Consider the following 127,946-nt stretch of genomic DNA (forward strand, 5'->3'; position numbering starts at 1 on the left):
TAACTAGATGTCCAAAACCCTCTCCAAAGAGACAATGTTATCTTTTCTTCATCTCCCATATATGCAATGGTCCTTGGACTTAACCTCCACTCTAGAGAGCCTACACATTTGATCCTTGAGGGTTATGTCTTCAAATCTCCCTATCTCTACCCTCAATTGGTGTAATTAATTATGGTGCATTAAGACTTAATAATTAATCACATTACTATAGTATTTTTGGTCCCCTATAACATGTTTGATTGTACATACTATATGTGACTAGGCATGTTCCTTTGGTCTTTTATTGTTGTGTCAATTTTTTCTGGGAGCTTCCATTAGATTTCAAGCAAAGATCATGAGCTTGAAATTTCCATCAGACGACTGAACCTATCTATCAAATAAATCAACCTATTAGAGAAGAATTCATTGGAATCTTCAAGTATGGATTATTTGTCATCCAAATCCTTATAGAGAATTCCATCTCCATTTGCATCAACATCTTAAATTTATCTTCAGATCCTAACTTGGATCTTCTCTAGACCTAGTCCCCCATTCCATGTGGCTTTTATCACCATGACCCATGGGATGGCCTGCCATTTCTCCTTTGCACCAAAACTCTAGTCTTTCACGCTACTTGTTTGTGAATGACATCACTATTGATACAAACATTGTTACATGCATGAGGATCTTATCCAATACAATGAGGTGGCCCACAAATGATGGAGCAATTTGGAGTATTTTGCCATCTTTTGCTCTATTTTTTCCACTAGCCAATCCACCTTTTGCTACATTGTGATCCCTAGACCCACAAGTGCTCCAAGATACCTAAAGGCATGACCCACCTTTACTACCTTGAAGCCCAAATTTAGGATCTGGTCTGGGGCCTCCTCAACTCCTATATAGAGGAGCTCTGCCTTGGGTTTGCTAATCATTGCTCTTGACACTTGAGTGTGTAGGTCATATACCTACATCAATGCTTCCAAATTTCTCTTTTTTGCATTTACTATGTTGGAATTATCACCCGCTAATATCTATGCACATGTGGGACCCATCAGGTAGCGGCATGCTTTTTAGGACACCCCTATATATTTTGTAATTGACCACTTTGAGTAGGGTTTGTAGCGAATATTACGAATAATAGAGGGCAAGGGGACATCCTTGCTTGACAAACCACTACAAAAAATTGAAGGCATAAGATGTATAGTTGTTGACTCTCATTGTAGCCCATGGCATTCATGAAGAGGGTACCCACCATCTAATTGCTAGTAGAAAGTCCCATCTCAGCCTATTATAGGCTTTGCTAAATCCATATTGATTAGTACATAGTCCCCTCATGTTCTGTTGCCACTACCAGATTTAGAATGGAAGCTTGTATTTTCCTGACTTATACAAATTCGTATAGGGATTTGTGGAGGATCTTGGGTAGAAGATACTTAACCCTTAAGAGCAATTGCTTTAGACATGATTTTCTAGGTTATATTTAGCGTGTTCCTTATCACATCCATTGGCAACAATTTTACCCTGTGTTTACCCTCCCTTGATGATGTAGGTTGGGATCCTGTGTTAGCATGCTAGCCACAATGCTTCAAACACCTCCACAGTTCCCATTTGGTCATGGGCACCTCCCCTTTCTCATCCTCTTGAACACGAACCTCATCTCCTCTTTAGAGAATGGTCTTGCTAATGTGACAACAGTCTCATTGTCCACCACTTTATCCATTGGATCTAGTAGGAGCTATAGCTTCATCTCGTAATCTGCTTCTTGCCTCAAAGCATCTCCCACTATGCTGGAGAAAAAAAACGATTCAGTTTGGATGAGGAAGAGAGGGCATGGTTAGAGGAAGCTATGAGTAGGAAGAAGGATTGTTGTCCACCCAAAGATGGGATTGGCCCTATTGAAGTTTGGAGGAGTCTAGTTAACCATAAAGAGAAACCCTCAACAAAGATGAAGAAGTGAAGGGACTTCGAAAAAGACAAATGGGATCTCCATGCTAAGGTCCAAACTAAGTGGAGGGATTGCTACCCAAACATAATAGCGAGGACATGGAAGCGCTGTCTCACTTGAGTTTGGAAGGCCACTCCAAGCAAAGAGTTAAACTTTCTACTATGGAAGGTGGTTGCTAGGAAACTCCCCACCAAGGAATAGGTTGGGAAAGTGAGCAAGGATAGGGACCAACTATGTGTTCTATCCAACACAAAAAGAGACAATTAAGCATATGTTCTGGACTTGTAAGAAAGCATTGATTTTCTGGAAAAAACTAAAAGAATGGTTCAAGGTAGCACCTACTCAATGAGCTTGTCCAAATGAGGACAGCCTTGTTTGGCAACCGAGGTAAACTTGATGAAGAATTGCTAAAATTGTGGACCGTAGTTCGAGCACTTGCGATAAAGCATATATGGGGTAACAAGAATAAAATTTTCATGAAAGAGGAGAAGAAAATCCTAGCTGCTGAGATTGCTGAGATCTTCAACTTCATTAGGAGAGACTCCTGAGTCCTCAGCTATTTTTAGAGGTATGAGAACGCATACTCACGTATTTAAAGTTCCATGGAAAAGACTGGCCATACAAGGCTAATAGATGCAGCATAAGTGTTTCGTCTTTTGTCTTTTGTCATTTGACCAACCTAGCGATCGTTGGCCCAAGGGCGGCGTCCAAATGATGATGTAAATATTTCTTTTAATGTAATATATATTCTCATTGCATTACGAAAACCTTGTAGAGAATAAAATTTTCACGCCCACGACTGCGCTCTGATCAGAGGAGGATTCATTGGAACCTTAAGGATTACTTGTCATTCGAATCTTCTGCAGAGGATTACGAGGCTTAGGACTCGTCTTATCAGGAGAGAACTCGATCGAATTTCGGCTTCGGCATTCGGTTTTCCATCGCTAGACTTCAACTAAAATTCGAGGAGAAGAACGCACCGCAAAAGAGATAAGTAATACCAAGCAGTTTATGCCTGGTATCCCGCAACAGGCGAGCTTCCATTGCACAGAACAAGAATCAAGCTCAAGCTTCCATAATTGCAGGTGATTCACTTTTGTGCATACCCGCTGTCCTAATCTGTTCTGTGATCGAGTGATGCCCGATTGGGATCCTCACCGCTATCCTCACATATCCGGCGGGGGCCCCTATGATGCTCCCCCACAGCGGCCATCTGCGAATTGGGCAGACACAAGCTATAATTTCTTCTCTCCCAATGATACTCCCCCACAGCGGCCGCCTGTGAATTGGGCAGGCACAAGCTACCATTCCTTCTCCCATTACCCTGTCCCCTCACACACCACTCCTCCATACCCCTATCCTCCTCCCCCTACCTCCCATAGTCAGCCCTTGTATTACCCGTCGGCTCCGCAATATAATGCTCCTTCGTATCCCAGTGGCCTGGCGCCAGCACATGTGGACCCTTCACCCACAGCATCCACTGCGAGTAGCCAGCCTTACGGTTTCCCTGTCACTTACCCTTCACTGACCGATGAATGGGCTCCTAGCACAAGCTATGGCAACACTCCGCAGTCTTTGCCTGCTCCTTATGGCCAACAGACCCCTCAGCCACCACATCCATGGTTTGATATCAGGCCATCTTCCCAGAACTTACCTACAGTCAATTACCCGCCTGGATCACATTCATTTACTCACAGTGATTCTTGGTCTCACCACAGCTTTGATTCTTCAAGTTCACAAGGCAGTTATCAATTACCTTATCAATCGACCTCAAATGCCCTGATGCTCTCATCAACAGAACTTGATTTGGCTCCCAATAGGTCTTTGAAATACGTTTGGCTATATGGGACTCTGCATGTTGAGTTCCATTCAGCAAGCAATCTTCCAAACATGGACCTTTTCTCTGAGAGTCTGAGGCAAGCCCTGACTGTTCTTGATAACCCTCAAAGTCCTCTAACTTATGTACAGAATCAAATCTCTACGCTCACTAGCAAGCGGATCACCAGTGATCCATATGTCAGTCTCATCCTAAGGGGTGCAACTGTAGCAAGGACACGGGTGATCAGCAACAATCAGGACCCTGTATGGGATGAGAGTTTCAAAGTTCCTGTGGCTCATAAAGTGGCGGAGGTGAGACTGGTTGTGAAAGATAATGATATGCTAGGGGCTCAGTTCATTGGAGAAGTGAAACTTCCAGCAGAGATATTACTCTCCAAGGAAATAAAGGGACAGTTTTTTGACTTGCTCAATAGGGATGGGAAGCCTTGTAAACCTGGTGCTCAGTTAAAAGTATCACTGAGGTATACTTTCGTTGATAAAGATCCACTATACAAAGACGGTGTTGGTGCAGGGCCATATTATCACGGGGTTCCACATACCTATTTCCCTTTGCGAAAAGGTGGACGGGTGACACTCTACCAGGATGCCCATGTACCAGGCCATTGCTTACCAGAGATTAAGCTGGAAGGAGGGGTAAAGTATGAACACAGGAGCTGCTGGGAGGATATTTGTGATGCCATTCTGGACGCAAAATATCTAATTTACATAGCTGGGTGGTCCATTTACACCAAAGTGAGGCTTATTCGGGGCAAGCAAAATGGCAGGCCAAGGGGGGATTTAGCTTATAAAGAGTTAGGAGAGATTCTGAAGGCAAAGGCAAATGAAGTTCAAGTGTCACTGTTAGTGTGGGATGATAAAACCTCACACTCAACTTTTCGTGAGGTATGACATTCCTCCCAATGTTCTGCTTGCATATATGAGTAAACTTTTGGTTTGAGATTTGCAAATTAAGCTCTCACAAAAACAACCCCAAAATGATTCATTTCAATAAAAAGGCATTTTGTTTTGGCTGTACAACAAATGCCCTAAAATCCTCTATTTAAGGGCATTGTGGGCATCCGTCTTCATCCCTCACTCTTAGATTGTGCAAGCACTCCATTACCTCCATCATCATCATCATCATCATCATCATCATGTGCCTCTGCTCTTGGCTGCCGCTGCCCTTGTCATAATCTTGTTGAAGGGGTTGCCCAAACTGCCATAGGTGCTGACTAGCTGCCAGAGGACTCTCCGCTGCTGTTGTCAGCCCCAGGTTATGTCGCCTAGCCCTTGGTGGTCTCCTACAGCCTGCATTTTTTGCATCTGCACTCTCATACAACATCTAGCTGCTCACCCTACCCTGGAGGCTGCGTTTTTGGTTCCAGGCTGCTGTCCAGGCATTGATATCCTCATCTGCAGCAATGAGTGCCCAAGGCCCTCCTATGTGTCCGAGGGTACTACCAAGGTTGTACATACCTCTGGCTCCCTAAACCAACCTCCACTGCTGCTGGATTTTCATCAGCCTCAGCTCTAATCATCTGTATCGACATCATTATTGGAGGTTTTGCTGCTCTTGGGATCCATTCTTCAAGGATGACACCCTCCGATACTCTCAGTCAGTTTGCTCCCATGAGAGGCAGTGACTTGGACAGTCTTTGCTTCTTGATCCCTTTATATGTCACATTCATTCATTCGTTCATTACTTTCTTCTTTTGCTAGTGCATTCACATTTAGAGCCTTCCTTTCCACCCACCATGGCATATTCAGTTTTAACACTAATATTTATGATCCACACATAGGCTTTTGGGCATCTTTAGCTTCCATGGTGTGTACCATCCTATGTGAAGATATGCTAGGGTTTGCACTAAGGAAACACAACATCTACGACCAAGACTAAAACACAAGGACTCAAATAGAGACAAGCGAAACTCAAACCCTAAACGCAAAACGCAAAACACAAAAACTCAAAACTCAAACACAGGGACAAATACAGAGAGAAGAAACTTTGAAGTGAATGAATGCTGTAAATGAAGGTAAGAGTGTACAGAATGCCCAAGGGCAGAGCAATGCAGTCTTGGAGAGTGACATCCACCAGAGATGGATCCCAAGTGCAATAACCACCAGCCAGAGTGTCAAAGCGCGGAAACACCAAACATTGATTACCAAAGTGTCTGGGAATTGAGGTGACAATAGGAGAGGTGTTTGCTGACATAGACAGCCTATTGGACAACAAAAACGTAGGTATTGCAGTAGTTGCTTGGTGGAGAGATGGTAGTAGTTTGTCGCCTGGCACTAGATGTTGAAAACATAGGTTGATAAGGTGCTATGATGACACAACAGATGGAGATCTCCAAACAGCAAGGTGATGGTTGGGTCGCCTAGGGTTGGATAGTGATGGGCTGTAGTCGGTGATGGTTGGAGAGTAGATGGTAGGTGGTTGATAGCTGAAATTTGCATGGTTGAGTGAGAAACTTGCACAAAAGGATGAGGTTGAATGGTGGGTAGCTTGTCTATTTATAGATATTGAAGGGTGCCCAAAAAAATTAGGGTTTTGGGGGACCACTGAAACTGTCTCGAACGGTGCACCAAATTTGCGTTTTTCATTAAGTATATGACCAGCCATGCTGAACGGTTTGAAGAGATGCAAGATTTACAAAGTTCAAGTTATGTAGAGGCATGTAATTATTCATACCACCCAAATTGAAAAAGTTTTTTGTCATGGCATGATGGTTAAATATTTATAAGATGTATTACATGTATCATCAATCACAAATAATTTGGTATCTATTGATCAAATGATAGAGTAAGGACTCTAAATTAGATTTAATGTGAAGAGTTGCTTTGTTGAAGACTTTAATAATAAGTGTAGTTTGATTGCAAAAGGAAGGAGAGTTAGCAACATGTGTACTTTGAATTTTGGAACTCTTGCCAAAATTTTGCTATGCATGCTAAGGACATGGCATTGGACAAAGGGTGCTTGTTGGTTGCCCTGTGGCTTACCAAGCCCTACAAAGGTGGATGAAACCACATTGAATGAGTTTTTTTTTGTGTGATGGAAAGTGAATTTTAGGGATGGCGGTTGATTAAGTAATAGTGACACAGAAGATGGGAGTAGGGATGATACACCTAACACATTACAAAACAGTACAAGCTTACCTAACCACTTGAGGATGTCGATGACGAGGAAAATGTGCATGTCACAAATTGCATGGTGGGGGGACTTGCTTGAGCTACTGCACCAAACACACACCATATACATGAAAGGAAGCTCACTCAAGAACATAAGAAGAGAGATAGAGGTAAAAACATTTTCTTGCTAATTTCTTCTTCTTCTTCTTTTTCACTCAATATAATGTACACAAAGTATAGATAAGATATAACATAAATGAAAGTGGCCTACTAAGTCAAACACTAAGTCAAACAATGCATAACTAACTATACTAATCGATTGTCACTATAACTATGCCAGCTGTAGATAGGTGTAACAACCAAATGTAATAAGTGATAAGTCAATGGCCATGTGAGAATCATAATGACCACTGATGTACTAAGTGTAGATGTGCAAATCCATCTAACTAGGCAATCCTTCATTAATGTACGTACATGTTGAGCTTGCCATCTCAACAATGCTCATGCAGCAGATGGCACTTGGCTAGTGTTCCTCGTGGGAAAATTGTTCACTTGCCCAAGTGCCCTAGTACAAAGATGATGAAGTTATGCAATGTATAGGGGAAGGTACAATAGGGGGGGGAAAGGCCGATGTCGAAGGTAAGTGTCGAAACCTATAGAATACCAAGAAGAGTAGAAACCCCCTCTCAACCTGGATGTCAATACTGAGGGAGGAAGAGAAGCCTGAGGATGTCGGTCTTCATGTGGTGCCGAGAACGCTGGCTGCAAGAGAGAGAGAATAGCAAATGCAAGCTGCAGGGAAGAGAGAGACTAATAACGTAAGAAAAACCAGTAGCAACAATCAGCATGCTGAAATTAGCTCTGAACAATGTATGGTAGGATGGAAACAGGCGCCAGACTGTTGTTGGCAACAATGGCCAACTTGAACCGTGATATCCTCCGCGTTCGGGGTGTGGGCAGCAAGTTGAAAAACCTGAAATCTGCAAAAACGAGATTAGGGTTGAATGGATGGAAGTATACCTATTTATAGGAAGTTTGGGCTCTCCCAAGTGGGTTTGTGCTTATGGGATATAGACACTCTCTAGGAATACATTTCTTTTTAACTAAATAAGGTTTCTTCCTTAATTAAGCATGTTTTGGGGCTGTTTAAGTGTAGCTAATGCATTTTTAGCTCAACACCCCCTCTCAAGCCGAACAACAGTTCCACGAGAAGTAGGCCAGCCAAGCCTTAAAAAAAAAAAAACTTTTATCCCAAGGCATCCCATCCCAAAGCGGCTAGAGCATCGGACAAAGGGTGCACGTCGATTGCCTAATGGCCTACTAAGACTACAAAGGCGATGGTTATCTTACCAAGGGAGCCTCAGTAATCACCCCAGAGAGGCCAGGGCATTGGGCAAAGAGAGCATGACGGCTGCCCAGTGGCCTACCAAGTCCTGCAAAGGTGGATAGAATCAACTATGGATTTTTTTTTGGTTTTTCATTTTTTTTAAATGGCTTTGTAGTTTTGATAGATTTAACATTAAGTGAGGGTTTCAAATAAGTTTTTTTTTCTATTGAGTGTCCGTGTCCCAAATGGGAGAGTGATGAGGGATGGTCAAATCCAAGACCTTCACAAAACAAGCATACTATCCCTACCATTACTAGGTGTCGATGAAAAAGGAAAATGGCTAAAGTGTGGGCGACACAAATATAGCAAAGATGTGAAGGAAGCAAGACAAGCAAACCGAGCCAACTCTGTGGCCCGGATGGCCAAGAGCTGTTTCTCAGAGAGGATGATGCGCAAGGTGTTTGACTGGGGGGCACTTGTAGAATGCGCCGGCGTCTGACCAGAGGTTTCCATTGTGCGTCCCAAATGAGGACCTACCACTCATGCTGCTGCGCTATCGGAGGGGGGGGGTATGTTGCTACACAGGAAGGGAGCAACTAGAGGGGAGGAGAACCGATGGTGGGGGGGGGGGGGGGGGGGGGAAAGCTTGTTTACACGGTGGGGGAGGTGTTGGACACTGCTGTAATCCAGCTCATAGCGAGGCGGGGGGGGGGGGGGGGGGCGTGTTGGGGGGAGGAGTCGCGCTGGGGGAAGACGGAGGGGGGTCGCGCTGCCCGCTGGGGGGAAGACGGGGGGTTGCGCTGGGGGGAGACGGGGGACAGGCGGCACAGAAGGCCGGGGGGGGAGGATGGCAGGGAGCAGGCGGCGCACGCCACGTGTCAACGGGGGGCGCACTGGAGATGTCGGGGGGAGATGGAGCAGTGGCGCGATGGTAGGACCCGTTATGAGCTTTTGTCGATGTATCTTCTATAATTGATAGTGTTAGAGATTTATTCATCTCTTGGGCAGGCATTGTCAGCCTACTGTTGTGCAGTTAGTTCTCTCAGGCATAGTTACACATTTCTTTTTTATTAGGTTGGTCATTTCTATGCAGTCTATAGGTGTTTTTCAGCTTTACCAGGTAGTCGAGCAGGAAAATGATGTTGCATAGAGTGCCACGTGGCAGCTGCTGTACCATGGAGCATTATTATCAATATTTTATTCAGCAATTGCAGTTTTGGTTCAATCTGCCAGTTTAAAACTAGTTGGCCTGATTATTTTATTACCCTTTTGAAGCCTATTTTGGCAGCCTGCTCTTTGTCATTCTATTTGTTTGTTTTAGGTGGACAGAGAGATCAGCTCGAGGAGATACTTTAACTGCCCGTTTGTACATCTTCCTTCATATCAGCATTCATTTACTGCAGATTTTTGCATTCTACTCTTTTTTGTCTCCCTCTTCTCTCGTGTTCATTGCCTTTTAGTCTTGTCCATATGCTTCGGCATTCGCTGCACTTTGACAATTGGTGATTTGCATCCTGCCGCTGCCCAGCCATCTAGTGCCCTCTCTATTGTTGCATTCACAATTTCAGTGAGATCGGTGAATCTCTTGTCAAGAACTCATCAAAATCCTTTTGGTTTGCAAGGTTAGGACATTGAACAACAACTAGAGACAAGGAATCGGCGTGTTTTCATCAAGGGCCCTTTGAATGAGGACAAGGCCATCTTCAGTACTCAACAATGCGCATAATAGTGCAAATGTATGAAATGGGCTATGTTCGATGCCAAGCTCTTAGTAGTATAGAGAGCAGGGTTGTCTCCATACGTAGTACGAACTGATCTGTACGGTACGATCCGTACGGTATGTATCGGTATGATTTAGTAGGAAAAAATAGGCACTTTTTGGCCACTCTCCTTCAAGCCTAGAACTTTCTTTTTTTCTTTCTCCTTTCTTTTTTTTTTTCTTCTTTCTTTCTTATTTCTCTCCCAAGCCTCTCTCTCTCTCTCAGGCTTCTCACACCCTCTCTCTCTCTCAAGCCTCTCATTTGTGTGTGTGTGTGTGTGTAGCCTCTTCCTCTCTCAACTATAGTTGCACTAGTATCATGTATGAAAGGTTTCATGCTATACTATACTTTAGGTATTGTACCGTACGTATTAGTACCATAGGGTACCAACTTAAGGGATACATCTTTTTCCATTTGAAGTGCACTTTGGGATGAGCTAAATGCTCCTTATATTAACATGATTCTCCCATGAGATTAGGTTATTTGAGATTCAAACTATCTCTCTCAGCCTTCTCTCTCTCAAGCCCACACTTCTCTTATTTGTATGATCATTAATGTATGATGTATCCACTCCCATCTATGTAGTTGTAAGTTGTAGGTAGTAGTAGTGCATGTTGCGTATGCAACATTAAGTTTTGGCATGTTACCCTTAAGTATTCATCTTATATACTCTAATAGCATTGCTATTTAGACTTGAAATATCTATTCTATTATCTTTAGTACAAAATAATCAATTTTTTTTTTCATACTAATATCGCATCATACCTTATAAAATCTTAAGGTACCATTTAGTACCGTATTTTATCGCACCGTGCCACACCGTACCTTTCGTACCTAACAACTATGATAGAGAGGTTGGTAGACCACTACCAATCACTCAAAGAATTGGTAGCAAAATGTGAATTGGGTGCCTATATTAGAGTTACTGCCCAGAACAATCATTTTCCAGTATATGAGATAGCCATTTGCTACTATAATCCCTAGAAGATAGGATTCAGGTTCAAGGACTTTTTTATAAAAGGGGAACAATGGGAGAGCAATGAAGCCATGATTGAACTCAACTTGTAAGAAGAAAAACATGTTTGTTGGTAAGAAGAGAGAGATTCTTGTGCATTTCTTTTCCCATGATCTTGGTGTTCTCTTAGGAGCTTCATGTTTTGATGTGCAACCAAGGAAAATTGGCATCAACAAGCACCTAAATAGGCTAAAAATGGAAGAAAACAGCACTATTGGAAATAGAAGAAACCAATAGGATTGTAGAACTCCTATTACCCCAAAAATTTTAAGGAAATTCATTGCCAAGGCCACTTTTCACAAGAAATTCATCCGTCAATGGAGAAAACAAAATGTTATCCCAATGCAATCTTTATATGACAAACTGATTTTACTATCTTTTGAAGCCATGGAAAGGTGTATCATTATCCCCAATTGTTTGGAGAAAAACTAAAAGAGGAGAAGCAAGGACAATGGTTAGCAATGGGGAACTTGGCCTTCATTGAGGATTTTCTAGACAACGTCAAGTGGGAGATTGTGTAGAAGCTTTAAGAGTCTTAGTCAATGGAATGGATTTTAGGCTTAGTGGGAGATTGTGTAGAAGCTTTAAGAGTCTTAGTCAATGGAACCGATTTTAGGCTTAGTGGCTTCAAAAGGACAATCAAAGAAGTGCATGTGTAGCATGTTTTCATGTATAAGGAACTTCACCTTAAGTCCATTGCCTCTAATCTCCCTATCCATAGATCCAATTGTTAGTGCAAACTAGTTGTGTTTACTTTCTAGTATGAATGAAGATTCATGTTTCTTATTCATTTTATAGTTGATAAGACCATGTGATGTTAATAGAGTTGTATCCATTAAGCCTCCAGGAGTGGAAACCAATGGAAGTAGATGTTCTAGATGTCATCCACACCTTCATCGGTGAAGAGGTTTATGATCCCATTGAGCCATCTCTACGTCAAAGAAAACCTCTATACCAACATAATCTCGTTAGTGACCTTTGGAGTCATGAAAGACAGAATTCTAAATGCAAAATGATTAGCAATGAGAATTGCTTGGGTCCTTGTTTTTATCATGGGGATATGAAAATTGTGGAATGCTTTAATCTTGCTAGTAACATTTAATTAATTTAATAATCAAATGTGCAAGGGTGTAAGGCACATGTGATGCACATGGCAGTTATTTCATGGTAACAAGCCAAGGTGAAACCAGTCTTTCTTCTCGGATAGGGTGGTAAATAAGCTGATTAAGCACTATTTACAGCAATTAACAAATTCACAAAACTAAAAAGTACACTTTACCATATAATCTTGGACATTGGACACCCTGTTGGCCCCAAAACTGGTGTCCCTTTTGGTATTTATTTAACTTAATTGAAGAAGAAGTTGATATACAATGGGATTCTCCCAATCCCTTTCGGTATTCCAACTCCCCTTGCTGTTCAAAATGACTAGCAAGTTTTTAATCTGATTTGCCTCTTGATTCGAGCAATCAATTGGCTTTTATGTGCTTTGATGGAGATGGAAAATGCCCCAATTCAATTATTTGCTGGTCCCTTCACTTGAATAGGCTAAAAAACATCTTCAGCCTTATTGAATCCAAGTCTTGGAGCTTCCAATTTTTAGTACGTTTCCCGAGGCTGTTGCTAAATCCTAATTTCTGCTGCAAATTAGGATTTATAGCAGAGAAATCTGAAATTCCTTAGCATCTGGTGATCTCAATGCTTCAATCTTTGGAGCAAGGCTGGGAGATGAGAGAGAATGCTGAGGAGAGAGAAAATTCAGACTTTCGTCGCGAAGAATTGAAGAAAAGCTGTCATTTACTGCTGTTGCTCTGTCTCAACAGCTTGTAGATGCAAAGAATTGAAGAAAATCAGTCATTTATTGCTGTTGCCCTGTCTCAACAACATGTAGATGCTGTCACTTGCTGTTGATTGGTCTTCTCCTCTTCTGGCTGCCTTAGAAGGTTTTCCAATGGATGCAAATTAGACCAGTAGCATCTCCTCCCTCTCTCTTGCAGGCTGAATACACTAAAAATGCCTCTCTCTAGTTTCTAAAGACATTTTTCAGTTTTGCATGGGCATTTCTGACAAGTAGTAGCCTTTCCAAATGGTTTTTTCAGCATTATTAAATTGACTAGGCAACTTCCATTCCCGAGTGTTTCTACGCCATCTTTGACCATCAGATTGGCGTTAGGTATCATTAAACGCCTCTTCTCTAGTATCACCAACTGACTCTTATGGTCAAATGAATGACCAAGGCCAACAATTGGCACCTGATACCATCAAGTACCTATGCGGCATAACTTATAACAGCTTTTGCCTTTGACATCCCGTGATTTCCTCGGGTCTCGTGCTCATAAATTTACTCTAATCCCAATTACACCTCACATGTGTAACATTTACTTCACCATGTGATTAAAAATTAATCCACATGTCAAGTGAGGCTTCAAAAATACATGTCCTCATGACAGTCCTCCCTCTTAAAATCCTTGCAATCGTCCACGATTGGACTGCCATATGCATCAAAAGCAAAATAGTGGATTGGAATTTCCACAAGGCATCATAGTTAACACAACATTGTGCACTATTGCTTAACCATTCCATATACCCAACACATGCTGAAAATTACTAGCCAATCATAACATATCATAAGACTCACAAAGAACTTATAAAAAAAAAGGGCCATTGCCAGAGTATCATGTGACATGTCTATTTTTCATGAGCTCAACTCATCTGGAAAAACCAAACCATAGCATAGCATAACCAAGCATAAACCATGGCTAAAACATCAATGGCATCATAACATATACTGTTGTCCATGGAACTAGATGTAAACCATTGAAAACTGAGCATAATCTGATCATAAACTAATCACTTGTTGATTTGAGAACTGATCACAAATTGTTGCAAATGTGACCCCAAACTGATCACAAACTCATTGCAAAAGTGACCAGCAATCAATGCAAAAACTGATCCAAAAAGTGACCATAAACGGTTCTCAAGCTGATAAAAAACTAAGCTGAAATTGATAAGAAATTTTGAGGCAAAATTCATGTCAAATTGATCATAAGCTAATGCAAAAGTATAGTTCCAGTGCATGGGTGAAACTCATACTCATCTGCATACATCTCACAGTGACTAGTACACTAAGTAGTGACCTCATGGCAAACATACTGTTAGCGCAGTACCTTGGATGCATGCTGAATACATCCGAGATCCACTACATATGAGAGTTGTCCATAACTGGAAGAGTGGAAGTGCTACCTCCCCCTTGAGCATCAGACAATACTCCGGACCCTTGCTCTATTGAATCTGACGTAGTCCGAACTAAAGTCGGCTCTAACTGAAAGGCATCTAGGTAAAGTTGCAACAACTGAGGATGGTTTGCCAAGTCATCCTCTTCCATCCATTTGGCATCCATTGATGAATAATTATGAAATTTCACCAAGTATGCCTTGGAAACTTTACCTTTGACCTTTCTTTCCTTATTTGCCAAAATCTCATTCAGCTCCTCAACCTCAGGCTGAATTTCAGCCGACATATCCTTTGGCACATTACCATGAAAAGGCCTCAACAAACTGACATGAAAGGCATTGTGTCTCCACCAATGTGGAGGTAATTTCAGCTGATATGCCACATTGCTGGTCTTCTCCAATACCTGGAAGGACCCATAGTATCTCATACTCAACTTCGGATACAATCTTTCTCTTTCTTTCATATTTTTTAGCCTTGCCTTTTCAAAACGTAGCAATACATAATCACCCTCTGCAAACTGCAAAGTATGTCTCTGGCGATCAACTGCCCTCTTTTGCTTTTCTTGCGATCTTTGAAGTGCATATTTTATCTTTGCATAGGCTGCATCCAAGTTTTCTACATAACAATCAGCCTCAAAGATCTTATTCTTAGTTTGCAGAATAGGTAGTACCTTCTTGCCACCCTCAACCACCTCAAATGGAGCTTTGCTCGTAGAACTATGCATTGTGTTGTTGTAAGCAAACTCAACCAAGGGCAAATATTGCTTCCACTGTGTCTTGTGGTCTGAAATATAGCACCTCAAAAGATCTAACACTATGGAATTTGCTTCCTTAGACTGACCATTTGTCTGCGGATGGAAGGATGATGAGAATTTCAGTGTGGTACCCATATTCTCAAACAACCCCTTCCAAAATAAACTGGTCATTCGGGGTTCTCGATCACTAATGATCAACTCTAGCATACCATGATACTTAAAGATGTGCTGCAAAAACAATCGTGCCATATGATCAGCCTTTATTTTTATCATCACCAGATTGAAATGGGCTTGTTTGCTAAACTTGCAAATGATAGTCCATATCCCATTATTCCTTGTAGGTGTCTTAGGAAGCTCAAAAATAAAGTCCATTGCAATGCTCTGCCAAGGCCTATTTGGAATAGGCAAGGGCTGCAACAAACCCGACATCTTTTGCCTATCATGCTTTACCTTCTGGTACATGATGCATGTCTTAACAAATTGTTCTACATCATGCCTCAAAGCTGGCCAATAAAAGAAATGCTCCATTGCCTTGACCGTGGCATCAATACCTCTGTGTCTTGCATACGGAGGAGCACTTTCAGTGAAAACTCTAGGCCTTAACTGCTTTGTGACACACAGTCGTCCATGCATCATCAGAAATCTATCTTTTAGCACAAAGTGTCCATGCCTTTGGCCATTGCGAAGCTGATCATAAACATTAGCAAAGCTCTTTCATGGCATCCAACTCAGTGTGATAAACCATGCTGACAGCTGAAATTTGTGGCTTACGTGACAGTGCATCAGCCACAACATTCTTTTTACCATCAATATGTACAATCTGAAAATTAAACATAGAGAGAAAATTTGCCCATCTCATATGCTTCTCTGACAACTTTGTCTGCATCAGAAAGTACCTCAAAGTTTGATGGTCTGTCTATACTGTAAAATCAGCCCCCAACAAATAATGTATCCACGTAGACAATGCATGAATTACAGCCAAGAGCCCTTTCTCATGGACCTGCAAATTCTTTTTTGCACCCTGGAGAATTCGGCTCTCATAAGCCACAACTTGGCCATCTTGCATAAGAACAGCCCCAATGTTGTTACCACATGCATCACATTGAACTATGAATGACTTCCTTAGATCGGGCAACACAAGCACAGGATCTGAAGTCATCTTTTCCTTCAACTTTTCAAATGCTGAAATTTCCACTGCTGTCCATCTAAATGGCACTTTCTTCTTTTGCAAGGCATGCAATGGAGATGCAATTTCAACAAACCTGCGTACATACTTCCTGTAGTAAGAATATAAACCCAAGAAGTTGCGGATCTCATGCACATTTCTCAAAGGTGGCCATGATCGTATTGCCTCAACCTTTGCAAGGTCCATACGAATATTAGCCAATACAATATGCCCCAAAAAGTGGATTTCATGCAAGAAGAATTCACTTTTCTTTTGCTGCCTCTTTGGGTGTTAAATTATCATACACTGGCTGCTGCAAAAAGGGTGCATTTGCTGAATTTACATCACAACCAACGCCAAATGGAGCATTTGCATGACCAACATTTATTCCTTGAGCCCCATAAGCATTCAGGGGTGCAGATGCAGTACCAAACATGCTACTTTGTGTCCTAGGCATCAAGCCAATGCTGCCATACATAGGGTTTTGCATATTTTCAGCCATACTTGAATACATTGGGCCTTGCACATCATGCATTGGTTGCTACATACCATAGGGATTTGTGCCATACATTCCCGTATGCGGTCCTTGTCCAACCATAGCATGAAAAATCATGCTTCCACCAAAATATCCTGGCTTCCCCATCATAGCATGTATGCTCGACTGTCCAAAATCCATTGGATTGGCACTTCCGTGATGGCCTTGCATTTGCATTCCTTGCCCTGTAGATACTAACTGTTTTATTTCATTAGCATATTCGGGAGCTTCAAATGAAGGGTTTGGCATTATCATCGGTGCATCTAACTGTCCCGAAGCTGTAGAAGATGTCTTCTTCTTCTTGCCTTTGCTGTCCTTCTTTGGAGCATTCAAAAATTAGGTAAATTGAGGATCCCTTGTCAATTCAGTAAAGAGATTTGCTGCTGTCCTCATTTGATTCTTAAATTGGTCATCAAATTCCTCTTCACTTTGCTGGTCATCAACCTCCTTATCCCCTAAAGGCTGTGCATCTTCCCCAACATCAACATTTTCAGCTTGCGGTCCATAGTCTTGAGCCTTCTCCAAGGCATTTCCTTCATTCCCATGTGAATGTTCATACTAAGAGGCATCATCACTGCTTGAGTCCATCTCACTGTATGAAGACATATTGCTGTAATTTCTCAGCTAAGAGTAAAAATCAGCACTAGCACAAAGTTTTGGCTTGCAATCAGGTGCCTTGGGCCCACCAAATCAAGGGATTGAGTGGTATCCCGGCAATGGAACCATGAAACTAGCCTTTCTCCTCGGATAGGGTAGTAAATAACTTTATTAAGCACTATTTACAACAATTAACAAATTCACAAAACTGAAAAGTAGACTTTACCATATAATCTTGGACATTGGACACCCTATTGGCCCTAAAACTGGCGCCCCTTTCGGTATTTATTTAACTTAATTGAAGAAAAAGTTGATGTAAAATGGGATTGTCCCAATTCCTTTCGGTATTCCAACTCCCCTTGCTGTTCAAAATGACCAGCAAGTCTTTAATTTGATTTGCCCCTTGATTCAGGCAATCAATTGGCCTTCACTCGCTTTAATGGAGATGGAAATTGCCCCAAATTCAACTATTTGCTGGTCCCTCCACTTGAATAGGCTAAAAAACAGCTTTAGCGCTGTGGAATCCAAGTCTTGGAGCTTCCAATTTCTGGCACGCTTCCCGAGGCTGCTGCTAAATCCTAATTTCTGCTGCAAATTAGGGTTTATAGCAGAGAAATCTGAAATTCCTCAGCCTCTGGTGATCTCAATGCTGCAATCTTTGGAGCAAGGCTGGGAGATGAGAGAGAATGCCGAGGAGAGAGAAAATTCAGACTTTCTTCGCGAAGAATTGAAGAAAATTTGTCATTTATTGCTGTTGCTCTGTCTCAACAGCTTGTGTGAAGGAAACTGCTAGGGTTTGCATTGAGGACACACAGAGTGTACGACCACGACAGAAAAGCAAAGAGACAGACACAGACATAGAGGGCAAAACTCAAATCCTAAATGCAAAACTCAAAAACTCAAACCCTAAACGCAAAACTAAAACTAAAATACAGAAACTCAAACAGAAACAAAAGAAGGGAGAGAGAGAATACAACTCTGAAGTGAATGAATGCTGTAAATGAATGTAAGAGTGTATAGTGTACTCAAGGGAAGTGCTGAATAGTGAATGATAGCAAATTGGTCACCAAAATGCAGCAGTCTGAAGGCTAGAAACTGGTAAACGCAGCACTGTACCACCGATCGGAGGCTGAAAACTGTGCTCAGTCTATTGTAAACAGCAGACTGAAATAATGTCTGAGAGTGTCAGGGCCTGCAATGCTGAAAACGCAGGTTGGTTGACCCTGGAGATGATGGACAGCAGGTTGAACAGCAGTCTGGGACAATCTGGAGCAGTTGCCAGCAGCTAAGAGTCGTCGCCTATAGGAATGGACAGGCTGAAGATAATGTGGCTGCAGTCGATGATGGCTGGACATCAGATGGAGGCGGGTTGCAGGCTGGAAACTAGACGCTAACAGCAGCAGAGGGTGTGTGGGCTGGTGTAACCTGCAAACAAGGATGATGGCTGAATGGGGGCAGTATGTCTATTTATAGATGTGGAAGGGCATCCCAAAAATTAGGGTTTCTACTAAACTCTCTTGAACGGCTCCCCGTTTTAGGGTTTCCACTGAACTCTCTCGAACCGCTCCCCGTTTTAGGGTTTTACTCTTAAAGAGCATTTTTAGTGTGTTTTGGGGCTGTTTAAGAGACTAATCAGCAAGTAATGCATATTTTAGCTCAACACCCCCTCTCAGGCCCAAAACTGAGCTGAAAGGTTAGGCCAGCCATTGTGATGTTTATGTATCCTGTGGGAGCTTTCGCTCAACCACCAAGATCCACTAACCGCTTATTGCTTCAAGCGTTCCAAGCCGAGCACTAATGGCTACCTCTCACATAGCCGACACGCTACCTATCCATGAGTGTAGTGAGCTTACCTCCATGCCGATCGAGTTACCTCCTCTTCTGCGCACTCCAGTAGCTCCACGATCCAAGTGCAAGCTTCAAGCAAGCTCCATCCTCAAGCTTCATGCTTCAAGCTCCATTGCTGCAAGCAAAACAAGAGAAGAGAATAGAAGAGAAGAAAAGAGGAGAAGATGGAGAGCTTCTCCTCCCCGGTCCCTTACCCTTACTCACTCTCTCACACTTTCACACTCCCTCTCTCAAGCACAAGCTTAAGCAAGCAAGAACAAGAAGAAGAAGAAGAAGAGGAGAGCCACTTTTGGCCATACACAAAAATGAGCTTCTCATTCACTTTTCAACTTTATATACAAAACCCTAAATCCCTTTTGGGCGGTCATCCCCTTATCCCTTTTTTTACATGGCCGGTCGTGGCCTAGGCCCTTTTTCCCATTGCCCTCCTATCTTTCTAGCTTCCTTCCTACCGCCCATCTATCTTTATAAATTGCACGGGTGAGAGCCCGGTGCTCTTTAAATTAAATCATGATGCGCTTGTGCTCTTTTACAAAAGTATCGACTTGCGCTTTTTCTTGTGTGCATTTTTCCATTATTTAGGACTTTTCTGCACTTCTTGTGTTTCCATATTTTTCATGTCGCACCTTCGTCTTCCGTTTCACTTTACCTTGGTCTTTGTCTTCTGCTTTAGCTTTTCTAGATTTTCCACCTTGTTCATCTGACGGTTAATATTACCCCCCTCCTAGGCGAGTGCCAGTCCCATGGCACTCACCGTCGTAGGTAGCAGGCTTTGGCCTACACTGAAGACGTGGGTGAAAGGGACATCGGTGGTTGCCGTGGAGGAGTCTTGGTGGTGGTGTGGAGGAAGGTCATTGGGGGCACGTTGGTGGCCTAGGTTGCTGGTGGTAGGGTGGTTGGAGTTGGTGGTAGGGTTATTCTTTGTTAAAACAGAACATAAAGAAAATCTAACTCAAAATAAATGCAATGAATGTGTATGTGTGTGAGTAAATCCAGCGGAATACAAAAAAATGAAAAAACTAAGGATAATGAATCCTATGGGCCTGACTCTAAGAGTGTGAAAAATGAATGCTAGATTGACCTAGGGTATTCGAAAGGACATAGAGACATACTAGGCTAAGAAGGTAGCCACCATCGCGTACGTCCAGTAGCAGGGATTTGCCAAGGAAACGATTGACAAGGTGGGGAGGAAGGTGAGATAGATGCATGAAGTGCAACGGGATCGGAACCTGCAGACCAATCAGCCAATCCCTTAGGCGTAGTGAAAGAGATGGGTCACTGAGGTTGTACTCGAGCCACATGTCCAACATCAACAACAACGGGCGCTGAAGGAGCAGATGAAGCAGGAGTGGAGGGCGTAACCCCACTCTACTGTGCAGTCGCAACGGTCTGCTGAGGCTTTTTAGGTGAAAGACCTTGGGCCTTGGAGCAACACTCCTCGTCCACATGGCCTGCTCTCTGGCAATGTGTGCAAAATCGGTTTTTCTTAGGGAGTTGCTGCCAGATAGGTCTAGATTCTTTGATTCCATCTGAGGAAGAGGAGTCACTCTTTGATTGGCTTACCTTCGCATCTAGCGAGTTCTTGCCACTAGTGGTTGTCCCTCCTGAAGAAGAGGCAACCAACCCCCTCTGCTCTGAATAAGGTTGTGATGAGGATTTTTTGTGGACTTGATCATATAGCCTCGTGTAACGCAAGAACTGACACTCAAACTCGTAGAAGGTTGGCAATCTAGATTGGGAGATGATGTGTTCAATGAAATTGAAGTACTTGTCGGGCAACTTATTCAAGAAGAATGTAACTTGATCGTCATTTGACTTTGGAGAGCTAGTAGTGGCGAACTCCGCAAGTAACCGCCTATATTCAGCCATCTTGACTTTCAGATCATCCCCTTGCTTAATAGAGAACTCTTGAAGCTTAAAGTCGAGATTGATGCGCTGAGTACGATCACGAGCCGCATAGCGGTTGAGAAGGTGACTCCAACGCTTTGATGCGAGTGGGAAGTGCTGCAACTGAGAGTGAAACTCAGGAAGCAATCCTTGCATCAGCTCAACATTGGCTGTGGCATTGTGGACTCTCTATTGACGGATGTAATCAAGGTGAGCTAGTCGAGGATCCGGCATAGGCTCTAGACCAATGACGAGGTCCCAAAGACCCTGAGACTCAAGCACTTGTTGCATGAAATTAGACCAAGTGGTGAAATTTGACCCGTTAAAACATGTCTTATCCGTGAAGGCATTCTTGGCCGTTGCAACAGGAGTGGTAGTGCTCGGAGATGGATAGTGTGAAAAAATGTAGTATAGGTAGGATGGGGGAGTGGAGTACACTTGGGAATGGATCCCAGAGTGCCCACTAGGCATGCGTGTAGTGTGCAAGGTGGATCCATAGGTAGGGATGGGTTGACTAGGCATGGGCATGGTAGCCACATGAGGAACCCAAGGAGGTGGGACGGGAACACAGTGAGCAAAAGATGGGAATCCCTGCGTAGGTGTAACCCAAGGAGAGTGTGAAGAAGCGTCATAAGCTGAGGATGGAAACCCTTGCGTATGAGTGGTTATGGGAGATGTGAAGCTGGGGATAGAGAGGGGGATGCCCATCACAGTCGTCCCAGGAGTTATGGGTGTGCTCATGTGCTGAAAGGTGAGAGGCGCTGTGTTAAAGGGTGGCATTTCCCCTAACGAAGTATCATAGTTTAAAGTGGTAGAGAATTGGGTGGAGAAGAAAAAGGTGCTAGGAGCGGAGATGGAAGATCCAAGACCTAGGGTGTGTGATGCAGATGTGGAGTGTAATCCAAGGTTTTGGAAAGATGATGAGAGGTGTGATATAGAAGAGGGTGGGATGGGAGGGAAGTGAGAAGTGTATGTGATATGCTCAAATGAAACAGAAGCTGTAGATGTACCTGAATTTCGTCTGCTTTGTGAGCCCCCTCTAGTAAAGTTCACATACGCAAAGCCATCCAGTTCCTGTACCTCAAAAGAAGAAACACGCAAGGGTTTTGATTTATGCAACACAAAAGAATTGTACAAACCTGACATTGGACCTAGCTGAGATGATGAAGATGGATCGCCAGACGTTCTGAATGCTGTATGTCCTCCATGATTGGAGAGGTGGCCAGCCTCACCAACCGGTCTGGATGTGGTAGCAAAACTGGTAGTAGGAGGGGTGTAAACATCACCATACTTGTTGCGATAGTACTCCTCAAAGTCCTTTGTCATGTTAGTGAAATGTAGTGAAGGTGGAGTGTCGTCCTCCTCACCGGGTCCATAATGCCGACTCAGGGCCTCCAATGATGGAGAAGCCTGATAAGACATCATAGGAACTGGAGAAGAAGATGTCTGGGACATTGTGATTCGGTTACGAGTCGTATTGTGTGCCTCGCACAAAGACTAGCTCTCCACAATATCCGCAGGATACTCTTTACAAGAGTACTGGCTCTGATACTATGTGAAGGAAACTGCTAAGGTTTGCACTGAGGATACATAGAGTGTACGACCACGACAGAAACACAAAGAGATAGACACAGACACAGAGGGAAAAACTCAAACCCTAAACGCAAAACTCAAAAACTCAAACCCTAAACGCAAAACTCAAAACTCAAACACAAACAGAAGAAGGGAGAGAGAGAACACAACTCTGAAGTGAATGAATGCTGTAAATGAATATAAGAGTGTATAGTGTGCTCAAGGGCAGAGCAATGTCGGAGTGTGACGTCCATCGAAGACGGGTCCCAAGTCTGTGACCATCAGTCGGAGTGTAGGAGTGCTGAATAGTGAATGGCAGCAGGCTGGTCACCAAAACGCAGCAGTCTGGAGGCTGGAAATTGGTAAACGCAACAGTGTATCACCGATCGGAGGCTGGAAACTGTGCACAGTCTGCTGTAAACAGCAGGTTGAAACATTGTCTGAGAGTGTTAGGGTTTGCAATGCTGAAAACGCAAGCTGGCTGACCTTGGAGATGATGGACAGCAGGTTGAACAGCAGTTTGGAACAGTCTAGAGCAGTTGCCGGCAGCTGAGAGTTGTCGTCTACAGCAATGGACAGGTTGAAGATAATGTGGTTGCAGTCGATGATGGCTGGACAGTAGATGGAGGCGGGCTGCAGGCTGGAAATTGGGCGCCAACAACAGCAGAGGGTGTGTGGATTGGTGTAATCAGCAAACAAGGATGATGGCTGAATGGGGGCAGCGTGTCTATTTATAGATGTGGAAGGGCGCCCCAAAAATTAGGGTTTCCACTAAACTCTCTCGAACCGCTTCCCGTTTTAGGGTTTCCACTGAACTCTCTCGAACCAGTCCCCGTTTTAGGGTTTTACTCTAAAAGTGCATTTTGTGTGTTTTGGGACTGTTTAAGAGGCTAATCAGCAAGTAATGCATATTTTAGCTCAACAGCTTGTAGATGCAAAGAATTGAAGAAAATTAGTTATTTATTGCTGCTGCCCTGTCTCAACTGCCTATAGATGCTGTCTCCTGTTGTTGATAGCTCTTCTCCTCCCCCTGACTGCCTCAGAAGGTCCTCCAATGGCTGCAAATTAGACCAACAACATTTTCTCTCTCTCTCTCCCTTGCAAGCTGAATACTCTAAAAATGCCTCTATCCAGCCTTTAAAGACGTTTTTCAGTCTTGCATGGGCATTTTTGACAAGTGGCAACCTTCCCAAATGGTTTTTTCAGCATTATCCATAATTAAATATTATTGTTCAGTCTTTCAATATTGAAAATTAATCTAATAATTATTTCGATGCTCTGAAAAATAATCTGACAGACCAATAATTAAATTGGCTAGGCACTTTCATTCTCGAGTGTCTCTGCGCCATCTTTGACCATATGATTGGCGTTAGGTACCATTAAACACCACTTCTCTAGTATCACCAATTGACACTTATGGCCAACTAAATGACCTAGGCCAACAACTGGCACCAGATACCACCAAGTATCCGTGCGGCATAACTTATAGCAACTTTTGCCTTTGACATCCCACGATTTCCTTGGGTCCCAGGCTCGTAAATTTACTCTAACCCTAATTACATCTCACATGTGCAACATTTACTTAACCATGTGATTAAAAATTAATCCATATGTTAAGTGAGGTTTCAAAAATATATGTCCTCATGACAGCAAGGACCCTGAGGAGTTAGTAGATGTCAAAGATAAAAATTGTGATAAGTTATGCTAGTTGGGCTTTGGTTGTCAGTTGGTGTCAGTTTTGACCCTAACAGTTAATTGGAGGTTGGGGACCATTGTAGGATGCAAATGGCATAGCCAATTTAATTATGGATGGGCATATTTAATTTTGAAAGGGGTTAGAAGGGCTGAAATTAATTTTCAGATTTAATTAATATTAAAAATTAATTTAATGGATGAAAAATGAAATTAGAAGGTTGCCACTTGGCAAAAGTACCCATGCAAGTGAGAAAAACGTTATTGGGGCTGGTGGAGAGCCATTCATTGCATTCAACTCGGAGAGAGAGAGAGAGAGAGAGAGAGAGAGTATATTAACGTCTCTAAAAGGCCAATGTGGCCTATGAGACCAAAGCAATACATACAATGATGGTGTGTTTCTCATCTGGAACGAGAAAAAGATGAAAAACATGCCTATAAGACTGAAAAGAAAATGAAATAGTGTCCTATAAAAGGGAAACATGTCAGTGATCTGAAAGTTAGAGTAGAGAAAGGAAAACTCTCCATCAATGATATGTCTGTTCTCTAAGGAGGTGTATCTCTGCATGGCTGAGGCGTCTCGGCATCTGTCTCCTGTGGCGCTCAATGATGGCTTTAATTTGTGTGTGGTGTGGATATCTAGGCCTTCGTCCGGGTGGACGTGGGCGCCTAGACCGGCTAAGTGCCACTGCTCTATCCAAAGGGACACCTACGGAAGATGAGGTCCAATGATGATGTACTCCTGTAGGCTGTGTGGCAGTAGTAGTGGTATCTGCCATACTCTGTCGTGTATCAGTGAAAAAGTCAGTGACTACTCTCTGTCTATGTGAGCCGAGCTCTGGGGGCCTCCTACTCCGTAGAATTGTTGCTCTGCGCCTCTGGAGCTCCAAGAGGAAAAATCCCAAGCATCTCTAATCCTCAAACTGCATGATCTGTCTCAGGGGTCCAAAACCCTCTCGAAACAGACAGTGGTATCTACTTCGTATGTCATAATATACAATGCATCGGCAGATGTAGTGTTCCTCTGTCTCTGGCTCTCTGTTGCATAGTGGGCATATGCGTTCTTCTGTCTGTATACCCTCCCATCTGCCTGTCTCAATCCTCAGGTGGTGGGATGAGGTGCGGATCTGACCAATAACTGTGCGTAGTCCATGAGGCAGCTGTGTGTCCATGAGAGAGAGAGAGAGAGAGGGAGAGGGGGGAGGGGGACTGTTGATAAGTTTTCAGCCCTGATTTCAGCGATTGGAGGTAGAATACAATGGCTTGGAGGCCAGAGGAAGCAAGAGACAACATTTATGAGACCATCAGATGCTGATGGTAGCATTTTTGGCCTCTCTAGGCAGCAGGCGACAGCCTCTTGGCTGATCTAGGTAGGACAACAACCATTTTGAGGACTTCTCCGCGAAGAAATTCTGGAATTTCTCTCTCTACAGCTCTCACACACCTTCTCTCAACAAATCTCATCCATTCTCAGCAGATATCAACCAAATTTTGTGGACAACAAGAAGAAACTTTACTGTGAACCCTAAATTTTTGTAAAAATGAGGGTTTAGCAGCCACCTTGGGACGTGTGCCATTAGCTAAGGGCATCATACAATGAAATCAGCACTTGAAATCCAAGGAATTGTCAGGGATTTGAGATGCCAGCTCATCGATTATGAATTGGGGCAGCATTTGGTTAGTTGATGGTTCCATTTGTGCAAGACATGGGTGAAAATCAAGGGGCCATTGGCACGAGTTGCTTACTACTTAGTTGTATAGCAAGGGGCTTTTGGATCAACAAAGAAGACAGTGAAATCTCAACGTTTATTCAATCCATTAGCAATTCAAGTTAAAGAAATACCACAAGGGGTGCTAGTTTTGGGGCCAATACGTTGTCCAATGTTCAAGATTGTTAAGGTAAAGTGTGCATTTTAATTTATACTCAATTTTTAATTGTTGAAATTAAGTGCTTGATGAGGTATTACCACCGTTTCCGAGAAGAAAGACTGGTTTCATGGTTCCATCGTCAGGATATTATCAATGCTTTGATTTAGTGGGCCCGAGGCACCTGATTGCAAGCCAAAGCTTTGTGCTAGTACTGATCTTTGCGCTCACCTGAGAGATTACAACAATATTTCTTCATATAGTGAGATGGAATCTAGCAGTGATGATGCCTCTCAGTATGGACATTCACATGGGGAAGAAGGAAATGCAATGCTTAATCTTGGACGAGGCTCACATGATGGACATGAAACTAAAAACGTTGCTGTTGGACAAGATGTAGGGCCTTCAAGGCAAAATGAGGCTAATGATCAGCAAGAGAAAGAGGAATTTGATGACCAATTCAAGAATCGGATGAGGATAGTAGCAAATCTCTTTGCTGAATTGGCAAAGGATTCTTAGTTTGTTTGATTTTTGAATGCTCTTAAGAAGGATAACAAGGGCAAGAAGAAGAAGCTATCTTCTACACTTTCGGGAAAGCAAGTTTCACTGAAGGTAGTGCCAAATCCCTGAGTGAAGCTTCCAAAGAAGCCAATGAAGAGAAATAGTTGATGGAACCTTTTTAAGGGTAAACTTTATTGAATCCTCTAAGGTCTGGAAGGCAGCCACTCTCTTGAAGGGGAATGTATTGTAGTGGTTGTCCACACTCTTGATGCAAGGTAGAGCACTGTTAACATGGTTACAATTCAAACAAATATTTGTATCGAATTGGTTGACAAATACCTTTGAGGTGGACATCATGACAGCTTGGAATAAACTTGATGCAAATGAATGCAAGAACTTAGAGCAATGCAATAAGAAGTTTGGGATGTGTTGTTGCCCGTCACTTCTTTTTGTCCGGTACCCCTCCATGAGCAAGTGGAAAAATATGTATGTCAGCTGCTTAAAGGAATTTGGGATTTTTGCGTAAAATCCATTGTGTCTAGCATGTCTCAAGTCATAGAGATTGTTGCTACAGTCGATGCTTTGTTGTGTGGGAAGGATTTGGGCTTCCAAGAGAGTGCGGAGAAACTGAATAAAGTGTTGTCCAAGGCTGAGAAAAGGGGCAGATCTGAAAATCAGCTTGAAAAGAGGCCAAAATAGCAAATAATGGGTTGGGAATCATTGGCATAGCATAGGAATTGATGGTTACAAATAAATGCTTCATTTGTGAACAAGCAGGCCATATTGCAAAGGACTAATCCAATAGACAACAAACTAGAAAATTAGAAAATCAAGGAGATCCTAAGGGTAAGAAGCTCAAAGCAATAGTGGGATTGGTGCCCATGTTGTCAGTGATCAGCCCAATGATGATGCTATAGAGTTATGCAGAGCATGGGGCAAAATTAGAGATCATTATGCATTGATATTTTTTGATAATGGTGCAGGAGTCAACTTCATCTCTACTGACATGGTATCCCATCTAGGCATTAGAGAGGATGAGATAGGACCTATGGGGGAAGTTGAAATGACATGTAAGTGACATGCAGAGCCTGTCACACTACTCATTGGAAAGCTTCGGTTACACATTTAGGGATATGTGAAAAATGAAGAGTTATTCATTGCTTCACTATTGAGAGTTGTGATGTGTTGCTTGGTATACCATGGTGTCATCTTATGTATGTAGTGATTGATTCACATGCAAAAGAGATCACTATTCAATATAAGGGGAAGCCTCTCATACTTGACGTAAAGTTGAGAGGGGAATTTGACATTGTTGTATCGACTGCCACCATTTCTTAAGTAATGAGAAATCACCTTTCAGGGTACTTGGCTTTTATTAAGGATAATGTTGATAATAATAATGTTAGAAATATATCAAAGTTAGGGAGGGATCACTTTTTTTCTCTGAAAATGTATGTTGATTGCTTCTCTCAGTCACTTCTAGAGCAGCTACTGCTTGAAAGGCTTGAAGATCATGGCCTAGATCTTATCCTTTGAAGTAGCCCACCTAAGAAATCGCCTTACAGAGTAAGTGCAACCTAGCAGTTGGAAGAAAAGGAATGGTACATGGCATATGTGCATTGACTATCATGCTTTGGCCAAAATCACTATAAAGAAGCGGTTTCCAATCCCTTAGATTGATAATGTTATGGATACATTGCAGGGGGCAATTATATTCAGCAGTATAGGTTTGAAAAGTGGGTATCATCATATACACATTAGATGAGAAGATGTGCCCAAGATAGCTTTTAGGACATTTTTTTGGTTGTATCAGTTTCTTGTTATGCCTTTTGGACTTACCAATGCTCCTGCCATTTTTAATCAGATGATAGATTGCATCTTCAGGCCACATAGAGGATTTGTGGGCACTATCTTTGATGACATGATTCTATACTCAAAGAATAAGACAAAGCATAGAAAGTATTTGGACATTGTGTTCAATGAGCTATGTAAGCATAGACTGGTCATTAATGACAAGAAAAACGAATTCTTTTTACATGAAATCCATTTTTTGGGGCATATTGTATTGGCTGATGGTATTCATATGGACCTTGCAAAGGTTGAGACAATACGATCATTGCGACCTTTAAAGAATGTACATGAGATCCGTAACTTTCTAGGCTTATGTGTTTACTACAGGAAGTATGTATGCAAGTTTGCTGAAATTGCATCTCCATTGCATGCCTTGCAGAAGAAAAATGTGCCATTTAGATGGACGGCAGTATGAAATTTCAGCATTTGAAAAGTTAAAGGAAAAGATGACTTCAGATCCTTTGCTTGTGTTGCCGATCTAAGGAAGTCATTTGTGGTTCAATATGACGCATGTGGAAACAACATTGGGGCTATTCTAATAATAGCTATAGGGGATGCAAGGGATGCGGGGACACGACTTGAAATGTGGGACCCGTTGTTAACACATCTTGGAATGTGGGCGTTCCCACATGGCTCACCATCACAACGGGACGTGTCTTGGGACGGGGGTAGGGATGGGGCAGCCTTCTGGGACGTGACGGGGACCCCATGTGGCAGGGTTTGTAACTTGTACCTGTCGCTTTCATCCCATATTGTGTTGCCTGTACCTTGCTCTTGCGACCTGCTTGTCAAGACCCGTGCCACCTGTCAGAAGCGCCACCGCAGTTGTGACCTGTCACTTCTGCCGCCTTTGCCACCTCTGCAGTCGACTGACTTTTCTGCAGCAGTCACATGTGTGATGTGAGTGTGGACAGAGTCTCAGGAGTCCCTCTGACTCCCATGAACAGTCTCCAGCCTCTAGGTAACCTGCGCCAGGTCCTAAGTCCCAGCATGATGCATCAGATTATCAGATAACTCTCTTGAATCTTCAGCACTCAGGACTGTTAATAATCAAGATTAAACAATAAATAAAAAAATATGAGATGCCCTGCTGCCTGGGCCCTGCACAGTAACCAGTTGTACAGTAACAAGTTATAAAATTAAAACAATGACATAATACATTATAACTTTGCTGTTTGAACTGTGCAGAGTTCTAACTTCCAAGTCTCCCAGGAGTCAGTCCAGACTGCAGCCATGCAATGTGACAGGTCAGTGGTCACAGGTCTGAGGTCACAGTTCTCAGCTTCAGCCTTCAGGGATTGGACTTCAGTGTTGAGTGAACTTTGCACTCAGAACTTTCAACTGTGAGTCTGTGACAGTGTGCAGGCAGCATTACAGAGTGTGTACTTACTACTCAAGTCTTAGCGTCCTCTCAGTGCAGTGCAGAGTGTCTACTTGGTGCAGACTGCAGTGTAAAGTTTGAACTTCAAAGTTCAGGCAGCAGGACACAAGTGCTCAGTTGTTGACAGTGAGTCACTGCAGTGACCAGCAACATGCAAGCCATGGCATCATCTTTCCGAGTCCCCTTTGGCAATATCTTCTCGAGCTCCTGCCCCTCGTACTGGTGGCGGGGGTAGGAGATCTGATGATTGGTCATGGTGGTGTGAGGTTGAGGCGATAAGGCCAACATCAGGGGGTGGCTCACAACATTGGAAATGTCCTTTTTGTGGCTATGAAAGAATGGGTGGGGCAAATAAAGTAAGGGCCCATTTCTTGAGAGAGTTAGGCCATTAGGTGGTCTTTTACAACAGGGATTGCCTAGGAACAGGCTGCCATCAATCAATATGCTGATATAGATGGGTGACAGCAAGGGCAACACCTTTGGATGGTGTGGATGAGGGTAGATGATGATGGTGACAATTTTGCAAAGGGATAAATAGGAATACAAGAAAAATGGTGTCACATGGAGTCCCTTCTACAAAATATGTTGGGACCAAAAGAAGTCTCATGTCGTATGACTATGTAGTGTGTTGTACAATATGGCTAAATGCTTTTTTGGGGCTGTTTTATGAGGCGAAAGATGCTAGAAAACTATAATAATTAAAGACAAGTTTTTGGTAGCTCAACAAATGTGAGGCCACTCTTAGTGTGCATAAAGATCATGATGTTGAGCATGTTGCCATCTTCAGATACCTCCACATGGAGCTAGAGAAGATTTGCCAAAGTCTTGTGTATCCATATGGGGTAATGATTTAGGGTATTGCAATTGGGGGCAACATACAAGTGGTAGTAGGGACTTATACAAGGTGTGCCTTTAGAAGCTGATCTATTGCAACAAAGCCATGCTCATAAGGATGCTCCTATCAAACTAGAGTATGATGATGCTAGTAATGCCTTAGTGATGGTGATTTTAGTGAGGCCTCATGAGATTCCTTTAGTGATGATCATGAGTCTTATGATAGTGATGAGTTTGAGGAATCATGTGATATGATTTCTTAGGGCATATGTCCTCTAGAGTCTAGAATCTATCTTTTTTGTTCTACTTAGACTTGTTGTTTTCTATGTACTTGCAACTCAGTGGTTGGGAAGTTGGCATTGTTACTTGCCTAGTATCTTTTTGTGTGAGAATTGAGAATGAATGACATGATATTGAAACTTGGATCCATATTTATCATTACTTTACTTCATTCTTGTGATGTTGAAACTTGGATCCATATTTATCATTACATACCATGTTACCCTTTAAATCTATGTCATGAGGTATCATGTTAAAAGTAACAAGGTTAGATTTTATCTCTAATAGTTTAACCATTAATTCTTACGTATTTTGCAATGACCATATGAAAATCATATTTTATTTGCAAAATTTTTATCTACATTTCTTGGGTAAGTACGCATGCTAGACACATCATATGAATCGTATTGACAACCATGTTGGAGACACAACGCATTTGAGAAGTAATGTATGTATAATTTTTGTCCCTTACTCTTAGTAGCATATATGTAAGCATGGTCTCTTTATCCTTCACTACTTACATAGGAGACCTCAAGTTGGTCTCAATTGCTATGACTTGGGCCAAGTATATCTATGAAGTTGCATGCTTCATTTGCTCTTCTCCTCTAGTGAATTAAGGGAGGCAACAAAAGTAGAGCCTAATGCATCTTTGTTTCTAATGCATGTTTTGAAAAATTTTATTTTCAAAGATGTACAAGCTTCAATATTTCAATCTTTAAGTGTATTTTGAGCTAACTTTTTTAATAATAAACTTTCAGGATGGTATAATGGGAACTCATGATGAAGAAACCAAAAAATATTTCAAGCATACAAAAGTTCATTGCCTGCTTGCTCCTCGCTATGCTGATAGCAAGCTAAGTTGGATGAAACAGCAGGTACTAAAAGCTTTTTGAACAATCAGGCACCAATAATTTGGCATAATTTGTCAGTGGACTAGGGATACTTCAAAGTGCAAATCTAAAACTATGTCCTCAATAATTCTTCTTTTCTCAGTGGTTCTTCTATTGAAACTTTCATAAAGTAAGCACGACAAATACTCAATGGTCCATAAAAAGAAAAACTTTTTAGGCTTGTGATGATTGTATACATAGATCAGTGCGCACACACACACACACACACACACACACACACACACACATTCTCTCTCTCTCTCTCTCTCTCTCTCTCTCTCTCTCTCTCTCTCTCTCTCTCTCCCCCCCCCGGTGGTACAGGCTAGCTTCAGGAGATGCTTCTCTACATTGGATCACATCTAGCTTTAGGAGAGGCAATCACATCCTCACACTTAAGAGTGATCATTGAGGAAAGCAAAGTTCATGGCCGATGGATCTACTACTTACTGCTTTGTGCATTTTTGCAAAGTCTTTGACATAGTGCCGAGAGATAGGATTGATAGATAGACTTCATGTTATGGGAGTGCCTAATGAGCTGAGTTGGGGGATTTTGGCATTGCATGAGAGGGTTGCTGGCAAAGTGACACATTGGAGAGTCTCTTAGCACCCGCTCACTCCATATTGGGGTGAAGCAGAGATGCCCTCTTTCTCCGATGCTATTAGGCCTATATATTGATGGGATTGTTAATTACATATCTCAGGGAGGAAATAGAGGAGCTCCACTGGTTGGCACTTGGATGCCTCTCCTATTATATGCAAATGATATTGTATTTATAGCTGACTCTCCACAGGGACTATAGAGACATTTGGATGCATTGCAGCCTTATGCATTAGATAGTGGGCTCTCAACGAACCTTGGTAAAACCAAGGTGATGGTGTTTAACACTATACCATAGTAGGTAAGGAGATTAATACCTAAACTCACATATGGGCAGGGCTTGGAGTATGTGGATTCCTATACACATTTGGGAGTGTTATTTACAGGCTCCACTTTCTCTATGAGCGAGGCAACAAATACTAGATTGACTCGAGGGTACATAGTACTACGTGGCTTGGTGATAATGTGCTCACAGGTGCAGTTTTAGGAACCTTACACTAAGATGTGGCATTGGTCACATCCACATTACTCTATGGAGTACAGGTATGGGGGCCCAGTCTTGATCACCACAACTGGTCAGGTGGCATATATGATGGATGGAGGTCAATGAGAGGCCACTTGTATCCATGATTTTCAGGATGATCAGGTGTGAGGCCTCAATGCCACAATAGATCATTAGAGTTGAGCTAGCGGCCACGCCAATTGTAGTAGAGGCCCTCACCTGATCACTCACATTGTGTAGAGCCTATGGGATCTACCGAAGCATAGCTATGCACTGTTGGCCCTTGAGTCCTCTCAACACCTTGCCAAGGAGAATGACACTTCGTATTGGTATGCACTGGTGTTAGCTTGGTTTGAGTTACATGGCTTATGGACAAGCTAGCCCCCTTCCAATACTTCGCTTGATGCACCACCTCTTACCTTCAACTACTTAAAGATTGGCAGATTTATCAGGATGGATCTCACCTAGTCAGACACTAGGAGGACATAGCTGGTACTAGTATGGGTGCCAGGGACGAAGATGGCTTTCTACATAGAGCATCTTCTCCATACTATAGATTATGGGTTTATTGTCTACCCGAGATACATGGACATCCACCTGTCACATTAGAGCAGATGTGCTATTGGTCAGTTGTGTACCTCTTCACACCATTTAAAGATTGAGACTGGTAGATACAGATCCATACCACTAGAGGAGCGCATATGCCAGTTATGTTAGCTAGAGCCAGAGATAGAGGAGCACTATATTTGCTGATGCTCAACACACTACAAGATTTGGGGCTGTTTCCACTGTCCATTTAGAGACATGTTTGGTCTAGAGTTGTGGATTTCATTGACCAACGGTGTCTTGATCTCTTCCTTCTAGAGATATGATGGCTTTGTGATGCTCCTTAGGAGTATAGTAGCTCCAGGATATCAAGGCCCTATCAAGAGGCAGCTTATAGATTTCTTTGTTAGGGAAACTTAGGAGGTTTCAGCACAGTCACAGCCTCCGCCATCCACATGTAGATGTGGAGTATTGATTGATTGAGCCATTCAACTTGGTTGATCTAGACATCCTAGACCTCGACAAAGGTGTTGGCGGCACTTCTATAGCCGGATACAGGAGATTATTGCCCGGGGACTAGAGCTAGGCCCCCTCCATATCCATGAGATTGTATTAGCTAGAGCTTTTTATTTGTTTGCTAGAGTTCTCCTTACAACTTTTAGCTTTCTTGCATGGTTTACTACAGTTTTATTTATTGTTCTTTCTAGATAGTTTTATTGTTATATGGATAATTGTAACTTATGGGCTCATAGGTCATTATGGCCTTTTGCAAGCATTAATTATTAGGATTGGATGCAGCAAAGGAAGCATGAAAGAATGGTGAAATAAATTGCTGAACACAAGACAAAAGAGAGAGAAAAGAGAAAACACAAGAAATTTGCAAAAATGGAATCCATCTACCAAACACAAGACAGTCGCGTACAACAATGAGTCATTGGTTGTGTGGGCACTGAGCATGACATATAGCACAAATGAATGCCATAAATGGCATCAAGTTGGTCAATATATAATATTGGTTGGCCAGCTTAAAATGCCAAAATAAGCACCATAATGACCAATAAAAAATGATATATGACACATTAAAAATGCCAAACGCCCAGGCCACATGCCTAGTCCACCAAACACACTCATGAGCTAATAAAATTGCTAACACTCTCTCTTAGATCATGGTTGATTTGATACAATACAATGATACAATGATAATGACTCATCATAGTCTATACAACAAGGACCACTAGAATAGGACCATGGATACCCAAGTTGATCAAGCCACCAAGGTGCATAGGAGAGAACCTAATCATCGATGCCAACTGTACCAACCCTTGAAAATAGAGAAGAATCATAGCATTGCTCTGTGTTTGTCAACAATACCTTGTAGTAGTATACTTGATCATCTTGTCAAAAATGCCTTCGAGGATATGTGAATATGGATTCCTTGTCTTTGGCCAAGACGGCCAAAATGTCCCCCGTGTGAGCGTGAAATAGGAGCCAATCCCGTTCTCTATCAAGTAATAGCCCATCATGAAACTGGAAGTCACAATCCCAGCTTTAGGATTTCAAAACTTGCTAAACTTCGGTCAATGCATTAGGGAAGTCCCTGTTTGGAGCCTAGGCACATGTATACCTATATAGGTGAGGCTTACCTGCCTCGCCTCACCACCCTCTCACACTCCCTCTGTGGCATTGGAGAGTCGTGAGGGATGACTGCATCACCTGCACTAGGAAGCATAAGAAGGGGTTGCTAAGCCCTTCTCTTGGTCTGAAGAAGATGACCCTTTTCATGCCTTGGGCCTTGGCCTTGGCCAGAGGATCCAAGTCGAAGGAGGCAGATGACTCGTTAGAGGAGTCCGTATCTTGCTACTTCTTCTTCTCCTTCTTCCTCAAAGCCGCTAACTGTTTGCAATCCTTGTGCAAATTTCTCTTCTTACCAGAGTGATAGCACTAGGCCTTCTTCTTCTTTTTGTCACCCGTCTTTGAAGTTGTAAAGGCCTCTTTTGAGCCACCATACTGGGGTGGAAGCCTCCCTTGTAATTGCAAAGACGCCTCATGCTTAAACAACATTGAGGACATATGTGTAAAACTCACTGGCATTGATGATGTTTGGGCTTAGAAAGCATTGGCCACTACATTGAACTTTGGAGGGAGCTTGTAGAGCATAGTCCCCACAAGATGAGCCTCTAGAAGGGCAAATTGCATGTGGAAGTTGATCGTGTACTTGTGTGACATAAAGCAAGAATGATTGAATAGTATCCTTCGGTTTGAACTTCATCTGTTGGAGCTATCCATAAAGGGTAATCACATGCATAGTCAAGGGAGCCACGTACAACACTAGAAGCTTTGCCCATATTGGTGATGCTATCCTATTGGAGGTGACCGTTAGAAGAACTTTAGAGATACTACAAAGAAGAGCAGAAAATGCATGGGCATCATCGCTATCCCATGTGAGCACTACTTCATAATAATGTCCTCGTCGAAGTCACCTGGAAGAGGAGTGGGACAGATAGGATGCTCAAAAGCTCTAGAAACAATGTACCATAATTGCTTCTGCAAAACCATTTTTTCACAACACTCCATGTTAGGTAATCAGGGTCATGAAGTTTGTCATCAATAGAACAGCAAGGGGGAGCCATCTAGGGAGGAGAGGAAGAGAAAATAAAGGAAAGAAGAGGAGGGAGAGAGAGGACAGCCAAAGCACAACAAAGATTGGATTGACTGGAGCTCACACACAGTGTAGAGATAGCTGACCACAAAATAACGACTGCAAAACAACAAAATTTGATCAAACACAGCTAGAAGGTGAAGTTTATAGCTAATTGGACATGAAAATATACTTGCCTAGTCTGTAGGAGTCAAATTGCAGAAAAAACAGGCATTAAATGCAGCAGTACCACAATAAAATAATGCAAAAAATGAAAATGCAGATAGTTGGAGACAAAATGCAAGCAGTAGGAGCAATTAATGCAGTAAATGCAGATTGCAAATTCTGGGAACAGAATAGGCCTAGGGTATTTAATTAGCCAAATTCAGCCAAATTCAGTCCCAGGAGAGTGCAATTGAAAAAATTCTGTGCTAAACCCTAATTTACAGCAGAAATTAAGGTTTTACAACCACCTTGGGAAGAGTGCTGAGAATTCAAGACCTAGTACTTGAAATTCAGTAGTTAAAATTTGGGAATGTTAGGGAATTTCAAGAGGCGAGCCAATTAACATTAAGTTTGGGACAACTAACATTAAGTTTCACGGAATTTCAAGAGGCAAGGCAGCCAACATCAAGTTTGGGACAGAATTTATCATTCAAGGAGCAGAATTGAAGATCAATCTCCCAGCAAGCCAAGGGAAAATTGGTTTGAAGACTTTTTGGTTGCTATGGACAGCCATTTGTATTGAAGATTGAAGGAGATCAGCCTAAATCTCAATGTACTTCAACCTTATAGTAATACAAGGTAAAGAACTATTAGAAGGGGCGCCAATTTTTGGGGCCAATCGGGTATTGGTTGTCCAAGATTAAGTGGTGACATTCGCGTTTTGGTTTATTGGGATTTTCTTGGTGGTCGTAATTAGTATATAATCAGGTCATTACTACCCTTGCCGAGAAGGAAGGTTGGTTATATGGTTCCATGGTTGAGATACCATTGACTTCTTTGACTGGGTGGGTCCAAGGTAGTTATGTACAAGGCAATGTGATTGTGTTTTGCTGAATTTGTGATTAGTTGAATGCAACATCTTGTATGTCTTCGGATAGTGAGATGGGATCAAGCAAAGTATGATGTCTCTAAATTTGAAAAACTCATAGCATTGGGGGAAATGCAATGCTTGATCTTGGATAAGGCACGCAGCATGGGAAGCAAGTTGAGGAGGGAAATGTAACCAATGTACCGTTTTTGGCATCAATGTGAAAATTCCATGGATATATGTGATCCAAAGGGAAAAATGCCTTGAACATAATGTGGGCTTTGAAAAAGTGAAGTTCGAGGTAAAGTATCTTTGTGCTACTTGGTGAAATTTTGGGATCGTTTCACTTATGGAAAGATGCAAATGGATTATGGTACATCATCCTCAATGATGCACTTTACCTTCATGTGTTTCAATGAGAGCCAATTTTGGATTAGACTCATTCATGCTTAGGATAGTATAGAAGGTCTAGAGTATTGCCTGATGCTCAAGGAGAAGGTTGCACCTCTACTCCCTTAGTGATGGAAAACTTAGTAATGTAGTGGATCTTGGATGTACTTGGTTTGGATCTAAGGTACTTATACTAACAATATTTTTGCTATTGGGATCACTATTGGGTGTACTAGTCATTATGAGTTGGTATGCAGATGTGTATGGTTTGCACCTAGGCTTTGAAACTATACATTTGCAAGGACATTGGAATACATGGAATATATGTACATTTGGATATCATATACGTTTGCAAGGCATGTGTGGGACATATGGATGGCATGCAATGTATATTTGCGAGTGATGCAAGAGAAGTATATTCACCTAAGATTATGTGGTTTGCAATCGACGTGTGCTTTGCATGAGCATCATGTGGTGCATCATTGCTATCAGGTATTGCTTGTTCTCAATTTATCCATTACAATGCCTTGGTGGTCAAAATAGTTTTGGGTTTTGGCATGTGGATGTATACTTATTTGACTGTGGTTATGAACTAGTCTAAGTTGTTGGAATTTCAGACATGTAGAGGGCATTAGCATGGTTAAGCAACAACATGTACTTCCAGTAGTGGCAATGGATGCTTTTGACATTTTATAGTGCAATCAAGGGCAATTGCAAGGATTTCAAGGAGAAGGTCTATCAAGAGGACGTGAAATTTTGGTGCTTTGCTTAGCATTTGATTAAGTATTAAGTTAATGTGCAAATGTGAGGTGCACATATGATGTGTAAGTTAGTTATTTCACAGTGATGGGCCAATGACCCTGAGAAATTAGTGGTGGGTGTCAAAGACAAAATTTTTAATGAGTTATTCTTGATAGGTGCTAGGTGATACTTGGTGACAAATTTTGGCCTAGAATATTTTATTAGCAATCCGTAGTAACATTAGGAACTAGGCATTAATTAATTAATTAATGCTAGTTCAGGGGCTAATAAATGCTCAAGAATAGTTGGATGACAATTTGGCCTAGCCAATTCAATTGTTGCTTGGTAGATTTTTTTTTTGAGCAAGGATTAATAATTTCGTAAATGTTCAAAAATAATGTTCTAAAAATTAATTTAGAAAAATGCATTTAGAAGGCTGCCACTTGTTGGTAAAACTTGCCCCTGTCAAAAGACGATGTACCAGCGAGACAGTAGGGTTTGCGGAGAGGAAGACGGAGTGAACTCGGCAAACATGGAGAAGAGAAGAGAAGAGAGAAGAAACTCTGATGAATGGAATGATGAAGTTCTGAATCATGGAGTGAATGTGATACAAGGGAACTAGGGTGCCGTAGCACAAGGAAGATGAAGACAACCACAAACCACGAACCGCAATGTCCTCTTGAAGGGGTGTGAGGGTAGTGGAGAGGCTGGAGAGAAGAAGTGACAGACTGAATAAATCAGCTGTAAGGAATGAATGAGAGAGTGGCCTATAAATAGGCACAGTCAGTCTAGGATGGTGTCTCTTTTTGGGGCTGCAAACCCTAAACGCAAACCTAAAACGCAAAAAAAAACGCAAAAATGCAAAAATGCAAACTGCGGGTGAAGGGTTTCTCAACACCCCCTCTCAGGCCCAAAAAGGGGAACAAGAGAAGAGCGAGGTGGAGATGCAATGCTACATACTGAAGAATGTTTATGCAGCAGGTGCCACTTGGACAGTGTCCCTCGTGGGGAATTTGTTTACTTGTCCAAGTGCCCTAGTACAAAGATGATGAAAACATGCAATGCATAGGAGAAATGTCGGACTTTGTGTGGTGCCGAGAACCATAAGGATATGCCCGTACTCGATCTCGGGAGGTGGCTCCATGCTAACCAAGTGACCAAGGCAAGAAGAGAAGAGGAGGAAGAAGATGTAGAGGATCCCTAAGATTCAAGATGTCCACCGGAAAGGGAACCTGCAGTAAAGAACAGTAGACAGAGTGAATTGGAGAACCCGAAACTCAACCTCGGGAGAGAAGCCACTAGCTCCGTACATCCATGGTGGAAGGAATACGAAGGCCCCGTCACCAAGTTGCGGCTGAACCTTTGAGGTCCCGATCTAGGTGGTACCTGAAGATCCTAGGTATCAGTACAAAAGATGACTAGTCGAAGACAGCCACCGCAAGAAAGTAGAGGATGGGTGAAGAACTTCATGTGGAGTAGGTTCCCCCTCTGAGGGGGGAGCTGGAGGGGCCCCCGTTGAAGTCGAAGAAGAAGTAGATGCCCCCTCTGAGGGCAAAGAAATAACATCCCTCTCTGAATCCCCCTCTAAAGTAGATAGGGAATCGAAAAACTCATGGATCACGGACTTTGAAATGTCTGATGATGAAAGAAGTGCCGCTAGTCGGGCCGAAGAAGGTATCTGGGGTGCCGAAGAGCTTCCAGAGGTAGCCTCTCGAAACTAAGTAGTCGAGGGTGGGGAAGGGTGGGGCTCAGAATGAGCAATGAGTAGGCAACAGTGGTTGCCTCTTAGTGGAGCAGACTGGGTAGCCGAAGAAGAGGAAGGAGTCGAGCAGCCACTGTCTCTCGAAGGAGCAGACTGCTGAGGAGACGGTATTAAACAATCACTGTCTCTCGATGGAGCGGACTGCAGATCCGTAGATTGTGGAAGCCACTATACCTGAAAATAAGTGGGAGAAGACTGACGCTGGCATTGCGACGGTCTCCAGGAGGTCATAGCACCAATCGATTCTCCATGTGCTCGAAAGGACTTAGTGCGCATCGGATGCGTCTTATTGCCTTGAGTATGGTACTTTGATAGCTGATGTAGAATGATCTCTGTGGCCCAGAAAGGAGAGTTGGCACAAGGAGTACTTGGTGGAAGACGCATGTACTCCGGAGGGGTGGGGAGTAAAGGTCAAAGTCGCAAGCATCGGTGGTGTGTCCGATGATGGCACAGTAGGAGCATCCAGTAGTCTGGTCATCTGTTGGTAAAGAAGCCATGGATACCAGTGTGCCTTGCTAAAGAAGAAAGAGGTCAGCCACCATCAACCACGAACTGCAATGTCCGCCTCAAGGGGTGTGAGGGCAGCGTGAAGCACGAACCGCAATGTCTGCCTCAAGGGGTGGGAGGGTAGTGGAAGGGCTGGAAGTGAGCTGCCAGTGGGAGGAGGATGTGACCAGCAGTAAGAGGTTTCAACTAGTAGAAAAACACAGGTGAGGAGAGAGAAAGACTAAAAACGCAAGTAGCAGGTGAGAGAAAGACTAAAAACGTAGGTAGCAAGAGAGGGAAAGACTAAAAACGCAGACAGGACAGCCCGAAGGAGAGAGAAAGACTAAAAACGCAGGCAGGACAGCCTGAAGGAGAGAGAGACTAAAAACGTAGGCAATAGGACTGATGACATGGCAGGCTATACGGCAGCAGGTTTGCATAGGAATAGGAGTCGCCTGACTGGAATCAGCTCCAAACTGCGTGAAGAGGGCTGGAAATCAGGTGTCAACTGATGGAGACAGCAATGGACAGTTTGGCTAAGATGTGCTCCGCGAACGGGGTGTGGGTAGCAAGCTGAAACACCTGAAATCTCAAAAACGAAATGTTGATGCAGCGGAAGAAGAAGAGAAGTGGATGCCGAACCCGCCACCGGTCTTTGCCTTCACCGGAGTGGAGGATCTTTGCCGCTGTTTGAGCAGATCTAGGTGTGATACCATGTCAAAAGATGACGTACCAACGAGACAATAGGGTTTGCGGGGAGGAACATGGAGTGAACTCGACAAACATGGGGAAGAGAAGAGAAGAGAGAAAAAAACTCTGATGAATGGAATGATGAAGTTTTGAATCATGGAGTGAATGTGATACAAGGGAACAAGGGTGTCGTAGCACAAGGAAGATGATGAAGACAGCCACGAACCACGAACCGCAATGTCCTCTTGAAGGGGTGTGAGGGTAGTGGAGAGGCTGGAGAGAAGAGGTGACGGATTGAATGAATCAGTCGTGAGGAATGAATGAGAGAGTGGCCTATAAATAGGCATAGTCAGTCTAGGATGGTGCCCCTTTTTGGGGCTGCAAATCCTAACCGCAAAACGCAGAAACGCAAAAACGCAAACTGCGGGTGAAGGGTTTCTCAACAGCCCACCCAAGTGAGGAAAATGCTATCAGAGGTTGGTGCATTCCAACATTGTAGAGATTAGGAGAGTGAGGAGAGAGAGTTGCTACTGCAATTTTCTAGCCATTAGGGCTTAGTACTAGTGGAACAGTCTCCTGTCTTCTTTTCAGCCATTTACACACTTAAGAGTGCTTGGTTTGCTCCATCATTGTTGGTGGCTGACTCTTGCTTCTTCTCTTCTTTAGCTTTACTTTTATTTTTACAATCCCGTACGTAATGGCCAATTTGATGACATACGAGTCCATTAGAGGGATTTGGGATAAAAAAAACCTTTCCCAATTCCTTAGACAAGTCCTACAATAGTTAACAAACAAGTTAAGGTTACCTTATGCAACAAATAGACAAGTGGAAATTGAATATACAAATTAAACCCAATAATACAACAAAGAGGAACAAAAATCCTATGTCAAATCAAGAGTTACCATGATCTACTTAAATAACATCAATCTCAAGGATCAAAACTTAGTCATGGTGATAAGTTTTGGGGCCACAAGGGCATAGGTGACTGCTTGGGCTCCTACTGATGGTGGGCTGCAGTAAATCAGTCATTCGTAGCAAGGGAACATTACATTTTGGCCAATTTTGAGGATGAAATTCTGAAATTTGTTTCTCTCCAACTTTCTCTCTATTCTCTTAGCCAATTTACAGCTTCCCTCAAGAGATCTCAGCCAAATTCAGTTCGAGGAGGGTGCAATTGAAGAATTTCTGCTACTAAACCCTAATTTATAGCAAAAATTAGGGTTGGACAATCATTGTGGGAAGAGTGCTCAAAATTTAGGGCCTAGTACTCGAATTTCAGCAGCTGCAATTTAGGGATTTGAGAGAATTTCAAGAGGCGGGCCAATCAACCTTAAGTTTGGGGCAAAATCTTTTATCCTTAGAGCAAAATTGAAGCTTAATCCCCAAGCAAACCAAGGGGAAAATTGATTTGAACCATTTGTATTGAAGATTGAAGGAGATCAACCTATATCTTAGTGTACTTCAACCTCACAACAATACAAGATATAGAAATATTGCAAGGGGCATCAGTTGTTGGGGCCAATCGGGGGTCAGTCGTCCAAGATTAAGTGGTGACATTTGCATTTCCGTTTATTTGGATTTTGTTGCTTACTGTAACAAGTGTATTAGGGTTTGTATTGAGGAAACACAAAGTATACAACCATGATAGAAACACAAAGACAGAGACAATGATGTGCAAAACTCAAATCCTAAATGCAAAACGCAAAACGCAAAAGCATAGACACAACTAGAGAGAGAAGGAGAACTCTGAAGTGAATGAATCAATGCAGTCAATGAATGTAAGATTGTACAAAATGCTCAAGGGCAGAGTGGTGAGTGTTGGAGTGTGACGTCCACCGAAGACGGATCCCAAGTGCTGTAACCACCATTCAGAGTGTGTCGGAGGGTGTAGAAGACCAAAACACAGATCATCGGAAGTAGTAGGATGTGTGGCAATAGCAGTGGAGATGCACAAGGATGCCAAAGATGGTTGAAACCGCCAAATGTAGTGGAAGAGGTGTTGATTGGGGTTGGCGATGGCTATCTGGGGCCAAACGTAGTAGCAGAAGAAGCGCTAGACAGTAGACGGCAGCCGGAAGGGCAATTGCTAGGGGTTGGAGCAGTAGACGTAGTGGTGGCGACAATCACAAAGGTTGGACAACCATGTGGAGGAAGATTGATGGCGAAGATCTTCATGTGAATGCGAGAAACTTGCATAGAAGGGATGAAGACTAAATGGGGGCAGCTTGTTCATTTATAAATGTGGATGGGCCCTCCCAAACGAGGGTTTTACAGAAACCCTCTCGAAATGCGGACTTATTTTGCATTTTTTCATTAAATAGGCACGTTTTGGTTGTTTAAGAGGCTAATCAGCATGGAATGCATTTCTTAGCTCAGCACACTCTCTCAGGCCCTTGTAGGTCTAAGACAGGGCAAGAAAGGAAGGCCAATTGAGGCATCCCACCCTAAAGTAGCTAGGGCAAATGGCCTACCAAGACCATAGAAGTGATGGATATCTTACCAAGGGGGTCCAAGTAGTCGCCCCAGAGAGGACAGGGCATCAGACAAAGGGTGGTTGTCGGCTACCCACTAGCCTACCAAGTCTTGCAAAGGCGGATGGAACCACAATGAACTATATGGTTTTTTTTTTTTTTTTTTTTTGGTTGTATAGATAAATATAAAGGTGTTTGGAGAGATGGTTGGCGGTCGATTAAGTAACTACACGATACATGAGAATGAGAAGGGATGGTTAGATCCAAACCATCACAAAACAGACAAGCTACCTATCCATTGGAGAGTGTCCATGACAAGGGAAGGGGTGATGAAGGAGTGGTGGTGTGGTGTAAGAACCTTCGGTGGAAACAACTCAGGATTTGCCCAAGGGTGCTTCGCAATGAGATGCAAAGGATGCTACATGTTGAGAATGCTCATGTAGTAGGTGCCACTTCGATAGTGTCCCTTGTGAAAAATTGGTCACTTGCCCAAGCCCCCTTTACAAAGATGATGAAATCATGCAATGCAAAGGAGAAGGTACCATAGGGGGAAAAGGCGGATGCCGAAGATAAGTGCCAAAACCTAGAGAATACCAAGAAGGATAGCAACTCCCTCTCAACAATCGTGGATGTTGATGTTGAAGGAGGAAGAGGAGCCGGATATCGGTCTTCTTGTGGTGCCGAGAACCACGATGTGAGGAAGCATCCCAACTAGAAGAACAAGATAGAAGGCACCACCATGATAGCATCAAGAGAGATGTTGCATGATTTACCTCAGGAGGGGAAGCCTCCATGCTAGTAGAAGAGCAAAGCTCCTAGGATGATGACACCATGAATGGAACAGTACACATCCCAAGTCTCCAACCTAGATAGGACCGGTGTAAACCTACATGTTAGCCTTGCACTCAAAACAAAACCTAGCAAAAGAGACGAAGATTTACGAGTACAGAGGTTAATAGTGAGATGCTTCAAAAAACAAAGAAAAACTGAAATGAAAAGCTAACAGAATGAGCAATGCATTTGTGTTTGTCTATGTGGAGACCTCCACATCTAGTGTCCAACTTGGCGTCAGTATCTTCTTGCCTGGTGTCATCCCACATCCAGTGTTAGTTTCTGCAACCCCAGGTACCTGCGTTTTTGGGTTGATAGGCCTTCACAAGCTCCGTTTACCCTCTTGGTGGCTGTCCCTTCATCTGGTCTCATCATCCATCCCTTGGTGTTAGCATCTAGGCTGATTTCCTTGCGTTTGACAGCTCAGACACACTTTAGCATTTGTGTTTTGCTCCCCAGGCTCACTTCCCAGCATCTAAGAACTGCGGTTCGCTCCCTTGACAGTTGGTGATCATCTTCCTTATCTCTGACGACACTAGAGGACTACGGTTCGCTCCCTTAACAACTGTCCTTCACCTTCCAATCATTACTTCTATAGTCCACTATCGGGAGGATTGCGTTTTGCTCCCCTCACTGTGTAGATTCCCATAGGTGCTGCTGCTTGAATCTGAGAGGACAGTGCATTTATCTTTAGAGCTTCGACTCCATTGTATCAACTTTTTTTTTTCTCATAGCATGATTCAGTGTAGTATCACCGTGTTCTTCTTGTGTTTCCGAGTTTCTTTTCTCTCTTAGTGTTTGCTATACACACTTTGTGTTTATCCTCACAAACCCTATTATCTCTTTGGTCTCTTTGTTATTTTTTGATAGATACGTTGAGTGCAACCTCTTGCCGCATAGTGGTCAATGAGATGACTCAATTGCTTAGATGCGAGGGGAAAATGTTGTACTTGAGAGTGGAACTCAGAAAGCAATCTTTGCATTAATTCAATATTGTCAGTGGCATTGTGGGTGCTCCATTGATGGATGAGATCAAGGTGAGTTAATCGAGGTCCAACATAGACTCTAGACCAACGACGTGGTCCTAAAGTTCCCGAGTTTCAAGCACTTGTTACATGAAGTTCAACCAAATGGTGAAATTCAACCCATTAAAGCGAGCCTTATTCGTGAAGGCATTCTTGGTTGTTGCAACAGGAGTGGTAGTGCTAGGAGATGGAGGTGTGTAATGGGGGTAGGGTGGATAGGAGAGATAGGGTGGGGGAGTGGAGAACGCTTGGGAATTAATCCTAGAGTGCACCATGCATATGAGAAGTGTACACAATGGATCCAAATGTGGGCATGGGTTGACAGGGTATGGGCATGGTAACCGCATGAGGAGCCTTCATGGTGGAGGGATAGGGACACGTGGAGTAGAGGATAGGAATCCCTATGTAGGAGTGACCCAAGGGATGTGAGATGACATACCATAAGCAAAGGATGGAAATCCTTGCGTCTAAGAGGTCAAAGGAGGTGGCTGATTGGGGGTAGTGAGGGGAATGCCCATCACAGCCGTCCTAGTGGAAAATGATGTGCTCGCTGTGATGGAAAGGTGGAGGGAGTTGTGGTAAAGGGTGGAACGCCCTGTAACAAGGTCCCATGGTGCAAAGTGGTGGGAGGGTACAATGTTAAAGGGTGGCATTGCCCCTAACGATGCATTGGGATGTGAAGGGGTAGGAAAGTGTGAGTATGGAGGAATGGAGAAAGAGAATGTGCTAGGAGCAGAAACGGAGGTTCCATCTCTCAGTGTGGAGGATGCAGATGTGGAGTGTAATCCAAGGGTTTGGAATGAGGAAGTGAGGAAATTGAGGTGTGGGCTAGAAGAGTGGGTGGGATGCTTAAATGAAAGATTAGGGTTTACAGCAAATAAATCTGAAATTTCTTAGTCTCCAAAGGTCCAAATGCTGAGATCTTCGGAGCAAGGCTGAGAAATGGCTGGGAGATGAGAGGGAAAGCTATAGAGAGAGAAAATTCAAAGTTGTCGCAAAGAATGACTGAAAATCAGTCAAATGCAGTTGCTGCCCTGCTGCCACAACAGGTTGTACATGCAAAGAACTGAAGAAAATCAGTCATTTATTGGAGCTGCCTTGTCTTAACAGCCTGTAGATGCTGTCTCGTTTTGTTGATTGGTCTTTTTCTGCCCTTGGCAGCCTCAGAATGTCCTCCAATGGCTTCAAATCAGACCAGCAGCCTCCCCTCCCTCTCTCTTGCAGGTTGAATTTATAAAAATGCCTCTCTCCAGCCTCCAAAGACGTTTTTCAGTCTTGCATGGGCATTTTTGACAAGTGGTAGCCTTGCCAAATGGTTTTTTTAGCATTTTTCATAATTAAATATTAATTTGTAGCCTTTAAATACTGAAAATTAATCTAATAATTATTTCGGTGCCCTGAAAAATAATTTGACGGGCCAATAATTAAATTGGTTAGGCAAGTTCCATTCCAGAGTATCTCTACGCCATCTTTGACCATCAAATTGGCATTAGGTACCATTAAATGCCACATCTCTAGTGTCACCAACTGACACTTATGGCCAAATGAATGACCTAGGCCAACAACTGGCACCAGATACCACTAAGTACCCGTGCAGCATACTTATAGCAACTTTTGCCTTTGACATTCTGTGATTTCTTCGGGTCCCGGGCTCGTAAATTTTCTTTAATCCCAGTTGCACCTCACATGTGCAACATTTACTTAATCATGTGATTAAAAATTAATCCACATGTTAAGTGAGGTTTCAAAAATACATGTCCTCATGATAGTGACCCATGCAACTATCCCCCACATAGCAATCATAGAATATGTAGTGCCATGCCAAAAGGTGGGCTCTTGTCTGATACCCTGCAGTTAATGTCTTTACGTGTGTGATACCAATGACTTTTTTTGGGTTAAAAAATCATGTTATTACATGTGTAGCATAATTTAGAGAGAGTAAAATGTAACTTCAAAAACCTAGAAAGTTCAACTCATAATGTTGTTATTTCTTATCTTTGGCTTTTGTGGCATCTATTTTATTTCAAGTTATAGCAAAAGTTTAAAAGTTTGTCAGAACTATTGCACTAGCAATGGCATGTGTCATTGGCGATTATTAGAAAAATCTTTCAAGTGAATGTTTTGAAGGTAATTTGTTTCTTTTACTCTTCTTTAGCTCATTACATAACTTATGTAAGTAGTTTGTCTAGTTCTTTTGTAACTCATTTATTTGATATTCTTCTATTTGTGTAAGTAGTTTCTTATTTCTCATGTTTAGATCATAAATCATGGATTTGTTCTCATATTGTAGGACACCACTATCTAAAATGGAGTTTAAGTTTCAAGTGGTTATTAGTTTAAGCTAGGTTTTAGAACATCGCCATCAAATAAAGTGGAACAATGAGTGTGTCATTTGATGCTTTTGTGGATGTTTTGAAGGCCATCCTAAGGGCTCTCTTCTAGACCTCTTGAGCCTATGAGCAATCCCATATGGAATGCCTTTGAGTCTCCTCATGCTCCCCATATCTAGCACAAGGAATAGGGTCTCTACCATAGGCAATCCATGTACCAACTGCTAAACTCTTGTGTGCTAGTAACCAAAGAAAGAGTGAAATCTTCTTGGCCTAAAGCTGTCCTCCAATTTCCTCTAGAAGTCAGCAAGGAAAGGTTGTGATATACCTTGGATAGTCGAATGCTCAATTGTAGTTGGCACCACTCCAATCTTGCTCATTTGTATTCTCCACCCCAACCTAGTGGTATAGCCAAAGAATGGCACATCTTGAGGCATCTTTGCAAATGGATATGTCCATGCCCACTCCCTAGGATCCCACTGTAGTCTCCATAGCGGTTTCCTCCTATGTGCTCAATGTCTTCATCCATCTTCCATACAAGCCTGAGGGTCTAGGTCTAAGTACCATGTCCTTTCACAAGGCCATAATGTCTCCTCAAGGCCTCTAATATTGGAGAAGCCTAAAAAGGCAATGTAGCATCCCAAGAGGAAGGAGTTTGAGACATTGTAAATTGGTTATGTTTTATTTGCATATCTTGCACAAACTAAGCCTCCACAATTATCACAGGATACTCTTTGGAATAGCACCAGCGGTGAAATGAATGAGTGTGTACAGAATGCTCAAAGGCAGAGTTGTCCAACAGCCAATGACTCTTGTGGGAGCGGACTGAGGGAGTAGTCGGAGAGTGACATCCCTTGGAGGTGGATCTTGAGTGCCGTAACTGCCAGTCAGAGCTGAGATAATGCTGAAAATGACAGGAGAGCATGCCGGAAACCAAAATGCTGCAAACTTCCTGAAAATGGGGGCATCTGGTCACACACAGCAGTCCAGATCTGACCAATAGCTGGAAGAGGGAAGTTGGATGTTTGGCGGCTTGCACAGCTGCAAAATGCAGGCCTAGAACTGATGGAGACAATGCTGGAAAGCTGGACGGCCTGCTGGAATGAGAGTGCAGCAGTTTGGAGCAGCAGTGATCAAGTTGCCAGCTGATGATGTTACTGCCTAGCTGTTGAAGGCAGGTGGCAGTACTTGCTGGTAGAGCTAGCAGCCACTAGGTATAGGAGACTTGAGGAAGAAGGTTGGAATGAGTGAGGTTGGATGCTAAGTGACTGAGCACACCATCTACTTATAGATGAGGAACTAACCCCAAATAGTGGGGTTTGCTTATGGGATAGAGAAACTCCTTGTAGCATTAGAGTTTGAGTTTTAGTACTGTTTAAATGAGCTAATTAAGGTTTAATGACAAATGCTACTTTTTTAGCTTAATATTTTATTTTCTCTAAAAAAGAAAAGTATACAAAGGAAATATTTTAACTTTAAATGAGCTAATTAAGGTTTAATGACAAATGCACATGACAACAAAGGAAGTATACAAAGTTTGATACCAAAGCAACTCTCTCTAGAAGGTTGTTCGTATTTCAAAATCAAGTTCTTTCAAGCTTTCTTTATAGCATATTAGCAACAACGAAATGGAATACAGCAAGATAGGAGAGCAACAAACTACAAGCAGTACAATTTGTATCCAATCTAATTCCAACAAGCAAGATAGGGATCTAACTGGTCATGCAGTCTGAGTGTTTAATAATGCATACAGGTTTCTTGTAGAACCAATAGTGAAATTTTGATGTTATGGAATCTTTGCGAAAGAGTCTTGCATTTTAGTTTAGAGTTTGATGTAAAAGGGGATTGGTTTCTGTATCTTTAAACTTATTTGCAATGTAGGTTGTTGGAACTCTATATACACATCATCAGAAAATAGTAATTGTGGATGCTGATGGACCTGGAGGCAAACGGAGATTGGTTTCCTTTATAGGTGGCATTGATCTCTGTGATGGGCGATATGATACACCCAGACATACTCTTTTTCGTGATCTTAATACTCATTTCAAAGATGACTATCACAATCCTACATTTCCAACAGTAAGTATATGAGACTGTTTGCAGTTAAATTCTTGTAAGATATCAAACGAGAATATCTAGTTTTTCTATTTTACTGGGAATCAGTCTTGGGTCCACTAAGTTGATTCTGATGTTTCTATACATGTCCTGTTTTAGAAAGTTGATAGTGGAGGTCCAAGAGAGCCATGGCATGACCTTCATTGCAAGGTTGAAGGGGCTGCTGCACATGATGTTCTGAAAAACTTTGAACAGCGTTGGAAGAAAACGGCGAAGTGGCATGGATTCAGCTTAAAGTTTCGGCATACTCGTCATTTGCATGATCATTCTCTTATAAATCTTGCAGAGGTGCCAATTATCCAACCAGAAAACTACGGTCCAAGGGGTGATGTGGATGTTACAGCAGAATATGATTCAGAGACATGGCATGTGCAGGTACGATTGGATGCATTCATGAATTATAATCAACATCTCTCCTCCCTTGAGCAAAAAGGGGACAAAGATGTGGGTTCGTGGAAGCATGTGTGCATGCTTGCACATGTGCACACTGAAAAATGTGTCTGTGTAGTGTATGGTGTGGCGGTGAGAGTCATGGGGAGCTGCATTTCTGCAGTTGAGATGGTTCTCAGCTGTGCTACCCTGTCTACTATGGTTTCTGAGCCTGGTGATGACAGATTTCTCATTGTCTTGGCCTGATTGTTACAGTTTTTGGCTCTATCATGAGAGAGTTCTGATCTTCTCTTGCCTTGTGTGACCTGTTGCTTGTTTCTTTTCTGTGTACTTCTGCTTCTACTTCTTGCTTTGCAATCTTTCTCCCCTTTTGATAAGAACAGATGTTTCACGTCCAAGCAAAAGACACAAGTGCTGCTAGTGCCCTCAGCGAGGCTAAAGGACAGATGTTTGATAGGAATATGAATCCAAGGTAATGATAGATTCAAGTAGCAATTGACAGACAAAGTTCAAAATCATCATGTTGAGATTCATGATTGGGGTCCTCATTATGATTTTTTTGTGGGACCAAGAGTTGCTATAGGCAACAGCAGCAGCTGAGAGCTTTTATTGGCATGTGTCTAGTTTGCATCATCACCCACAAGAGGTGGGGGAACAATGGAGTGCAGATAACATGGGACTAGAGAGTTTGCACTTGAGAGGGTTTTCTTCGGAGGCGATCAGGTTGCTCACAAGGAGAGTGATATTTCCAGGACCTAAGTGCACTTTACCTTTCTTGCAGGTATACAAGTTGGTGATGGTTTCTCTATAGGAAGTGCCTATCTCTAGTGGGGTAAGATTAGGATTTGGTTGTGCAATGGAGTTGGAGTGTGAGCACAAGGGCTAGGTGCATGCTTAGGGGATGGAATTCACTACACAATTGCAGGCATCTCTCTGAAGCAGACTTCAGCAGGATACAAATGTTGTTGCCAGTTTGGTGTTTTCTAGTTTGTGCTTGAGGCATCTTTGTGGCATCAGGTTGATAATGCTACATGGATGGGTTTCCGGGCTTTGTAATTGTTTGGGTGTTGAGCAATTTGGTAGCTGACCTTGTCATGGTGGACGATTACGGTGGTGTACCTGATCTTGTTGTGATGGATACTATGGTGTCAATGATAGTATCTTGTGAACAAAGGAACTTCTAAAGAGAGCAACATTGAGAGGCTTGTGGGCTACAATCTTGAGTTTCTGGTTTGAAGTTCATGTCATTCAAGGAGTACAGCACACAAAGGACAGCTACAATTCTAGTGGTGTAGAATGTAATACACTCCTCTCCATGTAGGCAGTTTCAGAATGTTTTCACAAAGTGAGGAGGCACAGGCAACTGGGCAGGCAACCAAGCAAGTGATGACATGGCAAGCAGGTCAACTGCCATATAGCTGACTTCTTCTATTGTTCAATCAGCTTAGTTTAACACATTCTTGAACTACAAGTTTCTCTCATGGCACTTTAAGACTTTTAAGTTTCTTTGTAAACCACCACATGACTCATGTGAGTTATACAGTGCCTTTTTTTGGGTGTGTCAACATGTCTTTCTTGAGCTTGAGGCGCAGTGCATTGATTTCATGATGCCTAATGCTGTTGTTTATTTTATCCATGTGTGCTTACACTTGAATTCAATAGGTTATGTTTTGATTCTAGAACTCTACAAAGAACTATATGTATAGACGAGAGAGAGAGAGAGAGAGAGAGAGAGAGAGAGAGAGAGAGAGGGAGAGAGAGATTAATGTTTGCAAAAAGGCCAAAATGACCTCTGAGACCATGAGTTACAATCATCTATTTGACAGTACAATTGTTTGAAAAGAACAATAAATGAAAATGTAATAAACAATACAAGAAGACTAAGAGCAATAAGTAAGGAGAAATCTAGTTGAGAAGTAAAGAGATTTAGTTGATACAATCTCACGGTGATGTAGAGGGCTTGGCTCTAGTTGGGGCAATAATCTTGTGTATTTGCCTATGGAAGTATCATTGATGCTTGTGGCGAGGTCTTGAACTTCTGGATTGGCCAAGTTGGACGGTCTGATCAAGCAATACGTCTTGTGTATGTGTAGATGACTCCAGTAAATGGTGATCCATCCAAATAATAAATTGCATGTTGTACAAATAATGACGCCATACTTTAAGCGCATGGATGACCCCCAATAATTCTTTCTTTTAGGTGGTATGACATATTTAGGCATTGGTAAATTTACGGCTCTCGAATGCATAGGTTGGCCATCCTAATAAAGGATAGTACCTAAAGTATAGTCCCTCACATCCATATGAATCTCAAAAGGTTTATTTGGATCGATAGTCTTCAATATTGGTGTAGTTGTAATGAGCCGTTTCAATGTTTGAAAACATTGATTGAGCTTACTAGTCCAAACAACCGGCAGACTAACGTGCTCTTTCTTGTTTCGAATATGTTGGGAATAAAGGGCCATCGTGCCTTTTATATGTGCATGGGTGTGAACACACCCTTAGCACATTGTACTTTCATACATATATCTATCCAAATCCTAAAGTGGTACACTCGTCATTGTACTGAAAAACGTGTTCACTCTATACTCTGCTCTCTCGCACTCTCCCTGTCTCTCTCACTGCACGTAATGACTATCTGCCTCGATCTCCGTGCCTAATCGATTCCTTCAAACTGGTATTAGAGCGTAAGGTGTTGCAGATGGTCGTCAAGCTTGTTGGGTATTTGACTCACGCCTCACTTACGCCTACGCTCATATGGGAGTGTCGGTGATCAGTAGGACACTGGGGCACTTTTTACTCTCGGTAGGAGAGGTTTTTTCCCCCGGACTTATAGTCTTATTTTCGTATGTGCTTATGTTACACACTTATGGGCACTTACCGTGTTCGGGTGTGAACACCCCCTACAACCCTAAGGTTTAAGGGTTGTACTTTGTACTTTCATCCCACACTCTTTCAGTCTATTGGATTGGGTGTCATGCTTCACTCTGTCTCTCTCACTCTCACACTGTCTACTGCACTCTCAGCTGTACCTCGATCTTCTCACTCCCTCACATTTGGTATCAGAGCAGGGATTCAGCTCAGGTTCAGCTCAACCTCTCGCCCTGTTCACTCCTGTACCAGCAGCACCCAAATTCGCTGAGCTCTTGGTCAGCTCCAACTTTGTCAACTGCTGCCCCAACTGCTGGCCATTCAGACCTGCAATCTCCACCATTAGTGCAGCCACCTGCACCGCCTGCAGGTCCGCCCCCAACTGCCTGTGCTGTCGCTTGCAGCGCCCAGCTTGTAGCTCATGTGACAGGGCCTCCTCCAGCTCGTCTGCCCGCCAGCACCGCCTACTCCTGCTCCCACTGCACCATCAGCGCTAGGTTCACCAGCGTGTCCTCCTGCAGCTTGCCACCGCCTGTCAGTCCGCCAGCGCGCAGCTCCAGACGCCCTCAGTGCCACCTGTACCTGCGTGTGCCACCTGTCCCAGCACGCCACCTGCAGACCGTGCCTGGACCAGTGCTCGCCTTCTGTGCTGCGCCACCTGCCTGTGACGCCTCTGTTCAGGCATCGTCAATGACTCCGGCTCCTGCCACGTCTACTACTGTGACGTGTGTCACCCGTCAGCACCACGCTGAGTGGTCAACGACAGCCTGTCAGTACGTCAGGTATTTTTTTTAATTTTTTTTTCTTTATCCTTTCATTCCAGATAAATTTCTGGAAGAGAGGATTCCTACGCAGCAGTCACAGCATTCAGAAACGTGTCTGGGACACATTGAATGCAAATTTCTGCCCAAATTTATCAGACATTTTGGGGCTTTTATGTTTTTTGAGGACATTTGCATATGAACTGCAGCTACAGTCATAGAAAGACTGTTTTGAACACATTTGAGGCAAAAAATTTTGGGGATTTTGACATTACAGTGTTGCTGAGCATTGTTTGCACCTTGGGAAGCATGCATTAAAGACAGTTCTTGATAGAGTACACCCTTGCACATTAATTGCAGAAGTGTGCTTGCTGCAATTTCTGAAAATTTGCAGATTTCCAGCCCTTACTGCTTTGACATTGCTCATTTGTCTTTGGAAATTTGTCATCATGGCAAATCAAGGAGGTGATGTATTTACCTATGTATCCAAGGAAGACAGATTGGATGGAAACAATTATTCGCTATGGTCATTCATGATGAAGAATGTATTAGTGGCTAAGAATTTATGGGATTATGTCAGTGCAGAGGAAACTAGACCGGGAGTTGTAGCTCTCGTTACTCCTCCTCCTCAAGGGGCACGTGGACAACGGGGACCTCAGCCCACTCCACCTCAGCCACTTCCTCCAAGAACTGCAGCTCAAAAAGCTTGGGATACACGTGATGCACAGGCTTTGTCGCTGATTGCTTTGGCAGTTCAGCGATCCATCATCCCTCACATTCGTTTGAGCATCTTCTTCACGAGATGCATGGCTGACTTTGGAGCATATGTTTGCAGGAAAGAATGAGACTCGAATCTCTTTCTTGAAGAAAGAGTTAGAGACTTTGAAGATGAATGAGGGTGATTCTATGCAGGATCACTTGAATAAGATTCAAGACTTGCGGGAGCAGCTCATGAATGTAGATGAGTACTTTTCAGATGAACAATTGATATCCACCACCTTGAATTCCTTACCTCCTTCGTACTTGTCTTTTCATACTGCATTGAACCTCACCATGAGGATTGCCGAGCACCCACTCACTTTTATTCAGCTGGTTAGTTTGCTTCTAGAGGAGGAGCAAACAAGGAAAAATAGTGGTGTGGATGCTATAGTCTCTGAGCAGGCTTTTGTGGCAAGACAGAAAGGCAAAAACAGCAAGGTAAAAAATGCTCCATAGAGTTCTGGTACTTCTGGCACATCACAGAATTAGACACAAGGGGGGACGCAAGCTAAAAAGGGAAAATGTCATTATTGTAAGAAGCCAGGCCACTATATCACTGAGTGCAGGAAGCGCATTGCCAAAGAGAAGAAGAAGGAGTCAGGAATGTCTGTTTCTACTACTCCTTCCACTGCTAGTGAGTCCGCGTCCTTTGTTGTAGACAGGGACTATTGTTTTTACACTTGCAGTTATGACATCTCTTAGGCTGATAGAGCACTTAGCTCTACAGAGGATGCTGACACTTGGTTCTTTGACAGTGGTGCTTCTAGGCATATTACATCTCGCAGAGATCTGTTTGCTTCAGTTAGTGCACCTCCCGTTGGGAAATCTGTACAGTGTGCCAATAATGCATTATACCCTGTTCGTGGTATTGGGGAGATTCAGCTCACAGCCATTGATGGCTCTATTCTCCGCCTGCAGGATGCTTTGTTTGTGCCTGGGATCAAGAAGAATTTGCTATCTATTTCTTCTTTGGCACGTTGTGGTTTGCAGGTCACATTTGATGATGACCGTTGCATGGTTAAAGATAAAGAACGCATGACTTTGGTCTTGATAGATCTTTGTGTCATGGTTTATATGAGTTGGATGCTCTTTCAGTAGATCAGTCGGCATACTTGACATCCACTCTTACTACTGCTATGATACAGGCAGAGTTATGGCATGCTCGTTTAGGGCATGCAAACTTTGGCAGCTTGATGCTTTTGCAGTGTACTCAGATGCTGGATGGCTTACCTCTCTTGGAGAGACCTCCTGAGCACTTGTGTGAGGGATGCATTTTGGGAAAAATGCATCGTTTCTCATTTCTCGGTGATGTTGCTTTCAGAGCAACAACCAGATTGCAGTTGGTGCATTCAGATGTTTGTGGGCCTATGCAAACAATGTCATTGGGCGGTTGTTACTATTTTGTGACATTCATTGATGACTTCACACGTTTTTGCTGGGTCTACTGTTTGAAAAAGAAGTCAGAAGTGTATGATGCATTTTTGGCTTTCAGTGCACTTGTTGAAAATCAATCTGGATGCAAAATTAAGACTCTCCGTTCGGACCGAGGGAGAGAATACATGTCCTCTATACTGAATTCGTTTTTGAAGCAGAAAGGCATAGTCCATCAGTACACTACTGCCTATACTCCACAGCAGAATGGGGTAGCAGAGAGGAAGAATCGGTCACTCATGGAGATGGCCAGATGTATGCTGAAGGCAAAGAGCTTGCCTCATAGTCTTTGGATGGAAGCAGTCATGTGTGCTTGCCATATTTTGAACAGATGCCCTACCAAAGCCTTGAAGACTACACCTTTTGAGGCTTGGAACAATCGTAAACCTTCTGTTGGCCACTCCATACCTTTGGGTGTCTTGCCTATGCCCATATTCCACAGGTACTTAGAAAAAAGTTGGACAACAAGGCTGTTAAGTGCATTTTTATGGGATATAGCAGTGAGAGCAAAGGCTACAGACTCTATGATCCCGTTACAAAGAAGGTTTTTGTCAGCAGGGATGTGGTTTTTGATGAAAAATCAGAATTATCCTTGGCTTGTTTGGACACATATCAGGCTGCCTGTGATGCTTTTGAAGGTCTGCTGCCCATTACTTTTGGTGATTCAGCTGGAGCTTCAGAAAATGAACCTAATGTTCAGCCAGCTGCTCCTATGGAAAGTTCAGAAATTCAGCCATTGGCTGATCGGAATATTCAGCATAATGCTGAAACTGAAATTCAGCAAGAGCTTGCACACAGTCAGGAAGCTAGACAGTTACCTAGATGGTATTTGCAGACTATGCAAGATAGTCCTTTGGATGCACCCATGGCTGGTTATACTAGAAGGCAAACTCGTTTGCATGATTCAGCACATACCATGGAGTTTGTTATGGCAGCAAGTACTTTTGATAATGAAGAGCCTGAATGTTTTGAGGATGCACAACACTGTGCATTGGATGGCAGCAATGCAAGCTGAATTAGATTCTATCACTAAGAATCAAACTTGGGATTTGGTGTCTTTGCCATTTGGGAAGAAAGCCATTGGAACGAAATGGGTCTACAAACTGAAAAGGAAAGCAGATGGATCCATTGATAAATACAAGGCGCGGCTTGTAGCTAAAGGCTACGCACAGAAAAAGGGCATCGACTATGAGGATACATTTGCTCCTACTTCCCGTATGACGACCATCAGATCTATGATTGCTTTGGCTGTACATTATGGTTGGACAGTGCATCAGCTAGATATCAAGACTGCATTTTTACATGGGGAACTTCAGGAGGAAGTTTATGTACAACAGCCCATTGGTTTTGCAGTTGAAGGCTCAGAACATTTGGTATGCAAGCTCAAAAAGGCACTATATGGTTTGAAACAAGCTCCTAGAGCTTGATATGCAAAAATAGATGCTTTCTTGCTTGGTCAGGGGTTTCTAAACAACTCATCTGAGTCTACCCTTTACGTATGTAAAGAAGGGGGATCTATGCTGATTATATGTCTTTATGTTGATGACCTTTTGCTCACTGGAACACATACTGATCAGATTTCAGCATTCAAACAAAATTTGAAGCAAACTTTTGACATGTCTGACTTGCGAGTTTTGCATTACTACTTAGGCATCCAGTTCATACATGATGCTCGAGGTATTGGGCTATCACAGTCAAGGTATATTGGGCAGCTTCTTGAGAAGTTTGGCTTACAGGATTGCAAGCCAGTTTGTACCCCCATGGAACCTGGACTGAAACTGTCATTACATGATGACAGTGATTTGTTTGATATACATACATATGCTCCTGCAGTTGGATGTCTTATCTACCTATGCAACACTAGGCCGGACATACAGTTTGCAGTTTCAGCTTTGAGCAGGTATATGCATCAGCCACGTATGTCACATTGGCAAGCTGTCAAGCGTGTTTTTCGTTACTTGCAGGGTACTAGATCTCTTGGGTTGCTTTATGCCAAGGGGAGACCACTGCAGTTACATGCTTACAGTGATTCTGATTGGGCTGGTGATTATGATACACGTCACTCCACTAGTGGTAATTGTTTCTTTCTTGGCTCTTCTTGCATTTCTTGGCTTAGCAAGAAACAATCCACTGTTGCCACATCGTCATGTGAAGCTGAATACAAGGCACCTTTCACTACCACAATTGAATGCGTATGGCTTAGACGCTTGCTAGCTGATCTGGATGTATCTGTTACAGAGCCTACTCCTTTGTTCACTGACAGTCAGAGTGCCATTGCAGTGGCATGGAACCCAGTGTTTCATGCCCGCACGAAACACATTGAGATCCATTATCACTTTGTTAGAGAGAGACTACATGCAGGTGATATCAACCTTGTCTATTGTCCTACCACCAGTAATGTGGCAGACATCTTCACCAAAGCTCTTGCTCGTGACAAATTTGAAGCATTTCGCGATGCTTTAAATTTGATATCCTTTGGTGGCGGATGATCCTTGTACTCTTGATCACTCTTCACTCCAGGGGGGTTTGTTGGGTATTTGACTCACGCCTCACTTACGCCTACACTCATATGGGAGTGTCGGTGATCAGTAGGACACTGGGGCACTTTTTACTCTCGGTAGGAGAGGTTTTTTCCCCCAGACTTATAGTCTTATTTTCGTATGTGCTTATGTTACACACTTATGGGCACTTACCGTGTTCGGGTGTGAACACCCCCTACAACCCTAAGGTTTAAGGGTTGTACTTTGTACTTTCATCCCACACTCTTTCAGTCTATTGGATTGGGTGTTGTGCTTCACTCTGTCTCTCTCACTCTCACACTGTCTATTGCACTCTCAGCTGTACCTCGATCTTCTCACTCCCTCACAAGGCTGAGGCAGAAGACCAGCATGGTGACGAGAGCTCAAAGGCGAGCAGGAGAGTCACAGGTGTAAGCTTCACGCAGTGACTGTGCGACAGGCGTGGACCAAGCGTGCGACGGGCTGTAGAGCTGACGAACGAGGAGGCTGTTGCTGCGTGACCAGTCGAGTTGCGCGACAGGCGACAGGGAACAGTGAACAGACGGAGGGCATGCAGGCGAGAGGCCACGCTAGTGACGGAGGTCACGGGATGGCGAACAGGTGCCGTGTCCAGCGGGCGTCACATTGCACGGGTGAGTGGTCCGTTGATCCGTTAGATTTCTTTTTCTTTCCCAAAATTCAACTTTTTTTTTTTCTCTGAAAATTGCTTCACCCACTGACAGGGCTTCGCGCGCGTAAGCATAAGACTTCAGATCTGTGCAAAATTGGCTCAGAAATTTGGGGCTTTTCTCGAATCTGGGGATCTCAACACAAAAGTGGACAATCTGACTCAGAAATTGCAAAGTCGGTGCACATTTGCCCGGAAATTTTGGGGCTTTTCACTTTTTTAGTGAAATTCTTTCAATTTCACTGAAATTAGTGCATGCAAGACTTGGAAAATTTGGGGATTTGTCCAGAATTTATGGGCGCAAGATACAACAGTGATATTTGTCTTAGAAATTGCAGGAATTTGTGACATTTTGTCCCCGACATTTGGGGCTTTTCATGTACATGCACAAATTGGGCTGAAATTGACCCAATTTCTTGACATTGAGGCACATTGGACACCGTGCAATTTGGGGCTTTTGCGATTTGGGCAAAATTTGTGCAGCATTTGGTCATCTTATGTATATGCAGGTTGAAGTCTGTTAGAGATCACAGCCTGATCAGGGGCAGCAGGGCAGGTACGGTGGCAGCAGTGCAGTCGGACAGGTGTGCAGTCGGACTGCCACGTGGCAGTCCGACCAGTGCAGTCAATCGGCTGCAATGCAGCCGACAGGCTATTTTCTGGCGCCCTGTTTTGTCTAGATTTTGGCCATAAATAGCCGACATCCCCAGCAGTTTCCTACACTTCTCTGCTCGCAAATTACAGACCGGTGACACGTGCAGATTCCGTCTCTGTTCGCAGATTTCAGACAGGAGACAGTGCAGACTGCAGCAGACTTCGAGGTGAACAGCAGGTTGCATCGTCGAGGTGGAGACACGCAGTCCAGCGCACTGCGCCCGTGTATATATCTGCATATCTTTGTATTCAGCACACTTTATACAGCAGATCTTCATCTTCCACTGTCTCTTTCTCTCTCTTCTCTCTCTGCGTTCTCTCTCTCTCAGTCCTACGCTTCTGCACCGCTGCACTCTGACAAAGTCCGCGCAATTTGAACATCAATACTTGGTGAAATTTGGGGGTTTTACTGAAATTGCTTTATTTTGGCAAAATTGGATAGTCCTATGCATGACAGAGGAAATGCAGATGTGTGTTTGACGATTTCAAGCACCAAATTTTGGGGCTTTTGACCATTCGTGTCAAATTTTATGCCCGTGTTTACATGTACAGCAGAAATTGCAGTTGAAATTTTGGGATTTCTCATGTAAAGTGATGCACATGCCTTTGGAACAGTTGTAATCAGTTGGATAATGCTGTAGCACTTGGTTTGGTGCTTCTGAAAACTGAATTACAGATCTGAAATCTGTACTTCTGCATGGTCATTTATTTCTGATTGGTACTCGTTTGTACCTTGGTCACTTGGGTGACAATTTGGGCCTGCATTTACTGGTTTTTTGGTCACTTTTGAGCTGAAAACCATGGCTGGCAGCAATGACAGCAGTAATTTGATGCATATAAAGAAGCTAGAAGGCGCACATAATTATGTAGTGTGGCAAAAACAGTGCTACAATATCTTGTCACAAAAGAAGCACGCAAAGCCGATCAAAACTAAAGGGGCAAAGCCTGTGGACATGGATCAGGACGATTGGGATGAGTTGAATGAGCTTACACGCTCAACCATAGAGCTATCAATTTCTGATGCCTTGCTCTTTAACATTGAAGGTTTGGATTCTGCATATGCTATATGGACTAGACTGGAAGAACTGTATGCACAGAAGAGCGCTGCAAGTAAAGTGTATTGGCTGAAAAAGCTTATGGATTTGCTTATGAAAGAAGGTACAACAATGTCTACTTACTTGAGTGAGTTTAACTCTATTTTCAGCCAGCTGGTTGCCTTGAAGTTCATGATTAATGAGGAATTTAAGGCTACTTTCTTGCTTTGGACTCTACCAGAGAGTTGCGCGGCAAGTACCCAGTCATATGGTCATGTGATTGATTCACAAGAAGAAAGGCTAAATTCCCGCAACAAGGATGGCAGATCCTTACGTAAGTTATCTTGCAAAAGGATGTATACTTTGATATCCTTCCACGTAAGGAAGGTTAAAAACCGGAAACTGAAATATCCAATGAACTTTAGGGTTTGACCAAGTTGGATTAATAGGGTACGCCCTAACCCAGAATATAAGGGATCTTGCCAAGTTGCAAGACACCCCGGATCGAGTGTTGGATGCATTCGAAAGGAAAGACTCCTTCCTTAGCAGTTTGCCAACAATAAAATCGATCAATGGAAATGTTTGTGCTTGCTAGAGATTTTAGAGCACTGTTTGACTTGTTTGACCAATGAGTTACAAAATAAATAAGTATCTATACTTCAGGTTGAAGGCCTTTCAGGACTGGCATGAGCAATTCTAATGTGATCCTTTTGTATGCTGATGTAGAGAGTGCTCTACTTATGGAAGAGATGAATCGGCAGAGCAATGCATCCAGCAAGTCTTCCAGTGCTTTGTATACTAGGGGCAGATCACAACAAAAGGGCAAATATGATGGCAAGAGATGCAGTAAATCACGTGGCAAAGATGTTGAATGCCATCATTGTGGCAAGAAGGGTCACATTAAACGTGACTGCTACAAATGGAAGAAAGAGAAAGGAAAATGCAAGAAGACAGATGATTGCAAGGAAGAGAAGAAGGACAGTCAGCCTAAGAAAAGCAGTGTAAAAATTGAAGAGGTGAATGTAGTCACTCATGATAGTGACAGTGGGAGTGATGTACTCCTTGTCTCTTCACATTTTAGTGCACATGCTCTACTTGTAGATACAGACGATGACATGTATACCTGGATTCTTGATTTAGGTGCTTCTTTTCATGTCACCCCTCATTGTGAATGGTTTTCCGCATATACAGGGGGTCGATATGGTGTTGTCCATCTTGGGGACAATTATGCATGTGAGATTGCGGGTATTGGCAGTGTGCAGTTACAGTTTCAGCATGGCTCTGTCTTTACACTTTAGCATGCCCGGCATGTACCTTAGCTCAAGAAGAGCTTGATCAACGCAGGGCAGCTAGATGATGATGGTTTTCATACCACTTTTGGTGATGGAAAATGGAAGATCTGTAAGGGATCTAGGGTTATTGCCAGAGGTTGCAAGAGTGATACGTTGTATCCACTTTATGTATCTAGTGTGTGTGACCATGTTGTTGCCGTGACCGAGCAGCCAAGTGTTTCTTTGTGGCATGGCTGGTTGGGACACACGAGTCAAACATGAATGAAAGTGCTTTCTCGTTTGGGTTACTTGCCTTGTCTTCGTTATGCTGATTTTGAGCACTGTGATCATTGTATTTATGGCAAACATGTACAGACTTCTCACAAAAAGTCTCTTTCATTGAAATCTTCTCCTCTAGAGTTAGTACATTCAGATGTATATCAAATGCTAGGATTATCTTTAGGAGGAAAGAAATATTTTGTCACCTTTGTCGATGATGCTACACGGAAAGTATGGGTTTACCCTATTCGTAGCAAGGATGAAGTGCTTGACAAGTTTAAAAAATTCTTGGCATTGGCTAAAAATCAGATAGATAAGACACTTAAGTATCTTCGCTCTGACAATGGTGGGGAATATGTGTCCAAAGCCTTTCAGGCATTTTGTGACAGCAAAGGGATAAAGAGGAAGCTCACTGCCCCTCATAATCCATCCCAAAATGGAGTTGCAGAGCGTATGAATCAGACCATATAGGATAAGGTCCGTACGATGCTGTCTCATGCTGCATTACCCTATGGTTTTTGGGCAGAGGCTGTTATGACAGCCGTTCACTTGATTAATTGGTCACCAAACAGGTCTTTGGGGGGGGGGGGGAGGGGGGGGGGGAAGTTTCCCAAGAAGCGTGGTCGGGCAAGCCACCTTCATATGCTCATTTGAAAGTGTTTGGCTGCGAGGCTTTTGTGCACATTCGTAAAGAAAAACGCAGCAAACTTGAGCCAAAGTCCTGTAAATGCATTTTCCTAGGATATGGTGAGAAGGGTGAAATGGGGTATAAATTGTGGGATCCCGAGAAAAGGAAAATAGTACGCAGCAATGACGTTATCTTCCGGGAAGATCGCATGCACAAACAACCCGAAAAGACTGAGGAGGTCTGTAGGGTTGTATTCTGGGAAGAAATACCTTTTGGCGGCAAAATGTGCCCGCTGTACAACAGCAAATACCTACTGTAAATGAACTTGTAAATGCAAGAAATGATGCTGGAAATGATCAACTAGTTATTGCCCATGAAAATGAGCCATTACATGTGTAGGAACAGCCAGGACAGCAAGCTGTTAATGTTGATTTGCAGGTTGAAATGCCAGGACAACATGTTGAAAATGGAAATTTGCAAGAGCAGTCAGCAAACAATGACCATTGGGTTAGGAGATTGTCCAGGGCTACTAGACAACCTGATAGATTTGTTCCTGGTGCAATTAATGTGGCTATGTCATGTTGACAGACGGTGGTAAACCGTCTTGCTTCAAGGAAGCAATGGACAGTCAGGACAACAAGAAATGGTATAAAGCCATGCTGTCAGAGATGGAATCTCTTGAAAAAAATGGCACTTGGAACTTGGTGCAATTGCCTAAAGGGCAGAAAACCCTTCCATGCAAATGGGTTTACAAAATGAAGGTCACTTCTGGTTCCTCACCAAAGTACAAAGCAAGATTGGTTGCAAAGGGATACAAGCAGGAGCATGGAATTGACTTTGATGAGATTTTCTCTCCTGTAGTCAAGATGACTATATTGAGAACCATTTTGGGCTTGGTTGCAGTTGAGGATATGGAGCTCATACAGATGGATGTAAAGACTGCGTGTGGGAGCCTTCGCTCAACCACCAAGACCCACGGACCCCTTATTGCTTCAAGCGTTCCAAGCGAGCTCTAATGGCTACCTCTCACATAGCCGATGCGCCCTCAATTCTACGAGTGTAGTGAGCTTACCTTGATGCCGATATAAGTTGCCTCCTCTCTCCCACACTCCGGTAGCTCCACGATCCTAGATGCTAGCTCAAGCATGCTCAAGTCTCCTCCTTCTTCAAGCTCCAACCGCCATAGTTGTGCGCGTGAAAGAAGGAAAGAGAAGAGAAGATGATGAAGAGCTTCACTCCCTTGATCCCTTACTTCCACTCACTCCCTCCCTCACTCTCACAATCACTTCCTCTCTCAAGAGCACACACAAGGAAGGAGAGGAGAAGAAGAGAAGAGCTCTTGTTGGGCACACACCAAAGAATGAGCTTCCATTCACTTTTTGAACTTTATATATACAAACTCTAAAACCCCATGGGCACCCATCCTTTTTTACATGACCGGCCATTGTGGCAAGGTCCCTTTTTCTAATTCCCTCTTTTTGCTTCGTGCCCTAGGCCTATATTCGACTATTCTTTTACAGATGGCACATGAGGGAGCCTGGCGCTCTTTTATAAGAGTTTTGGAGTTTTTGAGGCGCCTTTTATTTAAAACTACGCTTTTGGCCCCGGCTTAGCTTTGGAGCCCGCTTGTGTGTCCTTGCTCCTTTTCCATCTTCTTTCTGCTTTTTCATTCGTCTTTCCGCCTTCTTGGCTTGGGGTTAACATTATCCCCCTTTGAGACGGGTGCCAGTCCCATGGCACTCTTGTCGACTGTTGGTGGTTGAAGAGGCAGTCAACAGAGCAGTGATGTGAGGGTAGGGCAACATGTAGACTTGGGTGCTCGTAGAAGCGTGGGAGTAAGGTTGGTTGGAGAAGTAACGGATGTTGACAGGGGCCTCCGAAGTCGGTGGGTGGGCGCGGTGGTGGTGCTTGGATGGACAGGGGGTGGTGCTCCACCTAAGGAGGGGGATGTCTATCTTAGTGTGCAGTGCGAGTGGCTCAGGGTGACAGGTCTAACCATAGGCGAGTGGCCTTCCTAGGTATGTCCTGCCCTTGATGGGTCCTAAGCGGGAAGTGGGGGAGTAGAAAAGGGCTAGGGGGTTAGGAGTGGAGCCGGCCGACTGAAGCCACCGGGAACGCCTAACTTGAGGACCCCTAGGTGCGGTGATTGTGCTTTATGTGGTGCTGAGTGGTTGCGGAAGTGAGTTATTTGGTTTATTCTATGCGTAAGGATGCACATGTATTCCATGTGTAAGGATCCGCCTGTGCGGTTGGTTTTTTTTAAAAAAATAATTTTTTTGGCACTACTAGGAGAACAACAGCCTATATCTAATCTTCCTTGTCTGATGGAGACGGAGAAGGGGGTCAGATGGACTTGCTAAAAAATTGACGGCTTTGCATGTACCCTTTGAGGTTCATGCAGACGTGGAGAGAGGTGGTAGAAAGGAAGGGATGGTTGCACCTAGTAAACTGGTTGTCGTTTATATCTTCTAGGAGAGCTAGGCAAAAGGAGGGAAGAAGGCTAGCTCTCATCATTAGGCGTGCCATGGTGCAGCTATTAATAGCGTTAGGGTTAAAAAAGAGGGGGGACAAGCCACGCTCTTGTGGTGTCGGGTCTTGCTTGAGTAATAGCTTAAGAAGCCTAAGGTAATTACATGTAGTTATAATGACGGGATCTGGACAGGAGGAGAAGTCTGCGAGAAAGCACGTCATGGAATCACTTAGGCTTTCTAAATAAAAAAGGAGGGCATGCTTGAAGGAGGCAGCGTTGGAGTTGTAGATGATGGGGAAGTCATGCCGCCCATGGAGGGTGGCAACAAAATCCACGCCTACTCTACGAGGATACGCCATGAATGTGGGGTCGTTCCTCTCGTAGAGTAGGGTGTTGCAAAACGCAATCCAGGCGAGCATGCTAATATCGCATACTCGCCTTCTCCAAAGAGGTTGACAATTGTAGCCCTGTACAGTGTGTGGTACCTCGAACACCTTGTCTTGCCAAAACTCTGCTTCCTCCGTGCCCCACAGGGCCCAGCCGGCCGCCAGTCACGATCACCTCCTCCATTACCTTAATTGGTAAGACCCTTCTCAGGCTGTTAGGCATGAGGAAACTGAAAGTGAAAGGGTCCTTTTCGTTTTCTTGCTGTTTCCAAATCACCAGCTCCGTGTGGAATTGCGTCGGGAGGTCATCGGGGCACGGTGGGAGGGATGCGGATGGTCGCACTAGTGGTTTGGCTCTTAACTACCTCCTGGTTTCTTCAACTAATTTCCTCCGTCGCTCCCTGAGCGCGGTTTGTCTGTCCGAGGGCGGGTCGATTTGTTGCTGTTTCTGATCATGCGGCGAGGGGGGTTGTGGGATTATTTCTTTGCTGGTTCTCCTTATGACGAATTCAATGTCAGCTTCCTCCCCCTGCCGGTCGTCTAGTTGCGCTTCTTCCTCAAAGCCGAGTGCGTCCAACTCCTGGGGGGTTAGGCCGGCCAATAGTAGGTACTTTCGTTGTTCTTCTAAGCCCAGCCTAATCTCCGCAGGTTGGGATGGCATCTGTAGCCCCGCATGCAGGGCCCTGTGTGCGATGCTCAATTTCTTCTGCACCACCTCCAATGACTCCTTTCCCTCTGGCCGGGTCGTGTCCACTAATGTGTTGAGGAAGGCCTGGTGTTGCTGGGCAGTGAAGGTTGTCTGGGCGGCGTCCGCTTTGCTTTTTGCCAAGATTTTTTCTTTTTCCACCAAAGCGAGGCGCCGCTCTAGTGCCTTTACCCGTTTCTCGTTCTGCGTGGCCCATTCCTCGGTCCTTTTGTTCATTCCTTCCATGCTCTCCCCCTATCTCTGTGCTAGGGTTACGAGCTTCTGCTCTTGGGCTCTGAGTTCTATGCTCATATTCTCGTGCTCTTTCCTCCCGAGGTGCAGTTGATTGGTCATAGACTCTCGATCTCTCATCATTGTTGACGGGTCTTCGAGAGGCGTTCGAGTTCTACTAGGCGTTGCGTCCATGCTTCCTTTCCTTCCCATCGCTCCTGAAGCGCAATTCGTAGGCTAGGCATGAAGAATTCTACGGGGAGAATTGCTTCGGTTCCGTAGGTGAGCCTAAAGAGGGTCTGTCCAACGGCTGTTTTGTAAGCTATGCGGTAAGCCCACAAGGCCGCCATCAGCTTGTTATCCCAGTCATTGTGTGAGACCGAGACTACCTTGGTTAGGACGTTGACAAGAATCTTATTTGTGGATTCCGCTTGGCCGTTTGCTTAAGGGTAGTATGGAGAGGATTTCCGATGGATAATCAGGAAGGTGGATAGGAGATGAGTTATCACTTCATTGATGAAGTGTGTCCCCTGGTCACTGACTAGTTCGATGGGGCATCCAAATCGTGAGATCACCTGTTCCCATAAGAACTTGGCAGTCGTTCGAGCATCGTTCTTTCGGGTTGCTCTCGCCTCTGCCCACTTCGTTAGGTAGTCTGTGGCCACAATGATGTATTTGGCCTGAGAATACTGTGCAGCAGGGCTGATGGGTCCCATGAAGTCGATCCCCCATTTTTCGAAGGGTTGTCGTGCAATGACTGGAGTCAACTCCATTTGATCCTTGCGAATCGGGACCTTTGTCTGTTGACATTCGTCACAATGCTTAACAAATCGCGCGGCATCCTGAAATACCGTTGGCCACCATAGTTGAGATTGCAACACCTTGTGGGCTGTTGTGTCTCTGCAAAAGTGTCCTCCAGCAATCCCACTGTGTGCCTCCGAGAGCACGTCGTGATCTCATGCTTGCACACGCATCTGTGCATCAATCCATCTTACCCTAAGTGATATAGCTGGCCTGCTATCAACTGATAGGGTTGGATTTTGAGAATAAGTCGCCTTAGTCTTGCCTTTTCTATTGGTTGTTCAGGTAGTCCGTGCTCAAGCAATTGGACTATGTCATAAAGAGTCTACCCAATATGGTGTTAAATCGGCTTTGAATAAATCCCTCCCGTTGGAGAGGTTAAAGAGGTGGGCGTCTGGCAATTCATCAGTGATGCCTTCTCCAGCGGGTTCCTCTGTGGGGATGCGTGACATATGATCAGCCATGTAGTGTTGTTTTCCCTTCCGTACAACCACCGAGAAGTCAAATTCCAAGAGCAGAAGGAGCCACCGAGCTATGCGTCCCGTAGCGCAAGGTTTGTTCACTAGGTATAGCAAGGCTTGATGGTCTACAAAGAAGGTAAAGGGTGTAGCCAATAGATAATGCCGGAACTTCTTCACAGCAAACACCATGGCCAAGCCCTCTCTTTCGGTCGTTGAGTATCATTTCCGTCTCCGTCAGTTGTCGGCTTGCGAAGCTCACTGGATAGTCTAGGTTGTGCTTGTTGGCACAACACTGCTCCCACCGCGATTTTAGAAGCATCGATATGCACGTGGAAGGTTATGTCCAATCTGGGGCTCGTAGAATTGGTGCTGTGGTTAGAGCCTTCTTCAGCTCTTCATATGCACGTTGGCAGGCTTCAGTCCATTCGAAGACAATCAACATTTTGTACAAAGGTCTTGCTATCAATGCGTAATTCAACACAAACCGTCGATAGTATCCCGTATGGCCTAAGAAGCATTGAACTCCCTTGTAATTGGTTGGGGGTGGAAGGTCAACAATAGCCCTGACCTTCGAGAAGTCAGTGGCAATGCCGTTCTTCGACAGCACATGGCCGAGTATGCATTCATGTTTCACCCAAAACTGGCATTTCAAGGGGTTCAGGGAGAGACAATATAGGCAACACCGATCAAAGACTGCTTGGAGTTTGTTCAAGTGTTCCATCCAGGTCGAGTGAATGCAGAGGTCATCAACAAAGACTTCTAACTCCTTGCAAAGCATGTCTTTAAATATGGTACACATGAGACGTTGGAAGGTGGCAGGGGCATTAGTCAACCCGAAGGGCATGACTATGTACGCAAAGACGCCCCACTCGGTGGCGAAGACAGTCTTATGCCTGTCGGCAGGATGCACTTGCACCTGGTTGTATCCTAAGAAGCCGTCCAGGAAACTGTAGGCCTCCTTGCCTGCCACTCTTTCAAGCATATGCTCGGTGTATGGCAATGGATAGTTATCCCTCTTGGTAGCAGCGTTCACCTTTTTATAATTGATGCACACCCTAATTTTTTCCGTTTTTCTTCATCACAATGACTATGGGTGATACCCAGTCCGTGTGCTCAATTTTGTAAATGAATCCTGCTTTCATCATCTTATCAATTTCTTCCTTGACAGCATGAGCGTGCTTAGGATTCATTGGGTATGGTCGCTGCTTCACCGTTGCTGCGTCTGGTGTCATGGGTATGTTATGAGTCACCACACTCGGGTCTACCCATTTAAGCTCTTCCAAGAACCATGCGAACACGTCCATATACTCTCGCAAGAGGGCGACTAGACTTGCCTCCTCGTCCTCAGCCAAGTCATCGACAACGAAGACTGGTCAGAGTATCTCCCCTTCCAGGGCTAAGTTCACCTCTTTGACCCTGGCTGGTCCTTTGATTGGTTCGCTCGTTTGCCCTTGCCGTTTGACACCCATCAAGATCACTATCCTATCGCCTTTCTTGAATTTCGTAAATCGTTTTGGAAGGTCGCGTGGTTTTTGTTGCTCGTCTGTTCGGGTGTCCCTGGGTTGGTTCACCCTTTCTTGCTTCAATCGTTTGCGTCTCAGGTGGACAGGTAAGTCCCCGGCTGTGCGTCGGGTCTTGGGCGGCCTAGGTATTTCTGGGTCACTATCCGAGCTCACTTCTGACTCAGAGTTGAACTCGCCGTCTTCGCTAGAAGAGGGGGTCTCCCCTGGTGGTCGCAGTTCAGATGGTGATTCTGCTCTAAGCACTTGTATTGTCCCTGGTTGAGCTAGGCCTGCTTGCTTAAGGTCTATGGTTGCTATGTGTTCTAACCAGGCACGGTCACAATTCATGTGCATGAGTCCTCGCTCTGTCTTGTAGGCACTTCTTTTTGCAGCTTGGAATCCGTCGGTATTTGTTCTATTTCATGTCCCTCCATGTCGTACTCTATCGAATCTACCTCCCCCTCACTTTCATCCTCGAAGGGTTGGCAGTCTTCGTACTCGTCGTCAGAGTCCTCTGTACTAGCCGGTTCGTCGTCCCGTAGAGCTTGGTACTCCTCTTGTCGCTGATCCGGGACTAAGGCCCAATTGTGCATAAGATTCAAGTCATGCACTCTGGTCCATTGCCACTCGGATTCGCCTAAGAGGTCCTGGAGAGTTGTGAGGTTTGTTGCTGAGTTGTTAGCCAACTTGTCTGTTAAGTATTCCAGGGCCTCTTAGAGTTCTTTCTTGTTGCCCGACACTTGGAAGGTGACGGGCTTAGGTCTCCCAAGATGGGTTCCTTCCATATCTCTACGAATCCTCATGCCCAAAATATGCTCTGCATTCCCCAAATCTTTCATGGAGAAGGCTGATTTCAGCTGATTTTTGAGAGCATCCAAGCTAGTCTTTCTTTTCCCAGTAGCAACATATCATCCACATACAAAACAAGTATGATGGGGCTGCCATCTGTATCCTTTTTCATGTACAGGCAATGATTTGCATGACTGCGTGTAAACTCATGAGATAGCATAAAAGTGTCGAACTTTTTGTACCAGTGCCGTAGTGCTTGCTTCAGCCCATACAGGCCGCGTTTTAATTTACACACCATCTGCTCTTTTCCAAGAACTACAAAGCCCTCGGGCAGTTTCATGTAAATTTCCTCATCAATGTCACCATGCAAGAAAGCTATTTTTACATCCATTTGGTGCAGCTTTAAGTCCAATACAGCAGTGAGAGCAAAAAGCACATGTAGAGTGGTCATATTCACAATAGGTGAGAATACCTCTTGGAAGTCAATCCCTTCCTTCTGTGCATACTCTTTAGCAACCGGTCTTGCCTTGTACTTGGGTTTCCCATCAACTGTCTTTACTTTGTAAACCTATTTGTTTGGAAGAGGCTTGCTTCCTTTGGGCAATGACACAAGATTCCAAGTATCATTTGCATATAGAGATTTAATGTCTTCCTGCATAGCTAGCTCCCACTTATTTTTGAATTCGCATGGCTTGAAACTTTTTGTATGTAAGAGGCTCACCCTCATCTGTAAGCATCACAAAATGCAAGGAGAGGTCAAACCTATGTGGTTGACCTCTAACGTGTGTAAGCCATTTTCAGCATGCTGTTCATGCTGTACAACACCTTCATTTATTGGCTGTACTGCATTTATTGGCTGCTATAAGCCATTTTCAGCATGATGTTCATGTTGTACAGAACTTTCATTTTCATTACCAGCACTTGCATTTTTATAATCAGCAAGTGTATCTTGCTGTCCATGACCTCCTTGTGCTACTATTTGCTGTCCATCATCATCTAGCTCAAAAATAACCGGCTGATCATCAGTTTCAGGCTTCAGCCTATGGTACAACACCATGAGGCTCATTTTCTGAAGTAATAGGTGGCTGCAAATTCTGAAATTTGACCTTTTTCATATCTTCATTAGAGGCTAAAATACCTTTCAGCAATTTTGCCTCATTAAACACAACATTTCGACTGCGAATAATTTTCTTGGACTGAGGTAACCACACTCGGTAGCCAAATTCTCCCTCATCACCATAGCCCATGAAAATGCCTTTGGTGGATTTTGGGTCAAGTTTGTTCCTCAGCTCATCTCTAACATGCACAAAATCATCACAGCCAAATATTTGTAAATGGTCATATGAGGCTGATTTGCTAGACCAAGCCTCCTCAGGGATAGCATTGTTTAAGAACGTGTTTGGAGAGCGGTTGTAAATGTGAACTGCGGTTCTGAGTGTCTCTCTCCAAAATTCATGAGGGAGATTAGCAGTGGACAGCATGCACTGCACTCTTTCACATAAAGTCCTATTATATCTTTCAGCCACCCCAATTGAAGAAGGGCTGTAAGCTCCCTCTTAATTTCATGCAAGTCACAAAAGGACTTGAATTCAGTAGATATGAACTCACCCCCATTATCAGTTCTCAATCATTTCAGCTTTCTATCTGTCTGAGTAGTCACAAATGCATGAAAAGTTAAAAAAAAAACAAACTTTTCTTTTCAACAAGTTTACCCAAATATTTTTGGAACAATCATCAATAAAGGAGACAAAATATACGGTACCACCCAACAATTTCACGGGCATACTACATACATCAGAATGCACTAAGTCCAAGACATTGGACTTACGAGCGACACCAGAATAAAAGAAAAATTTTATTTGCTTACCAAAGTGACACTCATTTCAAAAGTCAAGTTTAGAGCCTTTTCCATCAACCCTCTTCAAAGAGGTAAGGACATCAAGTCCTTTCTGGCTCATATGGCCTAATCTCTTATGCCATAAGTCCAAGTGACTACAAATTTTAGCAACTGCAAGAAACTTGCCATTCAAGGCTTTACAATGCAAACGATACAAAGTGCCCTTCTTGGTTCCTTTTGCAATCAACATGGAACCCTTTTTCACTTTCCACAAACCACCACCAAACAGTGTAGTGTAACCATGCAAGTCAAGCTAACCAACAGATAGTAAACTCTTTTTAATGCCAGGCATATATCTAACATCTTTCAACACAAGATCTTGCCTATTGTCTAAAGACAAGTGTATAGTGTCAATCCCATCAATGCTGCAAGCATGGTTATTTCCAAGATACACCTTTCCATAACTGCCTACATTGAACATAGCAAAACACTCCAAGTAAGGAGTTACATGGAAAGAGGCACCAGAGTCTACAATCCAAGTCTGAGTGACACCATCATCAATTAACAAAAGCGCATCAATCACATCGGCCTTGGTGATCTGCATATCTTGCATGTGACATACAAGGGCATCATAATCAGCTGCACATAATATATTAGCCTTTGTATCTGAGAGCTCCTCTATGACCACATTGGAGGCCACATTGGCCTTTTCCTTGCCTTTGGCTACCTCAGATGCATCTGTCTTATCCTGCTCCTCCTTTTTGTCTCCTGCATTCTTCTTTCTCTCTTGTTTCTTCTTGTAATACCTGCAATCAGGTCTCTTGTGGCCCTTCGCACCACAGTGATAGCAAGTAATGTCACTCTTTTCCTTTGCTTTGCTTTTGCTTTTGTTTCTTTGTCTTGCATTTGCATTTTTCTTTTCAGCCTTGCCTCCTACATTATAAGCTGAGTTGCTTCCTTCTCCACTAGACATACGTCTAATTTCTTCATTCAAAATTGAACTCGTCACCCCATCATATGAGAGATTAGGATTATTGCTTAGAGAAACCAGCAAGGTCTCCCAAGAATCAAGCAGTGTCATGATCAAAAAGATTGCCCTCAACTTATCATCAAAGTCCAAATTTGCATCCTTGAGCTGATTTAAAATGCTTGTAAATGTACTCAAGTGCTCAGCTGCAGGCTTTGAGTCAGCCAATCGTATATTCACCAACTTGCGCATTGATTAACAGGTGTGGTGATCTCATTTGTAGTTTTCAGTTTATCCCATATTGCATAACTTGTATCTAAACCCTTAATGTCTGTCAAGATGTCATCAATGACACCCATCTTAATGTAAGCCACAACTTTTTAATTTACTCTGGCCCAATCTGCATCACACATTTTTGCGGGTTTATCTTCCTACAAAGCATCCTCACAATCCTTTAGGAACAATATGCCCTGCATACGGTCTTTCCAAAGGTCAAAGCCATGACCATCAAACTGTTTGATTTCCATCAAACTCTTGATGTTTGAACTGGAAGAAGTTGCAGCCATTTTATCACGAACACAAGAGTAAATGCCCCTGAACTGCAGAAAGACAAGCTGAACTAGCAAACACACTGCTGATCTTCCTCAAACAGTAATAAATCTCTGTTGTTTGTACATGAATCAGCCACCACACGGGCAAAAATGCAGAAATTTAACAAATTCTGCACAAACCCCCAAAATTTCAGGTTCAAAAGTGCATAAATGTCAGCCAATCTGATCTAGGTGAGCAAAATTTTACCAATACCTGAAAAGCCCCAATTTTCTGGGATCCAATGTCAAGAAAGTTTACTCAAAAGAGCAAAATTCCGGCAAATTTGACAAAATCCCCAATTTAATTGAGGTCACCACACGCAATGTCTGCAATTTCTGACCTGAATGTCACTGCTAGGCATGGACGATATCAAATCCGAGAAAAACCCAAAATTTCCGGGATTGAATTTTCACAATTTTAGATCTGTGCCTCCAATGCGCGAACGTCGGTTAAAGGAAGGAATTTCAAAGGAGATTTTTGATTTAAAAAATAAAATGACAGGGGATTTGTTGACCCGTTAGGCGGGTTGCGTGATCTGTCAGCCGGCGACCCGTCTGCCGCTTGTAACCCACTGCCCGACCGTTCGCCTGTGCTCGATTGGCTGGTAACATCGCACTGCCCCATCGCGTGCACGCCTGGTCCCCTGTCGTCATGTACAGCTCCCGCTTGTTGGTCCTGTCACTTGGTGGTTGGATGGTTACTTGCTGATGTCTGTTGACTGTCACGTGCAATCTGTCTCGTTCACCTGCTGTCCTACGACTGTAGCCTGCGGCTATTGCTTGCACCTCAGCAGTGTCTATCGACTTAGGAAGTGTGCATTGAACCTTAAGCTCTGATATCAGTTGTTGGAGCTCAGTTGGGGATGTGCAGCAGCAATTCGAGGAGAGTGTGAGAGTGACGGCAAGTTTAGAGAGAGAGAGTGAAAGTATGATCAATTTGAGTGTACCAACAATGTGTTGGTACACAAAGAATAAAATGTATTTATACTTAGAGCAGGTAATGGTGCATTCACATGTACAACTAAATAACGTGTGTGTACTTTACACGGAGGTCAAACGGGCCTTTATCCCAGCATTGGTCAATTCAAAAGATAAGGCAATAAATTGATAATGTTAATATTACATTCAGAATGCAAATTTTGCGACATCCTTTGAAGCTATCTATATCTTATGGTATCTAGACCTTAGATTGATTGTGGTGAAATATTGCATAGTATAAAGCCGATCTATAAGGTTATCCATCCCAAGCAATGGATATTTATTCTTGATGGTCATCTTATTAAGCACTTTGTAGTCGATACAAAAGTGCATCATGCCATTCTTCTACTAAGCATATGCAAAGTGCTTTGGCAATGTTAAGGGTCATCTTCACAAATTCCAAACTCTTTACAAAAGTCACAATGAACATTTGAAAGATATACAAAATATAAACTCTCATCTAAACCATTTTAAATGTAACTTTTGGGTGACATTGTGGAGCACCTTCTAGTAGTCTCACAACAATCCAAAAATGTATTGGAGGTAGAGTAGCACTTGAGAATCGTCCAAGGTCTTTGTTTTATGCAACAAATCTTATTCAAGCTTTTCTTCCCATATCAAGCTCAAATAATTTGCAAAAATTTTCAATCCAATCATTGGTCACGAAACTTTTGGGAAAAATGGACTGAAAATCAGCCCATGTCATCAGCTTAGGATGTAGCCCCACCCACCAAGCATATGCCTTCCCCTGTAGCATGATTTATATTTGGCTGCTGTCCTAAGTGTCATCGAACTAATACAAATCAAAATATGCTGTCCATTTGGCCAACCATGAATCGATGTTCGTCTCATCATATTTCTTCGTTTCCCCTTTAAAGGGATCAGCTTGGAATTGAAGAGACAACATCCTCATGGATGGGGACACAAATGGAAATGACGAGTGCACAACTTAGCTAATTGGTGTTGCATTTCTTGAACTTGAGCTTGGAGAATCTCCATGAGAGATGAATCTTCGTCGGATTTCAAAGAATAAGAGGTTTCAGGATGCTACCTAGGGGTGTGTTTAGGTTCTCAGGAGAAGGCAAACGGGCATCCTCCATGTGTTGAGGTTCAATGGCAGTAGATGCATCGAAAAGACATACACCGTGGGAAGCCATGATGCAAGAGAGAATATGTAAACTGAGGGAGAGCAAGATGTTTGAGAGAGTGCACAAAAAATTGTACAATTCATTTGAGAAAGAAATAGAGAACTGAGAGAAATAAGACTGAAAAGGGGGAGCAGCTTAAGGGGTTTGCTTACAACCTTTCTATGAACGGCTCTTTAATGAGTTTGAAGGTGTCGATGGGCAATCTATGGGCAAAAGATTAAAGGCGGCGCCCCCCCCCCCCCAAAGAAAGCTAATTCAGTCCAAAACACGTGGACTGCTAGTGGGTTAGATCGTGAAGGTGGAGAATCGGGGCTGGAGAGACCTGCCGTGCATCTAAGGGCCTTCCCCACCATCTCCACTTGTTGTCCCACCCTATGACCTTCGTCTCTTCCTTCCTACACAATCAAGCGCGGGAGTTTGTCAATAAGGTAACCACCTTAACTAGGTGACTGTCATCCCTTCCTTCTTGCGTAGCCTTCAATGAGCCCGGTCAACAATCCATCTGTCTCCCTCTCTCTTTTTTATCCCGCCGTCAGAATTCAACCTCCCTTTTATACTTCTACTTCATTTCTCTCACCATGATTGCCTCTTTCTCTCTCCGCGACTACAGTCTACCTCTTTCTCTCTCTACAGACAAATTAAAGCCATCATTGAGCGCCATAGGAGACAGATGCCAAGACGCCTCAGCTATGCAGAGATACACCTCCCTAGAGAACAGACATATCATTGATGGAGAGTTTTCCTTTCTCTACTCTCACTTTCAGATCACTGACATGTTTCCCTTTTATGGGACACTATTTCATTTCATTTCATATTTCATTTCCTTTTCAGTCTTATAGGCATGTTTTTAATCTTTTTTCTCGTTCTAGATGAGAAACACACCATCATTGTATGTACTGCTTTGGTCTCATAGGCCACATTGGCCTTTTAGAGACGTTAATATACTCTCTCTCTCTCTCTCTCTCTCTACGATTGTTTCTTTTTTACTCCATGACTCATCATTACAACTTGACAGTAATGTTTGCAATAATAATAAACATAATGTTAGTATTAAAATTAATGTTAGCACTTATGTAAACATTAATTGTTAATGTCAAAATAACATTTATTGTTACATTAATATTAAAATAAAAAATTAGTGTCATTTGAAATTCTGACGCTTATCTGGGCAACAACGTTTCAGCTTCAGGCATTGATCACATGAGCCCTGGAGTGGCAGCTCCCTAGTCTCTAATCATAAAAACCGTTGAAAATCCTTGTGCACAAGCATTGCCCCAACACAAAAACCTGAGCATGACTCATGAGTATAAAACAAGAAACATACCTTGCTTTCATACTATGCATGCTAAAACCAGCCTTCCTTCCGTGGATGGGTGGTAAATCCCTGATTACAACTTAATTACAACAGCAAACAATAAATGCAAATCTGAAAATACAAATTTACCTACTGATCTTGGACAATGTACACCCAATTGGCCCCAAAATTGGCGCCCCTTTTGGTATTTCTTTAGCTTTATTGAAGAAGAAGTTGATTTACAATGGGATTCTCCCGATCCCCTTCGCAATCCAAACTCCCCTTGCTGTCCAAAGTGACCAGCAAGTCTTCAATCTGATTTGCCCCTTGATTCGGGCACTTAATTAGCCTTCACCCATTTCATAGACAATGGAAATGCCCCAAATTCAATGGCTGGCTAGTCCTCCACCTGAATTTAGCTGAAATTCACCTTCAGACCTGCTGAATCCAAGTCTTGGAGCTTCCAATTTTTGGCATGCTTCCCGAGGCTACTGCTAAACCCTAATTTCTTCTGTAAATTAGGGTTTATAGCAGAGAAATCTGAAATTTTTTAGCCTTCAAGGATCAAATGCTGAGATCTTCGGAGCAAGGCTGTGAAATGACTGGGAGATGAGAGAGAAAGCTGTAGAAAGAGAGAATTCAGATACAGCTGAGACATCCAAATCAGTTGTCATCTTGTACCTGGATGCAATCGCCTAGTTGTGGAGGGTTTGAATCTACAATCGCCTCCTCAAACTCGTGGCTGGCTACAATGGCTGAAAATAGGCTGGCCATGGCTGCTCATAGCTCTCCCACATTTGCTACAGCATGAATGATCTCGTTTTTCCTCTTCTTTAGCCATTTACTAGCATGTATGGGCAAGTTTGCCAAGTGGCAGCTTTCCCAAATGGTTTTTCCAATATTATCCATCATTAAATATTAATTTTCAGCCTTTAATTAAAATTAATCTAATAATTATTTCGGTGCCCAAAAAAATAATTTGACTGACCAATAATTAAGTTGGCTAGGCATCTTCCACTCCCGAGTCTCTCTATGCTATCTTTGACCATTAGATGAGTGTTAGGTACCATTAAACGCCACATCTCTAGTGTCACCAACTAACACTTATGGCCAAATGAATGACCTAGGCCAACAGTTGACACCAGATATCGCCAAGTACGTGTTCAACATAACTTATAGCAACTTTTGCTCTTGACATCTCATGATTTTCTCGGGTCTCGGACTTGTAAATTTACTCTAACCCCAGTTGCACCTCACATGTGCAACATTTACTTAATCATATGATTAAAAATTAATCCACATGTTAAGTGAGGTTTCAAAAATACATGTCCTCATGACACCACAATCTTGGTTTCAGTAGATGGGCGAGTTCTTACGAACTTATGGATACCTTTCGATCCCTTACGACCCAATCTTATACATATGTATCAATTTAGCGGGGATCAACTATATCGTGGTTTATGTAGATGATTTGTTGATTATTGGCTTAGATTCTATTACCATAGGAGAAATTAAGGCAAAGATCTGTGCCACTTTTGAGATAATAGACCTTAATTTATTGTCTTATTTTTTGGGGATGGAGGTTATTCTTTCTAAGGGTTGTATTTTTATATCTCAGCAAAAGTATGCTCTTTAGCCATAGTGAAACAATATTGCTTTGATCAGACACGGCTGGTAGCCATACCACTTGATCACACTATCCACTTGTCTAAAGATACCCTAGCACAGTCCTTTGATGAGCACACCTATAGATATGTAGTAGGGAAACTTCTTTGGTTGATTCATATTAGGCCAGATTTAGCTTGCTTAGTCAATCTGCTCAGTCAATATGTCACTGTATCTTGTAGTCACATTGGATTGCTCGTTTGCATGCTTTGGGATATGTTCGGTGTACCTATGCTTATGATCTGACATGGTTTTGGTCTATTTTTACAAGGTTACATTAATATAGATTGGTGAGGAGACCTCGATACTTAGTGTTTCCATGGCAAGTACCTCTTTACCTATCAAGGAGAGAACTGAGATGTGAGAGAAAGAAGAGTAGAGAGAAAATAATGACGAGGAGAGAGAAATACTAGAAAATTAGGAAAGAAGAGAGGAGAAGCCATAGAAGTTGTGAACAAGGAGGTGAGGTAAGTGACAGTAAATGTATTGATCAATGGCCTTTCCATGCTATCCCAACCATCATAATAATCCCTCTCTACTCCACTCTGATTAGTGAGTGGGCTAAGACGCCTGTGGTACAAGCTGCAACTCCATACCTCTACTCCCATATAGTAATATATAGAGAGAGAGAGAGAGAAAGAAGAAAGAAAGATATATTAATGTCTATATAAGGCCAATGTGGCCTATGAGACAAAATCCAGAGTACATCCATGTCTAATGTCATCCCATCAGTAAGGAAAAGATAACATTACAAATAAGTGAGTGGCCTATGAAACAATACTGAAAATAACTATACGATGGGACTATACTAGGGTTGAACCATGTGTAGTGTTGTCCCATCGATAGAAAAGAAAAGGAAAGGAAAGAAGAACCAGATCTGATAGAACCATGTACAATAGTGTGGCAGGGACTATGGGCTGTAGCTGATCTCAAGATCTGCACATGATCTCAGCTATGATGCGGTCCCTAGCTGCTTCATTTATATGCTTGGTGGTGAGTTTGCGGTGTCTCGTGATAATGGCTCTAATCCGACTGTGGTGTGGCATCCTTGGACGTGGTCTTGGTAGACGGGGTCGTCGTGCTTGACGAAGGGAAATGGCTCTATCCAATGTGACTCCACGGTGTGGCCTGTAAGGTGTCTGGTAGGGTGGCTCTTTCTTTGCTAGGCTAGTAGTGTCATAAGGGTCTGCTCTGTAGAAGAAGTCTGTCACTGCTCTCTATGAGTGTCCCTTTGGGTGAGCTGGCCTTCTGTCTCGCAATAGTGCAGTTCGGTGCCTCTCAAGCTCCAAGAGGAAGAGACCTAGGCATCTCTGGTCCTCGTACTCCATGACGCGACGAAGGGGTCCAAATCCATCACGGAAGAGACAGTGGTACCGTTCTCGTATGTCATAGTATACTGTGCATCTGCATATGTAGTGCTCCTTTGTCTCACACTCTCGACCACAAAGCTAGCATGTCCTATCCTCTGCTAAGGTATTTGTGCATTTGCTGTCTCCATGTGAAGCCTAGGTGAGGAGGTGAGAATTTGCCTGATAGCAACCTATACGCTATTGGAGAGATGGGTGTCCATATGTGCTGGCCGAATAGTGAAACCATCATCAGAGAGAGACAAAAAATGACTCCTGTAGAACTCCATCCTCGATCCTAGAGGGAGTGGTGGATGGATCCATGTCCTTGCTGTCTCAATCCTCAAGATATCAGCTCTAATCACCTGGTTCAGCTTTGATCGGCTGAGAGAAAGTGTAGGGTAGTCAAGGCTATAATCCAAAGGTGGAAGACAGTCAATATCCAAACCATGTAGGATCATCCAAATAGTCATCTGTGAAAACCAACAATTCTTCTCGCCTCCTACTGCTAGTTGTCTAGATGAGGTTAGTGCCAATCTAGAGTATCTATGGCGTGGAAGTTTCCACAGTCTATGCCAAAAGGTCATTGCCCTGAAGAGTGCCTCCGTAACTATAGGTGTTGCCCCTAGCTCTGCTCTGACAATGGGATGTGGGGTGGAGGGCTTACTCCTAATCATACGTGCTATCATCATGATCAATGGCCTTTCCATGCTATCCCAACCATCATAATAAACCCTCTCTACTCCAATTTGATCTGTGAGTGAGCTAAGACGCCTGTGGTACAAGCTGCAACCCCATACCTCTGCTCCATATAGTAATGTAGAGAGAGAGAGAGTGTGTGTGTGTGTGAGTGAGAGAGAGAGAGAGAGAGGGAGAGAATCAGTTATTTTCAATGCTGACCTGATGGTCTGATGTAAATATTTACTAAATTCAATTATCTTCACGAAAAAGAGAGAGAGAGAGAATCAATATTTTTGCAGGTCTTTAGATCGATAGATTCAGGATCTGTTAAAGGTTTTCCAAAGAGTTTCAAGGAAGCAGAACAGGAGGTGAGTTTGTGCTATATTTGTTAATACTGTCTTGTACTTCAGTTTATTTATAAAAGACAAAAAGAAATGAGTTGTAACTTGATACTTCCAATTCCTGAAGATCAGAACCTTGTGGGACGCAAGAATGTTGCAGTGGATATGAGTATTCAAACAGCTTATATCAAAGCCATACGCTCTGCTCAGCATTTCATTTATATTGAGAATCAGTATTTCTTGGGTTCGTCATTCGCTTGGCCAAGTTACAAGAATGCTGGTAAGTGGAAAATGTCATTCAAGTTTCTCTTCATTTCCCTGTTTTAAATCCAGCCTAATTCTAGTAGATAGGTGACTTATATGTGACGGACAAGACTGTGTGAGCCCATCAGGGTTCAAGAACCTATTGGCAGGTTATCGGAATTGTAGGTTAGAAGTTGAATTTCTCTAGACGATGGCTTTAGAGATGAATCCATGGATGGTTAGAAAGTAATGCGCAGAGATGAGGTTGAGAAAATACTATGTACTGGTTTGAATTTGTGCATATGTGTTTCATATAAATGCTTTGAAAGTTTCATGTGGTTTTAGAGGACATAGTTGGAAGTTTTTGTGTATCCAAGTTTAGGGTCTAACACTCGTCAGACAAAAGCCCTAATCAAGATCCTTCATAAACACTTATGGTAACTAAAATTGGGGTTCACAGATGGTAATTTTAGAAATCAAATTTAAATCAAACAAAGTCAGCTGTGCAAAGTGAAAAGCTTGAAAAATTCACATATTATTTTTCAGAAAGTAAAAGCAAGGCAGGATGGTCATAAAATGGCATGGTTTGCTTTATTACCTTACACAATTGATTTAGATGCAGGAAACATTTTTGCACAAGGCACTTGATTGGAAGCAACTCAATTTGGTAAATAACATTAGGCCAAAAGCTGCCCAAAAGTGTGCTCAGAATGCTTTCAACTAACCAATGGAAAAAAACCCAATCCAAGACATGCTCAGAAGTAGGCTGGCTAGTTAGAAATGCAATGTGTTGCAAGATGGGTCAGAACATATGAAAATGAGGTTGCTCAAGTGAATGAAATCCCACCAGGGTTGAAGTTTCTGAAGCACTGTTACCTTAGGTTCAATGAGAGAAGGACAAGGGAACAAGTGTTTCCTCCACACATAGCTGCACCAGCTTTCTAGAGTAGCTGCAGCCTGCAAAAAACCACCTCAGCAGTGGGCCTCCTGTCATACTAATTTGTGGAATTGCCAAGCAACACCATCCTCCTTTCTATTAATCAAGACAATAGGAGAGTGGATCCAAACACCAGCTGATCATGATCATCCATAATTCAAGCAAACAACAAACTGTGTCATAAACTTGGATGTTTGAAGATTAATCTCCTTGTGGTTCATATCCATCATATGAAGTCCAGAAATTTCCTAATGTCCTCAATGTATGTCCAGGGCCCCAGCCAAGATTTATTCTGGTAATAATCTTCACTTATCTCCTTGTGCACAGTGTATCACATGCCCATTGTTAGTTTGCACTAAGAGGCTTGGAACATTCATTCTGAACAAGACTGAATAATTCTTTAGTGCACTATTCTCCAATAAAAGCCTTTCTCACACGACTTGTTACCTCCCAAGAGTTTATGTAGCCCACAGAGGACATTTTTTCCACCATAATGCATATTTCTTACAAGAAACCCAAAGTATATGCCCCCCCCTTCCTTTCAGTATATTTCCCCTACTTCATTCCTATTTTGGTTTGCATGTACAGCACCAAAAAGGCTTTAGGGTGCCACTCCAGAGAATTGGGGCACCACTCGAGATAGTCCGTGCCTATAAATATGGCACTGACTTCCCCCATTCTTCATCCCACACATTCATTCCTTCTAACACTCTTGTCACTCTTTTCCATATTCTTCTCTCCTTTCTCCATCCTCTCCACTGCCATTCACATCCCGTAACCCTCATGTGAACTTTTTCAAAGGATCCCAAATGGCTCAGTGGAGGACCTCCCATCACTTTTTCAGTACTTTTGGTACAGTCCGGTACTTTTTATTTTTGAATATCAAATATTGTTTGGTACTTCCCATCACTTGGCGAAGGGTCCCCCATTGCTTGGATGAGAACCCCCCATCGCTTGGTACTTTTTCAGTATTTTTGGTATTGTTTGATACTTTTTGATATTTTTGAATATCAAATATTGATTGGTACTCCACTTGGCATTTTGCAGCCTATATCATCTTCTGTCAGCCCTCCTCACCTCGTGTCATCATCAGGCTTTGTTTGTAGCAGATTCAGGCTGTTTGCAGCAAGTTACGCCCACTTTATCAGCCCTACATCAGATACCTTTGTTTATATGTTTTCTTCACTCCTGAAGGGCTCCCCAGCAGTCGCTGTCTGCAGCCACTTACAAGGAGAGATCATCAAATATTCTTGTGTTTTCTTCTCCAGTTGGCTGCCCAGCAATTGCCCTGATACCAGCCATCATCTTGGTGAGATTACTCCTGGACTGCGTTTCACTCCCTTTGTAGCTGCGTGTCCTTTCTTTCATCTTTAGCATTACCTTCCATCCCTCACTGCTGAAGGACTGTTGCACTTCCTCTATAGTGTAGATTCCCTGTAGGTGCTACCGCCTGATTGAGACAGGACAATGCAATTATCTTCAAAGCTTTGGCTCTGTTGTATTAGCTTGATTGACTTAGCATGATCCAGTGAATAATTATCATCATCATCATCATCTATATTTTCTAAGTTTCTCTTTTCTCTCGATCTTTGCCCCACACACTGTGTTTCCCCTTGCAAACACTACTGTCTCTCTAGCTTGTTTTCATATCAATCAATTTTGACACCCTGAAGGTGGAATGTCGTGTTTTTCTAGAGGAGATTGGTGATGCCCCCTTCTAGCCACGAATCCTGTTGATTTGTAGTTAGAGAGGACAGTTGACTGATGAGAGTTGTTATTGTCTTGATAGAGTAAGCAGCTTGTTGTTGTTGAGGATTAGGCTTGTCGACGGTTGTGGTCCAAAGTGGTACATTGATCTAGATCAAGCTATTTGTACGTTGGAGGGATGAAGACTTGGGGATCATCGAAGGACATGCATGGCTAGTAACTCCATTGTAGAATGATGATGTCAACTTTATATGATTACGTTCATGGGATTGTGCTCCAATTTGCTTCAGTCTCTAAGGAGCATGATATCAACTATTGTGCTACTTGCAAGCTGCTGCTTATCATTTTTAAAGCTACTAATCATTTTGTTTCTATCCATACATTGTTCTTATAGGACTTTGCTTCTATTTACAATACTAGCAAACTGCTTGCTACCATTTTTCAAGGTATCATGAAATCAGCATGAAACCAATCTTCCTTCTTGGAAAGGGTGGTAATTCCTTGATTAAGCACTTTACAACAAGCATGAAAATCACGTAAACTAAAAGTGCACACTTTACCACTTTAATCTTGGACATTGGACACCCTATTGGCCCCAAAATTAGTGCCCCTTGTGGTATTTCTTTATCTGATATTGTAAATGGAAGGAGTACAATTGAGATCCTCTGATCTCCTTTGCTAATCCAAGTGCCTCTTCCTGTCAAAACTATCCAGCAAGCCTCCAAACCAATTTGCCCCTTGGTTTGCTTGGGGATTAGACTTCACCCTGCTCCTTCCCAAATTTAATATTGGCTGGCTGGCTTCTTGAATCTCCCTTAAATTCCTCAATTTTAGTTGCTGGAATTCAACTCTTAGGTCCTCAATTTTGAGCACGCATCCGAATGTGGCTATCAAACCCTTGATTTATTCTATAAATTAGGATTTACAGAAGAGATTGACTGAAATCTGTTCCTTCGATGGCTCAAATTACTAGAAAATGTTGAGATAATTTAAGAGATGGCTTGGGGATGAGAGAGAATTGTTGGAAAATGGCAGCCAGCTATGGAGAGAGAGATGAGAGACTAACAGCAAGAGAGTGAGCTGAAGCAAAAAGATAAGAGTGTAATTGCTAGAATGAAAGATAGAGTGCAAGTACAACTTATGTTTAGGTCAAGGGTTGACCTAACCAGCCTTCCACCAACTAACTAGAGTTAGGTTTATTTTACTCTAGAGCCTAGTGTTACTACTTTACATTTCTAAGACACTAGGTGTACACACCTTACATTGACACTTTAATAAGTGTCCACACCACACAAATTACATTGGGCGTTGCCGATAGAATCGGCAAATTCTAACATCCCCCTGCAATGCCAATGTGATGAAGTACAAGGATGATCAATTACCAAATGGTAACAAGTTTAAGGACTTTTGAAAAGCCTCAAACTTCTCGCGTGGTAGTGCCTTGGTAAAAATGTTTGCAACATTTTTCTGTGTGGGTACATACATCAAGCTGGTTTCTCCTCTCTCTCTCCATAGCTGGCTGCCCTCTATGTGTTTCGTGCGAGCATGAAACAGAGGATTTCATGCTATTGCAATAGCACTCTGACTATCAGAAAGAATGGGTGTAGGACCCTCCAATGGTAAATGTAGATCAGCCAACAATCTGTGCAACCATACACATTCCACTGTTGACGTGAAGGCTGCCCTGTACTCAGCCTCACAAGACGAGGTAGCCACTGTAGGTTGTTTCATGCTTAGCTATGAAATGCATGAACGGCCTAGAAAGAAACAATGTCTTAGTAGAGTGCCTAGTGTCTACATCACCAGCCCAATCTGAATCACTGTAAGCCTGTAAGTGCAAGTCTGCCTCCATAGAAAATATTAATGCATGTGACTGAGTACCTTGCAAATATTTGAAGATTCGCTTAACAGCTTGTCAATGTATGGTCCATGGACTATGCATATACCTGCTCACCTGAGATAATGCATACTGAATGTCAAGGCGTGTGTTGCAAGGATAAATAAGACAGCCAACAGCCTGGCTGTAAATTGCAACATCAGACATCTCTTCACCATCACGCATAGACAGCTTTAAGCCTGGCTCCATAGGAGTGCACATAGGTTTGCAATCTTGCATACTAAACCTATGTAACAACTTATCCACATATTGTGACTGTGACACGATGATACCATGCTGGTTTTGGGTGAATTGAATCCCCAAATAATAGTGTAGGCAGCCCATATGTGACATAGCAAATGCATGTTTTAATTCAGCCTTAAAATCTGTAATTTTTTCTTCTGTAGATCCAGTGAGCAGCATGTCATCTACATAAAGAATGATAATCAGCAAGTTCCCCCCCCCTCCCCCCCCCAATTCTTAATGTATAGAGTGGGAGCAGCTGGACTATTTTTGAACCCTTTGCTAGCCAAATAAGCATCAATTTTGGAGTACCATGCACGAGGAGCTGTTTGAGACCATAAAGAGCTTTATTCAGCTTGCATACCATGTGCTCTTTCCCTTTAACCACAAACCCTCGAGGTTGCGACACATAAACATCCTCATGCAAATCCCCATTCAAGAATATTATCTTAATGTCCAACTGATGTACTTTCTAGCCATAATTTGCAGCCATAGCAATCACACATCTCACCGTACTCATATGGAATGTAGGAGCAAAGTTTCTTCATAATCTATGCCCTTCTTCTGTGCATAGCCTTTTGCTACCAACCGTGCTTTGTACCTGTCAATTGTACCATTAGCCTTGCGTTTGAGTTTAAAAACCCATTTTGTGCCAATGACCTCCTTTCCAGGTGGTAAATCCACAAGATCCCATGTAGAGTTAGTGGCAATAGAGTCTAACTCATCCTGCATGGCCTACATCCAATGTACATCTTGCTGAGCTTCGTCCAAGGAAGTAGGCTTATCATCATCCAACAGTGAACTCATAAACACATGCTCATTACAATCATCTACTTCTGTAAAATCAATCAAATGTGCCCCCCCTGCGTCATTTACTGTATTTCTGGCAGCCCTTCTAGTACGTTTAGGTATAGGAGCATCCATTTTATTCTCCTGGAGAGTCTGTAACAGCCATCTTGGGACTGTTTTGGCTGCATTTACAGCAGCCCTTTCATGTTGTACTGCTTCTTCCATTGCATGTGGCAAACCATCATCGATACCTTGCTGTTCGAGAGCATATGGTGCAGCAACAGCTTGCTGTATTAAGTCTGTCCTGCCATTTACAGCAGGCATAGACTCCAAAGTAAGTGGCAAAAGGCCCTCAAAGACATCACCAATGTCATGGGTGGCTGGCATTTGAAACTCATCATGTGAAAATGCAGCATTTTCAGCAAATAGGACATCCCTATTGACAAAGACTTTCTTCGTGCGTGGGTCATACAAGCGATAGCCCTTACTCTCCAAACTATAGCCAATAGATATGCATTTTACAGCCTTGTCATCAAGCTTCCCACGAAGCTCTTTCGGAACATGTGCATAGGCTATGCAACCAAACATCCGAAAGTAGTCTACTTTGGATTTCTTGCCATGCCAAGCTTCGAACGGTGTGATCGTCTTCAGTGCCTTAGTGGGTGCACGATTCAACACATGATTTACACACTGAAGGCCTTCTAGCCAAAATTTATAAGGTAGCCTCTTGCTTTTTAGCATACAACGAGTCATCTCCATAAGAGTCCGATTCTTCCTTTCAGCAACACCATTTTGCTAAGGAGTCATTCTAACAGTGGCTTGATGCGTAATGCCATGATCAAGCAAATATGTCTCAAAAGCATGAGACATGTACTCCCCCCCTCTATCTGTGCAAAATGTCTGCACTTTTAAGTCAGTTTCAGCTTCAAGCTTTGTAACAAGATGTTTGAAATGCATGAACACATCGGATTTTGCCTTCAACCCATACACCCATGTATACCAAGAGTAGTCATCAATAAATGTAACAAAGTACTGATGACCTCCAAGTGCACATGTCCTCATGGGACCACAAACATCAGAGTGAATAAGCTGCATTTTTCGGAGGACACACACTGCACCATCCTTTTTGAAGGCAAACCTATGCATCTTGCCCAAAATACATCCCTCACATGTATGAGGAGGTGGAGTCTCCATTGGAGGCAATGCATCTACCATATGACACCTCTGAAGGGTCATCAAACTCCCAAAGCTCATGTGTCCATAGTGGGTATGCCATAGCTCCGCATTTTGCATAGCAGGTGAAAGAGTAGTGACTGCTAAAGCATCATGAGACTGTCTGTCATATGTATCCAACAAAAATAGACCCTTATACAGGGTGCCGGACAGCCTAAGTGCATAATCCATCTCTCTGTCTCTAACAATGCATTTGTCATCCTCAAAGATGACGTAAAAGCCATACTTATTAAAAGCAGAGATAGACAACAAGTTCTTTGTAATGCCAGGTACAAACAAGACATCTAGAAGCATGAAATTACAACCATCTGCAGCAATAATAGTGATTGTCCCAATGCCACATACATCATAACTACTGTTGTTCGCACATGTAACACATTTCCCAACAGGGGTTGAATGCAAAGAGGTAAACAAACACTTCCTGAAAGTGATGTGCTTTGACACCCCACTGTCAAAATACCATGTTTGTTGCGTTTCGGCAGTATTAAATACTGAATCAACCATTGAAGAATCATAACTGCATGTGAGAAATGCATAGTCCTCCTCTACAAAGTTGGTTGAAGTATCATCATTAGTAGATTTGTTGGCTGATGTTTCTTGGACGGCCAAACTAGAGTTCTTTTTCTTCTCTTTGGCCAATCTCTTTCTGTATTCATCGATATAGTGACCGGGGTTCTTGCAATAATGGCATTTCCCATTCTTTTTAGTCTTTTATGTGTCTTGGACAACCTTATTTGATGGCTGTCCAGCATCACCCTTTTGCTGATTTTTTACATTTTGCTTGAGTTTTCCTTTGCCTTTGAACTTAGAAAGCATAGCCACATCACCTGAACGCAATGCCACATTCTTCCAAGTCTGTTCCTCTTGCAGCAATAGGCCTTCCAACTCCACAAATGTAAGGGGGTGCTGCCCCCCCCTCAAAGACAACATCAAAGAGATGTGGAAACCAAGATATGACTCTGGAAGAGAGTTTAGTGTGATGTTTACCGATTGAGCATCCTGAATGACCTCATCAACATTGAGTAGTTGCTCACGCAAATCCTATATGTGAGTAAGGTGCTCTGTCATGCTATCACCTTTAGCCATGGTCACATTGGCCAACTCTCTGCGGAGATAGGATATCCTAGCCTCATTGCGTGCTGCAAACATAAACTCAAGTACATCCCATGCTGACTTTGAGGTCTTACAAGACCGAATGTGCAGAATAATTGCCTTTTTCATTGACAAGGCAATCAAAGAAAGTGCGTGTGCATCTTTTGAGTCCCATTTCCTCCGATCCTCGGTAGTAGGGGGGAGAGGAGGGGCAGCAACAGTAGCAGCACCAATACCACCACTAGCAGCACCAGCAACCTATCCTTGAGCGTTACGCTGAGGTGTCTAAGATGCAAGACCTCCTGGTTGCTGCAAATCACATGTAACATAGTCCCACAAGTCCTTTGCCACAAGAAGGTTACGGACTATAAAACTCCATAGTGGGTAGTTTGAGCCATCAAGTTTGTCCTCCTGAGTGAGGACACCAAGGATGTTCCTTTGATCATTATTCCCCTGACGTGCCATGTTGTCAATGATAGACAAAAATCTGCAGCCAAATACTTCAATGCTGAATTATAGAGTATACTTCTCAGAGTACCAAAATCCCCCACGGGATTAAGAAACAAGTACCAAACTGTCACACAAATGCCAAAGTGTGTACAATGCCACCCAAATCAGCACTCAGCCAGTAAATTACAGCATTGTACTGCTGTACCACACCCGCCTCGAAATGTGTATTCACAAAAGTACAAAATACAGCAACTTAATGCTAATTCTTACCAAAATTTACTACATTTTCCCAAAATTTTGTGCCCAATCTGACTATAACAACAATCAAATGCTGTTGTATTGCTTGTTGCTGGCCTTGGAGTGCGTGTCGGGCAAAAGCCCCAAATTTCTTTCTAAAATTTCAAAGAAATTGAAGAAATTTGTACCTTATAGCTTTAATTTCTGTGTTACTAGACTGCCAAGGTAAGCTCCACCCAAGCTCTTGTCCAATTCTTGCATCTCATAAAAAGGCCCAATGTTTATTTTCCAATGCACCTCATGTTGATTGAATAATTAAAAATGTTTTCCATGTATACTCCGATTGAGAAAAAAGGCAGATGCCAAGCAAGATGGTAAGCCAAAAGAGAGGTGAGTGACCCTCTCTTACTACGTAAGACCCTGAAGGGATGCACAATCTGGCCCGAGGGGAACTTTTCCCACCTCCCAATGATCCGAAGTCAGATACTTGTATGCAAGTGCAGGTAGACTTGTATAGTACACGCATACTATTCAGTTGTACATGTGAATGCACCCTTAATATGCCCTAAGTATAAATACATTTTATTCTTTGTGTACCAACACATTGTTGGTACACTCGAATCTAATCGTACTTTCACTCTCCCTCTGTGAGTCTCTCTAGTCGTCACTTTCACTCCTCAAACTGCTGCATCCAGTTGAGCTCCAACTGGTATCAGAGCATAAGGTTTCCTGCACTTCCCGAGACCACCAACAAGAAACGAGTAGTGGGCAATAGTTAGGCAATAGTCAAGTCACAGTTAGTTGACGGGATCACTACGGGGAGCAATTAGGCAAAAGGCGAGCAGCAGTCGTGGCAACAGTCGGGGCGACAGGGCAGTTGCGTGACAGGGCAGGCGACTGCCGACGGCGGGCGCCTACCTGTAACAGGCGACACAGCACAGTGCAGGAGCGACGAAGCGGGCGACGAGGACCAGACACGAGAGGTGACTGGCAGTTGACCAAGCGCCAGCGGGCGCCATGCGACAGAATAGGTGCCACCAGTCCCATCTCACAACCCGCCTGACGGGTCAACACACCCCCCCATCACTCCGTTTTTTAAAATCAAAAATCTTTTTTCTTCAAAATCTCCTTTGAAATTTCTCCCTTTAACTAGGATTCGCGCACTGGAGGCACAGATCTCAGATTTGTGCAAATTCAAGCCCGAAAATTCGGGGCTTTTCTCGGATTTGATTTCGTCCATGCCTGGCAGTGACACTCAGGACAGAAATTGCTGACATTGCGTGTGGTGACCTCAATTAAATTGGGGATTTTGCCAAATTTGTCAGAATTTTACTCTTTTGAGTAATATTTCTTGACATTGAATCCTAGAAAATTGGGGCTTTTCATGTATTGATAAAATCAGCTCAAGGATGCAAATTTGGACTTTGATGATAAGTCGAGGGTGATCTTTTTTATCATGACACTGTCTGATTCTTGGGAGACCTTGGTGGTTTCTCTTAGCAATAACCCCAATCTCTCATATGATGGGGTGAGGGGTTTAATCTTGAATGAAGGAATTAGACGTATGTCTAGTGGAGAAGGCAACAACTCAGCTTATAATGTAAGAGGCAGGGCTAAAAAGAAAAATGCAAATGCAGGACAAAGAAACAAGAGCAAGAGCAAAGGAAAGAAAAAGAGTGACATTACTTTCTATCACTATGGTTGGAAGGGCCACAAGAAACCTGATTGCAGGTATTACAAGAAGGAACAAGAGAGAAAAAAGAATGCAGGAGATAAAAATGAGGATAAGACAGATGTATCTGAGGTAGCCAAAGGCAAGGAAAAGGCCAATGTGGCCTCTAGTGTGGTCATAGAAGAGCTTTCAGATACAGAGGCTGATGTATTATGTGCAGTTGGTTATGATGTCCTTGTATGTCACATGCAAAATATGCAGATTACCAAGGTTGATGTGATTGATGCACTTTTGTCAATGGATGATGGTGTCACTCATACTTGGATTGTAGACTTTGGTGTCTCTTTCCATGTAACTCCCTGCTTGGAGTGTTTTGCTATGTTCAATAATGCAGGCAATTATGGAAAGGTGTATCTTGGAAATAACCATGCTTTGAGCATTGATGGGATTGGCACTATACACTTGTTTTTAAACAATGGGCAAGTGCTTGTATTGAAAGATGTTAGATATGTGCCTGGCATTAAAAAGTGTTTACTATCTGTTGGTCAGCTTGACTTGCATGGTTATACTACACTGTTTGGTGGTGGTTTGTGGAAAGTGAAAAAGGGTTCCGTGGTGATTGCAAAAGGAACCAAGAAGGGCACTTTGTATTGTTTGCACTATAAAGCTTTGAATGGCAAGTTTCTTGCAGTTGCTAAAATTTGTAGTCACTTGGACTTATGGCATAAGAGATTAGGCCATATGAGCCAAAAAGGACTTGATGTCCTTACCTCTTTGAAGAGGGTTGATGGAAAAGGCTCTAAACTTGACTTTTGAAATGAGTGTCACTTTGGTAAGCAAATAAATTTTTTCTTTTATTCTGGTGTCGCTCGTAAGTCCAATGTCTTGGACTTAGTGCATTCTGATGTATATAGTATGCCTGTGAAATTGTTGGGTGGTGCTGCATATTTATCTCCTTGATTGATGATTGTTCCAAAAATATTTGGATATACCTGTTGAAAAAGAAAAGTGAAGTGTTTGCTGGTTTTAAAACTTTTCATGCATTTGTGACCACTCAAACAGGTAGAAAGTTGAAACGCTTGAGAACTGATAATGGGAGTGAGTTCACATCTATTGAATTCAAGTCCTTTTGTGACTTGCATGGAATTAAGAGGGAGCTTACAGCCCCTTACAGCCCCTTACAGCCCTTCTTCAAATGGAGTGGTTGAAAGATACAATAGGACTTTATGTGAAAGAGTGCGGTGCATTTTGTCCACTGCTAATCTCCCTCATGAATTTCGGGGAGAGGCACTCAAAACCACGGTTCACATTTGCAGCCGCCCTCCAAACAGGTCCTTAAATAATGGCATCCTTGAGGAGGTTTGGTCTGGCAAATCGGCCTCATATGACCATTTACATATATTTGGATGTGATGCCTTTGTGCATGTTAGAGATGACATGAGGAACAAACTTGACCCAAAATCCACCAAAGGCATTTTCATGGGATATGGTGATGAGGGTGAATTTGGCTACAGAGTGTGGTTACCTCAGTCCAAGAAAATTATTCGCAGCCGTGTAATGTTGTGTTTAATGAGGCAAAATCGCTGAAAGGTACTTTAGCCTCTAATGAAGATATGAAAAAGGTCAAATTTCAGAATTTGCGGCCACCTATTACTTCAGAAAATGAGCCTCACGGTGTTGTACCATAGGCTGAAACTGTTGATTAGCCGGTTATTTTTGAGCCAGATGATGATGGACAGCAAATAGGAGCACAAGGAGATCATGGAAAGCAAGATAGACTTGCCGATTATGAAAATGCACGTGCTGGAAATAAAAATAAAGGTACTGTACAGCATGAGCAGCATGCTGAAAATGGCTTACAGCAGCCAATAAATGCTGAAAATAACATACCTCCAAATGTAGATCCAATTCTTGAAAATGTTGATCATTAGGTACGCAGGTCTACACATGTAAGAAGGAAACCACATAGGTTTGACCCCTCCTTGCATTATGTGATGCTTACAGATGAGGGTGGGCCTCTTATACACAAAGAGGTCAAGTCATGCGAATTCAGCAATAAGTGGGATCTAGCTATGCAGGAAGAGATTAAATCTCTATATGCAAATGATACTTGGGATGTTGTGTCGTTGCACAAAGGAAGGAAGCCTCTTCCAAACAAATGGGTTTACAAAGTAAAGACACTTCATGGGAAACCCAAGTTCAAGGCAAGACTCGTTGCTAAAGGGTATGCATAGAAGGAAGGAATTAACTTCAAAGAGGTCTTCTCACCTGTTGTGAATATGACCACTCTACATGTGCTTTTTGCTCTCACTGTTGTACTAGACTTAGAGCTGTACCAAATGGATGTAAAACAGCTTTCTTGCATGGTGACATTAATGAGGAAATTTACATAAAACAGCCCGAGGGCTTTGTAGTTCCTGGAAAAGACCATCAGTTTGGGGATGGTAAGCTATACTGAAACAGAGTTTAGTCCCAATGGCCTTAAAGATAGCCCTCCAGAAGTGTGATGTGAAGAGAGAGTCACGATCACTAATGATTCTTTTGGGTAACCCATGCAGTTTGAATATCTCCTTGATGAATAACCTTGCGATGTCTGAGGCTTTATAGTTTGTCTTAATAGGGATAAGATGTGCAACCTTGGTGAGCATATCCACCACGACCATAATGGAGTTGTATCCTCCCTATGTAAACTAAAACGCAACCTGTATGGGCTGAAGCAAGCACCACAGCAGTGGTACAAAAAATGTGACACTTTTATGCTATCTCATGAGTTTACACGCAGCCATGCAAATCATTGCATGTACATGAAAAAGGATACAGATGGCAGCCCCATCATACTTGTTTTGTATGTGGATGATATGTTTGCTAGTTGGAAAAAGAAAGACTAGCTTGGATGCTCTCAAAAATCAGCTAAAATCAGCTTTCTCCATGAAGGAGTTGGGGAATGCAGAGTATATTTTGGGCATGAGGATTCGCAGAGATAGAATGCAGAAATTGCTGTTTTTATGTCAAGAAAAGTACATTGAAAAGGTACCGGATAGATTTAACATGGCTGAAGCTAAGGCTTTTGGGGTACCCTTACCTCCTTATCTCAAGCTTAGTAAAGCCAACATCCCAAAAGATGACGTGGAAGCAAATGCTATGAAGGGAGTTCCTTATGCATCAGCTTGTGGCTCTCTTATGTATGCTATGGTTGCTACTCGTTCAGACATTGCTCATACAGTGGGAGTTGTTAGCAGGTATATGTCAAATCCTGGAAAATTACATATGGGCAAGGTGCACTTATTTCGCAGGGTTATTGTGATGTAGATATGGCAGGTGACTTGGATACTCGTAGGTTCATCGGCAGGTATGTCTTTTTTTTGCAAGTAAAATGTGGCTGATTATATTACTCAAAAAAGAAAACACTGATTACAACGGAGTACTCATGCTCAATAGATAAGTTAAAGCGGATGAAAGTCACAAATACATCATGTATACAAGCCTCTCAAGACGGTCTGGGGGGGATGGGGACAAGAAGCCATGGAAGGGGGGTGTATCGCCATCTGGGGCTCCCTGTCTGCGTCACGAAAAACAGGACTTGGCCGCCCCAAGTGCGCATGAAATGACATCGGAGCTCCTGATGAGTCCTGAACTCCCCGTGCAGTTGATCCCATCGGCTACGAAGTGAGTGGATGATGGAGGTCCAAGTCCGCATGAAATGACATTGGAGCTCCTGATGAGTCCTGGACTCGCCGTGCAGTTGATCCCATCGGCTACGAAGTGAGTGGATGATGGAGGTCCAAAGCTCTGCTAAGGTCGCCTGTACAGAAAGTCTCTCTCCGCTGAAAGCCTCCTAACACCGTGCCTTCCAAATATGCGAACCAGTAAGACTCCCTATGATCTCCCATACCTCAGAGCGGTTTGTTGTGGGCTCCAATACCCGGCGGATAGGTAGAGCCTCCAAACCGACCACTGTGCACGACCCTGCCTCGATAATGAATATTGTGTCCCGTATCCCAGCCTCATACAGAAGGTGACAACCTTGGCTGACCACTTACCAGCAGAAAGCTCCCCATGAGATACATCCATGGCTGGGTGCTATACGACGAAGATCCTCTTCCATGAAAGGACAATTATCTCCTCATCCTAGTGCCCTCTGTCAAGAGCCAAACACCCCCCTTCCTGTACGGTGAAGAAAGTCCCAGGTGGAGCATCGGCCATTCTACCTACCACCTGTAGGGGGATGCTTGCTAGTGAAAACCTAGTGGCCCATACCTCCCCGGGCTCTATCGGCTCTCATATTGGGGGAGCAAGCCACTCCTGAGGTACTGCTGCGTCTGTCTCCCTTCTCCTCAACTCCACTCCTCTCTGGTAGCCTAATACTCACTAGAACACCTCCTCGTCCACCATCCTGTACACCTCTCGCCATGTTCTCATGGTACGAGCCGGGCCAGCCTCCCAACTAGCCCACTGGATGTGGGGGCACTCGCTAATCTGTGTCTCTTTCTGATCTCTGACCTAGGGGTTCCAAATCACCGGTTGGTGTTCAATCTCCTCCTGGCAGTCTGGGGGGTTCTAGATTAGGGCCTTGCGGAGGCCCTACCACACGCATAGCAAGCTGCGTAGGAAAGGTGATCTGGGCTGACGTGAAGATCCATCTCAGGGATAGCCTCCACTCACCGCCAAGCCTTGGTCTACAATCCTGAAGACCCTCCTGCAATAGGACCTTCCAGTTCTGCCCTCCTGGTGTGAGGCCGCGGACAACTAGCTTGCCCAAGAGGGCCATACTCTGATAACCGTCTGACCCAAACCAAAGGAAATTCTGCACTAGGCGGCGAAATTACACTACGCAAGATGAGGAGAAGCACCAACACGAGGCGATGTACCAGGCCGTCGCTAGGAGAACCTGGTTAACCATCAAGGCTCGGCTGACTAGTGAGAGACGAGCCGTGCTCCAGTAGGAGAGCTTCCTCCGAATAGAATCGAGTGCTGGAAGAAACTGTTGGGCGGAGTGATGTTGAGCCCCACCTGGAACCCTAGGTACTGGACAGTCTGCCCTCTACTCACCCATCTAAATCCTAGGCGGACGTCCCACTCCGTGCTAGAGTCCGGGTCTGTGAGAAAATCAACCGACTTTCGCCAGTTGATTTTCACTCTCGTTGCAGAAACAGAATACCTCAAGAGCCAACGTCTCTCTCTCCAGCATCAACTAATCGTCCTCAATGTAGAGTGTTGTATCATTTGCATACTCTGAGTCTAACAACTCAATCTCCTCTCTCACTGGAAATCGAAGGCCGCGTAATCTACTCACACATGACCTAAGGAAGTGAGACATCGCCTCTGCAAAGAGTAGGAACAGGTACGAGGCCAGGGAGCAGCCCTGCCGGCCCAATCTCTCCAGTCGAAACTCCTCCCCTCGCCTGCCACCTATGAGAACCCTGCTGATGGCCGATCTATAAAGTGTGGAGACCCCGTGGATCCAAGCCTAGGAGAAACCCAACCTCACCATGGTGCCCTCTAGGAAATCCCAGTCCACCCTATCATAAGCTTTCTCAAAATCCAAGAGAAGTACGGCCAGTCTCTGCCCACTGTACTTAGACCACTTTGTCGCCTCAAAGAAGGTAAATACATTATCTAGGATGCTCTTATTGTGGACAAAGCCTGTTTGTGTGTCATGGATGATGTTTGGAAGCATGAGGCATAGTCTCCTACCAATCATCTTTGCCAGTGCCTTATAGGCCACTGACAATAAGGTGATCGGTCTCCACTGGGAAAGCTCCAACGAGTCTCCCCCTTTGGGAAGAAGACTGATAAGGCCTGCCGAAAGACTCCCTGGCATTTGTCGTCTTGAAGTGAAAATCTCTAGAAGGCCATCAGTAGGGGGTCCTTCACCACTTCCTAGTAGGTAGTGAAAAAGACCTTAGAGAGACCATCCTCTCCCGGGCATTTCTGCCCGTCTTGTGTGTGGAAAGCCTCCTCTAGTTCCTTCTCTGTGAAGGGGGCTAGGAGGGAGGACCCATCTCCTCTGTGAGACGAGGGACGGGATGTGATCCCAGACCTATTGCCTACATTGATGTCCTCTAGCTGAGGCTGTCTCCTACTGGAAAAGGCGAGTGTAGTAGTTGATGGCAATCTCCATTACCTCGTCTGGGCTAGAATGAGTTTTCCCATACAAATCTCGAAGGCTGTGTATCTGCTCTTCTGAGGTGCAAGGCTATTGCACCTAGAAAAACTCCCTTTACATCGTGTCCCCCTTCCGCGCCCAGAAAGCTGCTGAGGTGCAGAAAAAGAACTCCTAGCGCCTGTCCTCTAGGCCAGCAATGGCTGCTCGTGCATGCACCTCCTGTGCGTGGAGGGTGGGATCCCCTGGTGTCCCGTGTAATAATCTCTGCGTGGCTGCCAGGTCCCGCCGGAGTGCTCTCTGCTCCTCCCAACTCTGTTGCCTAGCCTGTATGGCTACCTCTTTGCAGATTCTGCTCGACTCAGCCAGGACCTATGCAACCTCCTCTGCAATCCGGTCTCTTTTGCCCCACTCCTTGGTCCAGATCTGCTCTATCTGTCTCCTCACCTCCTCCCTCCTATAGATCAAGTCAGGGATCTGACAGGATCGTGTGTCTAGGGTAGATGCTGAGGTATCAAGTGTCAGGAGAACCGGGCAATGATCGGACAATGTGGTGCCCGCCAACTGCCCAATCTGGCCTCCACGAGAGCCTCCCCACTTTCCCACATAAAACCTGTCCAACCGCTCCAACATGACTCCACCTAGCCACCTGTATCCCCAAGAGAAGTCCAGCGACCTCTCCCTCCTGTGGAAGGCAAGGTCTCTCCAAGCATCGCGTGCTCCTACTGCCAGTAGAAAGATCTCCCATGCCTCTTGCTTCTCCCCAGCTTTCTGCCTCTACCCTGCTGGTCCTCCAAAGCCTCCAGGTTCTTGAAGTCTCCTCCAACGATCTAGGAGTCCACCTCTAGAAGTCCATCCGCGATCTCCACCTAGAACTTGCTGCGTGTCCTAACCTCCGTAAGGGCATAGACATTGAGGATTCCAAGGCACGAGTCCCCAATATCCAATCTGATCCATAGAACCCTCTTTGTCACTATCGTCCCGTGGTCTCGTACACACAGCTAGTAAGACTCAGGCCAATAGAGGTGCATATGCCTCACTCCTATCTTGGGAACCTATGGCGTGCTCCCAGTAAGTGTGCGAGCTGCCCGGGAGTACCTTCCCTACCCGCTAAGCCTGGGTGGGAGTGAGCTTGTGCTCCTGTAGAAGTAAGATGTCGATTCGTCCGGCAAGGGCAAGCTGCAGCTCTTGCCGAACAATCAACTTCCTGGAACCACGTGCCCCACTGTAGTGGAGACTATTCACATTCCAAGATGCAAGGTGTAAGCTGATGGGGAAACCTGTGATTGACCCCCATTGATGTTGTCTTGGGTTGTGACTAGTTGAAATACTTGGATAAAATGGCAATGGACTTCTCTTAGCTCTATATGGAGTTTATGATGCATGGACAGCTCATCCACTTGGAGGGAGTTTGTGAGAATGCTTATTTTTAGCTAAGTATAGCAAAGCAACTCAAAAGGGAGTTCAAAAAATACTCACAAATCCTTGCCTTGCACTTAAATACAGAAAATTCAGAGTAGCTCTCCAAAGTATCTAAGAATTCAACCTTGAAAGCCTTACTAGAGGAGAATAACGATTTTCAAATGCCTACAGCCCTTTCCCTTAAGAGGGAAGTGGATCATCTACTCAATCTCGAGTCCCATTCTAAGCCAATTAACAACTCACCTTATAGACTCTCCAAGTGTGAACGTGAAAAAGTTGCAAAGCAAGTCAAAGAGTTACTTGAGATGGGGTTTATTGAACTGAGTTTCTCCCCTTGTACATCTCCAATCCTACTAGTCAAGAAGAAAGATCGCTCCTTCTACATGTGCACTGGCAACAAGGACGTGAATAAAATCACAATCAAGAGCGGGTATCCTATCCCACAGATTAATGACTTGTTGAATGTGTTGAAAGGGACATGGTATTTTACTAGGATTGATTTGCACTCTAGCTACCATCAGATACGTATGCGAGAGGGTGATGAGATCAAAACGACTTTCAGGATTGATCGTGGACTTTATTATTTTCTAGTGATGTCTTTTGGATTGACTAATGTCCCCACCACATTTCAGAGCCGCATGACTGATGACATTCTCATTTACAACAAATCATAAAAAGAGCACTTAGCACATGTCAAAAGGGTGTTTGATGACTTAAGTGAGCATAGGCTATTTGCTAAGGAAAGTAAGTGCATCTTCATGTAGACATCAGTGGAGTACTTAGGGTACATTATTAGTGAAAATGGCATATAGGCTAACCCTAAAGAAGTGCAATGTGTTAAAGACTGGCTCACACCATCGAGCACTACCTCATTACATGGTTTCCTTGGTCTCTCTTCATTTTATAGATGCTTCATAAAGCTTTATGCCACCATCGTAGCCCCTTTGATTGATCGGTTAAAGAAGGAATCATTCTTTTGGGATGCTATTGCTGATTGCAACTTTAACCAATTGAAAGAAACGTTTATATTAGCCCCCATCCTGCTATGCCCTGACTTCTAAAAAGAGTTTGCCATTTAGTGTTATACTAGTGGCTGAGGTATTGGTACTTTCTTGCTGTAAGAGCATGGTGTGATTGCTTTTGAGAGTCGTACGCTTAATGAAAAGAAGATACAAAAGAATGTTTATGACCAGGAGGTGTTGGTCATTCTTCATGCTGCTAAGAAATGGCACCATTACCTATAGAGCAGCCGGTTTAGATTAAAGAGCAACCATTGAGTCCTCTAGTACTTCGTGACTGAGTCTACTTTGACTCCTAAGTAAAGGAGATGGGTGGCAACTTTGCCAAATTATGATTTTGACGTCTCCCACACTAGGGATAAAGACAATATAGTGGCTGATTCACCTTTACGGATGTGGGCACGCAGAGTGTCTTCCATTTCAAAGCTGCATAGTGATTGGATTGAGGAGCTTCAGGAGGCCTATTTGCTAAATGAGGACTTCAGCCACATATTTCAAAAATTATAGCATGGGGCAATGGATGAAAACTCTTAATATTAGCTTAAAAATGGCCTTATTTGGTCCCATGGCAAGATTTTCATGCCCCACACTTCTCCTTTCACATGGAAGATCATGGAAAAGATACATTCTTGCCCCACTATTGGTCATCTGGGTGTTTTCAAAACATATGATCGGATTGCCAAGAGCTTTCAGTGGAAGGCCTTCCTTTCTCCCTTCTTTCACCTTCTCCTTCAGCTTCCATGGCTTCCTTTCTCTTTCTTCCCTCTTTCCTGTCTTTCTCTCTCCTCTTCTAGTATTTCTCTCTCTTCTCCTTCCTCTCTTTCTCTCTCTTTTGCTCATTCTCCTCTCTCCTCTCTCTTCTCAGCCTCATTCATTACAACAACTATCATTTCATAGGTTGTAATATGTGAATTATAAATGCCATGCAGCCCAAAAAGGGTTGCCAATACAAGGTGAAAGAGAGCATATGTAAATTTAATGTACGATCCTTTTTGAACGTATAAAGCAAATTTCAATTCAAATAAGCGAAGTGTCAATTTGAAAAAACACATCTTAACCTTAAGGTAGATTTGCTTGAGCTTGGAAAGTGAAGAATCTAATTCAAATGAGACAAGCTTCAATGAGAGGGAGCTCTGGACTTTCATGAATTAACATCCAAAAATAGGAATTGAATATGATAGACAAAAACTATTGGTACACTGCATCAAAGCAACACATAAAAACTGTTTAATTTCAAGTAGTAGTCGAACTAGAAGATATCATCCTGATACAAATGTATAGATGCATTGAAGTAATTTTTAACTCTTTATTGCTTACTCAACAGGTGCAGACCATCTTGTTCCAATGGAACTTGCTTTAAAAATTATAAGCAAGATCAAAGCAGGTCATCCATTTGCTGTTTATGTGGTTATTCCAATGTGGCCAGAAGGTGCTCCTGATAGTCTTGCTGTACAAGAAATCTTGTATTTTCAGGTACATACTTATCCTTAATTAAGGAACTATAATGCATGCAATTTGCCTACTTTCCAAGTGGACACTAGTATTTATCGTCATATGACAAACTGGTTATAAGATTTGGCAGTAGTATTTTCTTATGAATTGTCCTCCCTTGGGGAGGCAGTAGTAGTTACTGATTGTCATGCTCCATCTGAAGTCAGAGGAAACTAGTGAGAAGTTAGAACTTACTGTTCTTGCATGCTTTTTGTTGTTTGAGTGCAAGTTTGTAAGACAATGTGCTTAAGGTCTACATTATTGAGCCACAAGATCTAATATAGGTCGTAGGAGTATTCAGGTCACTAGTGTCATTCTTCAGTCCTGCTTTTCAAGATAGTTTATTTTAGTCTCTGACTCCGTTTTGTTTCAAACCCAAAATTTGGCTAACTGATTATTGAAACGAAGGCTTAAAGGTTTGGCTGTTTTTGTTGAAAGAAGAAACTTTATGTGATATTGGCAGTTCTTATGGCTGCACATAAGTCTCTGGTTTGAACATTTTTTACTCCTCTTATAATGCAACTCTATGGTCCATCAACAAATTTATTTACCTGCATATTGTCAGTATAGTGCTAAATAGGATGGTAGAAGCATACATATTAGCTCTAATTTTTCCTATCATACAGAGGCAAACCATGGAGATGATGTACAGACTTATTGCAGAAGCTCTGAGAGATTACAAGCTAGAAGACAAGTATGTTCCCACTGATTTTCTGCAATTCTTTTGCCTGGGTAACCGGGAGCTAAGGGGTGCAAATGAGACAGATCCGAAAACTGCACCTGTTGAAAGAAGCCCTCAGGTTTATGATCAGTTAGTGACATCTTTTGCACAAAAATTTCCTTTCAGTTTAAAATTGTTTTGTGAATTCAAAGAATAAGGAGCTCTAAGAGTGTTTTCAACATTTCACGTTGGTAGAAAGAGATCAGAGTCATTTAGTAAGAGTCCATGAGGAGGAGCACAACATATGCAGATGTATAGTGTACTACGGCATACAGGGGAGGTATCATTACCTCTTCGGTGAGGGCTTTGGACCTCTCCGTCATGTTACGGAAGGACTAGAGATGTCTAGGGCTTTTTGTCCTAAAGCTTTAGAGGTGCTGCACAGCACTCTACAAGCTAGTAGCCCAGCCCACCCAGAGGGACCCAAGCAAAGAGCAACGATGATTTTTCCCACTGATAAAATCCTATAGGCACCACTAGATTATTAGAGACACAGCCACCCTACTAGACTGCACCTATCCCAGTTGATTTGGTCACATTGGAGAAAGGCATTGCACTTCGCTCAGGGTGACAACCTAGCCCATCAGGGCTACGGCCGAGGGGCCCACACCACAGTAAGATCGTAGCCATCATTTCAAGGCACAGAAGACTTGCCCCTAGGCACATTAGTGGGGTGGCCCTTGATCACACTATGACAGGGATCATCTGTTGACCTTGAGATCCAGAGAGACAGCTGCAGTATCTAGATATCTTTTTCATATAGTTCTTAGATTTTACATATAACTCTAGATTTTTAGATACTAGTCTTAGACTAGGATTCTATTTTCATGCGGGCAATAATCTCTCTCTCTCTCTCTCTCTCTCTCTCCCCCCCCCCCCCCCCCCCCCCGCCCGCCCCCCCAGGCCTCTGGGCTCCTCAAGACCATGGATGCTGTCACTTGACTGATGCTGCTGTGAGACCTAAAGCTGCCACAAGGGCTGATGCAACATGACCTGATGCTCTGTGAAGCTGTCACGTGATTGACACCTGTTACTCGCTGGCACAACTGATGCATGTGACCTCTGTACACATAATTGATGCACATGACCTGCATGACGAGTAGCTTCTGTCCCACAGCTCCAGCCTCTCTCTCTCACGTGAATACAGGCAGTGTGATCTGTACTTTGTGGCCTGCTGCTCTTCCTCTTTGTCTAACATGAATGCAGGAGAAACTGAGCAGCAGGGTGAATACTTGTGCATTCTGAGTTTTTTGCGAGCAGGCAGGTTACTCATGAATGCAGTCTTGAATATAGACATGGTTGCACGAGTGCGGACGTGATTGCAATCAGCAAGTGTAAGCCCTGATTACACTGCATGACCATTTTTGAAACAGTAAATTAATATCGAATACAGCAGTAAACATTACATGAATGCAAAGCAGCAAGTGTAAGCCCTGATAACACTGCATGAACATTTTTGAAACATTAAATATAATATTAAATACAGCAGTAAACATTGAATGCAACAGTGAATGCAGTGGTGGCGGCAGTGAATGCAACAGTGATTCCAGCAGTAAACAGTGAAGGCAGATGTGAACCCTCTTGTAAACAGTGAAGGCAATTGGGATTACAGTTGTGTCTGCACTTACCTGAGGACAGCTTGATCATGTGACTAGTGAAACACCCACCTAGGATCGAGAACCTGCACATGAAACATGACACAAGCCATATCCACAAATACAAGAGGACTGGACAGCAAACTGACCTCCCAGCCATTGAGCCAAACACACTTACCCCCAAGCCTAGGAGCTAGCAATACTCAGGGTCATGACCATGTCCCAAGGACTAGTGTCATATACAACTAGTCTACACCATCCCAGTGCATGGATGCATCAGCCAACAAGACAAAGAGTCCAAGAGTGATGGCCACACAATGATGTGAAAATAGGGCCTTGAGTCCTATAAATAGGACTCAATTTCCCTAAACCCAAAGTCCTTAGTGCATTTGTAATAGTTTACTTCATGACCATTGTGATCAATGGCACTAGCATCAATCCAAATATCCAAGGATATAACATTTCCCCCCTCATGAATGATTTCTGTCCTCAACAATATCCTCAAGACTGAAGTCGGGAAAATGACTCTCCAATGAACGTACTAACTTCCACGTACAGAGGTGGTTCTTCTACTTGACCAAATGTTCAAGATAAATGGTCCAATGGGATTGTTTAGTCCTATGGTTAAGAACCACTTCGGGTTTGAGTGGAAAATATCGAGTAGTGGCCTCAAGCTACAAAACTTCGTTGATCGAAACAATTAGTTCACCTTGTCCCAGTTATTCCTATAAATGACTCCCGTGGAACACAAGGTGGACTCTGATCTTCGAAGTTAAGCTAAGCTCATAGGATACGTTGCTTATCTTTTTGGTAATCTAGAAAGGTGCGAAGATATGCTAGGGTTTGCACTAAGGAAACATAGTATGTACGACCAAGACTAAAACAAAGACTCAAATAGTGACAAACAAAACTCAAACCCTGAACGCAAAACGCAAAACACAAATGCAAAACTCAAAAACTTAAACACAAAGAGAAGAAACTTTGAAGTGAATGAATGCTGTAAATGAATGTAACAGTGTATCCTTGTGCAAATGGACAATGGGATTTAGAGGCATGGCCACTAACTGTATTTGATTAGTGCAATACTGTTCCACCAATTGTTGGGCATACTTCTGCTATGATAGAAAGATACTTCCCTCGGATCTTACAATCTCCATCCCCAAGAAATAAGACAACAAACCTAAGTCTATCATCTCGAATGTCGAGCAAAGTTTTGCCTTGATATTTGCAATAGCCATAGAACGAGTGAGTAATATAACATCGACATATAGCAAGATAGAGTTGATCCCAGTGCTAGTAGTACGCACATATAGATTTGGATCATAGGGCATAGAATGGTATCTATGAATCCATAAGAACTCATTCATCATGTGGTACCAAGACCTCGGTGTTTGCTTCAGCCCATAAAGAGCTTTCTGCAAGCAGAATACCTTATTAGTCTAGTCATGGCTCAATTTCGGGCCTAAGAGGGGGTGTTGAGCTAAAAATAATGCATTGGCTCCAAGTGACTGTCAAGCATGGGCAAACCAAGTAACATCCATATCTAACCAAAGCATAAATGCAAGAAGCCCAAATGTCAAGCAGGACAATTCCAAAGCATGCCAACCGAAGCCGAATGCCAGTGAATGACGACCAAGGCGGAGCCTATTCCAAGCTCAAAAGCATTCCGGAACCAAAAAGAAGCATTTGACAATCTCCAAATACATCGGTATGATCATTCAAACCTCCAGTAAGCACCCCGTATCCAAGAATCAATGCATACACCAAGTAAATGAGCTTCAGCCCATTGTATTACAGCAGCATATTTACTATCAAATGAAGCTCAATGGGTGCCCAAATCTACTCCAAATCAGTCCCAAAGCATAGACATAGCATCCCATAACATCCGGGCATCACAGGCATCAATAGGCATCAAATGGGCAATGCCAAGAAGCATCAAACGTAAATGTCGAGTGATGCCTTGTTTTGACAGTCCTAGGACTGCGTATACAACAAGGGCTGAAGGGTGGAATCAATCGCCGGGAGCCATGAACTCATGCCAAGGAGTCCAACAATGATCGGGAAGGTTGCCAACAATGCCGGGAAGCCGGGGAAGAAGCTGGAAATGCCAGGGACAGATCAGCCCAGCCCCCTAAAAATGCGCCGCATTTTGCGCTAGCTGTTCCTGGGGGGTTGGGGTGTCTTCAGTAGTACTCTGGAGCACTTGGCAATGTTGAGGGGGCTCCGATACAGCCTTGGAAGGTGCCAATGGAAGGCCGGAAGGTCGGGGAGGAGGCGGGAGATCAAAACATACCTGCAAATGAAGGTGCCATGGCTGCCATTGACGCTCAGGTTGAAACTCTGCAAATCCGGGCTGAAGAGAATGTCGAGCAAGCTCCAATGCCTTTGCTCTAATACCAGTTGAAAGGGAAGTGGAAGCCAGGAGGAAGAAGCTTGGTGGTGAGAGTTATGGTGGATGGAGAGCAAGAGCAAGAGAGAGAGTGAAACTCAAAGTGGGAACTCCAACAACCACAATGTGTAGCCGGGCCTTCCTTTATTCAAACTATCACTAAAAGAATAAAGAATAAGTGACTGTGACGGGCGCCCGCTACCTGCAGTGTGCAATGGCAGGTACTGTCAGTGTAGTAATACACGGGCGGCTAGGCGGAGGTGCCTTTACCCCCAATACCCCAAGCTTGGGTGCTAGCAGCACTTCAGGTCACAATCACATCCCAAGGGCTGGTATCCCATGCCACCAACCTGCACCATCCTGATGTGTAGACACATCGGCACAATAATGTGTACAATAGGGCTCTAAGTTCTATAAATAGGACTCGGCTACTCTAACCCCAAAGTGTCCTTAGTGCATTCACACTAAGTCACTTCATGACCATTATGACTAATGCTACTAGAGCCCATGCAGATGTCCAAGGATATAACAACTAGCCTATGGACACTAGTGATATATGCACAGTGCGATTGAAGCATTTGTTCTCTTTTTCTTTTTGTTCTATATTTTTTTATTTTTCTCTTTTTCTTTTTTGGAAAGTTCAATTCTACATGAGAGGGGAAGGCAAGAGATGAGGTTTGAGACAAGGAGACATTGGGTGATTGAGGTTGGTTTAGGGAGGGAGAAGTCAAAGGATTGTGAGAAGGTGATCACAATCCAAGAGAGAGGATGACAAGTGACTATAAGTGGTGGATGTAAAATAGTTTCTATAAGCACTGAGTTCTCTCTCATTCATCTCACCAAGTAGCTCTAAACAATGGGTAGGAAGTAGTATTGTGCAGAGATTAAGTCTCATCATTTCCGGTGTGTTAATCCTTGTGTTGATGTCAAAAAAGAGAGGAGGCAAGCTTTTCCATATGAAGTAGGGCATATCAAAAGAGCAAAATGAGATATCTAAGGTAGTTGATTACAATAATGAAGGTAGGGTCAATGCAGTTTGTGAACTTTTGAATGAAGGTACAAAAGAAGGGGACTAAGCCTTTGGGATGGAAGATATAGGTATGGACAAACTACTAGACATAGGTGTTAGGGATTTTAGGAAAATCATACATGTCATCCTTGTCGGGGTTGAAGGGGCATAGAAATCATGAAGCATGTTTCACCAGGGTTGAAATGCAAAACATGTTTCATTGCTGAAACGTTTGGCCCATCTCAAAGGAAGAACAGTTTCTATTAAAAATTAGTTAAGCATATGTATTTTAAGCTGAACATATGTATTTTAAATGTGTACTTTCACCATTTGATGTGGTGTTTCACTTAAGAAGTACCAAGGTCTTAAATTTTTCAAGCTGAAACACAACTTTTCGATCTCAAAGGTGAAACATTCGTGGTTACCTTGTTCAAAAGGTGTTCTTGAATCTTTAGGGGGTACAAGTGGTGTTTTGGATCCGTGCACTCTACTACAGAGCCATAGCAATAGGACAATGCTTCTTTTTTGGTATTTAGTATTATTTATCACTAGTAGGCTTGTCCATCACAATCTTCTCAAGGCTTTTGAGATAGATTGGCATAGTAAGCCTTGTTGTCTTTGTAAAATTGGAGATAGGCCTATTTATTGATTTTATTCCACCACTTTGCTACAAAGTTTATGTCCAAGTCTATGAGAAAAATTTTAGTGGGGATTAGAAGTACTCAATGACCAAAAAAAAAAAACTTGTATCCTTTTCCGTATATTTACATAGTCAATTATCTATTAATTCATCTTTTTCATTATTTAAAGATATAAAGAAAAGAGCTAGCCACTGATGGGTGGTTATGGTGATAGTGGAGCCATGTGGGAGGTTAGAAGAAAGAGGGTACACACTTCCACCTATATGACCCAATTGTGCACTTGTGATTGAAACTCAAGCATATCAAGGACAGACTTGCACACAAAAAGGAATAATGCTTTGAAGTGTGGGCTAGATTTGTCAAAATATACAGTTACAATCAACAAGATGGTGTGATCATGAAAAGTTTATACAATGTGTAAATGTAGACTGATGTTTAGAATGCATATGTCTATGTGTAGGAAGCTCATATGAGAAATCTAGCATTGTTTTTATTATGTACTTAGAAAGAGCTTTCACATGAATCTTATATTGGGGAGGTCCTAAATTTTAGGAAAATCCTAGATGTTAGGAGGTCCATCAACTTCAGGTTCCTTGGATTGGCTAAAAATGCTAGCCCTAACAAAAATAAGAATGACATTCTAAAAGTAGTAAGTTTTGTGCTTTGGTAGTACTTTCTATATTTGATGGTTTTTATTCTTGATAGTTCTTTTAGCCTAAAAAGAAAAACCAAAGAAAAGAGACGAGTGTTTAGGTACTAGTGACACAAGCTTCCAAGTATCCTACCACTTGCCGCACATCATGACAAATGGTTGGATATGTCTTGTGTTACTCCATTTTTCCTCGTGTCATGTCTCATGTCCAAGTTGAATCCTAAGGGGACATTTCACAAGTCTTAAGCTTAAGTTTGGTCTAGTGAGCAACTACCTCATAATTAATGTCATAATTAATGACTAAGTCATTAATTATACCTTAATCAGATCAATAATTTACAACAAGCAAAACTGATGTAAAATGAGAAAAAAATAAGCACTTTTAATAGCAAGAAGGGAGACTTAGTGCAAAGAGGGAAAGTGGAGTAACACAAGACAAGCATCTAGTCACATGTCATGAGGTGTAGCAAGTGGTGGGATACTTGGAAGCTTCCATCACATGTGATCTCAATAGTAGGTGGAGTGGTTGTCACCAAGGATGTGTTTTTCTAAGCTCGGGATTAACATGTGATCTACTCCTAACTCTTTAGGCAAGCAAGACTTTGCATAAGTTGCGCAAGACATGGGTAGATCCATCAATGACAAGGGTTTGATTGTTGAGAGCTAGAGAATAATTCATTTTTCAATGTGCAAGTACAAATAATTTGAGCTTTTTGACGCTAGTACCAAAGTTTCAATTAAAATTAAATTCAAGCAATAGGGCCAAGGTTTGGCCCTGGACAGTCTAATTAATATTTTTCATAAAAAATATGCTTTTTGTGCAAAAAGATTGAGGAAAAAGCTGGAAAAACGCAAGTCAAGGTTGTGTAGGCAGTTTTTGAGGCAGTCATGGCATGCAAGGTGGTGTGGTTGTTTTTACAGCATAATGACAATTTTCCCTCTTTGCCGTGAGCTTGCATGCAAAGATGGGCTTGTTTTCTCATCTCCTTCAAGCATATTCAAAGGGGAACAGCAATGTGAGATACTGGAAGAGGTCGTGTAAAGGTTGTGTGTGCTGCTTTCTCTCTCCTTAGTGGGCTCCAGTGTTTCTGTTGGCAGCTGTCTTGGACTATGATTGTGCGAGGCTGAGTTGAAGTGTTTGGCACTAGCAATAGCCTGAAGCTTCTCTATTCAGTGTAGACTTGCTGTCTAGGGTTGCATGCAGGCTGTGTACAGCACTCTAGAGGACGTAGAGTTTGTTGTAGTCAGCAGTCACAGTCTATGTGCAAGTGCTTTTGAAAGAGATTGTACAAAAATTGAAGTGTTCGAGGCAGACCTGGTTTGTTCTAGGTTGGTTAGTCTCAATTGGTGAGAGCAACTTGTGACTTAGTGACCAAGCAAGGTTGGACATATCTGTGAATAGTAGGTACAAGAAAGAGGTACTGGTTATAGTGTACTAGTGACTGAAACACAAGGTTTCAAAGCATAAATCAGGTTCTTTGTACTCCATTTGAATGGCTCTAGTAATATTAAATAAATACTTCAAGGGGCGCCAAGCTTTGGGGCCAATTTGTGTTTTGTGTTTATGAGTAGGAGCATTCTAGCTCCCTAGTATTTAAGTGTGTGAATTATTTGCTTGTTGATTTCATGATTCAAGGGGCGCCAAGCTTTGGGGCCAATCTGTGTTTTGTGTTTATGAGTAAGAGCATTCTAGCTCCCTAGTATTTAAGTGTGTAAATTATTTGCTTGCTGATTTCATGATTGAGGTCAAGTGTTTTGGAGATAAAGTTTATGATTGCTGCCCTTTCGGTTGCTTAAAGGCCAGTTTTGGTGGCTATCCTAGGCGGCTCTTATTGAGAGGGTTCGAGATGATGTAGGGATTCATGCAGGGTACAATGTTTGAGGATTGGGCACCTATGGCCATAGGGTCACGTAAAAGTTCAAATGGACCTAGCCACTTCTATGGTCTCGTGCTATCAATATTAAAGCCATGGAGATGATCTAATATGGTGTGTTTGGCATTGTCTCAAGACCACATATAGGATATTTTACATATTCTTGATAGTGTGTTCTAGTACTTCCTAGCTGGATTTCTTAGAGAATTAATCAGAAATAGACAATGGTGAATTTAAGAGATGCATGGAGATCTTAGACTTACCTCAGAAGACAAGGGAGCAAACATGCATAAGTTTGTGCATGTAAGCCACATAATGGTATAGAATATATGTTTTCAGTAACTACTATTCTAGCACATTATACTTCTCTAATCGCAACAAGCTTTGGGAAGTAATCTCAACAGGCTTTGGACATAGAATCTAGTGCACCAGTAATCACTCGTATGGGGCTGGAAATCATAAGTGTGAATTGCATAGAGGTGGCACACATTCTTGTGATGTATAGAACCCAAGATCAAAGAGTTTTCTCTTGTGTCAATGGTAGAGCCCTAATTTAAACATCCAATGTCATCTCGGAGATCCTTCAATACCACTCATCACATCAGACATTCCATGATACTTGTAAGGAGTTCTTAAAATGTGCACATTCTAATAATAGTCAATGGAGTCCCAAAACATAGGCTATTTGTTAAGTGCCAATTCTAATGATGAATGCTGCCTTTCCGGCCACTTAAAAGTATTGTTTCTATCAAAGGTTGGGATTTAAGGGGGCAAACAACCATCTACCATACTAGCGTGTTTGTGCAATTTAGGTTTCATGCTTTCAATTGTGTTGAGGATTGCATAAAAGGCTATAGTCATGAGTAGCTTGTTATGTGTGACCAGGGCCAGGCTTTGAAGAGCAGACGCTTCATGATCTATGTGCATGCAAAGGGAATGATCGTGGATGATGAGTATGTAATCATTGGCTCAGCAAATATCAATCAGCGTTCTATGGATGGATCTAGAGATACAGAGATTGCTATGGGAGGATATCAACCTTATCACACATGGGCTCGCAAGCAGCATGCTCCAAAAGGCCAGGCAAATGCTTTTCTCTGAGTTATTCTCCTTGTGAACTGTAGTAGATTATTATCCACTTTTTAACCACTGTATTGAAACTGATGATTGGCTAATCGTTTTATGCATGGAAAGGAAAGCTATTGATATCAGTTTGATGTATTGAACTCTCTCATGGTTACATAAAATCTACAAAATCCCAGTTTCTAAGTCACCAAATAAAGATTTTTAATATTCAATATTAAGGTGAGCTTGTCATAATGGCATTGAATGGATGGAAGCAGTTGATGCGAGAACATAAATGCAAGAATCCTTGGCTTTTTACTAAGGTTAAATGTTAGGTTTCAGGGGACAGCTTACAGTATACTCTTTTAGGCTTAGGCTCTTAATTGATGGACCAAATATCTTGGTGGAAGAGCTGATACATTACTCAGCTGCACAAGTACTCATGGATTATCATAACGATCTTGATTCAAGAGTAGTCACATGCACATATGTTCAGATGCCGAGATTTTCATTTTTGCAATCTCTCCTGGATGTGGTTCCACTTAGGCTCCATCTCCTAACTTGGAAGAAAATTTGTTGCTGACGGCTGTTACGATCTTCCATATTGCTGGTCCATGCAGAGATCCTCCTCTAAGTCTACCACTGTCAGCAAGTATCCATGTCATCAAAAGAGTCACCAGACTCTATGAATTCTGAAAATTAGTCATCAAAGTCTCTAAGCAAAAAAACATAGATTGGCCCCAAATCTTGGCACCCCTTGTGGTATTTCTGTAAGATTATTGAGAGTTGCTCCAATGGGATAGAAAAGAACCTGTAACTGCTCTGAAACTTGAAGCAACGGTGTAGAAATAAGCTCCCATATATGGCAATGTCTGTTATCCACTCTGTGCACGAAGTCTGCAGTGTGTGTGACACCCATCTAGTGACATCCCTCATGTCCTTAAGGTATGCTTCATTGGAAATCTTCTTAATCCTGTCCTGTTGTAACCCACACTACTGTTCCTTAGGTCACCTATGTGTACCCTAACAGACCATCAGTGGTTGATCATCACATAACATGAGGAAGGAAAAGGATTTGAGACTTTGACCATACATGCATCTCCTGCCTGCTTCAGATATATTTTAACAATTGTGTCTGTATAGATCGCCTTCAAACCTTTTTAAGGATTACTTATGGACTACAGTTGCCTCAGGAGGCAATGTGGTATCTGACTTTTTGTAAGGTGTAGTGCTCTTCTGTCACAGGTTCTTCCTGTTCGGCTTGCAATCCTGCTCAGCAGTGTAAAGTGACCAATTTATTTGCATGTCTGAGGTCCATTGAGGAACAATCCAACATGAACCAGTGTGTCGATGTATCTAAAAAAGCTAGAAATTGAGATACTACTGTCTCACAACATAAATCAGTAATATCTCTGGCCAGGGTAAGACATGCTTTTTGTGAAACATATAGTATGCAGCCCAGAACTGCTGCAAATTCCAATGGAGGAACATGTGGGATGAAACAAACTAATGGCACCCTCAGGGTGAGCCAAAGTGGGCAGGAAGACATGAATTCTACTGCTCAATAAAAACAGATCCCAGGCATTGCATGAGTGCAAAAACCACGGGCCCATCATCTTTTCACTGACCAGTTGATAAACGAGCTCCATGGTAGAGCATTCAGCACAATAAAAGACTTCGCCAGCAAAGACGAAAGTCCCTTGAAACTCCAAACTGCATTTTAGATGGCTTCTCTCTTGGCCCAAGCTTTTAGCATGCATCTGCTGTGAGACACTGTTCCTCAGTATCTTGAAATTTGGAAGACAGTTTGAGGCTGCAACTTTCAGTCACCTTTACCCTTGCAAGGAAAATACTGTTGTTGTTTAATTGCAAAAATGTTGATTGAAGAATGTCAGTTTCCTTTCCCGAATCTTGCGCAACTAGTTTGCACACAATATGTGTCTCGTTATAAGATCCCACTAACCTTACATTATTTATGATGCTAATTATTCAGGTGTATGGATATCGAATGTCACTCTGGGCCGAACATTTCGGAGGGGTAGAAAATTGCTTCAGTGAACCGTGGAGTAAGGAATGTGTAAAAAAGGTCCAGACTATGACACGGGAGTTCTGGAAGCAGTATACTGCTGCAGAAGTGACACAGATGAAGGGTCATCTTTTGCCATATCCGGTGAATGTTGGGAGGAATGGGGAGATCACTGCATTGGAAGGTTTCGAGTGTTTCCCGGACGTTGGAGGGAAAATCCTGGGTGCGAGCACGAAGCTCCCAGACAATTTGACATCTTGAGTTGTTTTCTCATTTGGGTCTTTGATTCATTGATTCTGTAGTATGCCGTTGTAACCACACCGAGGAAGGTCCAAGGCCCGGGGGCCGGACTGTATAGACTGTAGAGTTGCTTTGAATACAACGTCTCTTTCTATGGGAAACAAGAGCTAAGCAGTCTTGGGTGAGCATTTGAAGCGAAATGGCCGCCTCCACTACCCTTCTTGTACTACCATCAGCATCAGAATCTGAAAGCATACTAAACGCCATACAATGCCTTCACTGAAAAGTAGACATTAGGAGCTACACAACAACAAAGTGGAAATCGATCTCATAGTCAGATAAAGATTTTATTTTTGGCATCTTAAATCTTGAATTGAAATTCTAGGAAGCACAAGTCATTCTTAGCACTAGCATCGTACTCAGATTGCATAGCAGTCGTCAAGCTTTCTAGATTCTCTCCCCAAAAGAAACAAGCTCATCATCATCTCAAAGACCACTTGCTTTTAGTTAAGAACAACTTGAGGGCCTAGAACCCCAAAGGTCCCAACTTCATGTGCTTTGAAGATAACACTTGAGAGAGTCTAGATTTAAGATTCCCTTGAGAGGAAGATTTAGACTTTCTTGGACTTGCTTGATCAATACTTTCACTTGTATTAGAGACATAGCTAGACCCGTGAGCTACCTTGAGACTTTCCATTGACCGTACATTCAAGGTAAGACCTTAAGAAATACCTTAAGAGCAATCCATTTAGCACTCATAGTCCTCAAAAGCACCAAACATGTATTTCAAAAAGAGTCCAAAGAGGCTAGAAGCTTCATAGGTATTAAGTGGAGCATAGATACCCTCACAAGATAAAACAAAACCTTCCAACTATTCCAAAATCTCCCCTCCAGGTATTTATGTGCATAGTACCTCCAAGATAGTACCTCGAAGGCAACCTAGAATTGTGATACCTCTACTTGCTTAACTTTGTTGCCCCTATGGATTCGCCATAGTTCTTTCTAGTAGCCCTCACCTCAACCCTCTTGGTCAAATTGTCAATTGTGCAATTACAATACCCTTGGCTTATAAGTATTGGGCTACAAGTCTAATGGATCCCATAAAATCTATTTTTCCAAGGGTTGATGGGCTATTACAAGGGTTACCTCCATCTAATAATTTCACATTATTTTCATACACTAGTACTCATTTGTAAAAGCATAATGAATCTAGCTATGTCTTTAGACAGGGTTGGTCACCATAATTGGGATTGGAGCACTTTATATGTCATTGTATTGGCACTAAAGTGGCTAGCAACTATCCCCCATTTGTAAAAGCATAATGAATCTAGCTATGTCTTTAAACAGGGTTGGTCACCATAATTGGGATTGGAGCACTTTATATGTCATTGTATTGGCATTAAAGTGGCTAGCAACTATCCCCCATTTGTTTCTTGAAGCACTCCTTCCATTTCATTCTCACAAACACATCTCCTCAAAAAATCATCCTACTCTAATAAACACAAGTTCTCTAGCTATCATTTGGTAAGGTTAGGTCTTAATTGGGGTGCATATTAATCTAGCTTTCTCCCTTGGCACTTTGAAAGCCCTTTTTCTAGTAGTGTAGTATATCATCTGCGGCCCAATAGGGTATCAAGTCTGCCCTCAAGATTTCCTCCTCTTGTTTCTTTCTAAACAAGTGGGCAGATCATCGGCAATGCCTAATGTTAGTTTCCCATTGTTTATTTCTTGACATATGATTATCCATATAATGTTTGTTTTCCTTATGCACAACAATATAATAGTCCATTTAAGCAACATAAATAGTCATCCAGCTATATGCCTCATTGTATAAAGTTTGTTAACTTAATAAAGCAAGGCTTGATGGCCTATAAAAAAGATGAATGGAGCAACAAGCAAACAATACCAAAACTTCTTTGCCACATACACCATTCCAAACCCCTCTATTTTTGTAATGGAATAGTCTATTTTTGCATTAATGAATTTCTTGCTTGAGCAGCACACGAGAAAATCCATATTGTGTTTATCAAGTTGATACAAAACTACTCCTATATCAATCTACAAAATCTCAACACACAAATGAAAAGTAATGGACCAATGCGAGGCTCGTAAAATTGGTACTAAAATAAGAGCTTTCTTCAAAGCTTCATATGCCTATTGGCACTCCTTTATCCATGCAAGTACAATTAGCTAGACCTACCAATAGTGCAAAGTTAAGAATGGCCTATTTATAACATCTTGTATGGTTAAGGAAGCATTTAACTTCTTTAGGTCAAAGGTAGTAAATTAGCAATCACTTTTACTTAAGTAATATAATCACTTTTACTTAATTGATGTATATAGCCTTTGCATTCATCGTGACACAATGTACCCTAGAATGTATTCATGCTTAGCCCAAAACTTACACTTAAGGGGATTCAAAGAGAGTCTATCTTTCAAAAATTTACCACAACTTATCTAGGTGTTCTTTACAACTAGAGTCCACATAAAGGTCACTCATCAACACTTCTAAGAAATTGTGTAGCATGTTCTTGAGCATGTATACATCTAGCACTAAAAGGTTACTGGTGCATTTGTTAAGTCGAAAGGCATGACTATATAGCATGAAAACCCCCAACTTTGTGGTAGAGGATGTTTTCCATCAATTGTCCAAATAGACTTGCACTTAATTATACTATAAACATCCATTGGGCTTCTCTACTTAATGCACACTCAAGCGTATGCTCTGTATAAACAATAAGTAGGTTTCTATCTTAGGAACAACATTGACTTTCTTGTGATTGGTACACACTCATATTTTACTTTTTTTGTTTAGTATAATGAAAATTGGTGACACCCAATCCATATGCTTGATCTCATAAATAAACTCTACTTTAACAAGCTTGCCAAGCTCTTCCCCTTGATTGCATGCATATCTGTTAGGTTCATGGGGTATGGTTTTTTTTTTTCAAAAATCCATTATTAAGGACTCAAGGGCATATCTTCTAGGTTTGACTAGTTCTAAGTAAACATGATGAAGAATTCCATGAGCATGTCTAATAGACTCGCATCTTCTTCCTTAATATGAGACCATTTGCTATGAAGTTTGAGTGGTTTGACATCTCCTACAAGTTTAACTTCAACTTGTCATTTTCCTCTAACAATTCACATGCCTAACCCTCTCATTGGGCCTCTAATATTATGACCACTCAATCTCATTTCTTAAATTTTATGAAACAATTTTCCAAATTTTAACTTTTCTATTGTTGAATGCTGCAAAGTCATTATCTTTGCTTCGTTACTTAAGCTTCTTATGACAAAGTCAACTAGAAGGTCTCTTTTGATCCTTTAGCTATTAGCAAATAAAGGAATCTCTGGATTACTATTGCCACTCATCTCAAACTCTAAATTTGACAAGAGAGATTCACATCCATTCTTCTTCTTCAAGAGTGACATTTTCTTACTATCAAGTCAATATTTTACCTTATCAATAATTTTCTATTACCTTGGCGTTTTCATCTTTTTTAGTCATGGTAGCCAATATTATACTTATTACAATCAAGATGGCCTTTCTTGTTGATAACATTGTAGGATCACCACTCTTAGCAGATTTGCAACTATAGCTCATCTCTTAGCTCTTTTCTTTGGACCCTTCTTTTGTATTTGGAACCTATCCATTACTAATGTCCAAGAAGGCTTACACTTGCCTTCTTTCTTTTTTCCACTCTAGTCATGGCATTCTATTGGACTTGGATGATCATCTATGTACTCAACTTTAGATTGGGTTAAGCACATATGTGAAAATTATCTTGTTAGTTGACGCTTTCTACTTTGGACAATCGGCATATAGATTGGTGATTCCATAGTTGTGGCATCATTGTTTCTACTTTGTTTTCTCTATTAGGTTCTTGCTCCTTATGACATTTGGATGCCATAGTTGATCACAATACTAACATGCTATCTCCTCTCTTAGTTGGATCATCTCTCTTTCCCAAACACATCCTAAGACCTTCACTAAAACTCTATAGTCCATAATGACCCCATTTCCCTCTTTGTCATATCTATGAGATTGTTTGTAGAGCTAGCATTAGAGAATCATGATGGAGAAGCTAGCTTTCTTGGTAGAAGCAAGACTTTGAGTTCTTTTCTACCCTAAGCACAATCCAAAATCTTGTGCCTTCTTACCAATAGATATGTGATTCTTAATTTTCATACCTGTTTGAATGCTTTACAAGGTTCTACAAGTCGTTACTTGGTCTACACGAAATTTGGATTGCTCTTTAATGCATGGGCTAAGACCTAGAACACTTAATAAGTTAGTCACTGGTAGTGTTTTGGTTTGAAGGATTGTGGAGGTTTAGAAACTTGTTTTGCAAGTGGTCCTATGACTATGTATAATAATGAGGTACTTACTACTCTAGAATTAGTAATGCAACATCTTATAGTTTAATTCTTGCTAGTCTCTTATTATTCCAAAGTCCACTTTACAAGCTTGTCTACAACTTCTTCTCCCATATCTCTCATAGCTTTTACTTTTTCTTTGACATGATTTAGGGTCCTTCAATCAATTACAATTGACGATGCCTTTGCAATATTCTTCAATCAGGTAGAGTTAACATGAAATTTTCTACCATCTTGCTAATTTATGCATTCGTTAGCTATTATATGTGGTCAAATAACTATGGAGATGCTTAGAGTCAACATCTAGTTGATTGGTGCTATGAGTATGAGACAATCAAGAAGGACAACTAAGGATTAGTAGGGTTCTCTCTTTCTTGGATGATCTGACGTGTTCAAGGCATAAAGAACAAGCATTCCAAAATGTACAAAGGCTTCTTCACCAAAGGGGCTAGAATCTAATATCGTATTTCAAGTTTGCAACTAATGAAATATGCTATTAAGGAATTATCTTAAGGGACCATAGATCTCACCTACACATCTTAGATAGGTAACATTAGATGCTCTCGTTAATATTTTGATCCAAAAAGTTTGGCATATAATCCTTGGATAGGAATCAAATGCACAAAGGCTTCTTCACCAAAGGGGCTGTAATTTAAGATGGTATTTTAGGTTTGCAACTAATGAAAGATGCTCTCAAGGTATTCTTTTAAGGGACCACAGATCTCAACTACACATCTTAGACAAGTAGCATTAGATGCTCTCATTAATGTTTTGATCCAAAAATTTAGGCGAATGATCCTTGCATAGGGATCAAATAACCAAAACTTGTGATTAAGAGTGCAACATTAAGGGAATACTAGACCCTAGGAAAGTCCACCATATTCCTAGTAGGTAAGTGCAAAATCATGCTAATTGTGCAAACTAAAAGTTTTCCTATATTATTATGTGTTTTACCTAACAATAAAGATATCGAAAGAACTTTTTATTGGCAACACCTTTGAAACCACAACATGCATTATGTATATTGTTTTATGTTTTACCTAACCATGAAGATATCAAAAGCACTTTTTCTTGGCAAGACCTTTGGAACCACGATGTGGATGTAGAGAAAAGGATCTTTTAGGCCTACCTAATGTAGAAGTTATCCCAAATTTTGATCAAGGAAACCTCACAAAGGTAAAATGCAAAGAAGCAGCATCTTGGAAATCGAACACTCTAGCTAGGTAAGCCAAGATAGAAGAAACATCCTACAGTTGATAAAACTAAGTTGCAAACTAGCACACACGCTAACTAGCTATGATCCATAAGTAGCTACTATAACAAGCATATCATCCATAATCAAATGGTAATTAGCATACATGCAATTGCACCCCAACTATTGACTAGCATACTAGCAATTGTTAACTAGCACATTGGGGCCTTAAATAAATGCATTATGAGCATAGGATAATAATAGCCAATAGACATATCAATAAACATATTACATCATGTGTATCTTAGTTTAGACATCCATATGGTTAATCAAAAGTAGTCCTACATTGTAGACCTAAATTTTCTCAACTACTTGACTCCCTACAATAGTGCAAATGTCTAGAGCTAATAATTTCAAATCCATCAATTAACTTTTGCTAATGTAAAAAGAGAAAATGTTCAAAAGATCACTCTCCACACTTTGGCCATTGAGACTAATCAGATTCTTATTCTATGTTGAGATATAGGTGCTCCAATCTCAATTACCCACTTTCCATGCATTTCAAGGACTACAAGGCACACCTCACTTGGAGCACAAATCTAGAAAGATCTAACCATTGGATTGAGTTGGTATCCTCTACAAATTTGTTCATCTACTCACATGATCTACATCTTGCTTTTTTGGATGGTTGAGATCTTAATCCAACTAATATTGAATTAGCATTGGCTAATCTACAATTTGAAGAAGAATAGTAATTCGCCACATTTGCTATTGTATGTGAGATAGTTCAAGTAACCATTGTATGAGGGATTATATGTGAGAGACAAGAGTAAGGAAATATGGAAATACCTAATTTATCTATGTTATCATTTTTTTACTCATTCAACCAATGCACTATTTCTTTGAGTGTGCTCAATCACTTTTACTACTATTACATTGCTTTACTGTAGTCTACTTCATTGTGAGTTCATAGTGATCAACTATTTGTTTCATCACCTTATTATCTACTTTCAACTAAGTGAATTGAAGTATTGGGAACGTCATTCTTGGAATGATATCAAATCTTAGGCATCTTAATTCTTCATTTTCATATCATCACTCTCTTCAGCTCATTCAACATCAGCAAGCCTCTAGAGGCATTCTTCTAGCTCTTGCTAAGGTTATTCCTAACATTTTTTACCCTTTAGAAAATAAAATCCTTTCAAATACCTCATCATCTAAAATGGCTTCAAGTGACATCTCCTTCAGTTATTCAAGCAAGCAAGACAAAAACAACAATAATGTGGAAGTTCAAGATGCAAACTCTCCTATAATGATTAAGAACATGTGGAGGATTATGATAGGCGAAGAAGAAAGACCACCAACTCATGGAGGTGAACAAAGAAATCATTGGGATAGAAGAGGACCCGAAGGTCAAGGCTTTATCGACATTAATGTAAGTGATAGCTTGGTTGGCTACATTCGAAATGTAACAAGTGCTAAAGAGAAATGGAACATCTTAGCAAAGATACTAAAGAATAAGAGCACCATTAGAGCAATGCATTTGAATTCTAAGTCAAATGAAACAACTAAAAACTCAAATGAAAGTATGCATGATTACTTTTTGAGGATTAAAGATATATGGGGTGTGAGAATATCAAAGAGAAAGGGATCATGAGTTATTCTCAAAGGTGTGAAGAAAGACTATAAGCACTTTGTTACTTCCATTGTTGTGAGAGAAAATTTTCATTCACTTAAAGACCTCAAATATCATCTTATTCAAGAAGAAGAAATGTTGAATGAAGACAAATCCATCTTCAACAAACAAGAATTAGACCTTGCAATGGTAAGAGGAGGAAGAGCAATCGCAATATAATGATATAAAAGAGAAAGAGAAACCCACTTTAGCAACAACTCAAGATTTTAGAACCAAGAAGAATATTCAAAATATCTAGACACATCAATCACCAACTACATACAAAGATGAGGAGACAACTATATGGGAGCAAGAGGAATAGAATCAAGAAGACAAGGCCAATGTAACTATTGTGGCTATGAATGCCATTAGAAAAGAAATTGTACAAGGAGGATGACTAATCGACAATAAGAAAGAAAGCCTTTAGTTCAAAATCGATGACCCAATGGAAGACTTTAAAATACCACCTACATGGCACCAACCTCAAATCAATCCAAGAATGGTATAATGAGTAAGTCTTCATATCCACTTGCATATAAGCCACTCAAATCAACAACTTCAATATGAATTGTACATGGACTTTGGAGCCTCTAATCCATGATGCATCACTTAGAATGGTTCCATTCAATTTAGAACCTCAGTACACACAAATATTCAACACATTGTTGGGGTAAATTGCCTCTGGGCCTACCCGTGTACATTGTGACTGCCCATTCTTTATTCATATATAATATGATAGTGCAATAAGGCTGTCAGTTCAGTTGGACATCACCTACATTGTGTGTGCTCTTCTCTCCCGCATTTTCCTATTCTCCTTCTCCATTGCCATTGCATCCCCTTCAACTGGTATCAGAGCTTTGGATCAAAGCTTGATCGTGGAGCTTGGCTCAGCATTTACTTCAGCCCGAATTGAAGACCTAGAGCTTGGAGCTTCAATGCCAGCCATGGCTTCTTCCCCTCGAGATAAGATTTCATCTCCCGTCTCTCTCCGGCCCTCATAGGCTCTTTGCAGGTGTCCCTTGGCTTCACTGGGCACCTTTTATGCCCCCATTTTTCCCCTTATCCTTAGCATAACCAACAGGCCCCACTGTAGCAGCTCACTTTTTTTGCACCTACTTCAAAATTTGGCTCAAAAATCCCTTTTTTTCTTAGATCTTGAGCATCTGGAACCCGATTTAGGCAAGGTAAGAGTCTAACTTTAGGTTTTGGCACCCTCCGGACGCAATGTAATGTCAGATTTGACAAATTCTGATCACAAAATTTTCTGTAACAGATCTAAGTTGATTTACAGCAAGAAAATGTCATGCTCTTAGCTTATGTGATGCTCCCGAGGCTTGGTATTTGATGCCCAAATGCTTTGGGGATGTTTGCCCAATGTTTTGAGATGCTTTGGGACTTGGTTTGAGCTTCCATAGCTCGATTTATGCAAGGATTTACTGTTGTACATTGTTTAGGCAGCAAGATTTTATCAGGGACGGCTTATGCATAATGCTCTTTGTTGACATTCGAGTTTCCTGTTAGATGTATTGATGCTTGATCATCATGGTTTATGCCCGGATATGCTATTTGAGAGCTATTGAGCCTTGATTTGGATGCAGACACTTTGTTCTTGATTGGGATTTATGCTGCCTTGGTTGACAGGTTATTTTACCTCTAGTTTGGTTATGCCTATGGTCTACAGGTGCTCTTGACTACTCGGGATGATATGTGATGTATTTAGATGATGCCACTTTGATGTTTATGCTCCGGGATGCTTCTTGAGCAAAGAGTAGAGCTCAGTTCTTGGTTCACTGTCATTTTCTTTGCAGTTGGCATTTCAGTTGACAAGGTTTATGCCCCGTGCTACCCATTATGGGACTGATGTCTGATGTAGATGCTTTTGGGTTCGGCTGTAGTATGGTAGATGTTTGGGCTTGCATTTGAGAATTTTGTGGAGCAGTTTGCATTTTGTTGGTTTATCACTTATGCAGCTTGGATGCTATTTGGCCCTTAATGCCCCGATTATGGATCTTGGATTTACTTGGATGCAGATACATGTTTGAGCAGTGCTTGCTCCATTGTCTTGGTAGTTAGTTATTGAGCTTTCATTGCTCATTGATGTTTGGTTCTTTGCGGGTTACTCCTTGATCAGTGGACTTCTTGATAGTGCTTGTGTTTAGCAATTATGGCTTTGTTGCTTCTGTGTTGCCTAGCTTCTATGCTAGTTGGGTTGCTTTTGCCCATACAGGCCAGAGAGCAATTGCTCTTTATGCTTACCCAGCTATGCACTTTGTCTATTGTCATGTACTTTACAGAGAGAGCCACTTATTTGGATGTTGTTGTACAGATACTTGGGCTTCTCCTGGAGCTTGACCATTGCAGGATCTTATGCCACTTATCGGTCTTGCCTTGACTTGGATACTACTATGTGGTGGTTTGATGTACTGCAGAGTCATGTTTGCCATTATGGTTATGGGCTGATTTCATGGCTGAATACCATATGCTCTTATGACAGATGTCTTATGCTTTACCGTACTGTGGTTGGTTATGTTATGCAATTGGCTACGACTCTTCTTCATGTGGGAGCTTTTGCATCCTTGGTTGATGCCTTTATGTCCTCCTGTCTGTTGAAGTTTCATGAGCCGTTACATCATGCTTCTACCACTAATGTATTTGCAAATGATTGTCTTTATGAGCAGTTTCTCTCTGTTGGGATAGCCCTCGACTGCTTGAGCTTCGTGGATGCTATGGATAGCCCTATTCATGATGACTTGGATTCCTCGAAGTCTTCTACAGGTTCTTCAGTTATAGATGTTGTATGCTTCCATTGTGGAAAGCTTGGGCATGTTAAAAGAAAATGTTGTAGATGGATTAGAGAGTAGCAGAGACAGAGACGGACTCAATATGAGCAGAGAGTCATCAATGCAGTAGGTATTACCACTCTTTCTAGTGGTGAGGTACATGCAGTCACCCATGATGATGTAGTTGAGCATGTACTCTTGTCATTTTGTTTCCCTACAGCTTACTTGCTTACTGATCAAGCCTATGCATTTGATTGGCTTTTGGACTCTATGGCATCTTGTCATGTTACCCCTCATAGAGCATGGTTCTCTTCTTACACAGAGGTTGACGGATGTATTGGTTTGGGCCTTGAGCAGTCTTATGCTATTGTTGGTACACGGGATATACACCTAGCTTTGCCTAATGGGACTTCTCTTATACTTAGGGATGTTTTACATGTTCCCATGCTCGGTAAGAGCTTGATTTGTGTCAGTCAGTTGCATAATGCAGGATATACTATTTCTCTTCAGGATAGGTCATGGAAGATCTGTCGTGGTTGCTTGGTTTTGGCCAGAGGTTCTAGAGTTTGTTCTCATTACCCAGTGCATGTCTCTCATGTGGGAGATTCTATGGTTGCAGTGATCTGGATAACACATGCATTTTTATGGCATTATCACCTAGGCCATATGCACCATAGAGAGATGGAGATCTTGTCTCGTTTAGACTCATTGTTGCCTCCTATGTCCCTTACAGATCTTGATTCTTGCATTGATTATACTCTTGGTCCTTGTAAAGCCCCCTTGGCTTATGGCAATCGTACGAGGCATGCTCCTCTAGATCTTCTCCATTGTGCAGTATATGGACCTATGCCTTCCCAGTCACTTGGTGGAGTGTTGTACTTTGTGACGTTTGTTGATCATGCTACCCATCATGTTTGGCATTTTCCCTTGGTGCAGATTGAGGATCCTGCAGTTATGCTTAATAGGTTTATGGATTCTACTGGTAGCAGGCCTAGGTGCTTGCAGATGGATTATGAGAGTCATGCTCTCTTTCCCAGCTTTCGGACCTCTTGTCAAGAGTATGGCATTGATTTCTTGTGCCCACGGTATTATGGGATTGCTCATGGCATGTGCCTGACCTTACAGGCAAAGGTTGCTTCTATGCTTACCACAGCTGGGTTGTCTTATGGCTTTTGGGGTGAGACCCTTATGACGTCAGTCTATTTGGTTGACAGGATGTCGTGCTTGACCTTGGACAGTATTACACCCCATGAGACATGGAGTGGCATGCAGCCCTCCTATGATTACTTGAGGATTTTTGGTTGCTAGGCATCTGTATGTATGCCACATGAGCTTATGTCATGTAGATGTATCCTCCTTGGTTATGGAGATGGTGACTTTAAGGCCTACAGATTATGGGATTTGGATGCCCAGCAGGTCATACGCAGTCAGCATGCTATCTTCTATGAGACACAGACACCTCTCATGCCTCTTGATGAGCGTTCAGTACACTTTATGACTGATTTTATAGTAGCTATAGTGCCATTACAGTAAGTTGTTTATGCTAAAAATGAGGCACTTATTGGCCCAAATGACATAGCTATGCATAGCAGTCAGGGTCAGAATGTTGGTGGTCAGTTGCTAGACCCCTTGTAGGCTCATGAGAGCTCTTTTCTTATAGTTTTGCAGACTGGATAGCCAACCATATGTTAGTCTTTTGCTTCGTTGAGACCACATGTAGTCTTGAGACCCCGTTGGACAAGTGTCCGAGATGTTGACTCTCTTTCAGTGATTGACTCTGGAGAGTTTGACTACTCTCCGATGTCTTTTATGCGCTACGGTGATGCTATGCACGACTCTGATGCTTTACATCCGTGCACTAATGAGTTGTGCTTGCTTCATGAGAAGCATTCTTGGATTGCTCCATTGTATGGAGTTGCGGGATCACTTATCTCTTGGATGTCATGGACTCGAGGATGCTTGACTCTTCTTCTGCAGAGGTTCCCGACACTTCTTGCACAACTCACTTTTCAATTGGGCGTACCCATTCTTTATTCATATATAATATGATAGTGCAATAAGGCAATCAGTTCAGTTGGACAGCACCTACATTATGTATGCTCTTCTCTCCCACATCTTCCTCTTCTCCTTCTCCATTGCCATTGCATCCCCTTCACACATGAGATGATTCGCAACATACTATTGGAGGAGAAGGCAATATTCCCATTTAAATGTTCTCACATAAGGAAAAACACTTAACTAACATTATTTTAGTTCATAGCATTGCTTACTTTCAATTGGTTAGATTTTTCATCAAGGATATGAAATTAGAGTCAATGCAAATGGATGTTCTGTACAAAAGTTCAAAGAGAATGGCAAACTATTGCACAAGGAGAGAAGATTGGAAGATTGTTCAAAATGAAGACATTCACACCTCATCAAGTAAGCCATTCCAATAAAACTCCCTCTACTTCAATGACATTATAGCATAGAAGATTAGGACACATGAACAACAAAAGCATCATGCATTTGAAGAGAAAGAAGCTAGTCAAAGCACTATCTGTACTCAAGTTCAATGAAGGCAACATACGTGTCATTCAAGTCACTTTGGGAAGCAACAAGACACAAGGTTGAAGAAGAGAACTGTAGAGAAAAGCAAAGACTTTAAATCATCCATATGAACATATGGGGCCAAGCCCAAGAAACATTTTTAGGAGGCTATAACTAATTCATTACTTTTGTTGATGACTTGTTAAGGAAAATATGGATTTATCGCATCAAGAAAAAATGTGAAGCATTTTCTAAGTCTCAAGAGTCGAAAGAAATAAAATAGAATCAATATGAAGCATATCTCAAGGTTTTAAGATCAAATAGAGGGGGGAGTTCATCTCAAATCAATTTGAGAATTCTATTGGAAAAATGGCATAAGAAGGCAATACACTTGTAGCTATACCACTCAACAAAATGGGATTGTAGACAGGAAGAATAAAGTTAGTTTCGAGTTCTCTAGGTCTATGCTAAATGATGCTAACCTTCCAACTATTCATTGGATTGAATATGTGAATACTTTAGTGTATCTCTTGAAAAGAAGTCACACAAAATCACTCTCAATCTCACTTTAGAAGAGGCATACATAGGTAGAAAACCTAATATATCTCGTCTTAGAGTGTTTGGTTGTGTTGAAAATGTGCATATTGTTAAGAAATAAGACATCAACTAAGTCATGTCCTATATATGCGTAAATAAAGTAGAGGTTGTGTGTGAAGTGACTTAAAGGTCAAAAGGTATCTATCACTTTTGAGGATACTTTGTGTGTACTCAATTCACAATGAGAGGAGAACAATGAAGATGAAAAAGAAACAAACTCTTGAGCCTCCGTATCTTGTGCAATTTCTCCTTTCATTGCACATCCTCTTCTATTCTTTTCAATTGGTATCAAAGTGGAAGTGCGAGATCAAAAGCTCGAATCGAGGAGCATGACAAATCGAGGTCTATATCAAATTGGAAGCTTGATGTTTGCCACTGAATTACATACAAATCCTCATCTAATCCACCCAAAACAAGTACATTGGATTGTAGAACCATTGAAGCTCGAATTTCGAGCATTAATGCTCCCTTCGAATGTATTTGGGAAGCTAAAGGAGGCTAGAAATAATGTATGATAGCAAGGTTTTTTTGGTCTTTAGGTTTGGATCAGCCTATTTATCAATCACCTGAAGCTTAGATCTTCAGGGAATATGTCTGCGTATTCCTTTAACCA

General features: G+C 42.5%; 1 protein-coding gene across 3 annotated transcripts; it reads left to right on the top strand.

The window, feature by feature from the left end:
- Nucleotides 1-2,706: 2,706 nt before the first annotated feature.
- On the top strand, nt 2,707-114,520 carry LOC148041348 (phospholipase D gamma 1-like). Of its 3 annotated transcripts, XM_087679070.1 has the most exons (10): nt 2,713-4,645; nt 31,728-31,844; nt 49,785-49,982; nt 50,118-50,393; nt 81,413-81,481; nt 81,587-81,734; nt 101,802-101,950; nt 102,595-102,768; nt 111,735-111,932; nt 113,908-114,520. In XM_087679070.1, exons 1-10 carry the CDS (start codon nt 3,062-3,064, stop codon nt 114,199-114,201), a joined length of 3,207 nt encoding a protein of 1,068 aa, XP_087535196.1. In that variant the 5' UTR covers nt 2,713-3,061; the 3' UTR covers nt 114,202-114,520. The 3 variants fall into 3 exon arrangements, with proteins under 3 accessions (XP_087535209.1, XP_087535196.1, XP_087535201.1); XM_087679083.1 differs by lacking the exon at nt 113,908-114,520 and having other exon boundaries at nt 2,707-4,645; nt 102,595-102,779; nt 111,735-111,891; XM_087679075.1 differs by lacking the exon at nt 31,728-31,844 and having other exon boundaries at nt 2,726-4,645; nt 113,908-114,516.
- Nucleotides 114,521-127,946: the final 13,426 nt, after the last annotated feature.

Source organism: Lygodium microphyllum, chromosome 1 (assembly GCF_053477565.2).
Source record: "Lygodium microphyllum isolate KBCC chromosome 1, Lygodium_microphyllum_v1.1.10, whole genome shotgun sequence".
Lineage (NCBI taxonomy): Eukaryota > Viridiplantae > Streptophyta > Polypodiopsida > Schizaeales > Lygodiaceae > Lygodium > Lygodium microphyllum.

Coding starts and splice junctions, on each gene's coding strand:
- LOC148041348 (XM_087679070.1), top strand. CDS start 3,062: ATGCCCGATTGGGATCCTCACCGCTATCCTCACATATCCGGCGGGGGC. Junction 4,646..31,727: donor CACACTCAACTTTTCGTGAG/GTATGACATTCC, acceptor ATAAACTTTCAG/GATGGTATAATGGGAACTCA. Junction 81,735..101,801: donor GCCAAGTTACAAGAATGCTG/GTAAGTGGAAAA, acceptor CTTACTCAACAG/GTGCAGACCATCTTGTTCCA.